Below are 144,179 nucleotides of genomic sequence, written 5' to 3'. Positions count from 1 at the left end.
AGATATTTTCCAACCAGACAGTGGGTGTAAAAACTTGACTGTCCAGTTCAAAACTGGACAGATTTCAACCCTATACCCAGGCAAGTGATGCAATGAGAATGAGTAACCCCTGATTCACTCTGTCCAAAGTGCGGGCAGGGTGAGTACAAAATAAATAATCCCAGATGGTTTTGCCCAGTCAGAGTCAGTGGTGCAGCTATATGCCATTTCCCCTGTTCTGTATATAACTTTGTAATACAATAATGAAATGATCAAATGAGCTACAATCCAATATCTGTCAGAATGTTTTGCTAAAAAAGCTCAATAGCACATAAATAATAATGACCCACCTCATCAATGTTATGTTCTTTTCTTTGAAGGTGTTCTTGAAAAACAATCTCTATTGTTCTGGAAATTCAATAAGACACAGGAGCCTATCGGAATAGGAACGAACTGCAGGGATGGAACAATGGATTCCCGGTGCTAATCTGCTCAATTCTCTTTAATTTTCCTAAAGATTGCTGCAGGGCTCTTTGTGTCTCAAATGAAAGAAGAATACTTTCAAGGACTATTCGCTGCTAATTACAGGCATATCCTTCCAGACAGAGGGTAAAGTGTGATACATACAGAAGATGTTGATGTGCTGTTTATTGTCCATTGTACTGATCTACATGGACATTGGAGGATGTAAACCTAAAAAAATGTGGCCATTGTAGTTGCTTTATATGAGAAAGGTACTCGTTATATAAGGACCGAAACTAGGGGCAGGCAGCCTTGGATGCAACTATCGAGTGGACAGTACACTGCCACCCTCTTTTATGAACTTTTTAACACTATTTATTTTTAATCACTTTTTATACATTTTAAAGCACTTTTTTATGGATCGGTGCAATACCTCAGTGTTTGCAACACATGCAATGAGGAGATGTGTGCCCATTTGGCTCCTTCTCCCCCTGAACCTGACTGAATGAAAAGACTTTGGACCTCTTCAGAGGTCATTGATGTTCTCTCCACTTGAACGCTTGAAATATTGGAAAAGGGATCCCCCCCCTAGCCATACAATGAAGAGGATTTGAAGACTCTTTCCTCCTGTCTGTGAGTTTTGGCTGGTGGGAGTTCCACCCTAGACTCCAGGCAAAGGTGGTTCTGAAGAATTCTATTTATCCTTACACCTTTGGCTGGATACTTGGGGGCAAATTCACTAAAGAGCGAAGCGACTAACGCTAGCGCAAATTCACCTACGTGACGTCATTTTGTTACTTCGCCGATTTACTAACGGGTGCTGGCGTAAATTCGCTAGCGAACTGGACCCACTCTAGCGCTACTAGCCTTTTTGTATACTGATGTCATTGGCGTGGTAAAGAGAGATCAGGGTGGTAAAGAGAGGAGGAAGATAAGTTGGATTGAAAATAGGCAGAAGCAGGATTATATTTTGGTGCAATGAGTATCAGAGGGTGGAATGGAGAAGATCTAGTAAAGAATTTGACAACATGTCAACGTAGTAGTTTAACGTTAGATTGTTGGTGGGACAGAGTTTTTGGCAGTTCCTATGAAGCTCCTTCTATTAGTCAAGGATGGACCAGTGTCCACCAGGAGATCCTCTGGTGCTCTGAGCCCTAAACTAACAGGGGTCATATTTCCTGTCAAGCCAACAACCTAAAGCTTATATTAAAGTAAAGTGCACCTATAAGAAATCACACAGGTCTTCTTTCTCTTGGCGTTGGCAGTGTTTCCCTGAGAGGGGCTCACAGAATGTGGATATGTGATTCACTCAAGGCTTTTTTGCAGCAAGCTTCACTTTGTTTGATAATTATACATTATGAGATGAAAGAAGTAACACAGCACAGCAAAGTGATAATTAAAGCAAGGTGACAGTGTGCAATGTCCTTAGATTCCATCCATTGTTCAGAGTAGTGATAATGAAATACATTTTACGTGCAAGCATGCAGTTTTATTAATGTGACAATTATTACAAGGGAAGAGTTGGTGAGACTATTCTATGACTGGCATGGGCAGGGAACCAGTAGATATTAGCAGAGACATGTTCCTCCTGTAGCTGATTCCCTGGCCATGCCTTCAGCTCCACTCCAGCCTGGTATATATTAATATTATAACATGTATTTTTAGAGCACCAACATATTGCTCAGCACTGTAAAATAAATGGGCTTATACAAGAAATCCCATGAATTACATACATATAACATACAGAGTTAGATACCTAACAACCAGTACCGGTACAAAAGGTGAGGAAGGCCCTGCGCAAGAGAGCTTACAATCTAAAGGAGAAGGGAACGAGATACAAGGTGTGGGAGTGGGCAAGGTCAGAAATAAGCCTGTGAGAGATGTACCAAGTGGTACTGCATTTGGCAGGTAAACAGAGTCAGGGTAGGCTTCTCTAAATAAGTGTGTTTAAGAGATCTTTTGAAAGCAGAAAAGTTGGGAGAAGGTCGGACAGACTGTCGGAGAGAATTCCAGAGGAGGGGTGCAGACCTTGCAAAGTCTTAAATGCGAGTGTGTGAGGAGGTAATGAGAGAAGAGTTGAGGAGCAGGTCAGTAGAGGAGCATAGTAAGCGGTTGGGTGAGTATATAGAGAAGAGTTCAGAGAAGTAGGGAGGAGCAGAGTTATGAAGTGCTTTGAATGTCAGGGTCATTAGCTAAAAGGAGTCAAAAAATTCTTCACTAGCAATTTGCATTCAAAGTGAAGCCTTCAGAAATCAGAAGGTATTTATTTGTCTTATGCCATACACACAGCATTGCCTACATACCAAAATGTGAGTTTTGATTTGCTTATGAGGCATCATGAGCAGAGACATGCAAATCATTCCATTATGTTTTTTTAGCTAACTTTGCATCCAGAATTACTGGGTTATAACACACATCCAGCCAAATGGTTCAGAGCCATATATACAAACTTGCTGACAGTATGTTTTACTCTTGCTAGATCTCATCAGTGCAAGATATCAGAACACAACTTCTGAGGTGCAGGACTTGAAGACTAGTGAAATGGGAAACCGAACCTGGTTAGGGTGAAAAGGGCTAAAAGGCGTCAAAAAGCCCTTCACTAGCAATTTACATGCAAAGTAAATCCTTCTGAAATCAGAAGGTATTTACTTGTCTCATGCCATACACACAGCACTGCCTACATACCAAGAGTAGTAATAAGAGTTTTGATTCTCCCATAAGGCATCATGGGTGGAGATATGCAAATCACTCCCTTATGTCCAGGCTGCAAATTTGGATATATGGCTCTGAACCATTAAGCTGTATCTGTGCTATAAACCAGCAGTTCTGGATGCATAGTTGGCCAAAGGGATATAAATGAGTGATTTGCATGTCTCCGCCCACAATGCCTTTTGGGAGAATCAAAACTCTTATTTTTGTATGTAGGCAGTGCTGTGTGTATGGCATGAGACAAGCAAATACCTTCTGATTTTAGAGGGTTTCACTTTGCATGTAAATTGCTAGTGAAGGGCTTTTTGACTCCTTTTAGCCCTTCTCACCCTAACCAGGTTCGGTTTCCCATTTCACTACTCTCCAAGTCCGACACCTCAGAAGCCATATTGCAATATCTTGTACTGATGAGATTTAACATGGTTGAATCAGACTGTTTGCAAGATTGGATATATGACTCTAAACCTTTAGATTGTATCTGTGCTAAAAAAAAAACAGTAGTTGTGGATGCATATTTAGTCAAAGAGACATAAAGAAGTAATTTGTATGTCTCTGTTCATGATGTTTTATGAGAGAATCAAAACTTGTATTTAGGTAGTGCTGTTTGTATGGCATGAAACAAGTAAATACTTTCTGATTTTAGAAGGTGTTTGCAGGGTCTTTAGTTTGAATTTTATTCTGAAAGGTAGTGGACACCAGTGCAGGAAATGACTGAGCAGCAAGGCAGAGAAGGAGCGGTTGCTGAGGTGTATAATCCGGCGGCAGTGTTCATTATGGACTGGAGAGGTGACAGTCTCTGGCAGGGAAGTCCAATTAATAGAGAGTATATAAATATGGGAGACTGAGAGCCACATTTAAAGCTTTGGCTTTCCTAACAGTGTCAGACTGGGTCTTCAAGGGCTCACTAAAAACCTGACACAAATGGGCCACTCAATAAGATAACGATGATGCTCAATATTATTGGTGTATTTTGTGCTACAGTGAAAATGAGAAAGGGCTGATGGAAATTGTCATTAGGACCCAGTAGAACCTAAGCCCACTGGTGATCTGGTAGGCCTGTATTACTCTGATCCCTAAAAGTGTTTTCCGGCAAAGGAAACATCTGCGTACAGGGCAGGAATGTTCTTCAGCAGGGGCGCCCAACCATTTTTGCCCGTGAGGCACATTCAAATGTAAAAGAAGTTGGGGAGAAACACAAGCATGAAAAAAGTCCCTGGCAATGCCAATTATGGTATGTGATTGGCTATTTGCTATCCCCTATGTGGACTGGCAGCCTACAGGAGGTTCTGTTTGGCAGCACAACTGTTTTTAATTCACCCAAAAGTTGCCTCCAAGCCTGGAATTCAAAAATAGCAAGTATTTAGGAGTGCTCTACCCTCTTATATTCACCTGTGTAGGTCTAGGTGCTAAACTGGAGGACCTTTGCCTGCAAGCTGGGTCAAGTTTCACATCCAATGGAAGAAATCCAGTAGCACACCGGTAGTATTGAAAAAATCTTCAGTGTTTTATTCGCCCATACATATACACAATAGGGCAACGTTTCGGGCCCAACTGGACCCTTTATCAGGCTTGATAAAGGGTCCAGTTGGGCCCGAAACGTTGCCCTATTGTGTATATGTATGGGCGAATAAAACACTGAAGATTTTTTCAATACTACCGGTGTGCTACTGGATTTCTTCCATTGGAATTCAAAAATAAGCACCTGCTTTGAGACCACTGGGAGCAACATCTAAAGGGATGCTGAGCAGCATGTGACTTGTGAGCCATTGGTTGGGGATCACTGTTCTGCAGGTATGGGACCTATTATTATGGGACCTGGGTAAGGGATTTTCCGTATATTGCATGTTCATACCTTAAGTCTTCTAAAAAAAAATCAAGTAGAAGGCACTTTTTTATTATTACAGAGGAAAAAGGGAATAATTTTTAATTAGAATTATTTCATTACAATAGAGCCTATGTGAAATGGCCTTCCCACAATTCTGAGCTATGCGGATAACGGATCCTATACCTCTATGAAGATAATATGCTATTAATGCAATATAATACCAAGTGCCGATGTGGGAAATGGAAAAATACCTTCCTGATAAAGTATATTTTCCCTTCATTAAATCCTCAAATTATTTAAATCCCTCCGCAGACTCTTTCCAGCTCCATCTGCACAATCCAGTGTATGAAGTTCAGGCTATTAATGGGGTATCCGTTTCACTTTAAGCCTCGCAGAGATTTGTTTGGTGCTTAATTCAGCGCATCAGGAGGCAGATTCTGTAACAAATGAGTTGCTGGCCGGGCAGCACGGCCCTGTCATGTTTTATGGCTATCCCAGTCATTTCAGGTTAAACGGAACTGGCCGTCAAGATGTTTTATGTCTTAATCATTGATTCACTGGGGCACAGACAGGTTTGTGCTTGTTCTGTAAGCTGTGAGTTTATTTTATAATGTGCCAGGGCTTATTCTTATTATCACATCAAAGATAGTGCGGATAAATGCAATGCCTTTGTATCCTGGTAGGGATCTCAATGCACTTACTAAGGCTGGCGCATGCTTTAAAAACGAGGTGCCGGGCCAGTCCCCAAAATTTGTAATGAAACAGTCGTTTAACTACAGACGGAAAACATCTTCTCCCCGTCATCTAGCGCATTAGGCGCACACGTGTTCATTAATCATATCTCCCAACTGTTCCGTTTTCTGCAGGACAGTCCTGATTTTGACAGTTTAGCCCACATGCCCTAGTTTCTCTTGATCTCCTGCACTGATGCCAGAAAAAGATACAAAGATTCTGAAACTTGATTAAAATGAGATGCTTTTTGGCCCAGTGCCAAGAACACTCAGCAGGCACACTTAGATACAGTTGTAACAATTTAAAGGAACAGTAGCACCAAAAAAATTAAAGTATTTTAAAGGAACGACAATATAATGTACTGTTGTGCTGCACTGGTAAAACGGGGGTGTTTGCTTCAGAAACACAACTATAGTTTATATTTAGGGATGTAGCGAACGGCGGAAAAAATGTTCGCGAACATATTCGCGAACTTGCGTCCAAAAATGCGAACGGTTCGCGAACGTCGCGAACCCCATAGACTTCAATGGGAAGGCGAATTTTAAAAGCTAGAAAAGACATTTCTGGCCAGAAAAATGATTTTAAAGTTGTTTAAAGGGTGCAACGACCTGGACAGTGGCATGCCAGAGGGGGATCAAGGGCAAAAATGTATCTGAAAAATACATTGTTGACACAGCGCTGCGTTTTGTGCTGTAAAGGGCAGAAATCACACTACGTCACTCAGGTGATGTTTCTGGACACGGAATGTGAAAAAGCTCACACAGCTAGGTGGCACTTGGTTAAAGACTGGGCAAACAATGCCTGCAAGGGCAACGTATACAGTAGTGGATACGGAATATATTATTGCTGCTGTAAAAACATCACTCAGGTGATGTTTACGGACACGGAATTATTATTGTTATTTAGACAGAATGTGAAAAAGCTCACACAGCTAGGTGGCACTTGCATACCTCCCAACTGTCCCTCTTTTGACCACTCAACCCCCTGTCCATCTTTTGTACTGGAAAGTCCCTCTTTTCGCTGAACTGAACAGCCAGAAAAAAAACAGTTTCTAACTTAATTAGCAACAATTTTGACTCTGGTTGGTGCTGGTTGGTGCTGGTAGTGGTGAACTACTAGGAGGAGCAGCACACCAGTCCCACTCCCCAACACAGCTAGACTAATAGCACTGGGCTCTTACAGTAGCAAAGTAAAAAAAACAAAAAAGAAAATAAAAGCAGTCCTTGCAAGGACTATTGGGTTACAGGCAGCAGTCAGCAGATGAGAGATCAGCAGCAGGACAGCTGCCCACAGCAGCTACATACAGAGCACTGCAGTAGAAGGTAGATTACTAGCCAGCAAAGCTACCTAACCTAAAATGTCCCTCAAATCCCTGCAGAGTTCTGTCCCTACAATACAGAGCAGTATCAAGTAGATTACTAGCCAGCAAAGTTACTATCAACTGTCCCTCAAATCACTAACAGCTCTCTCCCTACACTAGCTCTTCCAAGCACACACAGGCAGAATGAAAAAACGCTGCAGGGCTTCAGTTTATATATGGAAGGGGAGTGGTCCAGGGGGTGTGGGGGTGGTCCAGGAGGGAGAGCTTCCTGATTGGCTGCCAAAAATAAGCGCCAGCTAAGGCGAACCCAAATTGGCGAACGTCGCGCGACGTTCGCGAACATTCGGCGGACGCGAACAGCCGATGTTCGCGCGAATTAGTTCGCGGGCGAACAGTCCGCGACATCCCTATTTATATTAACAAGCTGCTGTGTAGCCATGGGGGCAGCCATTCAAGCACAGGATACACAGTAGATAACAGATAAGTACTACTATAGTTTATATAAACAAGCTGCTGTGTAGCCATGGGGGCAGCCATTCAAGCACAGGATACACAGTAGATAACATATAAGTACTGCTATAGTTTATATAAACAAGCTGCTGTGTAGCAATGGGGGCAGCCATTCAAGCACAGGATACACAGTAGATAACAGATAAGTACTACTATAGTTTATATAAACAAGCTGCTGTGTAGCCATGGGGGGCAGCCATTCAAGCACAGGACACATAACAGTAGATAACAGATAAGTACTACTATAGTTTATATTAACAAGCTGCTGTGTAGCCATGGGGGCAGCCATTCAAGCACAGGATACACAGTAGATAACAGATAAGTACTACTATAGTTTATATAAACAAGCTGCTGTGTAGCCATGGGGGCAGCCATTCAAGCACATGATACACAGTAGATAACAGATAAGTACTACTATAGTTTATATAAACAAGCTGCTGTGTAGCCATGGGGGCAGCCATTCAAGCACAGGATACACAGTAGATAACAGATAAGTACTACTATAGTTTATATAAACAAGCTGCTGTGTAGCCATGGGGGCAGCCATTCAAGCACAGGATACACAGTAGATAACAGATAAGTACTACTATAGTTTATATAAACAAGCTGCTGTGTAGCCATGGGGGCAGCCATTCAAGCACAGGATACACAGTAGATAACAGATACATCTGAAGAATCCCATTGTATACTACTATACTACTATTTTTATTTTGGGAGTGCGCAATTCATTGGCCTCTTTTGTTTAATAGATTTGTTATTGTTTGTGGGCTGATTCCAGTAGACTGGCATCTCATTTATTTTCTTAGGATGTGCATCTCCCATGCTTGTTACAAACCTGCTCCCAATGGCCGCCAGAGCTTCTGGTTAACTTCATTGTTTCCTGACCTCCCCCCAACCCAGATGCAGCCGCATGAAGAAATAAGAAGGTACATGCTAAGGGGGCGTTGAATGGAGGGGGTTTACTGTTGGGGCTGTGGGTGGGGGGCAGGTGTCCACTGGGGTGGTGGAGGCCCTAATTTGGCAGCCAGTCCTGCTGAACCCGGACCCCACTAATCTGACACTTTCCAAGCTCAGTCATGTTGAAAGGCATCTTGGGTCTAGGATGGGGGGGGGGTTGATGTTGACAACCAATCTACCCCCTGGATTTTGAGGCTACAAGCCCGGCAATATATATATTAGTCACCAGAGAGGGCAGTTAAGATTTCCCCCCTCCCAGAGTCCCAGGCACCCACGATGCTGAGGGACCAAATGACATTAATGTCGTATCCTGTTACTGGCCTGAGATGTGAACTATAAGTCTGGGCATTGATGTAACCTGTACATTTATTAGAATGATTACAGCAGGGGCAGAGCTAATAATAATGTAATAATGTAATAAATCCACAAACAAGCCTGGAAACCATCTGTCCATATTAATTAGTTGCCAGAGAATGAAGGATGTTATATTTTTGCTGGGGAACCAGTCAATGAACAAACACATTACCCCCTAGACATTATGCAAAGATGGATAATGAGGCACCGCAAGGAAAGAACACTCTCCTCGGTGGTGAAAGAAATTTCTAATGAACTCACTGTTCCAGATGCTGTGAACGACGGGCCCTCAAGAAATTCCCACTTTCTGTTCCCTGTAGAAGCAACAAGAACGTTATTAGTAATATCAATGGAGTTTTCTGTCTTTTGAAGAAAACATCAATAGAGGCCAGAAAAGACTTTGAAGGGCCCCTGGGTGTGTCTCTAGTTTGTGGAATCCAATAATCACCTCAACCTTTAGGACCATTGGTCTTCCTAAAGCTTCACAGACCCAATGACACTCAAGTGGCCTTACTATGGGTAGCAAACAAGGGAAAGTTATGCTCACCACTAATTTTTAAAAACATTAGGCAGGGGTGCAATGAGGCTGTGACCACAAAATACATATAGACAAATATTGAGCGTAGGGCTGGCCAGATATGGGATGACTTTGACATAGTTGGCCAGCTTAAATATATTGCAATATATAGTTACATAGTTACATAGTTACATAGTTAAATTGGGTTGAAAAAAAGACAAAGTCCATCAAGTTCAACCCCTCCAAATGAAAACCCAGCATCCATACACACACCCCTCCCTACTTTTAATTAAAATTCTATATACCCATATCTATACTAACTATAGAGTTTAGTATCACAATAGCCTCTGATATTATGTCTGTCCAAAAAATCATCCAAGTCCCTCTTATAGTCATTAACTGAATCAGCATCACAACATCACCCGGCAGTGCATTCCACAACCTCACTGTCCTGACTGTGAAGAACCCCCTACGTTGCTTCAAATGAAAGTTCTTTTCTTCTAGTCTAAAGGGGAGGCCTCTGGTACGGTGATCCACTTTATGGGTAAAAAGGTCCCCTGCCATTTGTCTATAATGTCCTCTAATGTACTTGTAAAGTGTAATCATGTCCCCTCGCAAGCGCCTTTTTTCCAGAGAAAACAACCCCAACCTTGACAGTCTCCCCTCATAATTTAAGTCTTCCGTCCCTCTAACCAATTTAGTTGCACGTCTCTGCACTCTCTCCAGCTCATTTATATCCCTCTTAAGGACTGTAGTCCAAAACTGCACTGCATACTCCAGATGAGGCCTCACCAGGGACCTATAAAGAGGCATAATTATGTTTTCATCCCTTGAGTTAATGCCCCTTTTTATGCAAGACAGAACTTTATTTGCTTTAGTAGTCACAGAATGACACTGCCCAGAATTAGACAACGTGTTATCTACAAAGACCCCTAGATCCTTTTCATTTAAGGAAACTCCCAACACATTGCCATTTAGTGTATAACTTGCATTTATATTACTTTTTGCCAAAGTGCATAACCTTGCATTTATCAACGTTGAACCTCATTTTCCAGTTTGCTGCCCAGTTTTCCAGTTTAGACAGATCACTTTGCAAAGTGGCAGTCTCCTGCATGGAACCTATAGTTCTGCACAATTTAGTATCATCTGTAAAAATAGAAACAGTACTTTCAATGCCCACCTCCAGGTCATTAATAAACAAGTTGAAAAGCAAGGGACCTAGTACAGAGCCCTGCGGTACTCCACTAACAACACTGGTCCAATTAGAAAATGTTCCATTTACCACCACTCTTTGTAGTCTATCTTTTAGCCAGTTCTCTATCCAGGTACAAATACTATGTTCCAGGCCAACATTCCTTAATTTAACCAGTAACCTTTTGTGTGGCACTGTATCAAATGCTTTAGCAAAGTCTAAGTAAATCACATCCACTGCCATCCCAGAATCAAGGTCTCTACTTACATTCTCGTAAAAAGAAATTAAGTTAGTCTGGCAAGATCTATTACGCATAAAACCATGCTGGCACAAACTCATAGTATTATGATTTGCTATGAAGTCCAGTATCTTATCCTTTATTAACCCTTCGAAAAGCTTTCCTAATACTGACGTCAGACTAACTGGCCTATAGTTTTGAGGCTGAGAACGGGATCCTTTTTTGAATAGAGGCACCACATTAGCAATTCGCCAGTCTCTCGGCACTATGCCAGATCTCAATGAATCCTGAAAAATTAAGTAAAGAGGTTTGGCAATCACAGAGCTAAGCTCGCTAATTACCCTGGGATGAATACCATCTGGCCCTGGACCTTTGTTAATCTTAACATGTTCAAGTCTCTTTTGAATTTCATCATGTGTGAACCATGCATCATTAGTTGTATTACTAGAATTGGGAGTGTTAAGAAGGAAACCTTCACTTACTGGTTCTTCATTTGTGTAGACAGATGAAAAATACGAGTTCAGAATCTGCGCTTTTATTTTGTTTTCATCAACCAGCTGACCCCCCTCTGATAGTAAGGGTCCCACCCCTTCCTGCTTCATTTTTTTACTATTGACATATTTAAAAAATAATTTTGGATTTTTTTTACTGCTTGCTGCAATATCCTTTTCTATAGCAATTTTAGCTTGCCTTATAGCTTCTTTGCATGATTTATTGGCCTCCTTGTACCTTATAAATGTTTCGGCTGTACCAGCTAACTTGAAAGCCTTAAAAGCACGTCTTTTCTTACCCACCTCAACACCAACGCTTCTATTGAACCAAAAAGGTTTTGCTTTGCAACGACGTTCCTTGCTTACAAGTGGAATATACTGACAAGTATATTTATTAAGCAGCATTTTAAAGACTTCCCATTTTTGTTCTGTGTTTAACCCTGTGAAAAGCATTTCCCACTTAATATGTTGCAGACAATCCCTGTTTTGATTAAAGGGTAAGGCATTTTTCAGTAGCAGTATGCACAAAATGTCTCTGTCTTAAATATATTGATAATGGGTTGAGTGCAGAGGACCTCTTGTATTTGTCTTACTATGGGTAGGTCTGCCCTCAGAAGTCATCAAAAAGGAAAGATTATCTTTGTTACTTTGTGCAATTCCCCATGTTATTCTTATGGATCTTCCTTTTTACTTCCCCAACAGGCAATGTCATTGTGCAGAATGTCTGCCCTTTAATTGGCGTCAGTGGGCATAGGGGCATCTACTAGATATAGATTGGCTACACCAATGCCAACCCAAATGGCTCTCGCTCTATCTCTGTCTACTATCTATCCATCCATCCATTCATCCATCCATTCATCCATCCATTCATCAATCCATCTATCTATCTATCTATCTATCTATCTATCTATCTATCTATCTATCTATCTATCTATCTATCATCTATCTATCATCTATCTATTATATATCCAGCTATTTCATTCCATCTACTGTCTATCCATCCAACTCTCTCCCTCTCCACTGCCTATCTATCCAACTTTATCCACTTTAGCCCTATCTACTGTCTGCTTATCTATCTCTATCTATCTTTCTGTTTACTTGAATATCATTCTGCACCTACTACTACTACTATCATATCTAACTATCAGCCGAGTTATCATCCACATACTAATAGCTGAATATTTACTTGTATTGCCTTGAGAGGGAAAGTGCAATGGGCTGATACAATAAGTTGTTTTTCAGATAGAAATGATCATCCATAAGAATAATTCCATATAATCATTACCAAATTCTGTTCCTGGCTTTAGGTCCTTTTTCTCCAAAGATTTGCACAAGCGAAAAACCCTGCCATTAACACATCTTGATAATATACTGTATATATATATTTCTGGGCTGTTAATTGTAAGTAGAATTCACTTTGCCTTTATCAGACATGGAGACTGGAGAGAGAGTGACTTACCCCCAGATCCCAAGAAGCTGAGAGTAGAGTTGAACCTAACATTCCCTCAATTGTAGTGTCTTACTGTACAAGCAATAGCAATATCCATTATGCTCAATGTGTCCAAAATTGGCGTTTTTGTGCAGAAAACCTATACTTTTTATATGATATTTAAAAGGTAGTGCAGCCTAGCAAATCAATACGGAGATATCTAGCGCTTCCTGAGATATCACAGTGGGGTCACTTGGGTGCATTAATACTTTGTAATATGGATTTTCTATACTAAAAGAATTTTGCATTAATGCATTCTGACTGCTCAGAACTTGTGGGAAATATCAATAGGCGCATACATTATCGTGTGTGGTGCACAGGAGAAAATCATGTTCCACGCGTTCTACGCATTATTGTGCCAGATGATGCACACCAGCGGAACAATGCTCTGCATCTGGGGTGGGCGGGGATCAGGGGTGCAGAAAATGTTGCTGTATGGGGCCCCGTGATTTCTGATGGTGGCCCTGCGTGTCAGAGATTAAACAATTTATTATGACAGCTGACATTCAGACGGTGTGTATGTTTTCCTGATACTTCTACACTCCATTTCAATTCATTTTGACAGTTAATGGTTCAGTAGTGATGGCGGTTGGACAGTCAGTCTTACAACTTGTCAAACAAATCCCTGGAATTCTGCCCTTTCTGAAATCAAGGGAATTTCTCCTTTCTTTTAAACTGTGTTACTGTGTGCATCTCCCTTGAATATAATTATTATTACAGGTATGGGATGCGTTATCCAGAATGCTTGGAACCTGGTGCTTTCTGGATTACGGCTCTTTCCTTAAGAAATGAAGATCTAAACTAAGTCTACTAGAAAATCATGTAAACATGAAATAAACCCAATAGGCTGGTTCTGCTTCCAATAAGGATTAATTATATCTTAGTTGGGATCAAGTACAAGCGACTGTTTTATTATTACAGAGAAAAAGGAAATCATGTTTAAAAGTTTGGATTATTTGGACCACATGGAGTCTATGGGAGACAGCCTACCTGTAATTCAGAGCTTTCTGGATAGTGGGTTTCCAGATAATGTTTCCCATACCTGTACACGGTTCTGGGAAACCCAACAGTTCATTAATGGCTACACGGATGTATATTTTAGCTTGATTTGATTTTTTTTTACTAATACATTTTTACTTATTTTAATTGAGCACGTCCAGAGCTGATTACTCCTCATACTGCTTTGTGATATATTCACTTGCAAATACAGGAACTCAAGGAAATTGTGTGATTCTGTTTCCATACAGACAAGCCCCTTCATATCACAATCGCTACCGGCTCTTTTCATCTTATCTCTGTGATCATTTCTCCAGTCAGTAATATAATGCTCTGTGTCTGCCCTCTGGCCCTGCACTGTCTAACATGGCTGTTAATGAGCGTCATTAAAAACAACAAAACAATATCAAGTGTAAATGAAATTAAGATTAAGAACAAACATTTGCATATGGTAATTAGAAAGTATTTGTTAATTTTTAAATTACAATTTATACTGCAGTTGCACCTAGTGTGTATATTTTAAGAAGTGTTTTAAAGGTGACATTTATTTTAATTATAGAGAAATTATACAATCTCCAGTAGGTATTATATACAGATTACAGAATGACTGTTACCCCAATGTTTCTATATATCTGTAACCTTGTTATGAGCTAAGGGGGCCCAGCCTGAAGGCCAGTTAGGGTGAGATTTGGGGTGAGTGCTTGTTTGTGCCCTGGGTACCCCTGGAACTATAGCAGGGTGACTGTTACCCCAATGTTTCTATATATCTGTAACTTGTTATGAGCTAAGGGGGCCTAGCCTGAAGGCCAGTTAGGGGGAGATTTGGGGTGACTGCCCTGGAACTATAAGAGCGTGACTGTTACCCCAGTGTTTCTATACATCTGTTATATTGTTATGAGCTCAGTCTGAAGGACAGTTAGGGTGGGATTTGGGGTGACTGCAGGGTGACTGTAACCCCAATTTTTCAATATATCTGTAACCTTGTTATGAGCTAAGAGGGCCCAGCCTGAAGGCCACTTAGTGTGAGATTTGGGGTGAGAGCTTATTTGCACCCTGGGTACCCCTGGAACTATAGCAGGGTGATTGTTACCCCAATGTTTCTGTATATCTGTAACCTTGTTATGAGCTAACAGGCCCAGTCTGAAGGCTACTTAGGGGGAGATTTGGGGTGAGTGGCTATTTACTGTCCTTGATACCCCTAGAACTATAGCAGTATAGAAACCAGAGTTTCTATATATCTATTATTAGTCATATTTTGAGCTACAGGTGTGGGAAGCACCATCTGCTCCTGATGATTCTTTCCACTTTAAAATCCAGAGCTGGGTTCTGCGCTGTATACCAGGACTCTTGTAGAACACTGTGGGGCTGAATGAGTTAAACAGACATTAGATAAGTTCACTTGTCAGCAATATGTCAGATGAGCTAGTTATGTGTGTGTGAAATAATAGGAAAGGCATTCTGGGGAATAAATGGGTCCATAGGACAGTGGTTGTCAGGTAGTTATGACAGATGTCTAAATGAAAGCTTTCTTTGAAAAGAAGAATTGAAGAGTCTGCAAGAAATGAAATAAGAAGAATGAAAGCAAATGTAATTATGGTATTGCAGGGAACATAGCAATGGCTTTATAATAAACCAGGAGTGATATACAATGAGCTGATACAATGGAAATGGATAGGTTGCTGTGTGCCCTGGGACAGTTATCTGCTATAGACAAATGATGGATCATTAAACTTTGAACCGAGAACAATGACTTGACGTTTGTCCATTGTTTATGTATCTTTTGTCTCTCTCTGTTGGTATGTGAGCCCCATACACTAGGGTGAAGCCTGCACATGCCATCAGTAGCTGGCATTAATAAAAGTTCTAGTAACCAATCAGCAGGCTGCATTCACTGATTGGCAGTTTGATACTAAAGAGCCCAATGGTTTGATTACTAGATTTAGATCAAACTTGTGCCTGGAATTTAAAGAATCATTTCTAGCTGTTTCGGAAACTGTTGAAAGCTAAAGGCTATCTTGAATGCAAGAGTAGAAAGTTAGGGGTCATTTCTGTAACAGAATGGAGTGTGCAAAGGTCATTTGTAACACTGCATTCTACTCTGAATTGTAACAGGTTTCTCAGCAATGTTTTAGTGAGGGATGCCCTGGGAGAAGTAAATGAATCCTAATGGGTCTTGGCAAAATGGCTGTATACCATTCCAGAGCTTGGTCCCCATTGTTCACAGTAAGTGCAGATATTTTTAAGCAGAACTGACTGTAGACCAGAAGCTCTAGGTATAGTGAAACAAGGTGGTCACAGTAGGGCAAGGTCAGGGAAGTAAGGGCAAGATCAGGGCTGGAATAAGGGAGTGTCACTTCTCCACTTCTTTATTTCTGTGACATAGCATTCCATCAGGGGGGGAAATGAAGATAGAGAACAGTAGCAGACGATGATAGAATAATATACAGTACAGGTATGGGACCGGTTACCCAGAAGGCAGCCGGGAAAAGTCATACACTAAATTTTTATTTTGTGGTCCCTACAGGCCACATACTTAGGTAAATATTTGCATATTGGGCATCACACTGTTCATTAGAAGGAAATACCAAAATGGAAAGAACAAAATGCCTTTGCTTTAACCAGAAAGTGTTGGTGGGTGAGGCTTATTATGACAATGGGAGTGGTCTGTAATTGTGGGAAGGGCTTATTTTTAGCTTGCCATGCTAAGCGTGGCACACGTAGCATCTTTCCGCTATTTTCACCCCAGTTTAATCACTGGGCAAGATTTAAAACTGTTGTTCAACCAGTTATGGTTGCCAAGGTACTCTAGAAGTTGTTCTTTAAGCAGTATATATATATATATATATATATATATATATATATATATATATATATATATATATAACCAAACAAATCCTTCCCCTGTTTTTCTGTCTGTGTACAGGCTATAGAGACATCCGATTGGCTAGGTGCCCCAGTGCATCCATGGGAGAGAGGGAGTGCCTGACTTTGGAGCCAAATGTACAGGGTTTCCCACAGAGCTTAGAAAGGAAAGAGTGACACTGCTGCTTAAAAGGGGTTTCTAGGAAGAAGGAGAAGGAAAGGCTGCATCAGGGAGAGCCAGTTTCTATCTCCTGCCTGTGGATATTTTGGCTACTGTGTGTTTCCTCAGTGTGAGGACAGGTCTTGCTCGTGTACCTGCCACGTGGGAGCGGCTACTACTTTCAAACAGAAATCCTGGGACATAATAACTCTTATGGAAGGGACATTGACCTGACCGGAGTGATTTTGCATTTATCCACCTGGTGTGGCATTGAGAGACTGTACCAGGGGATGATTGTTCACACAGGTTCCCCAGAGTAAAAGCCATATTGTGTGATTTGCATTTACAGTTACTAAATACAGTTTTACATAAAGTTTATATTTGTTTTATTGCAAACTGTGTGTGTTTTATTTCTCCTAGTGGAAATCCCCTGAGGTGTTCTTCTGAGTGTTCCCTAGGTGGAGGCACTGCGCTGTAAATCCCAGTTCCCAGTACTTTTCATACTCAAAAGGGACTCGTGGCCCTGGATTGCCAAGGGTTAATTGCTATTTAAAGAGACATTAACCAAATTAGGGTTATATATATATATATATATATATATATATATATATATATATATATATATATATATATATATATATATATATATATATATATATACAAAATGATTGAAGGACTCGCACACCATTCTTCAGTGAATAAAACTGTGTTATTTTATTGTTTTATGCATTAATGCATAAAAGAATAAAATAACACAGTTTTATTCACTGAAGAATGGTGTGCGAGTCCTTCAATCATTTTGTATACCAATATTGACCTACAGTACGCACCCGAAGCAACTACATATATATATATATATATATATATATATATATATATATATATATATATATATATATATATATATATATATAGGGCCAGCACATTCACACAGATATGTACAGAGATTGTTTATCACTCCTGGTATTCTTGGCCCCTGGTGGAGCTCCCAATCTAATTTCCCTGTCACGTCCACACATGCAATATAATAAGGAGGAATTAAGCTTATGAAAACAGATGAAGGACCTAAGGATAGACTGCTTTCATTTGCACAACCATATTTAGCCCTGTTCGGAAGCTCCTCAATTCTGAAACTTGCCATACTTCAAAACCTGATAAATAATTTTTTTGACACTCATATTAAGATGCTTTTTAGAATTCTTTGTATGGTGTTTCCACCTCTCCCCATTATATTGTTTGAGATAATACCAGTGAAGAACAAAATGTTTGCCTCTACAGTCATGATCCCACCTCCTTTTTTAGGACTTTTTGGAATGATTTGTCAGTTCCAGGTCAATTGATTTCTTGTGCATTAAATAGCCCTGGCTGATTCCCCAGTAGCAGGTGGATAGGAAGGACTGAAGATAACCTCCACTGATATGTCCTTCTCCATTGAGGCTCAGGTGGTCATCAATTTCCTTTTGAATTAAATTATTCATGAGTATTCATAAGTATTATAGCATTTTTTTCCAATCAGTAATCCAATTTGGATGCCGTCGAATTGTTTTACAATGATTCTCTATCCAACTGACTGCTATAAACCTGGATTGGATGAATCTCTAATTAAATCAATGTGCAATCTATTAGTAATACTAGATTGTTGTTTAATACAATCTAATTTACTTGTCTGCATTTCCACCATATTCTGAGCTATTCTAATGCATGTAACGGCTGTTAAATATTTTTTTTTAAATTATTGTTAGGATACTTTTTAATGATCACCAATGAGAGACCAGTGCTGGAAACATTTTCTGACTCTATAAACATAAAGGATGTTGGGTGCTTAATTAACTAAACTGCTAATTTTAAACTCCATCAAGCATGATTACTGGCCTGACTCTAGTTGTGCTTCAAAACCCAGGAGGAATTCTACATTTTATAGCAGTAGTTACTGGATTATTTTAGTTCAGCCCTCCTTGGAGATCCATTGTTTAATCAGAGCCCTGCCAACCAGTGGCTCAAGAGCAACATGTTGCTCACCAACCCCTTGGATGTAGCTTCCTGGCTTGGAGGAAAGTTTTGGTTGCATTAGGTCTACTAGTAGTGATGGGCGAATTTGCGCCGCTTTGCCGAAAAATTAACGAATTTCGTGCGAAATTCGCGAAACAGCAAAAAATTCGCGAAACGGCGCCGGCGTCTCGTTTTTGGCGAAAACTGTTTTGGACGCCGGGCGTTTCGCGAATTTACTAGCTGGCGGCGAATCACGCAAATTCGCCCATCACTATCTACTACCAAATAGAGCCTCCTGTAGGCTCCACATAGGGTCTACCAAATAGACAATAACAGCCCTTATTTGGCACCCCAGGAACTTTTTCATGATTGTGTTGCTCTCCAACTCTTTTTACATTGGAGTGTGGCTCACGGGTAAAATAGGTTTGGGACCCATGTCCTAATAATGGATTTCCTTGTGGTGGGCCTCATTAGAGGTTCCTCGCTCTGTACTGAGGATACTTAAAAATTTAGCTGGGATATAACTGGGGGCAGGAGACATATCTGTTCTTTTCATAGTCCTCTGCCTCCTAGTGGCAGAAGCTATACCCCACGGCTCCCTAATCTTACTGTAAAAGTAATACGATATTAATACTTAATGCTGTCATGGGAAAATGTTTTTTTCAAAGTGCACCAGTTAATAGTGCTGCTCCTGCAGAATTATGCACTGAATCTGTTTCTCAAAAGAGCAAACAGATTTTTAAATTTAATTTTTTAAATCTGACATGGGGCTAGACATATTGTCGGTTTCCCAGGAGCCCCCAGTCATGTGATTTGTGCACTGATAAATTGCAGTCACTCTTTACTGCTGTACTGCAAGTTGGAGTTATATCATCCCCTCCCTTTCCCCTCCATCAGCCTAACAATAAAACAATTGGAAGGTAACCAGATAGCAGCTCCCTGGCACAAGATAACAGCTGACTGGTAGATCTAAGAGCAGCACTCAATAGTAAAATCCAGGTCCCACTGCTACACATTCAGTTACATTGAGTAGGAGAAACAACAGCCTACCAGAAAGCAGTTCCATCCTAAAGCTCTGGCTCCTTCTGAAAGCACATGACCAGGCAAAATGACCTCAGATGACTGCCTACACACCAATATTACAACTTGAAAAAAAATACACTTGCTGGTTCAGGAATGAAATCTTATATTGTAGAGTGAATTATTTGCAGTGTAAACAGTGTAATTTGGAAATTAAAAAATACATCATAAAAATCATGACATTATCCCTTTAATATGTCTTGTCCTTAAACATGTGCCATTTAAATCACACCTCAGTACTCAACTGAATAAAGCTGAGAAGTCCTAATGGAACCTGCAGGGGTTTTTACTGCACATCTTGCATCCAAGAACCAAAGGATTGCATTGTCCTTCCAATATATGAATATTCTCTCACACATCTCAGTGGTCCTGTCATATCACTGTATAGATTAAGCAAAGATGGCAGCTCGCTGTACAGTTCTATAGCAGAGTAATTACTTGGGTTATTTATAGTCGATTGAGAGCAAGGATATGGCATCAGTAGGTTAATGCAAATTTCATCTTCGTATCATTGATGCGGTTCAGTGGGGACTGTTATATTTTCCATGGACATGATTATTTTTATTGGACCTGTGTCTATTAAGTGGGTGTTGATGATGCCTGGAAAGCACAATCAAATCCTGGAGAATGTTATTGCTGTGGGAAATGTCTTTACGTTGATTAAGGCAGCAGTTTCTGAAAGCCTAAGCGGATATGAAAGTGCAGTTAACTCATGACTGTAATGTAACTTCATGGGGACATACTGTACACAGAATGCTGGGACAACTAACTGACTTTTGCTTCCCAATGGATAGAGCAGGCTACGGGCTACTCTGAACTCTAACTCCCAGAATCCTCTGTTGTGAACTGAAACACTCCATTGGTAGAGGAGCAGTCATATAGACAGCAAAAAAACAAAACATTGTGTAAAGGGGAATGTTGTTATCCTTTAAGATATGTTGGCAGTATTAGATATAGTATCTAGCCACAGTGTACTCTCATAGTCTAATATACGAATAGAAAACTCATGGGGGAATGTAATAAAAGTCGCAAAGAGCAAAACAATTTGCACAAATAAGAATAAAAATTCGCATTTCACAATGTAATACTCTTCTTTAAACTAAATTTTCATCGCGCAGTGCTTGAAAGTGTCGTAAATTTATCTTTTGGAGCAAACATAACAAATTTTTCAGTAAGACGTTTTATTACGTTTACTGTACATTGGCGCAAACTATAAAATTCGCACACCTCCTTCCACTGGTGGAAGTGGTCGCTAAACAGTTTCCGGGTTCGCAAAAGCTATATTAAATTTGCGCAAAGGAAAATTTGTTCGGAAAGAGGCATAACTTTTCGCATTGCGAATATCTTTCCGTTACCGACTTTTATTGCATTTCCCCAAAAGGGGGTTATTTATTAAAGTTCGATTTTTTTCTGATTGTACTTTTAAAGGGGAAAAACACAAAAACAACTAAAAATTTTCGTGATTTATTAAACTCCGATGGTGTTAAAAGTCCGAATTAAAAAATACTCCAACTCAAATCTACCAAGTTCATGTAGAAATCAACAGCAGATATCCCAAAGATATCCTGATTTGTGCTGGGTTTCTGAAAAAGTTGTGGTATTCAGGCATCAAACCCGAAATATTTGCGGTATTCAGATTTTTTTGGGGGTTTTTTTCCCGCATCAAAAAATTTTTGTGAAAATGTATTGATAAATAAGGGGGAAAAAATCCGTGTGGATTTCTTTGGAGTAGTTTTCAGAAAATTGTGAGAACTTTTCGGATTTTTATAAATAACCCCCTAATAGTATTTAGCTACAGTGCACTCCAATTTGTTAATCAGTTATTTCCCCTGAGCTACTCCTCATTAGTAACTTAACAACATATTGAAAGTCAGCCCTGGGTCTTCCCAGAACACATCAAACCATCAAATCTGTCCTGTTTTGCTTTAACAAAAAAATTGCGAAACTGTGAAAAAAATTCACAAAACAGCAAAAAATGTGCGAAATGCATTGAAGTCAATGGGCGTCAATTTTTTTTTTACCTGTGACAAATTTTTACGTATGTGAACATTTTTAATCACTTTTAAATGCATTAAAGTCAATTGTTTTGGTGATTTTTTTGTCTCAGCAATTATATTGTCCAGATGCATTAAAGTCAATGAGTTGTTTTTTCTTATGGTGACTTTTTGTCTTGGAGAGAATTTTATCTCAGTGACTTTTTCGTCTCAGCAAAATTTTTTGCCGCAGTTTTTTTAAAAAAATGGGCAAATTGCGAAATGCGGATATTCACTGCGAATCCATACCTGGTGAAAAACATTGCTCATCACTATCAATGAATTACAGTTTACAGGAGGTTGGTAAAACTGTTAATTGACAGCTTAAATCTAACACTTTGCTACTCCAGAGTCTTCATCAACATCAAGTGGGGAATGAGGAATCATAAACTGGCTTAAAAGAGCTTGCAGATACTAAATGGGGATTAGACTGGTCATACAGAGGCAGACATTGGCTGTCGACTTGGCTACTCATGACTAGATGGACTTTTTTGTAGGGGCCAAAAGGATAGCCTCCCAGAACTGTCTATGTCTTGAGAGAGGAGCTTCTATGGGTCCATGTAGATCAAAGATAGCACTAAATGGAAATTCAAGTCAGGTCTGCATGGGTCCATGGATGCTTCACTCACTCTATGGTAGCTAGGAGATTATTATTATTATTATTAACATGTATTTATATAGCGCCAACATATTTCGTAGCGCTGTAAAGTAAATGTGTTTATACAACTAAATCACATGAATTACATACATACAACATATGGAGTTACATACATCACAACCAATACCTGTGCAAAAAGAGCTTACAATCTAAAGGGAAGGGAATAAGACACAAGGTATGGGAGTGGGCAAGATCAGAATGAAGTGGGTGAGAGATGTAGTACTGTATCTGGTATTGCATTTGGTAGTTAAGCAGAGTGAGGGTAGGCTTCTCTAAATAACTGCGTTTTAAGAGATCTTTTGAAAGCAGAAAACTTGGGAGAAAGTCGGACAGACAGTGGGAGAGAGTTCCAGAGGAGGGGTGCAGCCCTTGCAAAGTGTTGAATGCGAGCATGTGAGGAGGTAATGAGAGAAGAGTTGAGTAGCAGGTCAGTAGAAGAGCGTAGTAAGTGGTTGGGTGAGTATATCGAGATGAGTTCAGAGATGTAGGGAGGGGCAGAGTTATGAAATGCTTCGAATGTCAGGGTCATTAATTTGAATTTTACTTTGAAAGGTAGTGGAAGCCAGTGTAGGGATTGGCAGAGTGGCGTGGCAGAGAAGGAGCGGTTGCTGAGGTTTATGAGCCTGGACTGAAGAGATGTTATTAGTGATGGGCCAATTTGAATTCACAGTGAAAAATTCAATGGGAGTCAAAATTATTTTGACGCACGACAATTTTTATACGCACAACATTTTTGATGTTGCAGATTTGTCTACATCGAATTGTTCCTGCAGTTTTGCAAGTTAATTCGCTTGCGTAGAATGCGGAAATTCTCTGCAGATTAGTGTCTGGTGAATTTATTCACCCATCACTAATGGCCATCTGTCTTCTCCAGGAAGGGCAGGCAATTTTATGGGACAAGCTAACACTATAGAGTGAGACCTAATAACTGTGTGGAAGTTACTTGTACTGTGAATTGGGTCAAACAAGTTTCTGTTTAAGTAAAGGGAGCACTTTCATTTCAATCATTAAATGGGTCAGGAAGGCTTTGTTACATGGTAGACACTACATCAATAGATCGGACTAACTGGAAATTCAAGTTGGATGGGAACTGCATGGATGCCCCTGTCTTGACATTGGTCAGGAGAGGGCATCTGTCTTCTCAGAGAAGGATAGGCAAATCTATGGCGGTTATTTATCAAAATCTAAATTTTCTCACTATTTTTGGAAAGCCACTCCGAACAAATCCGCATGGACTTCCCCCCCCCCCTATTTATCATTAAGTTGTCCTGAAATATTCATGTGAAGTAAAAGTCTCGATAAGATGGTAAAAAAACCGAATCCACTGCGTTTTCAGATTTGCCGCCCGAATACCGCAACTTTTTTGGAAACCCAGCACTATAAGGATATCTTCAGGACATCTGCCTTTCTACATGAACTTGGCAGGTCTGAGTTGGAGTACTTTTTGTATTCGGACTTTTTCCTCATCAGAGAAAGCATGGCTCCATCCAACGATATTATAAAACCCTGTTCAGGATAACCTATGCCAATATGTTTTTCTCACCATTTATTTTCCAAAAAATAAACCCTACCTAAAAATTGGTACAGTTTTCCTTTAAATAAACGTAGCTAATATTTTGTGTAGCTATCACATACAAGATTTAAAGAGGGTCATTATTTATGTATGCATGTAGTTTAGTGTTATATAAAGGCCACGGGCCTTGTTTATTGAAGTAGAGTGGATGAGTCAACGATGTGTGTGGATCAGTGAGATTAAACAGACCCTACACTGGAACATGACAGCATTCCCAGACATACAAACTCCTACTTATCATGTTTTCCGAATGGTTTCTTTCATGTCTTGGCCTAATATAATTACTAAAAGAAATATAAATGAGGGGAACACAGGCTATGTCAGCAGCCAACATGCAAATGGAGAGACAGTCTCATTAATCAATCATCAATCTGAGTTCACCATTAGCCAAACCTCTGTGACCTGACATGATGTGGGAACCCCACGGTGCCAATTAGGTTACGGTAAGTTGCCCTCTGACTGCAATTGCAATTTTAACACAAAAGTTTTCAGCTTTAATGCCATTTCTCCTTATTTCATTCATTAGAACGCTCTTGCTTTGCTTTATCTAGTGTCTATGAAGTCTCCGCAGTCCGATCTTGCAAATTTAAGGCTTCATTAATTTGGCTGATGATTTTACTTTTTATGAACAAAAATGTTGAGGTGATCAACCTGTGTAATGTTCCCCAATAATCCTTTGTCAATATCTGACCATGCTTCAGATACCGGCCTACAGGTGGTTGATATGGCCTGAATAGGTGGCCAGAATGGCCTAAAGAGGTGGGCAAACTGTGACTCATGGCATAAAAATTTGAAGCAGCTAAAACTGGCCTGAAATGGATTCCAGAGAAACATTTGTATAGAGACCTGCTCAATTCCGTGGATCTTTACAAGCAGTATTGCTGTTTAGCCTCATCTTAGGGTTCAGCAGCCTGGCCGCTCTCCTCGTTAATCAACATCCCCCTCTAGGAATATTGCTCATAACTCTGTAAGGTGTTGTTTATTTATGTAAGTGCAGCCTCGAGGTAAAGATGTACCTGATGCATCCAATGCGTGAAAAAACAATGCAAATCAGATGTTGTGTTGAAATTTTTCAAATCATTTCCAGCATTCGGCATCAAAATGACACTGTGGCATGATTATTTGCAAGTACACTATGCCTATTAACATGGGCCACTGTGGGAACCCTGGTCCTTTAAGGTGGACAGGGTTGGACTGGTCCAGCTGGACACTGGGTAAAAAGCTAGTGGGCCCTCCTACCCAGACCCTCCTATGGCCCATGCTGCTTCTGTTTTCACCCCCTCCAGTTCCCATCGTGGTAGGACAGGTATGCACAGGGGCCTGGAATAGGGTTGAAGCAAAGACTGGGGGCCTGGGGGGCCCTGTGGTGGAAGCCCTGGTGGGGAGTGCGTGGAGTGGCTTTGGTCGCAATATTTATTGAATGACTTAAATTCATGCAACGGTTGCAACAGTCATAATTTGCAGATGTAAATGAGCCTTTTTGCCTTTAAGCTAAGGAACTATACATGGTAAAGTTTTATGTTTTCTGTCTGAAGAGGCTATGAGCAGACTTTTCCTACTTGTTCCTATTTGGACTGATCATGACCCTAATGACATCTTATCGCTATCATATATCTATCGATCCATGTCACACCATTTTTCTTTAACTTCCCCTCCTAACAGACCACCACTGAGATAGTGAAATAGTGCAACAATCTGGGTCATTATAAAGACGTGACTACAAGGCACAATCGTACTATTTCTAAAGAAGGTACAAGTCAGCATCAGCCTGGGCTTCCTGCAGTCCATCAAAGAGAAAGTGACACTAGGACCATTCAGGATACAGTTCAATGTAATAGGAAGAGTAAGCAATAAAAAGTACAGCAGAGCAATATGGCGGCAGTTACACTTTATCTTGCTGCCCAACCTGAAGCCCTATTAATAGGGCAGGTGCATCAGTTATTATATTGTTAAAGTAAATCTCCCAACAACCATTAAATAATTAAATCTATCAAGGTTGGGGTTCTATGGCACTCAAGCTTTTTGCTTTCTTTAACAGATGTTTTAGGGGTTCTTCTAGTTTCTTCCAGTGATTGGCTCTGCAACATGATTGTCTCTGCAACACTCAAGTTGTGTATGTGTTGGAAATGGCTTTTGACTAAGTGGGAATGCTGGGGGCCCTTTAGAATAGAAGGGGTGCAGAGCTGCAACCTACAGAGTCTCCAACATCTGGCATCCAATGACAGTCGTTGGTCCCACAGCAAATATTGTTTCCACCATAGTTATTTCATCATTAGGTCTATTATGCATAGCTGCACAACCCTAACCAGTAGAAGAGACATTGCTGCATGTTAATGTACCAATTTTTCCAGCTTTCCCCAATAACACAATAAAGAATTCCCAAGATTTCAGCCAGCAGGTAAGTGTCAGAGAATTTTAAAACATGTAACCCTTGCACCATGGATTGCACAACCCCCCCAAATGTGATGAATGAAAGGAAACAGATGAACCCCAAAATAAAATCTCGAGAATCTTGAGTTTTTGTAAATAGAAAGCTTGAATTTTTAGAGGAAAAAAAAAAACCTTGGCTTTTTTAAGATTTATTATACCCAGAGGCACCTAAAAGTCAGAATTCAAAAATACTCAATCTCCATGAGGTCTGCACTGGGTTTTGTCTGAAAATGTGAAAAGTGTATGGATTTCAGGCAATATCACGAAAAAATTCAAGAATATAGAGCACCAAACTCAGAAATTAGATTTTTTCACATTTTTCCACTAATTGTTCGAGGTTCTTTCTTATCCAAATTGTTTGAGTTTTTACAATAATAAATAAGGTACTGTAAAATCATGGATGGGAGTATTGTCAAACTTTTGTTTGAGAAAAAAATTGGATTTTAGTAAAAAAAAACCCCTAGAAGTTGGGGTGATATACAGGCCTAAATACAGCACTTTTGAGCCATACAAAACACAGTTCCAATAAAATCTCCTTCATATAGTATACCTGGTTTATTTATCTTTCGAGCTGAATGCCAGACAGCCCCTCTCTCCATTGAATGGCATCCAAGCTAAACAAGCTAAACAAACTATACAAGTGAATGAGGAAGCTTGCTCTTGAAAAGTAGACGGTAATATGTTTTTCTTGCGGGGACTGAGAACTTATTTGGCCAAGTGACACCAGTTCAGAAAGATTAATATCACAATGGGGCCAGCGGCTGCTTTGCTTGTGGGTTTTGGAGCTTGTCTTACTTACACAAGAATGTATGTTGGGCTTCAATGAGATATATCACATACTGATTGTGTGTTTTGTGTTGAGGTCTATGCCTTAATCAAATGTATTTTAATACAAGAAATTCTTGTAACCCTTTCGACACCCCTCTTCGGTATTACACTCCAAGTGTGGCACTTACCTGATGGCACGGGACAAAACTGAGCCACTCCGCAGTGGTATTGGGAGAGACTGGGTACCTGGTACTTACTAGCGCTGTGCCTACACCTAGTGGGATCCGGGAAAGCACCTACGGGTTGCCCCACTAGGAATAGAGTAATAACACACTCTTTGGTGGAGCCTCTCAGCTCTCTGGGCCCACCGGCAGCTCTCTGGTCTCTTTCTGTGATCACCATGTGGTTCTATATGCCAGGCTCTCATCTTTTGCCAGTATCTGTGACTTCCTCTTCCTGCCAGCCACTCACTAGCTTCTGTGTCATTTCCTACTGCACTGAACAGCTGGTTACAGCTTACAGCACACAGACACAGGATCTTACAGGGATAAGTGCAATGATTTTGCATGGATTCCCTACATACTATTTTTAGTATTTATTGTATGTATGCTTATTATCTCAATGACAAGTGGAGGCTATGAACAATTCTAAATAGAAGGCAGGGTGTAAGAGTCACTTCAAACTCCCTTCAGAAGCCGGAAGAGAAGTGTTCTGTGGTTCTCGCTGGTATAACCCTGGGCCAGTGCAGTTTTCTGCTGATAGGAGCAACGGCCTGGGGTTTCAGGTAAGTAAATACATTCACTTGGGGGTGCCTAACATTTGGCACCCCCAAGTGCTAAACGACATTCCTTCTCCTACAATACTCAGGGATTTCTGGAAAAGCCATCAAGGCCCGGGCATAGGGCGGCAGGATCTTAGGGGGCGGCATGCCACCCAACCACATCCACATTGGTTCGGAAGCTCGTGGGATACAATAGTTTTTTAAATTTCACATGCGACAATCCCCAGTACCCCCAAACTGATGATGAAGATTTGTGCATGAATAAGGGGAGGGGACAGAGGTGATGAACCACTATGTAAGGTAAGGTAGGAACCTCTCTAAAGTAGGTTGGCCTGATTAGGCACCAATATGCTATAAACTGGCATAAAATTAGTTCACATGGGCACTGCATTCAGAAGTAAACAGTTCAAAGCCAATGCGTTGACCTTAGCACCTCTCTTGTCTCAGTCTACTTGGGTTTCTGTAGTAACATAGAGACGGTTGTTGTAGAATAGTGGCGGCCTCACTACCTAAAAATGTAAAGGGGTTAATAAATTCTAGAGGAGTTTGGTGAGCAGTAACACTGCCCCATATTTTTTTAAACTGTTTACTACCATATGCATGATCTTGAACATGGCTCCTCTGGTGTCTAGCATGGGTTTGCACCTAAACATCATCACATGGAAACCTGTTGTCTTACTTTTGTTATATCCTGATTGGCTGCTGGTCACATTGTAATGTCACAAAGTCAAGTGACAATGTGGGTGGGATAGTAGCAAGGGGGCTTTAATAAAGAAGGATGGTCAGCTGAGACACTGTCCTTGAAGGTTTACATGCTGATCTCCACCAGGTTGGGTGTAAGGTTGCGGAGGAACCAAAGGAAGGACACAGATTTGCACCCTTGCCTTGGGTGCCAAACTCCTTGACCCAGCTCTGGTAGCATGGATCCTTTAACGCAAACAGTGGGCTCAGTTAGAATATTGGGAACACTACTACACAACTCTGCCTTATGGCTGCACTTTTGTTTATAGAATACCAGAGTATCCCATAAATATATATTATTTAATATTTTCATACCTACATTTCACTGAAACACAAATAAATAAAGCAAACAAGCTATTAATGTAAGCTGCCAGAAGGCATTTGCTGCCTGGACATGGGCAGGGTAAAGATTAAATTCACATCAAGAATTAGAGTTCATTTGAGGCAATAGCATTTCCTAATGGCCTGTAAGAGCTATAATAGAGTGGACATTTGCTCAGTTCATAAACCTGCCATACAAAGTGAGCAGAACAGAACTCGCCAAGCAGGAGGCTAAAAATAGTGACTGCATTGATCCAACTCATAAAACATTCATGAATGAGATGCCGACACCTGTACAGGCTTCCTGCAAGTGTGATTTGGCCTGAGCCCACTAGCCAAAGTACATGTTGCTAAGCACGGCATGAAGCTTGATGCTCAGCACTGCCTTCTCTTCTTCTGGGTGACATGTAGGCATGACATTCATTTATTAAATCTTAGGGATGAATAATCTGGGGGACAAGATTAAGGCAACAAGGATCTGGTCTGAATTTGAAAATTACAAAGTGTCCCATAAAGTTGTAAAGACCCAACCAAACAACAAGACTGCAGTGGCTTTTACTATAGCGGGTGAAAAATGCTATGGCAGAGGGCTTCAGGGGTGTGGATGCCCCGTTAGGACCCAGGGGGTATTATCTGCTTGATATGGGCAAATAGACCTGGATCAAAGATTGCACTTATTCTTTTCATAGAACCCCTCAGTGACTTCTAATATCCTTATCATTTACAGTAGGGGGTACATCATCCCTTATAATACATGAGTGATACTCAAAGTTCCCTGTATAACTCAGCCTGCAGTCTTGTTCCTTTATATGGTCACAGAACAACCCCTCAGTGAATACTAATATCCTTATCATTTACAGTAGGGGATACATTATCCCTTATAATACATGTGTGATACTCAGAGTTCCCTGTATAACTCAGCATGCAGCCTTGTGCCTTTATATGGTCACAGAACAACCCCTCAGTGAATACTAATATCCTTATCATTTACAGTAGGGGGTACATTATCCCTTATAATACACAAGTGATATTCAGAGTTCCCTGTATAACTCAGCCTGCAGCCTTGTGTCTTTATATGGTCTCAGAACCCCTCAGTGACTTCTAATATCCTTATCATTTACAGTAGGGGGTACATAATCCCTTATAATACATGAGTGATACTCAGAGTTCCCTTTATAACTCAGTGTGCAGCCTTGTGCCTTTATATGGTAACAGAACCACTCAGTGACTTCTAATATCCTTATCATTTACAGTAGGGGGTACATTAGCTCTTATAATATATGATATGATACTCAGAGATCCCTGGCCTGTATCACTCGACCACTTTGTGATTTTATATGGTCACAGAACTCCTCAGGGAGATTTTAGATTCAAATAATTGCAATACATTAAACACAAGGCCAGCTAATAAAAACTAGTTCAGCAGGGCTGTATCACACAGAGAAAACCCATTACATTGCCTCTGAACTAACAAATTAGAATATGCCATTGGGGAAATCTGGGTACAACAAATCTAATGGTCTGAAGTCTTAAAAGTAAAAATGATGATAATCTGGAAAGACTATTTATAAAAATGTGCCTGGCCAAAGAAATTGATTAGGTACAAACCCAGGACATGGGGCTCTTTGGAGCTTAGATCACTTTTTCTGCTGAGACAGAGACAGAAAAGCTTCTTCGCTCACCCATTTCAGTACCCTGAACAAAATTACTATAGTATGGCTCCATAATGGAAATCAGTCTATGTGAATTTTCATTGAACTGTAACCTGCTCTTCACAGAAACAGCTTTTTTGTTTGTTTTTGAGGCATTTTCGATGGATTTCAAGCATCTGTGTTTATTATTAAGGCGGATGCTTAGTTTTGGATTTGGTGGTCTTCTTCATGTTTTGAGAGGTGGACGGGGTTAGGGAGGTTGTGGGCTGTGGATATTTTGGTTTGGTGGAGGGTAATGGAAGCCACCTTGGACAGAGACAAGGCTTTGAAACTGGCTATCCATTGGGTGTTGTTGGGATTGGGGAGGGTGTGGGTAGGGGAGGTGGCCAATATGGACAAAGTGGTGGCCCTCCTCATATGGGTGGAATGGGGAGGGAGTCTTCTGGTGGTCCGTATCTTAAGTTGACTTCTCTAAAGCTTAGCTAACCTGCCGTTAATTTTATGTTAGTTTAAGCATTGTGTTATGTTTTGTTTCTTTATTGTAAGCATTTATTTTAAAAAAAATACATATACAGCTTGGCTTCTAGTCCTGATCTTGCCAATCCATGTTTATTTATCAGTCATTTTGTCTTTTATGAGTCTTTCATATGGATTCTCTGGATATCAACCTTTGGTTCTTCTATCTGCCAACTCTTGGCCTTAGCCTGTACTCTTGACCACTCTCTTGTCTGTGGAGTTTTGTTCACTTTTTCTCATTTCTTTCAGTAAATCTATATATTTCATATCTTCTGTGCAATGCTGCCTCTATGATCATCTGATTATTATAAGGATTAAACTCAGTGAGTGCCTCTTACATCATCTTTTTTCTTTTGTCTTATTTTCCCTTATTCTGTACAATCAGCACCTCTCACAAACATGGAAGTCCCCTATAAGCCCCCAATCATACATATGTCGGCAGGTCGACAGCCTCCTTCAATGAAGCCTTTCCTGAGGTGTCATGAAACAAACAGCCCATGTGTGTTCGGCTCCCACGCAGTGGAACGGATAATAAGAGTTCTTCAGGAGGGCTGACAGTGAATATGTTGACCCTGTGTTACAGAGAAAGCGCCGGTTCAGTGAAATGAAAGCAGAAAGCACATTAATTTAGATGATGTTCCTGCATATTTGCCCTCTGTTTGTCATTTCCTTTTTTTAATTTCAGGGGCGGTGGATCTCCCATTCATTGTGTGTGCTTCACAAGCATGAAATCAAACTCAACCGCTGAGATAAGTCTGCAACATTCCATTGGTCTCTGTACTCTGTAATATCTTTCTTTGTGTTCCTTCTATACATGATCATAGATACATCACAGAAACACTGGATTTTTGGGGTGATTGCATCTTGATGTATTGAGGGCAATGTCTTGTTAACAAAGTACCGAAAACAGCTGGGATTGTTTTCCAATGAAAACTTACCTAGGCCAACGATTAATACGGCATGGAAGGGCTACGTTATGACAAGTCAATGTGATGGCACTTTTTTTTCTCCCTGTAATGTATGTATGTATAACTTTATTTGTAAACTGCTGTTATGTACAATGCATAAGTATAATATATATAGTGAATAAAGTACCCCCTCTTGTAAAATATAAGTATATTATAAGTTACCGAGGAGTTTCATGACCATATAAAAACACGAGGCCAAAGGCAGAGTGTTTTTATACAGATCATGGAACTCCGATGAAAATTCTAATATCCTCATATTTTGCAGCAGGGGATATTATTTATTATAATACACAAGTTTCAGTGAGTCATGTGGCAGAAATGACATCAGAACTCACCGTTTATAACTGATGACATCAGAACTCACCGTTTATAAGGATATAATTTACAAGATATTCATGGCTTTTGTGTATTATATAGATATAAAAGTACAATATATTTAAAAGTAAACATGGGGAAGACAAATCATACAATGAATGTACACAGAGCTCCTATCAGAACAAAGAGTGTCTTAGGTGAAATGTGGTAAGAGACACAGTGGGAAGGTGGTCCCTGCCCCGTAGAGCTTACATTCTAAATCAATTGGAGGCTAACATATAGGTACAAATTGGAGATGAAAAGCGCAGAAGGTAAAGCATAGTCAGTTGGTACAGGACTAGGCTAATGTGGTAGTGCTCCAAGAGGTAGACTCTTGAAGAGATTGAGAGAGGATTCTTACGGAGGAATTCAGGGATGGACTTCCATAGGTAAGGAGCAGCAAGATAGAAGGGTTTGAGATGAGAGGTGGCAGTGGATGTGGATGGCGTGAAGAGAAGGTGGCTCTGAGAGGATCGGAGAAGACGACCAGGAACGTACAGTGAGACAAGAGAAGTAATGTAGTGAGGAGCAGAGGAGTGTTGCTATTTAAAAGATGGTATAACCTCTGGTAGCCACAATCATTGCCGTTGTTTCCCAGCTTGGGTAGAGAATGTGTTTCATGGGACTCTATCCCATACTAAATTACACACGCAGAACTGATCTTTCAAGTATCTTGGGTGCCAGTATGTCTTACAACATAATCTTTCATATCTAGAACTGCAGATAATCTCAGTGTTGCTACTAGTCAGTACAATAATATGCATTCACTTGCGTATTATTATCATAGGCTATGCCTATGATTAAGGGATTGAGTCCCGAAACGTGTAGGGCTTGAGATCCCTGTGGGGTCTGTAATAGACCGCCTTATCCTTGAATGGAGTGCCATCTTTCCTTTGGTTGGTGTGATTCCCTGTAATATAAGCTGATGCTACAGGGCTGATTATTAAATTCTGATGCTAATTGCACTGGTTTCTGTGCTGCCATGTAGTAATTATCTGTATTAATTACTAATCAGCCTTATATTGTGACATTTCTATTCTATGTGTACTGTATATTGTGAGTGGGTCCCTAAGCTCAGTAAGTGACAGCAGCACAGAGCATGTGCAGTGAATCAGCAGAAAAGAAGATGGGGAGCTACTGGGGCATCTTTGGAGACACAGATCTTTACTGCTAAAGGGCTGTGGTTGCCTTGGACTAGTACAGAAGCACAAAACATAATGTACAACATTTCTGGCTACTTTTTTAGTTAAGCTTTAGTTCTCCTTAAGGGAAAGACCCACTGTATAGAAGCCATATACACTTACGATGGTGTTCCTGTTAAATGCTCCCAAGTGTCAGGGTATAAAAGGGAAAATAATAACATTTGCACATTCCTTCATTATCAGCTATGAATATTCTCTTTGCCTCACACAATCAGCCGAAACCTCTCCCCATAAACAAATTGCGCTGTTCCTGCTTTAATAATTATTCCATCGCCACTTCACTGAAGTTTGTAAGTGTTCAGAATAAAAAAATCTGCTGTTCAGATGTTTTGAAATGTTATCTTTTCTTTCATTGATGACGAGTTTCTGCACTTGTGCACGTTCTATTATCCCAGTCAATTATCACATTCGAGGTTTAGCTTTTATATGTTAATATTATTTAATTTTTCCACTGAGGCTTCTTAAGGCGCATTTGCTTGTGTGGCACATCGTGCAAAGTGATGTTTTTCAGTTGAAATGTAGAGTTTTTCCCAGAACTCCAGTAGAATTATGGCCAGCATCAGACTAGGGCATGGTGGGCCCACTGGGGCTGCAACAACAAGGGTCCTCCTTGGAATCTCCAGGGCACTCATTCCAACATCCACCTCCTTCCTTAACTCTGAGGGGGCGACCAATTGGGGATACAGTCGGAGCCTGCACATGACACTAGCTGCCTATTTGTTGGTGCAATACTAGTGCTCCTGGGAACTTTGGAACAGTCCTTATTTTGTACACATTTACCCAACACCATGCGACAAGTCCTATAGAAGATCTAGACCACAGCCCTGGAGGGGATTTGACAATGTCCAAGCTAAACTACACGCTGCCTTAAGGTGGCCATAGATGTAGAGATCCGCTCCTTTGGCAAAGTTGCTAACTCAGTGGTACTCTCCCCGATATGCCCACATTGAGGTGGCCAATATTGGGCTGATCCGATCGTGGGCCCTAGGGCCCAACGATCAGATCATAATGCATCTGATACAGGCAGACACATAAATGACCGCATAAACGCACAGATGTGGGCGCGATCCGACTGGATTTTTTAACCTGCCAATCAAGATCTGGCTGATTTAAGGCCAGTTATCGATCAGAGAAGGATGGGCCCACACATGGGCCAATAAGCTGTCGGCTCGGTCTGTCTGCAGCTTTTATTGGCCCGTGTATGTGAGCCTTAACATGTTGTGCAGGTTCTACCCTAGGTTCATGCACTGGGGACTGGTTTACTAATCAGGTATTACATAATATCTGTGCAGATACCCACAACAACCAATACGATTCCATCCATTTATTTACTCAAATTGTACTGGGTGTACTAGAAACAATTGCTGATTGTTTGCTTTAGTTTACTGAAACACAGCAGTCTAGTCTATGACAATAAACCAAGCCCACTGTTTTCTAACACCTCTCCTAAATGAAGGTTCCTACCCCCTTTACTGGGTATAGACACACAGTTAGCCGTATCCATTCAGCTATAGTGATGGTCGAATTTGCGTTTCGCGAATTTATTTGACGGCGGCGAATCACGCAAATATGCCACGAATTCACGCCTGGGGAATAAATTCACCCATCACTATTCAGCTGCTCATACAAATGTGCAGATAAGGAATGCTCTGGTCACACAATAGGACATGGATGAGAAATAAATGCATGAGAAACCCACATATATAAGCTGGGTTTATATTCATTTTGATTGAATTTAAATGTAGTTTGGAAATATACCGAAGATTTGCGTTCAGATGCTGCTTTACTTACTTTTTATGCAGTTATATAAACTTTTTGGTGTTGATGTGTCCACAGCAGCTGAAAAACATGAAATTGATATTAAATTGATACCATGAATCGGATGAACTAAATCTGGGGTTCTTAAATATCTATACTAATATATATTAGGAAACCCAAATATATATACAGTATATGTGTGTGTGTTCCCTATTTGTATTTAAGTTTTGCCCCTGTATCATAATGACATGACAAAGGCCGCAAAGAACACAAGGTCAACAGAATTCTGAATTCCACAACCTCAATGTCCTCACTGTGAACAACCACCTACTCTGCTTCAAATGAAAGTTAATTTCTTCTAGTCTAAAGGGGAGGCCTCTGGTACGGTGATCCTTATGAGTAAAAAGGTCCCCTGCTATTTGTCTATAATGTCCTCTAATGTACTTGTAAAGTGTAATCATGTCCCCTCGCAAGCGCCTTTTTTCCAGAGAAAACAACCCCAACCTTGACAGTCTCCCCTCATCATTTAAGTCTTCCGTCCCTCTAACCAATTTAGTTGCACTTAGTCTCTGCACTCTCTCCAGCTCATTTATATCCCTCTTAAGGACTGGAGTCCTAAACTGCCCCCATACTCCAGATGAGGCCTTACCAGGGACCTAAAAGAGGCATAATTATGTTTTCATCCCTTGAGTTAATGGCCTTTTTTATGCAAGACAGAACTTTATTTGCTTTAGTAGCCACAGAATGACACTGCCCAGAATTAGACAACGTGTTATCTACAAAGACCCCTAGATCCTTTTCATTTAAGGAAACTCCCAACACACTGCCATTTAGTGTATAACTTGCTTTTATATTATTTTTGCCAAAGTGCATAACCTGCATTTATCAACATTGAACCTCATTTTCCAGTTTGCTGCCCAGTTTCCCAACTTAGACAAATCACTCTGCAAAGTGGCAGCATCCTGCATGGAACCTATAGTTCTGCACAATTTAGTATCATCTGCAAAAATAGAAACAGTACTTTCAATGCCCACCTCCAGGTCATTAATAAATAATAATAGTACTGGATGAAGGGGCATGTCCCCGAAACGTTTGCTGGGATCTCACAAATAAAAGAAGCTTTTTTCAAAAAGATTTTTGCAGAAGCAGTATGTGGAGTGTGCCTATGTTCTATTTTGTTTTGGTCATTAATAAACAAGTTGAAAAGCAAGGGACCTAGTACAGAGCCCGGTGGTACTCTACAGACAACATTGGTCCAATTAGAAAATGTTCCATTTACCACCACTCTTTGTAGTCTATCTTTTAGCCAGTTCTCTATCCAGGTACAAATACAAATGTTCCAGGCCAACATTCCTTAATTTAACCAGTAACCTTCTGTGTGGCACTGTATCAAATGCATTAGCAAAGTCTAAGTAAATCACATCCACTGCCATCCCAGAATCAAGGTCCCTACTTACCTTCTCATAAAAAGAAATTAAGTTAGTCTGGCAAGATCTATTACGAATAAAACCATGCTGGTACATACTCATAGTATTATGATTTGCTATGAAATCCAGCATCTTATCCTGTATTAACCCTTCGAATAGCTTTCCTACTACTGATGTCAGACTAACTGGCCTATAGTTTTGAGGCTGAGAACGGGATTCCTTTTTGAATAGCGGAACCACATTAGCAATTCGCCAGTCTCTCTGCACTATGCCAGACCTCAAAGAATCTTGAAAAATTAGGTAAAGAGGTTTGGCAATCACAGAGCTAAGCTCGCTAAGTACCCTGGGATGAATACCATCAGGCCCGGACCTTTGTTTATCTTAAGATGTTCTAGTCTCTTTTGAATTTCCTCATGTGTGAACCATGCATTGGTTGTATTACTAGAATTGGGACTATCAAGAAGGAAACCTTTATTAACTGGTTCCTCATTTGTGTAGACAAACGAAAAATGTGTTCAGAATCTGCACTTTTTTTTTGTTTTCATCAACCAGCTGACCCCCCCTCTGATATTAAAGTTCAGAGGGGGTCTGACCTTAATGGACTGGGTTCACTAAGAAGCGTCTGATGAATATTTTCCTCTGCAAACGTCTAATGGATCTGCTCAAAGCCTCAATAATAATTATCTTTAAAGAATAAAGCAGCAATAAAAATATTATTGTAAGATATAGAGTGATGAGGCCTTTTCTTCCTACGCAAGTACTTGTTGTTCTGACACTATTATTAAATTAACAATATGTGTTCTAGGATAGAGACCAAATGTTTTCATATTTTCTCATTTCCTTCTATCTTTAATGAATGTGTTAATGGTGAAGATTATTGCTTATCCGTGCCTAAAATGCTATTGTCTTAGTCTGATTGAGTGCAAGCATTTGTTTCCACCTCTACTATTGAGCTATAATCATGTTGCAAGAAGCCAAAAGGTGGCATGACCCAATTCATCAGCTGGCATGGCCAAGAATCACAGAGGGTTCACCGAGCCAAGACCAGTATTGGAATTTTCCAGGTGAAGCATTAGATGGGAAAACCTCCTTTACTACAAGTGTTTGTGACTTGTACAGCGTGTTTACATAAAACCAATGCTGCATAGGTATTTTCCTGAGCATATAAGACTCTAGTCCTCTAGACTGGTATTACATCCTCACAGAATATGCTTCCTAATGGAGTTTTCACCGTATCCTTCCCAATGGAGCTTTCTACCATTAGTGAGGTTGTGCAGACCTTGCTTTGTGCATGAAATTATGCATTGAGGTAGTTACGATTCTCCTAGCTCATCCATTAGAATGCCTTTTTATTTCTTATTATTTGTAGAAGTATTTAAAGATATCACTCAGTCCATAATTAAATATACTTGACCTGCTTTGCAATATTTTGTAAACAACACAAAGGGGTTATTTATCAAAGTCTGAATGCCTAAAACTAAAGAATCCAAAGTTTTGTGCATCTCAGACCTATACAGTAAGTCAATGGGAGAAATCCCTCTCCTATTTGGAAGTATTTGTGGTCTGCACTGGAATTATGCCCAAAATCCAACTATTTCAGACTTTTTATGAAAAATACGAAAAAGTCAGGCTTTAAGTGAAAAATCCTGAAAAAATCGAGCGATTCGGATTTTCGCTTGATTTTTTCGTGTTTGTCTCTGATTAAATTTGGCTTTTATAATAAATATGGTCCAATCGTGGATTCTAGCTTGGTCAGACTTTTTTTTTTTCAAAATAAAATTTTTATTGGTTTCACATAATCCACATTACAGAATGAAAGGCATAATGCAAGCAACAGATCACAGCAGTGCATAAGATAACCAGGGCTGCCATCAGAAATCACGGGGCCCCGCACAACAAAATTTCTGGGCCCCCCCCTCGCCACCCCTCCCTCAGTATGAAGGCCACACAGGCATTAAAAGATGAAGTGCCCCCCTACAAGTTAAAAAAATAACTTTGGTGCCCAGACCCCTCCTACAAGTTTTGGTGGTCAGGTGGTGGTTAAAGAAAAAAAACATTGGTGGCCATGGCCCCACACATTAAAAAAAAAAAAAAACAATTAGCCAGGGCCCCCACACATTTTTTACAAAAAAAAACAATTAGCCAGGGCCCCCAGACATTTTTTACAAAAAAAAACCAATTACCCAGGGCCCCCACACATTTTTTACAAAAAAAAAAAACAATTAGCCAGGGCCCCCACACATCTTAAAAAAAAAATAGCAAAGGGCCCCAACACATTTAAAAAAAAAAAATAGCAAAGGGCCCCCACACATTTAAAAAAAAAACAATTAGCCAGGGCCCCCACATATTTTTTTTAAAAAAAACTATTAGCCAGGGCCCCCACACATCTTTAAAAAAAAAAAAAAATAGCAAAGGGCCCCCACACATTTGAAAAAAAAAATAGCAAAGGGCCCCCGCACATTTAAAAAAAAAAAAAAATAGCAAAGGGCCCCCACACATTTAAAAAAAAAAAAAAATAGCAAAGGGCCCCCACACATTTAAAAAAAAAAAAAAAATAGCAAAGGGCCCCCACACATTTAAAAAAAAAAAAAAAAAAATAGCAAAGGGCCCCCACACATTTAAAAAAAAAAAAATAGCAAAGGGCCCCCACACATTTTAAAAAAAAAAAAAAAATAGCAAAGGGCCCCCGCACATTTAAAAAAAAAAAAAAAAATAGCAAAGGGCCCCCACACATTTAAAAAAAAAAAAATAGCAAAGGGCCCCCACACATTTAAAAAAAAAAAAAATAGCAAAGGGCCCCCACACATTTAAAAAAAAAAAAAAATAGCAAAGGGCCCCCGCACATTTAAAAAAAAAAAAAATTGGCCAGGGCCCCCACACATTTTTTTTTTTAAAAAAAACTATTAGCCAGGGTGCCCACACATCTTAAAAAAAAAAAAATAGCAAAGGGCCCCCACACATTTAAAAAAAAAAACAATTATCTAGGGCCCCCACACATTTTTTAAAAAAAAACTATTAGCCAGGGCCCCCACACATCTTAAAAAAAAAACAAAAAAACTAGCAAAGGGCCCCCACACATTTAAAAAAACAATTGGTCAGGGCTCCCACAAGTTAAAAGAAAAAAAAACTGCACGTACCTTAGCCAGGGAGTTCAGATGCCGGTATCTTCGGTTTCTTGTGCTCTGATTCGCCAGTGAAATGTAAGTCCCGGTAAAGGCGCATGGTGATTGGATAAAGTAGAGGGGAGGTTCAAACGTCTCCCAACCAATCAGAATGTGGCTTTACCGGGACTTACATTTCACTGGCGAATCAGAACACAAGAAGAAGTCATCGGAGCTCGGATGCAGGGGACCGGCTGTGCAAGTAAATGCAAGTAAGTGCAGCACGGCCGGGCCCCCCTTAACTCCCCAAAACATCCGGGCCCGGGACAACAGTCCCCCCTGTCCCCCCCTGATGGCGGCCCTGAAGATAACATAGTAGCGTGTCTACAATCAGACCAGTTTCTGAGCTTCCACAAAGACGTGACAGCAGCTAGAGCAAAAAGGAAATGTGCTCGGAGTGATCGACACAATGATGTCTAAGACAGTCCTAAGTTCTACAATCGACCCTTCAAATGAGAAACGTCTGGTCAATATCAAATAAGTACAGATATGACAGTGTAGACAGAAGTCAGTGGGGTGGAAACCAATAAGTATTTTTGCATATCAAAAGCCATTGTAACAAAAAAAAAATAGAACGGAAAGGATAGAAGAAGTCAAGAAAAGAGAAACAGATCAGAAGGGAAAGAATGGGAAATGGGAAAGGAGGAGAAGAACTGTCCAGGATTATGCACAGAAAAATCAGTAAACGTCCCTTAGCAAAAACAAGACCATTACCTGAGTCAGCGCGGCCGAAGTCCGGGGGAGAGAGCTAGTAAGAGATATCACATAGAAATAAAAAGAAACATTTGACGGCCCGGAGAAGTCACCTTAGCCTACTCTGACTTCAGGTTTGGAGAAGCCGCAGGTACTGGTCAGAATGTACGTATTGGGTCCAATAGAACCATTTTTTTGTGAAATTGGTCAGACTTTTTTAATTGAAATAATCAGAAAAATGTGGATTTTGATAAATAAGACCCGAAGAGGCCATCAGGTCTTGGGCCATAACATGATTATAATGATATGGTGCACGACATTTCATAATATCCAGCAAGCCAAGAAGGAAATAATTCCTCATGTTGGAAATGGGATAAGAAAGTTTAATTAGAAGGGGAAATGCTCTCCTCTCCTGACTGTAGTCCTTCACACCAATAAAAACAATGCATTCAAAGTTCTTGCTTTGCTTGTTTCATGGATTATTCATTTCTGATAACCTTCTGCCTTCCTGATGTTCTCAGTTAAGCAAAATTTGTTGGAACTGTTGTACTAAAAACTAAAAGCAATTTGCTGGACTGAGTATGTTATCTAATAGACATCATGGCTTCTAATCAATGAATTAAAGAAGAACGTACCCTATCCTGGAGCAGGTTCATAAAGAACTTCTTTTCATATTGACAATGTTACATGGGATTACTTGCATTGGCTGATACAGTCTGTATTCAATCGTTCGAATCAAAGTAAGATCAAATTCGATTTGAAGTATTTTTAAAAAAAACCTTTGATTTTTCCACCAATTTCCACCAAAAGTCCACCAATTGACTCCAAATAGGTTCTAGGAGGTCCCCCATAGGCTAAAACAGCAATTCGGCAGGTTTTAGATGGCGAATGGTCAAAGTTGAAGTTTTAAAGATATAGAACATAAATTTAGATATTGGAATTTTCAAATTTTTTTCAAATTCAAATCGAATTTGGACTATTCCCTAGTAGAAGTACACAAAAATAGCTAAAAATTTAATTTTTTTTTACTTGTTCATGTTCAAGAGGGTTGTCTATAGAAAAGGCTCCTTTGATATTATTTGCCTGATCCTTGCCATAATTGAGGAAGCACAGAGCAGCTCATCCTATCTCTTCTTGACCTGATACTAACACCACGGCAATCCAGAAACTGAGTTTTTTTTCATAACTATGGTCAAATAAGCATGTTTATTATTTAAAAATGTATAAGGATAACATACCACCTGTTGTAAAATAAGAAGGTAAAGAAGTCATCTCAGAGTTCCTTCACCCTGTATAAAAGCACTCTGCAGCCTTGTTCTTCTTCTTGTCATGAAACGCCATGGAGACTTCTAATATCCTTTCCATATACAACAGGGGTCGAATATATTCTGTCTAAGCATCTGGCACATTTATATTCTGTATATGTAGAGGATTTTTGACCTGCATCTACTCTAAGTTCCTTAGCCTAGAGCAGGGGTCCTCAACCTATTTTTTTATCCACATAGAACAATATGTAGGGCAGCAGTAAATCCCTTATAAGTTGGAATTTGTCATTTGAAAGCAAGAGGGATGAATTGTTCTCCATTTCTTGCCTGTTTCTATATTATATGCAATTAAACGAGGCAGGGTCACCTTGTCAGTAAAGTGGGAGTAATAGAACATGGGAGTAACTGAAAATTCTCACTCTAAACCGGTGAAGGATTGGGCCAAAGTTAACAATGTTGTTTTTCTAGACAAAAACCCAAAAGGAAGTGTTGAAAAGAATCAACATGTTTTTCCAGTGTAAGAAAAGAAGCGTGCTTGAGCCTGAACTAATAAAGCAAAGGTGTGCCAAACAGAACAAATGTTAAGAGCTACCTGGAGAATCCATAGGAACGGTGGGGGAACTTCCTCACCCGGAAAAGATCCAGATGATGAATCAGGAAGACAAGCGCAGGCACCAGTTATCATTGTATGTCCATGTGTCTGGAATTATCTGCCAAGTAAAAAAAAATACTGGAAAAGCGTTAAAAGTGTCTACATAATATTTTATCTTCATTTGACGCTTAGTGTAGCTGTGTGACAAGGTGCCAGGTTTGAGAATCCCAAATCTGTACTAATACTGGTGATAACAAATCTCTGGTGAAAAGGACAATTTCATCCATGTTGACCGGACATTATGGCAAATGATTTGATCGATATAGCTGAACCCTTGTATCTTGAGAGTAGGGTTGCCATCTAAAATGATGTAGTTCATTCTTAGAACAATGGATATTAGTTTTCAGTCCCAATGAGTTATGGGTTATCTATCTCATCATGGCTGTTAATATTTGAGAAATAAACGTTTTCATTGGGACGAGTTGACTTGTTACTAAACACATTAACTTCTCTAAGAGTTTGCAATTGTGAAATGTATAGGATTCATAGATGGATATCTCAAAAACAATTGTATGGACGCTTAATGCTTGGCCATCTATGCACATGAAGGCACATAGGCGGCAGTTTGGACAGACTGCCAGCAATATTATTTGATGACGGGTGAAACTGTTGACGTTTCATGTTAGCCTGAAGATAACCAGCCCAATAATCAGCCCAGGTGAGACCATTGCTTCTGCATCTGCTTGGATGGTCAAATTAGACAGTATACAACGGGATCATGGTGTGTCCTATTCAATAATGGATAATAGGCAAGTCTGTCAATGTATGGTGGTTTTAGGATATGGTACAAAGATAATATTAAACCTCTGCTGTCATCCATTTATAAATGAAGGTAAGTTTCGCTACTTGGGTGGAAGATCATCAAAGTCAATGATGTGTGCGCGTGATAATATTTACTGTCCTCATTGTAAGACATAATTCTTCTTGGTATACACAGGAACAAGCCTGGTCTCTGAAACATTCTGATGGTGTAGATGTCTCTTTGCCACCTCTACAATATTCAACATCAACCAAAAATGAGGGCTAAGATGGGACAGTCTCATTGGGGTTGAAAGAGAGAAATACTGTTTCTATGCTGCCAATGAGAAGACCACTTGCTCTTAATATACAGGGACCTGTTATCCAGAACGCTCAGGACCTTGTGCTTTCGGGATAATGGATCTTTCTGTACTTTGGATCTTCATACCTTAAGTCTACTATAAAATCATGTAAACATTAAATAAACCCAATAGACTGGTTTTGTTTCCAATAAGGATTAATTATATCTTAGTTTGGATCTTGTACAGGGTACTGTTTTATTATTACAGAGTATATGGGAATAATTTTTTAAAATTTGGATTATTTGGATAAAATAAATACAATAGTTGTAGAAAATATAAACAGATCCCATACCAGTAAAAGATAACAAAGATAAAAAAATATATATATACATAGAGTAATGGTTAAGATTATATATATATATATATATATATATATATATATATATATATATATATATATATATAATTTATTATTATTACTACATAAGAGGGCAGATTTATTAAGCATCAAAGTGAAAATTCGAAGTGTGAATTATCCAAACTCCACTTTATCTGTTGTACAACTAGAATCTCGGCCATAAAGCAGGACAGGACTGCTGCTTACAATGGGGATCAGATAGGATCTGTGCAGCCACTGGGACAGAATGCTCTGTTATACAGATAGAATCTCAGCCATAGCACAAAGCAAAACTGATGTTTTCTGAGAGACGCAAACAGAAACACCAGATTTTAAATTACTTTTTTGCATAGCTTCTTGATTGAAGTAGATCATTAGTGCCTAGCACTGTGCCTAGTTATCTTAATGAGCCCTGTGCCCTGCAGACACCAGAAAACTGAACTGGACCTGTTGGGTTCGGCAAATGATTTCCACATGTGATTATTTTACTCTAAAACAGCCTACAGTGCATTTATGCCGCTGATGCATTGCCCTTATATGCATTCCCCGTATGACACATTACCATAATGCACTTCCATGTAATATTAATGCAGGCATACATTTACCAAGTCATAATAGAAAATCTGACAAAAGCAATTCAAAACAGTTCAATATGGGTCAGCGCAATTGTGGGCTGGGGATACTGGGACTGGAGAATAACTATGACAACAAAGCGTAAAAACTTAATCTAGAATTAGAAATACACACACATATATGTATAATTCCATTACTAAATTAGCAGTGAAAGGCAAGTGGTTCGGATTATGGGGGGAGTGTGTACCTGGGTAATTATAGCTTCTTCTGTGTTTTTCCCAGTCATGTATTATTCAAGCAACTATGAAGAGGGAATGGACTCCACAGGATCAACAAACCAAGCAGCAAAGCAGGAATGTGACCTATAGTTATTTATACATATATAATCTGTAGCAAGCGGAAACCGGACTCTTTTCAATCTTTGTGGGTGCAAAAAATTCATATATATATTTGTTGTAAAGACCCGCACTCCAATGTGTAATTTCATCAAACAGTGATTTTATTCAGTACATCAATCCGACGTTTCGACCCATCCTTGAAAAAGGCTCAAATGTGGACCGAAATGTCGGATTGATGTACTGAATAAAATCACTGTTTGATGAAATTACACAATGGAGTGCGGGTCTTTACAACAAATATATATATATACTTACAGGTATGGGTAGGGTTGGACTGGGCCGGCAGGACACCATGAAAAAACCCGGTGGGCTCCGGCCCTCAAGGGCCCCCGCTGGCCCAGACCTGCTCCTCCACAAAGACGCCATCCTGCGCCGCCTCTGTATTCGGGCATTCGTTCGCTGGGGACTGGAATTGGAGGACGACTCAGGACGGAAGGGGGCCCCTTCCCTCCGACCCTGGGATGTGTTATCCGGAACCTGTTATCCAGAAAGCTGAGTTACAGAAAGCCCGTCTCCCATAGAAATATTTAAAAATGATTTCCTTTTTTGTAATAATAAAACAGTAGCTTAGTTGATCCCAACTAAGATGTAATTAATCACCAATAGTCAGCAAAATCAGCCTATTGGGTTTATTTAATGCTTACATGATCTTCTAGTAGACTTAAAGGATGAAGATCCAAATTAAGGAAAGATCCGTTATCCAGCAGGCACCCCAGTTGGCTACCCCCACCCCCCATGTGTACAAGCTCAAAAATGCGTGCATGAGGTCGAGTGCACATGCGCCATAAGAAGAGAAGGGAGGGGAGCGTAACGAAGGGGAAGGGGAGGGAAGTAGGGGGGAGTGACAGAAGGAGGAAGGAGTGATGGAGGAAAGAGGCGAGAGCAGCAGAGGAGCGAACGATCCGGACTAGGGGTAGGCAGAAGACTTTTGAACAGGTACCTGTCCAGCGCCCCCACATTATTGCTCCCTGTGCAGGAGCTTCTTCTGCCTTGTTCTGGCCCTGTTATCCAGGAAACCCCAGGGCCGAATATTCTGGATAACAGGTCTCATACCTGAATCTATATATTAAGGCAAAACTTGTTGGTATGGAACAGCCCCCATGAGTTGCTCTATTTGCCTTTCTTGGCTTCCTAGTTGAACAGGGACCTATTCGGGCACAGGGGGAGCACATATGTGTTGAGTGGCGTCTCTGAAACTGCACCCCCAGCAGAAACAGTGCCTGAGACTGGATACTGGGATGGGTGATGTGGTAGACTGATATGAGTGGCAAGGTGAGGGCAGGCAGAGGGAATCAGGGTATCGAGGGCATGCAGTGTTGTGAAGTCATAATCCGGGAAGTCTCTACCCCAGGGATGAAATATCATGAATATTGGCATCCAAATCATCTTTTCATCAATAATGGGCGCTAACACACCTCACAGTGATGCCTAAGCAAATTAGCTTTCATAAGGGTTCATTGAGCATGTTGTGCAAAGAGCAATTTCCAATGCATGTCACCATTTTTTACCCACAATGCAGTGTTTTCTCCATATTTCCAGCATCACTGCAATTTCCAGGGGGCAACTGTGCCAAAAAACCTTTGTTGTTCAGATGTCATCAGTCAGTTTCAGGGCTCTGTGCCAAAATGGCGTCCATGCCCATTGTTTAGGTGCCAGTTTGCTGCATCCATTGATACAGGCCGCTGTGGGACCTTTGGAAGGTGGTGGCTCCAGGGCTCTATTGCATCAATAGGAGCACTTAGCGCGGCTCGTTTATAAACACTTAAAAATTTGAAATGCGGCTCTATCCCAAAAAACTGAATCACTTGCTGACCATATTAAATTATTACCCGGGTGTGTAAAACCCCGAGTTCTGCATTTGAGACAGAAATCAATTTGGACTGTGGCTCTCCCGGTGCAGAACTTGACCTGGGTGTATGACCCCCAGGTCCATCACTTTCGGGCACAACCTACACGGCAAAATGAAAAAAATTTGAATACGTATCTCTAGATATGAAACGCGCTAGGACACATAATGGAATAAAATTGAGTTTTAGCCACATCGGTCGGCTTCCATTTTTCTAATTTATAAACATGCAAATTTGTCATAGCAACCCATAGCAACCAAACATTGGCTTTTTTTTAAGCAGCTGTAGGTAGAACAATAAATGCAACAATTTTATTGGTTTACTGCTCACAGGCAAATTTTCGAGGCTTACTGAGAGCAACTCTTCAGAAATAGCTACAGACCAAAGGATCATAAAAGATTGAAACCTAGTGGAACGAAACTAAGTTGTGCTTAGGGGGCATAAACTACGCCTATAGAATTAGTAGAAACTGTTAGGGGTTATAAATACAGAGGGAATATTATTACCTAACTGCATATTTAAGAATAAATAAATGGAAGACCAGCCTTACTGGAAAGCAGGGGGCATATAATAATGCAACAGCAAAAACATCATCAACGTATTTAGACCTGGAAATATTACTGACCAGGAGCCACATAGAATAAGTGTAAAACAAAGTCCCCTTTGGGGCTCAGTGTTATGTCTCATTCAGCAGCCAGGGTGTAAGAACACAACTGTCACTGGAATTCAATAGGTAATATATTGATATGAATATGATACTGAGTGGAATCCCCCCATCCCTCATAAAGACAAAGTTATGAAAGTTATGATATGATATAATCCTGTAATGACAGACTGGCATGTAACTGGCAGTTACCAGAGGTCACCTTCTGACCACCAAACAATTGTTTGTGACACACAAGTTGCCATGGACACTTCTGCTGAGTCCCACCAGCATATTCCAAGCTGGAAGGGAGGTTTAGGGTGGGATAGAATCCCACTGAATTGTGTTTTCTTGCATCCGTTCAATGTAACTTTATTGCTTGTGTCAATTCTATTACCTGAATTGTTGATCCAGTTCCCTCTACCCTGTATATTAGCTGTGCAGTGGTGCAACGTAGGCAACTTAACTTAATTTAAATGAACAGTAACACCAACAATTAAGTGTATTAAAATAATTAAAATGTTGCCCTGTACTGGTAACTGAAGTGTTTGCTTCAGAAACTCTACTATAGTTTATATAAACAAGCTGCTGTGTAGCCATGGGGGCAGCCATTCAAGCACAGGATACATAGTAGATAACAGATAATTACTACTATAGTTTATATAAACAAGCTGCTGTGTAGCCATGGGGGCAGCCATTCAAGCACACAATACACAGTAGATATCAGATAAGTACTACTATAGTTTATATAAACAAGCTGCTGTGTAGCCATGGGGGCAGCCATTCAAGCACAGGATACACAGTAGATAACAGATAAGTACTACTATAGTTTATATAAACAAGCTGCTGTGTAGCCATGGGGGCAGCCATTCAAGCACAGGGTACACAGTAGATAACAGATAAGTACTATTATAGTTTATATAAACAAGCTGCTGTGTAGCTATGGGGGCAGCCATTCAAGCACAGGATACATAGTAGATAACAGATAAGTACTACTATAGTTTATATAAACAAGCTGCTGTGTAGCCATGGGGGAAGCAATTCAAGCACAGGATACACAGTAGATAACAGATAAGTACTACTATAGGTTATATAAACAAGCTGCTGTGTATCCATGGGGGCAGCCATTCAAGCACAGGATACACAGTAGATAACAGATAAGTACTACTATAGGTTATATAAACAAGCTGCTGTGTAGCCATGGGGGCAGCCATTTAAGCACAGGATACACAGTAGTGATGTGTGGGTCCGGTTTAACTGCCCTCCCTCCACCGGCGCTCGCCCGCAACTTCCAAGTTCCTTTTACCGACCTGCCCTGCCAATTACATCACAAAAGGGACAGGGTGCGCAGGCGCGCGTCTATAAAAAAGGAAGCCGGAATCGGAAGCCGGCAGTTTAAGGTGGTGGGCAGGGTGAGCAGGAAGAAGAGCTCTATCTGGAGGTGCAAGGTCAGCCCGAACATCACAATTACACAGCCGCTTGTTTATATAAACTGTTGTAGAGTGTTTAAACCAAAAACATCCCTTTTACTATGCAGGGCAGCAGTACATTATGTTGTCATTTCTTTTAAACACTTTCATTTTTTTTTTTGGTGTTACTGTTCCTTTAACTCATCCAAAAAATTATTGAGGCAAAGCTTCAAACCTTACTGAGGTGTAGAGTGTAGTCTACATAGTGGGGACCCTACATATATATAGATATTGGGGATACCTGCCGATAAAAGTCTGACAAAAAACATGATGACGTGCATCTCATTAATTGGGTGCAAACACTGTGTGTCCACAATTACACTAGAATTATGGGGGGAAACAATGCATGATGGGTAAAAGAGCAAGGCACTTTGCATTCATAATTGCAGCTTGCAAGTTACAAGGGGCAGCAAAAAAAGCCACTCATAACTTAATTTCTGATTTTCTACTGATGCAGCCCCCCAGGCCAGCTCCGGTGCTTGAGCCGGTGTAAGAGAAGGCGGCATAAAAAAAAAAGCTGCCTGAAATGCACATTGGGTTCCTGAAAAACAGGCCTGTCCAACTCAAGGCCTTCAAGTTCTGGTCCTCAAAAAGATTTGTATTGGCTCCAGCATGCCCAAGATATCCATAGACCTCTCTTATAACATAATTGGTTTGTAAATATACGGACCCCAAACATGTAAAATAGTTGATAATTAGGGTTGGCACATTTCTGTGGCCCATGATCTGCGAAGGGGACGTGACGATTTCATGACAGGGTCGGGTCAATGACACAACAGGGCGGGCCGGGTGACGGGTGTCATGGGGGCAGCGATTGGCTGATCAGCAGAATGTCTTGACACGGGCGGCCCTTCTAAAAACCGAGCTGTCTGGATCAAAACTGGACGGGTGACAACCCTATTGATAATTGACTCACAGCACGGCTTGCCATTATTTATTATATTCACATGTGCCGTAGAAGAAGAAATCTGCATGATTCCAGAATCTTACCAGTATTTACGTATACTGTATATAAGTAAAAAGTGTGAAGTGTTCTAAGTAAAAAATCCTATTCCTTCCTGATATACCAACAAGTCCGCAGAATCTCCTACAGTAAGTCATGGGACTCAATATCTTGTAGTTCAAATCCATAAGTAACGGGACTTTCAAGGTGGTGAACCCCATCATAGGCTTTCGTTTCTTGCAGATGCCGGATTTCACTGTCTCCAGCCAATGACTCTTTGTCTGATATTCAAGTCCCCCCATTTACCTGATAACATCACATTAACTATAACATACATTAAAGGGCATGTAAAGGCAAGGTTTTTATAAGAAACCTGACTGTATGCAGTAAAATTCTCCCTTCATTAACTGCTGTGGATAGGAATTGTCAGATGGTCCCTTGTTTCCAGATGAGGCCTCACCAGGGACCTATAAAGAGACATAATTATGTTTCATCCCTTGAGTTAATGCCCTTTTTTTATAAGACAGAACTATATTTGCTTTAGTAGCCACAGAATGACACTGCCCAGAATTAGACAACGTGTTATCTACAAAGACCCCTAGATCCTTCTCATTTAAGGAAACTCCCAACACATTGCCATTTAGTGTATAACTTGCATTTATATTATTTTTGCCAAAGTGCATAACCTTGCATTTATCAACATTGAACCTCATTTTCCAGTTTGCTGCCCAGTTTTCCAGTTTAGACAAATCACTGTGCAAAGTGTCAGCATCCTGCATGGAACCTATAGTTCTGCACAATTTAGTATCATCTGCATAAATAGAAACAGTACTTTCAATGCCCACCTCCAGGTCATTAATAAAAAATAAAATGAAAAGCAAGGGACCTAGTACAGAGCCCTGCGGTACTCCACTAACAACACTGGTGTTTGTTTTTCCTTGAAATACTGCTTAATATTCAGTAACAATGGAGAACATGAAATGAAAAAAGAAATCCCATACTTTATAGAGATATAAGTAAATATTCCAGCTGGAAAACTGTATTTATGGGCAACGTTGCCTCTCTATAGGAAGACTGTGCTGCATGTTGGATTTAATTAGCAACATATAAAATCATTTAATAAAATAGCCATTTCATCAAGCCTTTGGGCACAATAGGTTTCCCATTAGAAATGTATTTTGTGCTGCTGACAGCAAACCGCGCAGCTACCAGGGCAAATGAATTGTGTAGTGAAATTGAAGTCTAATTCATTGATGTGAATGTACATGACAAATGCTGTAGAAGTGGCCTGGCCCTAATGGACTTATTCCAGTACATTCCCTGGTCATTAGCCTTTCATTTGTTTCTGTCAGGCAACAAGCCGCTGGGTCTAATTTGTTTTTCCTTGGGCTTCTGATGTCTGGTTTTGATTGAGCCGGGAAATGCATACGGCCTACTTATAACATTAGTCTCAATGACAAACATGTCTTTATGCTGATAAACATGCTGATCAATTTAAGCTGGCCAACCATGTTTGGGAGTTTTATCTGAAAGCAGCAAGTCAGTTGCAGGTAAGACTTAGACCCTGTGTAAAATGTATAATCAAGCAATAGAATTCTTAAAGGGATACTGTCATGGGAAATATATATTTTTTTCAAAATGAATCAGTTAATAGTGCTGTTCCAGCAGAATTCCGCACTGAAATCCATTTCTCAAAAGAGCAAACAGTTTTTTTTATATTCAATTTTGAAATCTGACATGGGGCTAGACATATTGTCAATTTCCCAGCTGCCCCAAGTCATGTGACTTGTGCTCTGCTAAACTTCAATCACTCTTTACTGCTGTACTGCAAGTTGGAGTGATATCACCCCCTCCCTTTCCACCAACAGTAGCCAAACAAAAGAACAATGGGAAGGTAACCAGATAGCAGCTCCCTAACACAAGATAACAGCTGCCTGGTAGATCTGAGAACTCAATAGTAAAAACCCATGTCTCACTGAGACACATTCAGTTACATTGAGAAGGAAAAACAGCAGCCTGCCAGAAAGAATTTCTCTCCTAAAGTGCAGGCACAAGTCACATGACCAGGGGCAGCTGGGAAATTGACAAAATGTCTAGCCCCATGTCAGAGTTCAAAATTGAATATAAAAAAATCTGTTTGCTCTTTTGAGAAATGGATTTCAGTTCAGAATTCTGCTGGAGCAGCACTATTAACTGATTCATTTTGGAATTATTTTTTTTTCCCATGACAGTATCCCTTTAATGAATCAGATGAAAGTTGAGTGTAGGACTGGTCATACCAGGGATGACTGATGTAGTTGTCCAATCCTTGTTTTTTTTAAAGGATAAGCATTTTTGGTAGCTCAAGGCACAAAACGTCTCAATGTCCTTAATATATCGATAATGGATTGAGTGCAGAGTACCTATGTATTTTGTGGTCACAGCCTTATTGCACCCCCCCTTAATGTTTTTAAAAATTAGCGTTGAGCTCAACTTTCCCTTGTTTGTTAAAGAAGAACTAAAGCTTAACTAATGAAGTAGCTAGAATTACCCCAAGGCAACCCCAGCCCTTTAGTAGTAAATGTCAGGGCCCGAGGGCTCCGGTAAGGTTTTGCGGACCAAGGAGGAAGCAGCTAGTCCAACACAATTCTTGATATCAAAAGGGTTAGGCAAAAGAGTAATCAAAGTCCAGGCAAAGGGGTCAATCCAGGCAGCAAGGTTCAATATCTGAGTAACAGGCCGAAGTCAACAGGAATCCAACAAGAATATCTATAAGTCACACCCAGGAACTCAATAAGAAGAACCTATATTTGGGCAAGGTCTGCAATGTTCTGGCATCTTAAATAGGCCCACTATGGAGCCAAACAGGCGTGATGATGTCATGACACTGCATCTGGAAGTTGCGTAGTTTGATGCACTGGCGTCAAGACGTTGTAAGCATTTGACGCATTGGCGTCAGAACGTGCCGCGAGGGAACCCAGGGAGCCGCCATCATGCCGGAACTGGAGCGGAGGCCCAAGCGGCGGTGAGTATTCCCTACAGTAAAGATCTGTGTCTCCAAAGATGCCCCAGTAGCTCTCCATCTTCTTTTCTGCTGATTCACTGCACATGCTCTGTGCTGCTGTCACTTACTGAGCTTAGGGACCCACTCACAATATACAGTACACATAGAATAGAAATGTCACAATATAAGGCTGATTAGTAACTAATTAATACAGATAATTACTACATGGCAGCACAGAAACCAGTGCAATTAGCATCAGAATTTAATAATCAGCCCTGTAGCATCAGCTTATATTATAAACCAACCTCATTTTCTGCTGGATAATTAGTGACGAGCCCTAAGCTTAGCTTCTCAACAGCCAATCAGAGCCCACTGAGCATGTGAGTGTCACAGACACTTTCCAAGATGGTGACCCCCTGTGACAAGTTTGAAGTCCTGGATCATTACTGCTATTGACAAGCTGAAACTTTAGCCTCGTGCAATAAGTTCAGTATATAAAATAAGGCATTTTTGCCATATTCATTTTTAGGGTTAAGTTCTCCTTTAAAGAATATTTACTGACATCCTCGTTGACTTGAAAGCATGAACATTTTTTAATAAGGTCCAAATAATAAATTGTCCTGTAGACACGGACAATTCTAGTTACCAAAGTGACTCAAGACTGCCGATTAAACTGAAACTAGAAATGTGGGTGAACAGAAATAGAAATTAGGGTTGCTCTAAATCCAGATTTTTAAAATTTGGTCAAATATCGGAGCTCAAATGGAATTTAGACCCCAATTTTGCATATTTATGTCTAAGCAGACCCCCTACCCAAAATCTTTACCACCTTCAGTTGTCCAGTCCTCTGAAGTCAAGTGACTTTAGTTCATATGGTTTGGCAAAGCTTTTGACAAGGCCTTCAAAAAGTAGTGAGCATGGGAACTGAGCTTGGTCTACTGGAAGAGTAGAAGGGACGTGGAAGAGTAAAGGTATTGCCCATCTTTACTGTAAGTAATCCCCATAACAGTAGTATTACCACTTTTCTGTTTCCCAGGCAGGAGGAGTGTGGATGACGTTGAGAAGAGGGTGGTTGAAGTATTATGGGCAAGCTTATGAAATCAAGGGCCGGTGTTAGGATTCGGTTATCGGTTCATAAATGCATCATCCAAGAGGAATACTGTCCGGATCTCCTTATATGGAAAAACCGAGCAGGCAGTTATGACCAGCCATTGGCCAGGATTCCTCATACGACTGCAGCAGCCGGGAATGCAGATTCGTGCTGAAAATGATACATTTAGTCAATTTTATTTGAATCTTCGCACAAAATTGGCAGACCCCTTGTCTTTCGTCATATCATTTTGCTTGAAAAATTGATACAACCCATTTCTCCTGAAGAAAAAAAAGGAAACATTTTGCTTTTCGAATGGACTTTGTTTACCAACTAACGCCAGGCAAAGAGTGGAAATTTCCTGTATAACCAGGCAGCTAGAGACCATTAAAAAAGAGAGAATGCCTGTAAATAATTTAATTTGTTTCAAAGCCACATTAAAAATGAGCAAGAAGAGACCAGTTCTGCCAAATAAAGAGAAACAAGACTGACGTGGTGCACTGTAGGCTGCCTGCCCTTTATTCTCCCTGCATCCTTTGGAATGGGTTATTTATCAGCCCACGGGGGATACAATATTCCTCTTTAAGTTTCTGTGCTCATTGCATCAATGGACGGGTCGTAACAAGAGCAAACACTTTGTTCTTGATTCTACAACCAGTTACTCTTGGTTCTGTATCCTTTATAATTCATGTCTTCAATTCTTCTTATGTTTGGCTTTATACATATATATATATCATGGACTAACTTTAAGCTAGCTATAAACTGATTTTTAACTTTGCCTGAAGGAATGTAAAGGGCAGCATTATTAAGTGTTTAAAGAGCAAAAACAACATTTAATACAGAGACAATAGCCTCTAGGAAGGGAGTGTGACTGTGGGATAACAGGTATAGTAGGGAGAGATGGTGCCTATAGTAACAGTGGGATAATAGTCTCTGGGAAGGGAGTGTGACTGTGGGATAGCAGGTATAGTAGGGAGAGATGGTGTCTATAGTATCAGTGGGATAATAGTCTCTGGGAAGGGAGTGTGACTGTGGGATAACAGGTATAGTAGGGAGAGATGATGTCTATAGTAACAGTGGGATAATAGTCTCTGGGAAGGGAGTGTGACTGTGGGATAGCAGGTATAGTAGGGAGAGATGGTGTCTATAGTAACAGTGGATAATAGTCTCTGGGAAGGGAGTGTGACTGTGGGATAGCAGGTATAGTAGGGAGAGATGGTGCCTATAGTAACAGTGGGATAATTGTCTCTGGGAAGGGAGTGTGACTGTGGGATAGCAGGTATAGTAGGGAGAGATGGTGCCTATAGTAACAGTGGGATAATAGTCTCTGGGAAGGGAGTGTGACTGTGGGATAGCAGGTATAGTAGGGAGAGATGGTGCCTATAGTAACAGTGGATAATAGTCTCTGGGAAGGGAGTGTGACTGTGGGATAGCAGGTATAGTAGGGAGAGATGGTGTCTATAGTAACAGTGGATAATAGTCTCTGGGAAGGGAGTGTGACTGTGGGATAGCAGGTATAGTAGGGAGAGATGGTACCTATAGTAACAGTGGGATAATAGTCTCTGGGAAGGGAGTGTGACTGTGGGATAGCAGGTATAGTAGGGAGAGATGGTGTCTATAGTAACAGTGGGATAATAGTCTCTGGGAAGGGAGTGTGACTGTGGGATAGCAGGTATAGTAGGGAGAGATGGTGTCTATAGTAACAGTGGATAATAGTCTCTGGGAAGGGAGTGTGACTGTGGGATAGCAGGTATAGTAGGGAGAGATGGTGCCTATAGTAACAGTGGGATAATAGTCTCTGGGAAGGGAGTGTGACTGTGGGATAGCAGGTATAGTAGGGAGAGATGGTGCCAATAGTAACAGTGGGATAATAGTCTCTGGGAAGGGAGTGTGACTGTGGGATAGCAGGTATAGTAGGGAGAGATGGTGCCTATAGTAACAGTGGATAATAGTCTCTGGACAGGGACTGTCAACTTCGTTTAAACTACACCAAAATATTGGCTTTACAAAGGTGGTTTGAAAAATTCCATTCCTAAACTAACTAGAGGTACTTCGCCTCAACACACTTCTGTACAGTTTCACTTGGTGCAGAGTATTTGCCCCTATTGATTCAGGGAAACCCTGGCATTCTTGTCACGTAGAATGCCAGAAATTACATTATTTGGACCTTCAAAACTATTTTGTTCGATTTTAGTTGATCCAACAGCAACTTTATCAATTTAGATGCATCGGTTATAACGGCGCCCCCTGGCAACCATAATGCTAAATTGCGTCCAACATTGCACTTTGCTCACTGTGATACGGAAGGTAAATGGTATTTAACAAACCAAATAATATTTGTATCGCCAGAGACAAAGACACAGGAGTTGGCCCCATTTTCTTCAGATTTCTTTATCACAGGGAACAGGATAAAAGGTTTAAAAACAAAGCCAATTGGTGACATTAGGGTCTGTTTGTTGGCCTTTATTTGTATTTTTATTCGTAATCCAAACCAGGTCTGCTGCCTGAAAATAAATGTGGTTTTAGGGCAGAGACACACACTCAGATTCAGGTAGATTTTGTCGCCCGGCAATAAATCGCCTCTTCTTCGGGCGACTAATCTCCCCGAATTGCCTCCCGCCAGCTAGAATCGAAATCGCCGGCGGGATGCCAGCACTTTGTTTTCCGAAGTTGTCCGACGTTTCCTCGTGAGGCAACTTTGGGCGACTTTGGAAAACGAAGCGCACCGATTGCCATCCCGTTGGCGATTTACATTTTAGCCGGCAGGAGGCAGTTCGGGAACATCAGTCTCCCCAAAGAAGAGGCGATTTGTCACTGGGCGACTAATCTCCCTGAATCTGAGCGTGTCTCTGCCCAAACAGTAAGACTCTCACAGCTCTCTAAATATTTAAGTATCACGTGTGTGTATAAGTGTATCTAATTGTGTGTGTATAATTGTGTGTGATTGCATAGAGCAAAGGAAACATTATAATGCGGCAGAATCAGTGGTTGTAGGGACCTCAGCATTTCAAGGAAAGACAAACAGACGCGCTATATTAATACAGAGCGGGGCAGATATCTTGCTGGGATTAGGGCTGTTATATTGGTAGGATTACTCTCAATGAATGATATTATAATGCTTATAAATAAAGGGAAACACGAAATGCTGTAAAATGAACAACATCTGCTGATTCATGACATTGCAATAGAAACAATGGAAATATTAGACTTTTGTCACCCCATATGTTTGCTCTTCTCCAGGTCTCATTAAAGGAAAACTAAAGCTCGACTAAGAATTAAAGGGATACTTTCACGGAAAAACATGTTTTCTCCAAAACACATCAGTTAATAGTGCTGCTCCAGCAGACTTCTGCACTGAAATCCATTTTTCAAAAGAGCAAACTGCTTTTGTTGTATCTACTTTTAAAATTTGACATGGGGCTAGACATATTGTCAGTTTCCCAGCTGCCCCTAGTCATGTGACTTGTGCTTCAGTCATTCTTTACTTTTACATTCTTTTACTATTTATTTGGATGGGTTTAACTTGATGGACTTTGTCTTTTCTCAACCTAAATTTAACTATGTAACTATGTAATATTGATGTGTAGGTGCCATCTCAGGTCATTTTAATTCAATGTAACTGAAGGAGTCGCAGTGGGACAAGGATTTTTACTATTGAGTGCTGTTCTTATATTTACCGGGGAGCTGTTATCTGGTTACCTTCCCATTGTTCTGCAGATGGGCTGCTGGGGGGTGGGGAGGGAGGGGTGATATCACTCCAACTTAAAGTGCAACATTAATGAGTGACTGAAGTTTATCAGAACACAAGTCACATGACTGGGGACAGTTGGGAAACTGACAATATGTCTAGCCCCATGTCAGATTTCAAAATTAAATATTAAAAAATCTGTTTGCTCTTTTGAGAAATGGATTTCAGTTCAGAAGTCTGTTGGAGCAGCACTATTAACTGATGTGTTTTGAAAAATTTTTTTTTCTATGACAGTATCCCTTTAATCCTAAATGAGGCTTACATGAGGCTCTGTTTTACATGATAATGTGTATTTATAAATAAGTACATTCCTCATTCTGCCACTAGGTGGAGCATGCATTGTGCCATGGGAGCTAAATCCCTGACCATAGACATTGCTGCAAAGGCTTCAGATAAGACTAAAACCAGCTTTATCAGTGCGATTCCTCTCCCTAATTCCTTGGGGTGCCGCCATAGACTTGAGAAGAGGAGAATGCAGATAAAAGATGTCTACTTGCCACATATCTCTTAACTCCCCTAAAATCTGGACACTTTAGGCCACACCCCTGCATTCCGCAACCACACCCACTCACATCCAGTAAATTTGTTTTAAAATTAAGAGAAATATCTTGGCAACTTTCATTGAAAGATCCACTGCAGTGCGACCTGTGAACATGTTGCAAAGCGCTGCTTCGTTATTGATCCCGAATGGTTAACTTTAAATGAGTGAAATGCTTTAAGCAAATTCCCCGTCCCCATAGCAACCACAGAATGTGGAAGAGATCTTGCTTCTGTAAGTGACTTCTCCGATGCCCCCTCGCTGACACAGACGATCAGGCTTTTGGTCATATAGCCCTTTTCGGGGCTGGAGATGCCAGGGGCAAGGAACACATGGCAAACACTGACAACATCCGTTACGCTAATTGTATTATTTATTTTGTGTGTTTGTTTTTGTATAAGAAAAGCTTCCTTCCAATTACTGTACTTTTCTTTTTTTTCCCCTTTAAAAAGATGGTCTTTGGATTAAAAAATAAAAATAAAATTTGGAACTGCCTCTTGATCAACATTTGTAAAAATGAGTTTTATTTTTGGTGACATAATTCCCTTGATTAAAAGGAGAAAGAAAAATGATTTCTGTGCAATTTATTGAAAGACTTTCCCATGAAAGGCCATGTTTCATTGTAAAGTAATGAATTCTGGGACTTGGAGTCCCTCTGTTTTCCAGAGAATCACCCAGTACTGAATGCAGAGAGACTTCAAGTCCCAGGATTTATCAAAGAGAAGGAGGACATTGCATTACACTGTGAGCCTAAGGGATGAGGGAAATGGTTGTAAAGGGTATCACTTAGATTTATAATTATTGGATAGTGTTTATGCATCTCTTTATATAAATCAAAACATACAGTAACCCTAGTGTGAGAATACCTGGTGGTCCATTGGGGTCACCCACAGTGCTAATCTTCTTCTGTGTGCCGATGTGTGCTGATTCCTGGTTTGATGCCTTGTCTAGGTGCGAACGTCCTTTTAACTCTGGCGCGCCTCGTGGTGTCATCGTAGTTGGCGAGAAATTCGAATGTTTAAAAGGACTACGGGCAATAACTCAAAGTAGGTCTATTTTCCATAGCTCCTGGGTGTGTTTATCAAGTCTGAACTTTGTTCCTGACCCTTGCCTGTCCTTGACTTTGTTCCTGACCCTTGCCTGTCCTTGACTTTGTTATCCTGCTGCCTGTACTGACCACTGCCTGTTTTTGACTATTCTTTAGATCCTGATTCTGGACCGTGATACTGTTTGGTATTGACCTTGGCCTGTGACCTTGACTACCCTTCTGTTCCTGATTTTGTACTACATTGCCTGTTTGGTGCCAACCCAACCTGGCCATCGATTCCACATCCAGTTCCCTGTTCTTCTTCTATATGTTAGTTTCCCTTGCCTGCCCAGAACTCTCTCCTTGGTCCACTCACATTAAGACTTGGTGGCATCTGAGTAGCAGAGGGCTCCTCCCGAAGCCAAAGGCGGCTGCTATAGGCAGAAGACTGAGCCATGACCGGGTCCTTAGTGTTGGTTCTGGGTTTGGAATACCTTAAGTAACACCTAGAATTAACATAAGATTCCAAAGGTGGCAATTCCAGCACTCCCTTTGTGTGCTGTACTTAGACTATTTTGCACTAAACATGTATGATATAATCCCCTGCTGATGCATTAGTGGGTGGGGAGATTTAGTGCGCTGACTTCAACCTTGGAGTAAAGCAGACAGAGGAGGTACATGACCATTGCCCCCCCCCCCCCCCCATAGAGTTTTGCCCTGGGCATGTGCCTCTTCTGCCTATTATTACCTACACATGAGACTAGTTGCCTGTTCAGTTGAACCTGCACCTCTACCATAACGTTAGTTGAGAAAGAATTTCCCAATTCCCACATGATGTCCTGTTGGATGGGAAGGAGCTAGGTGACATTGACTCTCACTATGTGGCTGGTCGGAGCAATAAGAATTGCAAAAGATCATCCCACCTATTTATTTTGTTAGATGAGGACCCAGGGAACATGGCAAATAATGCTTCAAACACTATTGGATGAGACAGAGAGAACCAATGGGGCCAACAGACTTTTTGTGGCAACCTGCATCAGGTAACCAAGGGATGGATTATCAGATGTAGAAAAGGCAGAAACTATAAACATAGTGAAAGTCAGGCAAAGGATCAAGGCAGATGTTAATACCCAAATCTGATGACAGGCAATGGTTTGGGCAGGCAACAAGCGTTATGGTTGAGGACCAGGCAAGGGTCAGCTACCAGACAAAGCAGGAGTAGAAGAAGGTGTGAATGAGGTCCTGTAGTACAGAAGGCAGCCTGCACAATAAAAGCCATTTGCTTTAAAAATCAGTAGAACACAAGGCAAAGGCTTTGGCTACACCAGATCTGTCAGGTGAAGTCCTTCACAGTTGACTTGTGGGTTTATGACAACATGTTCCTCAAACACTTTATTACAAGTAAAAGTGATTTATTTCCATGGAGATGACCTTATTATCATTCTCATGATTGGTCCTTAAGATGGAGAATGTCCTTGCAAGGAAAGGCATAGATTAAACAGCTGGCTCTCACACACCCTAAATATCATAAGCGATGTCTAGTGCTCTATGGTAGAGGCTCAGCCACCTCATATCAATAGTCAGGCAAAAATTATCCAAAGGCACACAGGCTGCTGCAAGCAAGGAACACCTTGCACATTATTGCTGAAGTGAGCAACGTTTTGGGGTCACGCCATAGTTATCACTTGAGTTGGCAATGAGTAAAATGTCCAATAAACCAATGGTTAATTGAAATAATTATGGTATGAAATAATTAAAGTATAGAAAAGTAGGGGAACATGCAACTAAGGGGATTCATTTCTCAGGTTTAATAGACAGGTATAGGATCCATTATACGGAAACACATTGTCAAGAAAGCTTTTGAATTACGGAAAGGCCTTCTCCCAAAGACACAATTTTATCCAAAAAATCAAAATTTGTAAAAATAATTTCCTTTTTCTCTGTAATAATAAAACAGTAGCTTGTACTTGATCCCAACTAAGATATAATTAATCCTAAAAACCCCATGTCCCGGGCATTCTGGATCACAGGTCCCATATGTGTACGGAGAAGATGAAGATAAAAAAAAACTCTAAGAAAAAAATGCTTCTTGTGTTCAGTCGGCTTAAAGATAATTACAATGATTTCTATTCGAATATCAATTTTCGATTTCCGGCCTCGTTTCAGCTGCTGTGGCTATGAGGAACTCATTAAAGGAGAAATATTTCAAAACAGATCTACATTTCAAGGTTACATTTAGATTAATTAGATGCTCCTAAATCTTCTTAGATTCAGTATTTATTTCTAGGACTGCTCCCTCAACACTTGAAACCAAACGTGTTAAATCAACATCCCCCCCATACCTAATTAGCAATTCATTTCAATGCATGCTGCAGAACGAACACGTTTCAGGGTAGAACTACACAGGCGTTTTGACATCCGATAGCTTCCGTTCCGACGCAACACGAGGAAGCGTTGGCATCACGTCGGATGCGCCGAATCTAAGATAAGTAATAGGTATATCCGACACAATGCGACTGTTGGATGAAGATGCAACATGCGGCGTTCGCATCCTGCAGTCGTGCCGGATGCATGATGCGACAACGTCTGACATTCCTATTTCGAAATTCCTATTACTTATCTTAGATTTGGCGCATCATACGTGACGCCTGTGCTTCCTCGTGTTGCGTCGGAACGGAAGTTATCGGATGTCAAAACGCCTGTGTAGTCCCTTAGGGGGTTATTTATCAAAGTCCGAATTTATCTCAATATTTTCTGATACAAACTCCGATCCAATCCGCTCAGGTTTTTTACGCTTTTTTATTATTACGTTTTCCCGAAAATTTGCGGTAAAAAATTTGATTTTCAAGATTTTTTCAGGATTTTCATCTGAAAACTCGCACGAAACCCAGCAAACATCAAAAAAACATTGGGCCTTCTCCCATTGACTTATATGCAACCTCGAAATGTCTGAGATGCCGGATTTTAATTTTTTGACTTTTCCATCCTCTGGATTTAATAAATTCTGATTTTATAAGAAAAAAAAAAAAATCACGACTTTTTAGTGATTTTTGCATTCGGAGTTTAGTAAATAAGCCCCTTAGTGTCATATGAAGTATATGGATTTTATACTTCTCAGCATTTAAAGGAAATGGAAATGCGAATAAATTCACAAAAAAATTGCTCAAAGTGCTCTCTTGGGCACTTTTGCCAATCACGCAAATTTTTTAAATAGTTTTCAAGATATTAGTAGTTTTTTACACTGTTAATTGGAATTTGAATAAACACCGTATGTATCAGTCGGTCGAAGATTGAGTTATAGAAAAGCGGCATCTTCTGATGCTTCATGGTCTGCATACAAAGTAAAGTTAATGAGCTTGGAAGAGTTACCTGACATTCCTCTGGTCTGTTCTAAGCAAAGAAACATCACACGACGTTCCTTGGCTCACTAACTTAATTTTCCACTCGCTGTGGCCAAAATGGCTACTGTGACTGGGGCTAAAATGAACAGCAGGTGGAAGGGGACTCCAGGGATTTAACTACAGAGGAAGCAGACCTTTTGACTGCAGGGGGGGGGCCCAGAGGTATAGGGGGCCTCATGAGATCCTAGTTAATAAGCAATTTCAACATATTTTTGTAAAGAAGGACAACCTCTGGATATGTTGGGGGCCCAAAAATTAATTAACAGTTACACCACTGGGGGACTCTGAAGAATTTGACATAAATTTTTGTCAGAGAGTCTACCTTTGCTTTAAAGGTTTAATGTGGCTTTTCATAAACAAGACACCAGCATAGCGGAGAGGAAACTTGGGGCGACTTCGGAAAACCGAAGCGATTTGTATGCCATGCCGCTGGCGATTCGTATTCTTGCCAGAGGGAAGGCATTTCAGGGAGATCGGTCATTCATCAAACAAAAATCTTTGTTTCTATGGGGGGCTTTACTCTAGAGTACAAACCCAATTTAACCAATTAAAAAATGTGTTTTTTGTTTTGTTTGCAGACCAAGGCTGTACAACTGGTGGCTGTGGACTGGATGTGACTCTCTAAGGGATTTTTGTAGCCCCTCCCGAATCTCCTTTTTCTCTTGGAAAACTGCTCCAGGTGAAGCTTCACTGGACCAGCCATGATAATACCAGATCACAAATGGGCTGTGGAAGCCTTTAGATCCAACGTGGCAAGACTTTAGAGGAGTAATCCCCAACCAGTGGCTTGCGAGCAACATGTTACTCACCAACCCCTTGGATGTTGCTCCCAGGGGTCCTTAAAGGAGAAGTGTTTTTATTTGGGGGGTGCCAAAAGTTAGGCACCCCCAAGCGATTGCATTTCCTTACCTGAAACCCCAGGCTGGTGCACCTATTAGGAAAAAAACTGCACTGCCCCCGGGTTCTTCCAGTGAGCACCACAGAGCGATTGTCCTCCTGTTTCTTCTTTCTTCAAATTTCCAGGGGCAGACGCATACACAGTACAATGAAAAGTTTGGCATTTTGCTCTACTGCGAGAAAAAAAGAGAAAGCCAGAAGCTGATCACTCCATGGTGCGCACTGGAAGAATCCCGGGCTGGTGCAGTTTTCTCCTAATAGATGCACCGGCCTGGGGTTTCAGGTAAGTACATGCAATCACTTGGGGGTGCCTAACTTTTGGCACCCCCAAGTAAAAAGACCTTTCTTTCTCCTTTAAGGGCAGAGACACACGTGGAGATTCAGGGAGCTTAGTCGCCCGGCGACAAATCGCCTCTTCTTTAGGCGACTAATCTAAATCGCCAGCGGGATGGCACTCGGAGCGGAAACTTCAGACAACTTCGGAAAACAAATCGTTCCGAGTGCTATAGATTAGTCGCCCAAAGAAGAGGCGATTTGTCACCGGCCGACTAATCTCCCCGAATCTTCTCGTCTGTCTCTGTTCTAAAGCAGGTTCTTATTTTTCAGTTCCAGTTTTGGTTGCATGAAAACCAGTGTACTGTCACATAGAGTAGGCTGACAGTCCACCAAATAGCCAATCACAGCTCTTATCTGGCACCACAAGAACTTTTTGCATGTTTTTATTCCTCCCCAACTTTTTTTTTTACGTTTAAATGTGACTCATGGGTAAAAAAGTCTGGGGATCTCTGTTTTACGGGTTGGTAGGAACCATTTAAAATTGCTGGACTTTGCTTCCCTGCATAGATAAATAGTATGAGTTATTTGATAAAACATAAGAATATCTTGACAGAACAATGATAACACATACAAAATAGTAGTAACAGGGTCTTACTAAACAGAAGTTCTGCAAAATTACAGTAAAGAGAGACTGGAAAGCCCCAACCCCACTGACTTCCAACTGTCTTAATTTACTTGCCAATGACTTTACTAGACCCAGTATAAGGCCAGCATCTGTCGTGGGCATGACTTAATTGGCCACCCATTTGTGTATCTGTGCAGATTTCCAAAGAACAGGTGAGGTTTTCCCATTCCACAATATTGGACAGACAGAACCCAGTTAGTCATGCAGCACAAGCACCAAGTAGAGCAGCTGGAAGGTTGGGGATTTCTTTAATGAGCTTGTGCCTAGATTAGCCCCTCAGCTGGAACCAGTGTGTATTTATAAGGGTTCTATAAACAACAAGGGGTGGCACTGGGCCAGGGGATTTCTTGTAAGAGATGTTGTTGCTAAATATTTGTCCTGAATCAGATGGAGTTATTTTATTTTTGAATCAAAAGACAGATGCTACCTGAAACTATCGACCAAGGGAAGTGAAAAAAAAAATGTATACAATAGACAACAGCCACGGAGAACCTGTAAAATATATCCCTATAAACTATCCCTATATTAATGATGTCATCTGACCTAGTGAAGTCATTTGTACACATTCACACATACACACATACAGCTTATATATGGAATAATGTATCCAGTACTGTCAATTATGGGGATATGTGATTTGTATTCCATGACTTCTATAAAAGCACTCAACCTTTGGTGTCATCTCTCCCTACTATACCTGCTATCCCACAGTTACACTCCCTTCCCAGAGACTATTATCCACTGTTACTATAGGCACAATCTCTCCCTACTATACCTGCTATCTCACAGCCACACTCCCTCCCCAGAGATTATTATCCCCCTGTTACTATAGGCACCATCTCTCCCTACTATACCTGCTATCCCACAATCACACTCCCTTCCCAGAGACTATTATCCCACTGCTACTACATCCACCATCTCTCCCTACTATACCTGCTATTCCTCAGCCACAGTCCCTTCCAAGAGACTATTATCCCACTGTTACTATAGGCACCATCTCTCCCTACTATACCTGCTATCCCACAGTCACACTCCCTTCCCAGAGACTATTATCCCACTGTTACTATAGGCACAATCTCTCCCTACTATACCTGCTATCCCACAGTCACACTCCCTTCCCAGAGACTATTATCCACTGTTACTATAGACACCATCTCTCCCTACTATACCTGCTATCCCACAGCCACACTCCCTTCCCAGAGATTATTATCCCCCTGTTACTATAGGCACCATCTCTCCCTACTATACCTGCTATCCCACAGTCACACTCCCTTCCCAGAGACTATTATCCCACTGTTACTATAGGCACCATCTCTCCCTACTATACCTGCTATCCCACAGTCACACTCCCTTCCCAGAGACTATTATCCCACTGTTACTATAGGCACCATCTCTCCCTACTATACCTGCTATCCCACAATCACACTCCCTTCCCAGAGATTATTATCCCACTGCTACTACATCCACCATCTCTCCCTACTATACCTGCTATTCCTCAGCCACAGTCCCTTCCAAGAGACTATTATCCCACTGTTACTATAGGCACCATCTCTCCCTACTATACCTGCTATCCCACAGTCACACTCCCTTCCCAGAGACTATTATCCACTGTTAGGGATGTAGCGAACGTCGGAAAAAAAGTTCGCGAACATATTCGCGAACTTGCGCAAAAATGCGAGCGGTTCGCGAACGGTTCGCGAACCCCATAGACTTCAATGGGAAGGCGAACTTTAACATCTAGAAAAGACATTTCTGGCCAGAAAAATGATTTTAAAGTTGTTTAAAGGGTGCAACGACCTGGACAGTGGCATGCCAGAGGGGGATCAAGGGCAAAAATGTATCTGAAAAATCTGCCTGTGTGTGCTTGGAAGAGATAGTGTAGGGGGAGAGCTGTTAGTGATTTCAGGGACAGATGATAGTAAGCTTGCTGGCTAGTAATCTGCTTGATACTGCTCTGTATTGGAGGGACAGAAGTCTGCAGGGATTTGAGGGACATTTTAGCTTAGGTAGCTTTGCTGGCTAGTAATCTACTGTTCTCTTTAAACAACTGCCATACGTTGACCTTGTAGGCATTGTTTGCCCAGTTTTTTTGGACGCAGCCACTGAAGCACAGTTGCCAGAAAAAATATGCCATATAAATGCTGAAAATAGTAATTTTTCGCCATACGTTGACCTTGTAGACATTGTTTGCCCAGTTTTTTTGGACGCAGCCACTGAGGCACAGTTGCCAGAAAAATTATGCCATATAAATGCTGAAAATATAAATTTTTTTGGTTGCAGCCACTGAAGCACAGAGGCCAGAAAAATTATGCCATATAAATGCAGAAAATATGCATTTTTTTGGTCGCAGCCACTGAAGCACAGTTGCCAGAAAAATTATGCCATATAAATGCTGAAAATATAAATTTTTTTGGTTGCAGCCACTGAAGCACAGAGGCCAGAAAAATTATGCCATATAAATGCAGAAAATATGCATTTTTTTGGTCGCAGCCACTGAAGCACAGTTGCCAGAAAAAATATGCCATATAAATGCTGAAAATAGTCATTTTTTGCCATATACGTTGAGTCAACGTATGGCAAAAAATTACTATTTTCAGCATTTATATGGCATATTTTTTCTGGCCTCTGTGCTTCAGTGGCTGCGGCCAAAAAAACTGGGCAAACAATGCCTACAAGGTCAACGTCGTTGACCTTGTAGGCATTGTTTGCCCAGTTTTTTTGGCCGCAGCCACTGAAGCACAGAGGCCAGAAAAAATATGCCATATAAATGCTGAAAATAGTAATTTTTTTGGTCGCAGCCACTGAAGCACAGTTGCCAGAAAAATTATGCCATATAAATGCTGAAAATATAAATTTTTTTGGTTGCAGCCACTGAAGCACAGAGGCCAGAAAAATTATGCCATATAAATGCTGAAAATATAAATTTTTTTGGTTGCAGCCACTGAAGCACAGAGGCCAGAAAAATTATGCCATATAAATGCAGAAAATATGCATTTTTTTGGTCGCAGCCACTGAAGCACAGTTGCCAGAAAAATTATGCCATATAAATGCAGAAAATATGCATTTTTTTGGACGCAGCCACTGAAGCACAGTTGCCAGAAAAAATATGCCATATAAATGCTGAAAATAGTCATTTTTTGCCATACGTTGACCTTGTAGACATTGTTTGCCCAGTTTTTTTGGTTGCAGCCACTGAAGCACAGAGGCCAGAAAAAATTAAACCAGTAGGGTTTGCACCCTAGTTTGTAACGGTGGCGGAGGGAGGAGGAGGACGCTAAAGGACAGCTGTGTGTGGAGTCATGAGGCTTGAAGAGAAGGACAGCTGCATAGAAGTCAGAACAAGTCTTCCGGCGTGCAGTAACCCTCCGAGATCCACCCCTCATTCATTTTAATAAAGGTCAGGTAATCGACACTTTTGTGACCTAGGCGAGTTCTCTTCTCAGTTACAATCCCTCCTGCTGCACTGAAGGTCCTTTCTGAGAGCACACTTGAGGCTGGGCAAGACAAGAGGTTCATGGCAAATTGTGACAGCTCTGGCCACAGATCAAGCCTGCGCACCCAGTAGTCCAGGGGTTCATCGCTCCTCAGAGTGTCGATATCTGCAGTTAATGCCAGGTAGTCCGCTACCTGCCGGTCGAGGCGTTCTTTGAGGGTGGATCCAGAAGGGTTGTGGCGCTGCCTTGGACAGAAAAACATTTGCATGTCTGACGTTACAGACTGGCCAAAGGGCTTTGTCCTTGCAGGTGTGCTCGTGGCAGGATTACTGGCACCTCTGCCCCTGGAATGTTGATGAGTTCCTGAAGTGACATCACCCTTAAAAGCATTGTACAACATGTTTTGCAGGCTGGTTTGTAAATGCCGCATCTTTTCGGACTTGTGGTATGTTGGTAACATTTCTGACACTTTATGCTTGTACCGAGGGTCTAGTAGCGTTGCGACCCAGTACAGGTCCTTCTCCTTAAGCCTCTTGATACGGGGGTCCTTCAACAGGCATGACAGCATGAAAGACCCCATTCTCACAAGGTTGGATGCAGAGCTATCCATCTCCGCTTCCTCATTATCAAGGACTGCATCATCCACGGTCTCCTCCCCCCAGCCACGTACAAGACCAGGGGTCCCCAAAAGGTCACCACTAGCCCCCTGGGAAGCCTGCTCCTGTTGGTCCTCCTCCTCCTCCTCCACAAAGCCACCTTCCTCCTCTGACTCCACTTCTGGCACCTCTCCCTGCGTTGCAGCAGGTGCCTGGGTTCGTTCTGGTGATTCCGACCAGAAATCGTGCGCTTCCAGCTCCTCGTCACGCTGGTCTACAGCCTCATCTGTCACTCGTCGCACGGCACGCTCCAGGAAGAAAGCGAAGGGTATTAGGTCGCTGATGGTGCCTTCGGTGCGACTGACCATATTTGTCACCTCTTCAAAAGGTCGCATGAGCCTGCAGGCATCGCGCATAAGCACCCAGTAACGGGGGAAAAAAATCCCCAGCTGTGCAGATCCAGTCCTACCACCCAGTTCAAAAAGGTACTCGTTGACGGCCCTTTGTTGTTGCAGCAGACGTTCCAACATAAGGAGCGTTGAATTCCAGCGAGTCTGGCTGTCAGAAATCAAACGCCTGACTGGCATGTTGTAGCGCTGCTGAATGTCAGCAAGGCGTGCCATGGCTGTGTAGGAACGTCTGAAATGGGCCGACACCTTTCTGGACTGGGTGAGAACGTCCTGGAATCCTGGGTACTTGGAGACAAAACGTTGGACTATTAAATTTAACACATGTGCCATGCAGGGCACATGTGTTAAATTGCCTAGTCTCAACGCTGCCAACAGATTGCTTCCATTGTCACACACCACTTTTCCGATCTGCAGTTGGTGTGGGGTCAGCCACCGATCGGCCTGTGACTGCAGAGATGACAGGAGTACAGATCCGGTATGGTTTTTGCTTTCCAGGCACGTCATCCCCAAGACAGCGTGACAACGGCGTACCTGGCACGTCGAATAGCCTAGGGGGAGCTGGGGGTGCACAGGTGTGGAGGAGGAGAAGGAGGACCCAGCAGCAGAGTAAGAAGAAGAAGAAGACGAGGTAGAGAGCGATGGAGGAGTAGAGGTGGTGGCAGAACCGCGTGCAATCCGTGGCGGTGACACCAACTCCACTGTTGTTGTTGAGCTACCCATTCCCTGCTTCCCAGCCATTACCAAGTTCACCCAGTGGGCAGTGTAGGTGACATACCTGCCCTGACCATGCTTGGAGGACCATGCGTCAGTAGTCATATGGACCTTTGGCCCAACACTAAGTGACAGAGATGCGGTAACTTGGCTCTGCACATGTTGGTACAGGTGTGGTATTCCCTTTTTAGAAAAAAAATTGCGGCTGGGTACCTTCCACTGCGGTGTCCCAATTGCTACAAATTTGCGGAAGGCCTCAGAGTCCACCAGCTGGTATGGTAAAAGCTGGCGGGCTAAGAGTGCAGACAAGCCAGCTGTCAGACGCCGGGCAAGGGGGTGACAGTCAGACATTGGCTTCTTACGCTCAAACATGGCCTTCACAGAAACTTGGCTGGTGGCAGATGACTGGGAATGGGAACAGGTGGTCAAGGTGGAAGGCGGAGTGGAGGGTGGTTCAGACGGGTCAAGGAGAGCAGAGGTAGAGCAGTAAGATGCTGGACCAGAAGGAGTGTGGCTTTTAGTTTGCCTGTTGCCTTTGAGGTGTTGCTCCCAAAGTGCTTTGTGCTTGCCGCTCATGTGCCTTCGCATAGAAGTTGTACCTATGTGGCTGTTGGGCTTACCAAGGCTCAGTTTCTGACTGCACTCATTGCAAATTACAATGCTTTTGTCAGAGGCACACACATTAAAAAAATCCCACACTGCTGACTTTTTGGAAGTGTGCGATCTGGCGGTAACAGTAGAAGTTGGCGGAGTTGGCGGTATTGGCGGCAATGGCGGGTGCGTTGGCCGGCTGAACACAGGTGCCGATACATGTTGTTGCCCTGCTGATCCCTGCGGGCTGTCCTCCCTGCTTCTTCTAAGTCTTATTCTCCTACTGCCTCTCTGACTCTCCGTCTCTCCATCTGAACTACCCTCCTCTTGCTCTCTTCTACTAGGCACCCACAAAACATCAATCTCCTCATCATCATTCTCCTCAGATGCATCAATTTCTTCTGACACATCACAGAAGGAAGCAGCAGCGGGGACCTCCTCCTCATCACTCATTATGTCCATCTCTATCGTGTTCTCTGCCAGAATTAAATCTGGTGTAAGGTCCTCATCTCCTTCATCTTCTTCTGGCAATAATGGTTGCGCATTACTCAGTTCAAGAAACTCATTGGAAAATAACTCCTCTGACCCAGTGAAGAAGGGGCACCGGTGGTGGAGGAAGTGTTACGTGGGGTGGCCATAGCAGTGGAGGATGAGGAGGATGTTGTGGTAAAGTTAGAAACGGTAGAGGATGGGGTGTGCTGTGTAAGCCAGTCAACTACCTCTTCAGCATTTTGGGAGTTCAGGGTCATTGGCTTTTTAAAACTGGGAAATTTGCTAGGGCCACAGGATTGCATAGCAGCACGGCCCCTAGCACGGCCTCTGCGTGGCGGCCTGCCTTTGCCTGGCATTATTTTTAAAAAAACAACAACAACAACAAAAACTCAGTTGGTTTTTCTGGAAACGATAATACACACAGCTAGATGGCGGGTTGAAGAAAACACTGTGCAAATAATGCCTACAAAGTCAACGTATACACTACTACAGCGGTGGATACGGATTACGTAAAATATATGAATGCTGCTTGAAAAAAAGTAACTCAAGTGGTTTTTCTAGAGACGATAATATTATCAATATTTAGACAAAATGTGAACAAGCTCACACAGCTCGATGGCGGGTTGAAGAAAACAGTGTGCAAATAATGCCTACAAGGTCAACGTATACACTACTACAGCGGTGGATACGGATTACGTAAAATATATGAATGCTGCTTGAAAAAAGTGACTCCGGTGTTTTTTCTGGAGACGGTAATATTATGGATATTTAGACAGAATGGGAACAAGGTCACACAGCTCGATGGCGGGTTGAAGAAAACAGTGTGCAAATAATGCCTACAAGGCCAACGTATACACTACTACAGCGGTGGATACGGATTACGTAAAATATATGAATGCTGCTTGAAAAAAGTGACTCCGGTGTTTTTTCTGGAGACGGTAATATTATGGATATTTAGACAGAATGGGAACAAGGTCACACAGCTCGATGGCGGGTTGAAGAAAACAGTGTGCAAATAATGCCTACAAGGCCAACGTATACACTACTACAGCGGTGGATACGGATTACGTAAAATATATGAATGCTGCTTGAAAAAAGTGACTCCGGTGTTTTTTTCTGGAGACGGTAATATTATGGATATTTAGACAGAATGGGAACAAGGTCACACAGCTCGATGGCGGGTTGAAGAAAACAGTGTGCAAATAATGCCTACAAGGCCAACGTATACACTACTACAGCGGTGGATACGGATTACGTAAAATATATTATGGCTGCTTGAAAAAAGTGACTCCGGTGTTTTTTCTGGAGACGGTAATATTATGGATATTTAGACAGAATGTGAACAAGGTCACACAGCTCGATGGCGGGTTGAAGAAAACAGTGTGCAAATAATGCCTACAGGGCAAATAATGCCTAAAAGGTCAACTTATACACTACTACAGCGGTAGTAAAATGAAAAAAGTAAAATAAAAAAAAAATGAATATTAAAAAAAAAAATTAAAGTTGGTGCTGCTGAACTACTAGGAGCAGCAGATTAGCACACCAGTCCCACTCCCCAACACTGCTAGACTAATAGCACTGGGCTCTTATAGTAGTAGTAGTAGTAGTAGTAGTAAAACAACAAAAAAATAAATAAAAGCAGTCCTTACAAGGACTACTGTTATTGCAGCAGTCAGCAGATGAGATCAGAAGCAGGACAGCTGCCCACTGCAGCTACATACAGAGCACTGCAGTAGAAGGTAGATTACTAGCCAGCAAAGCTACCTAAGCTTAAATGTCCCTCAAACCCCTGCAGACTTCTGTCCCTCCAATAACAGAGCAGTATCAAAACGATTACTAGCCAGCAAACTTTCAACTGTCCCTGAAATCACTAACAGGCAGCAGCTCTCTCCCTACACTATCTCTTCAGCACACACAGGCAGAGTGAAAAAACGCTGCAGGGCTTCGGTTTTTATAGGGAAGGGGAGTGGTCCAGGGGAGAGCTTCCTGATTGGCTGCCATGTACCTGCTGGTCTGGGGTGAGAGGGCAAAAAAAAGCGCCAACAATGGCGAACCCAAAATGGCGAACGTCGCGCGACGTTCGCGAACTTCCGGCGAGCGCGAACACCCGATGTTCGCGCGAACAAGTTCGCCGGCGAACAGTTCGCGACATCTCTATCCACTGTTACTATAGGCACCATCTCTTCCTACTATACCTGCTATCCCACAGTCACACTCCCTTCCCAGAGACTATTATCCCACTGTTACTATAGACACCATCTCTCCCTACTATACCTGCTATCCCACAGTCACACTCCCTTCCCAGAGACTATTATCCACTGTTACTATAGGCACCATCTCTCCCTACTATACCTGCTATCCCACAGTCACACTCCCTTCCCAGAGACTATTATCCACTGTTACTATAGGCACCATCTCTCCCTACTATAAGTGCTGGACAGTTGAGAGGTACAAAGATTAGCAGTACTGTGCTTTCCCACTCCTGTTTGCATGAACAGGTCCCAAGGGACTTTGCAGCTTATGGTCCTTCAGCTTTTGTTAAATACAGCTGCAAGAATCTCATGACATCCTTTGGACCTGTGACATAAAAAAAAGTCTGTGATAAATGACCCTAAATTCATCAGCTTCTATTTATTATTAGGTTACCCTCTAAAAAAGTAAGTGTAGAAAAAAGAGCATCACCTGGCACCTGTTTAATATTCACATGTCCTAATTAAAATGACCATATGTCGTTCAGTCCATCATGTTGAACCTGTAAAGCTCCGGCTTTTGAAAGAAAGCCCCTGTCATTGCCTTTCAGCTGTAAATGTGAGTTGCAGTTCTACAGGCACATTTGATAATTGGTGTTCTGCGGTGAGATGAGCTTGTATCCCCTGGGTGAGGTGTCCTTGCAGCCTCCGTGTGAGTTGTAAGTACCCTCCTCCCTCATTAGGGCAGGGTGGTATCAATCAGAATGGCTCAGACAGGGAGGAGATGGGCTGAAATTCTGTGCTGGATTCTACAAAGGCTGGAACGTTGAGTCTGTAGAGACCAGGGCTGAGGCTGAAACACACACAGAGACTGCCGAGCTCATCTGCTTCTTTCTCTCTGTTACATAACTGACCCCCCAATCCTGGCACCTGCCTCTCCCCCTGTCCCTCCCCCATTCTTCTCCTTATTCCCATCTCATGTGGCCAAAGTAGACTTCTCCCCCTTTCACTCTTCCTTTCTCTCTCTATTCATTTCCTTTCTCTCTCTCTATTCATTTCCCTTCACCTTCTTTCACTTCCCTTTTCTGCTACTCCTCCCTTTTTTATTCCTCCTAAGTGGAGCAGAAGACTAACCCTGTGGATTATTCCCATTATCTATTTTCAACATTAGTCCTTTTTTTTTCCTCCTTTAAACAACATTTTATTCCTGAACTTGACAGCAGCCCCACCATCAAACAATGTCTTGCTGTCCAGGAAAGCAGCTGCACAGAACGTGGAAATGAGTAAGTAATGCATGTTTGCTGCCTGCTCCTGCTGAACACTGTCAGGTTAATGCTGCTGCTGCAACTGTCATCTGAGAGTCGTGACGAGATAGCAAGGGCTTCAGCACCCAGGGAACTGGCTTATATGTACTCTTAGTCTTGTCCTATGGATTTCTGCTATGCATTATATAGGCAGCCTAGGATTGGAGACAGTGGAATCCCCCTTGGCTTGAATGCACCGGAGAGTTTTGCAAATTATTACTTCCCCCCATCTGTCATTTTATTATTTTGAAAGGAAATTGTGGGGTGGGGGTGACAATAGACAGGAATATAGTGCAAACCGGTAAATATTTCAGCCCCTGACAATTAAGCATGAACATAGGAATCTACAGGTCTGCGGACACAGTTATTCGAGGATGAGATCTGGTCAAGTCGGGAGTTGGGGAATAGGGGGGGCCCTGACAATACTGGAAAGCTCAGGATCATGTCTGAGGATCTGTGGGATCCAGGGAGTTGCAGTTTAACACTAGTTATATATATATGTAATCTGTATACAGTAATTGCTATGATACATAATTACAGCCAATTAAAGCCATTGTAGGATTGTTACACAATATGACATGGCTGCAGGTTGGACATCTCTAATGCATATACTAAATACATCTAAAGAGAATTAATATTGTCCTTTGTACTTATGTCAGAACAAATACTGCTCTGAATCGAGGTAGAAAATGTCTTTAGTCTTTGTTCATGCAAATATTAATTAATACCTAATTAACACCCTGTTGCATTTTAAACAAAGGGGTTCCCCCAAGACAATGAAGCAGCATATCCACCCCCCTATTTATGTGCGAGTCCGGTAACCATCTGCAGGGCAATAAAAATAATAAATATGCATTTGCTTGTTAAGAAAGTGACGGAGCAGAATAGAGTGTAGATGGGAATGATCATATATTGATCTGTTCAGCTCTTTACTGATGAGTGTAGAGAGTCTATAGCAGAGGTGCAGTATTTATTAGAGATCCCCAAGCGCCACTTTAAATAGAGGAGCAGGTTTAAAAGCAGCTTTAATCGAGGAAATGTTCACACTTTTATGGAGAAAACACCACCATTTATACAGTCCACCCAATGTGACTTTAAAACTCCCGTCGTCAACGTGTGAAATACTACTCCCGGCATGGTGATTGGGGAAAGCTGGGAGTTTTATTGGACAGGATGGGTGCTGGGTGGGTATTGCTGCCTTAAATGTAATTAATATTATGGGCAATATACCCGCATGACATCACTTATCCAGAATGCTTGGAGACAGGGGGAACAGGCAAAAAGCAAATCAGTAACAAAAATTAAAAAAATTTCTGGATACCTTGTACCTATAATATATTATTAGTTACAATTATAACCTCTTGGTTATAGTCTCCTTTACATTCAGTTATTCTGAATATCAAGGATTTAGCTTGGATAGTTATTGGGACGCTTGCCCTTTAATTGTCTATGGAAACCTGAACACCAATGTTCCACTGTAACAGTTCAAAAAAAGGAGGTGGATCAGTAACCATGCTTAGCTCTGAGTGCAATATCTGCCGTTTTACTTTATGTCCTTTTTATTTTAAAAGAAAAGGTAATTTCTATTGGATCAGGCACATTAAGGTAACTTTAACAGTAACACCAATTTAATGAATTAATATAATAAACTATAGAAGTACTTATCTGTTATCTACTGTGTATCCTGTGCTTGAATGGCTGCCTGCCCTCATGGCTACACAGCAGCTTGTTTATATAAACTATAGTAGTACTTATCTGTTATCTACTGTGTATCCTGTGCTTGAATGGCTGCCCCCATGGCTACACAGCAGCTTGTCTATATAAACTATAGTAGTACTTATCTGTTATCTACTGTGTATCCTGTGCTTGAATGGCTGCCCCCATGGCTACACAGCAGCTTGTTTATAGAAACTATAGTAGTACTTATCTGTTATCTACTGTGTATCCTGTGCTTGAATGGCTATCCCCCATGGCTACACAGCAGCTTGCTTATATAAACTACAGTAGTACTTCTGTTATCTACTGTGTATCATGTGCTTGAATGGCTGCCCTATGGCAAACACACGAGTTTTACCAGTGCAGGGCAAAAGTACATCATATTGTCTTTCCTTTACAACTCTGTAAAGTTTTTGGTGTTACTGCCCCTTTAAGATTTCAGCAAAGATCCCTGTGATGCTATGACCAGTCTGTAGTCTCCCACTCTTGTCTACAAACCAGTCTGCATCTAATATGGTTACAGAGGGTGATTTAAATCCAAGGGTGTCCCTATCCTTAACCCAAAAAGTCCAAAACTAGGATAAAGAAGGGTCTAAAAAAAATTTGGTTCTGAAGAAAGAATGTTTCACACAAACTATGCATTAAATATTAATTCAAGGATTCCTATATCCAAGCAAACGTGTTGTAGTAGTTAAACCATATTTGTGAATGTTCAAAATGTGTGGGAGATGTGATGTTGTGCATGTTTCGTAGCAATGTGTGTTCCAAATTTTAGCCCATGAAGGATCACCTATGAGAAGACTTTGCAGTTTATTTAAATATTAATTTCTACAAGGAACATTCTTGAATAATGACTTGTCTTCTGCAAGTGTCCGTTGGGTCCCAGGGGATACATCTTGATGTGATCTTCAGATTACCCTAAGCACTAGTTAAGGGGTGAATCAGTGGAAAAAATTAGCGAAACGTATTGAAGTCAATGGACGTCAAAATTATTTTGACAGACAACATTTTTTGACACGAGCTTCAATTTTTATATGCGCGGCTATTTTGTCTAAATGCATTAAAGTCAATGGGCGTCCGAATATTTTTGATGCGTGACAATTTTAATGCGCAACAAATTTTTTTTTCGACTGAAATCCATGCTTGCCGAATTTGTTCGCCCATCACTACCAAGCACCAATTATCAATCTCGCTGCCCAAGCAGCATCTAAAAGAGGCCATGTACATCAGCATAACAGCTCTTGGACAAAAAGCTTCTCCAAAACCTTAAGTCTCATTTAAACTCCAAGATTTTGATTCTCTGAAAACTCAAAGACAGAAGAAAAATTGGTCTACTATACACAGACAGCACCAATGACTGGTATTCTTTAGCAGGTGCCAATTCTGCATCAGTTAAGTATTAATAGATGGACAGGTTATTACCAAAGTAATCATGTTGTATTCTTAAAGGGATTCTGGCATGATTTGAATGGTGTAGATTTTATTTCTAAATTACACTGTTTACACTGGAAATAATTCACTCTACAATATAATATTTCATTCCTAACCCAACAATGTATTTATTTAGTTGTAATATTGGTGTGCAGGAGCATCTCAGGTCATTTTGCCGGGTCATGTGCTTTCAGAAAGAGCCAGTGCTGCACTATGGAACTGCTTTCTGACAGGCTGATGTTTCTCCTACTCAATGTAACCGAAGGAGTCACAGTGGGACCTGGATTTTTACTATTGAGCGTTGTTCTTAGATCTACCAGGGAGCTGTTATTTGGTTACCTTCCCATTGTTCTGCTGATGGATTGCTGGGCAAGGGGGGGGGGTGATATCACTCCAACTTGCAGTACAGCAGTAAAGAGTGATTGAAGTTTATCAGAGCACAAGTCACATGACTGGGGGCAGCCTAGGAAACTGACAATATGTCTAGCCCCATGTCGTATTTCACAATTAAAAAAACCTGTTTGCTCTTTTGATAACAGATTTCAGTGCAGAATTGTACTGGAGCAGCACTATTAACTGATGCATTTAAAAAAAAAAAACATGTTTTCCCATGACAGTATCCCTTTAAGTAATTGGTGCTGACCTCCAAAAGCACAGCCATTACTGGTTTAATGGTTTTGCCCACCCTATGCTTTGTAACCATCATTCCGAGTAGTTTAAGAGTATTGAAAAGAAACAGAAGATGCCATAAATGAATGAAAATGGCTGTAGTATTCCCTAAAATGTTTTACTGACAAGCATAAAAGTTTGGTATGGTGACAGACCCAAACTTTGGTGGTACAGAGTATTTTTGCTTTGTAGCTACTTAGATTGATCTGCAAGGAGTTTGTATGTCCATCCTGTACCTAAGTGGATATTTTGTGGATGCTCTGGGGCAAATTCACTAAGCGCCGAAGCGCCTAACGCTAGCGTCAATTCGCTAGCGTTGGGCATTTTCGTTACTTCGCAAATTCACTAACGAACGCTGGCGTAACTTCGCTAGTGTTACTTCGCACCCTTACGCCTGGCGAATTTGCGCAACGGACGTAACTACGCAAATTCACTAACACGCGCATTGTACTGAACGCTACCTTTTACGCTAGACTTCCTTCGCCACCTCAGACCAGGCGAAGCGCAATAGAGTAGATAGGGATTGCTTCAAAATAAGTTCAAATTTTTTCTAAGTACCAAAAAACGCTGGCGTTTTTTCTATATTATGGGTAATAGGCTGAAAAAGATCAAAAATTTTTTTGGGGCTCCCCTCCTTCCCCCCTACATTTCCTAACTCATGGCAACTTAACTATACAGTGGGCACATGTGTAGGGCAAAATAAAAATTTTATTTGATGTTTTGAAGGTTTCCCAGGCATTTGTAGTGCTGCTACATATTCCTCCATTGAAATTTGAATTTGGCGCGTATGCAAATTAACCATCGCTAATATAACTTCGTTTAGCTTAGCGAATCAACGCTAGCGCAACTTCACAACCTTACGCTATCCCTGAGCGCAACTTCGGATTTTAGTGAATTTGCAGAGCGCTGGGGAAACTACGCCTGGCGAAGTGCGGCGAAGTTACGCCTGGCGCAACTACGAATCTTAGTGAATTTGCCCCTCTGTGTTCCTGCCTAATCCAAAGACATATTGGTAAATCGGTTAGTTGTTAAAATTCAAGTAAGCCTAGTGTCTATGTTAGGGAAACAAAAATTCTCTAGGTGCCTCTAGGTGCAGGGGAGTACAATAAACATGGTGAGTTCAGTTTGCACCTTACCCTGAATGTAGTCATTGGCCCATGCATTAAACCATATTTTCTTATCTCTAAAAGCCAAATCTCACCTCTATGCTTCATCTTCACTCAATAATGAAGAGTCTTCCAGAATCAAGAGGCAGGAATGCTACCGTTTTGCAAGCCTATACAATCATCATTCAGATTATACTGGGGGGGAAAAAACTCTGTCTCCATCTTTATCTGTAGCTTTGATTTCATATCAACAGTATGTAGCTCCTTTTGAGTTTAGGCAAATCGTTCCTTCATTCTTCATCTGCAAGCTATACAGAATAGAGACCTTGAAAATCTCTCTTTATGATTCCATACATGTAAATTCTAGACTTCATTTGCAATACATTTATATTGTGATGCTCAGAGAGACCTACATAAGGATGCAATATTTAATAAGATGAATCCTGCAGAGTCCATAAATTGAGAATGCTGTGGGCTTTCGGCATGCAGTTCCTACAAAGCATTTAAGATTTGTCTTGCAGTTGAGTCGTGATGTTACCGGCCATCTAGCAGCAGGTGTCCTGAAGAGGCAATTCAGCATATTATAGTAGGAACCATTAGGAACGTTCCTTCCCATCTGGGCATCTGGTAGGCAGATATGCTGTCCCTTAATAAGTTGTTCGGAGAAGAGAAGAGTTCAAGCAGAGTCACAGCTGGATGATGGTATGGGTCAAGCAGAGACATTATAAAGTCCCATTGATGCTTATTAAGTTAGCACTGAATTTCTCCCTCTGTAATAGAATTTCACTACCGTGACAATACTGCTTTCCTCCGCTATTGTTGTGTGTGGGAAATAGATGGCAGAAGAAGCTAAAGCAGTGTAATTACACTTGTGCCAGGATTCGGATCACTTGGTCAGAATATACCTGATTAATGAATCCAGAAGATGTTAAATAATTAGGCTCATGAGTATCATTAGAGATGCATTAGGGTTCTTATCAGGACATTTTAAACATCTTGGCAGCTGTGTATGAAGTCACTGTGATTTGGCTACAAACTGAAGGTAAATCAGGGCAGGATTGTTGCACAAAGTTGGTATGGTTGTCTATACTGCATCTGAGTTGCTTTCCTGTGGGTGCTCTTCCAAAGACATAATGGTAAATCAGTTGGTTGATTATGAAAATAACCCTAGTGTCTATGTTGATGTCTATGATCTGCCAGGGCAGGGACTGATGGCCTTTGCTCACTGGTGCTTCCTAACTTGAACATCTAAATTAAGCCTACATACCTTCCTCTCGTGTGTGCTGCTGAATGCAGGTAGCGTTGTATTCATGTGGACACTGAGGATCTCTGAGCTTCACCTTGGAGTGTAGATACTGATGTTAATGCCAAGAAACATTTATTAAACCTTATTTGCTTTTCTCTAAATACCAAATCTCACCTACGTAATCTTCACACAGTATTGAAGAGGTCTTCCAGCTTCTTAAAGGAGAACTAAAGCTTAACTAAAGAAGTAGCTAGAAATGTTGTACATTATGTTTTGTGCTTCTGTACCAGCCCAAGTCAACCACAGCCCTTTAGCAGTAAAGATCTGTATCTCCAAAGATGCCCCAGTAGCTCCCCATCTTCTTTTCTGCTGATTCACTGCACATGCTCTGTGCTGCTGTCACTTACTGAGCTTAGGGACCCACTCACAATATACAGTACACATAGAATAGAAATGTCACAATATAAGGCTGATTAGTAATTAATACAGATAATTACTACATGGCAGCACAGAAACCAGTGCAATTAGCATCAGAATTTAATAATCAGCCCTGTAGCATCAGCTTATATTACAGGGGAAGCTCATTTTCTGCTGGATAATTAGTGACGACCCCTAAGCTTAGCTTCTCAACAGCTGCTGAGAGCCCACTGAGCATGTGAGTGTCACAGACACTTTCCAAGATGGTGACCCCCTGTGACAAGTTTGAAGTCCTGGATCATTGCTGCTATTGACAAGTTGAAACTTTAGGCTGGTGCAATAAGTTCCCTTTATAAAATGACATTTTTAGCCATATTCATTTTTAGGGTTTAGTTCTCCTTTAAGGCAGAAAGGCCTTAAGAGGCACTGACATATCTATTTAGGAGGAGGTACAGGTATGTGACCCGTTATCCGGAAACCTTTTATCCAGAATGGCGGCCTCCCATAGACTCTATTTTATCCAATTTAAAATTTCTCTTTTTTCTTTTTCTGTAATAATAATTCTGTATCTTGTACTTGATCCAAACTGAGATATAGTGAATCCTTATTGGAAGCAAACCCAGTCTATTGGGTGTATTTAATGTTTACATAATTTTCTAGTAGACTTAAGGTATAAAGATACAAATTACAGAAAGATCCATCATCCAGAAAACCTGAGGTCCCAAACATTTTGGATAGCAGGTCCCATACCTGTATTACTCCACACTGAAAAATCCATCTTCATACTCAGCCTGCAGAATAACATTCTGCCTCCCTTGCTTTATTAACAAGAAATACGTGAGAGAGACAGATGTCTTGGTTTTAGAGCCAGAAGATTCCCTTGTCTGCTTTGTGCATTGGTCTTTAAAATGCTAATACCCTAGACCACATGGACCTATGAAGCTGATATAAAACAATGGTTCAAAAAAAGAAACCAAGAACCAGTTAAAATTGGCCTTAATAAGGAAATAGAAGTAGCCCCACCACTCACGTGTAGACTTAAAAATAGCTTGAAAGCCACTACCATATTCTCAAATCTTCTATCTCAGCTAGGTCTAAATACAATGCTGTGTTTATATGAATGGAAATTATTGGAATGGGCTGAAGGAAAAGAAGCAGATGAATTAAATATAGTTTATGCCTATGGGATCAGATCTTACTGAACAAAATTCATACTCGTGCCGGCCAAATGTTTTCCCTGAAAACGGAATAAAAAAAGAGAACACAGGGAAACGCCAGGTTAGTGAGCAGGAAAATACCATTTGTCGAGAGAAAAACAAGTTGTTGTGGAGGAAAGAATAATTGGAGAAGGTTGTATCCTTGATCGCTTCCATCCATCACTCTAAACACATCGCCTCTTTGGGAATATTGCAATAGAAAGCAGAAATATAATTAGAGCTACATACTCATTGGGTCTGAAAAAGATGGATGTCCATTAGGTTCTAAGCAAGTTAAATATCCTTTTGTTGGAGGAGGTGGTAAGGAAAAAACGTATCTCCCTATAGTAGGGGGTATAAATCGGTAGAAAATAATTTTCCTATTCACAGTTAATTTCTAAATATATCAGTCTAGGATTGTTAGGGTGACGTTTAGACACACCGAGCTATTAGCAGCAGCTACTTGTCACGGCTACAAAATAGACAATAGTGATCATTGGCTTAACTAAGACACCACTTGCGTTTTAGCAGATTCTCAATATGGTCTATGGTAGGGTATTTTTTGGCATTTTGTAGTCACAGCAAGTACTTGCTACTAATAGCTCCATGTGTTTTCACCCTAAGAGAATGAATTCCACATCAGTCTATGACTATTTAATGAGCCTGTAGGTGAAGCCCTAGATCAGTGATCCCCAACCAGTAGCTCGTGAGCAACATGTTGCTCTCCAATCCCTTGGATGTTGCTCCCAGTGGCCTCAAAGCAGGAGCTTATTTTTGAATTCCAGGCTTGGAGACAAGTTTTGGTTGTATAAAACCAGTTGTACTGCTAAACAGATCCTCAATGTAGGTTGACAATCCACATAGGGGCTACCAAATGGCCAATCACAGCACTTATTTCGCACCCCAATAAAATTTTTCATGCTAATGTTGCTCCCCATCTCCTTTTACTTCTGAATGTTGCTCACGGGTTGAAAAGGTTGGGGATCCCTGCCCTAGATGAACATCATATATATCTGTAACCTTACATAGTTACATCGTTACATAGTTAGATCAGGTTAAAAAAAGACCAAAGTCCATTAAGTTCATCCCCTCCAAATAAAAGTCACATTTAGAAGAAACACACAAATGCCAAGCGATATTGAGTGGTCTTGATTCACGCGGGTGCTCCGATGCTGGCAACCACAGGATTAACTTCAATATGTAGAGTGAGTGAATCAAGAAAAAGCAAAAAGCAGAATACCTGCTATTTAGTATTTATTGTGCATCCACACGACATGTTTTGGGCAACAAGGGCCCTTTTTCAAGTGTGTACAAATCAAAGTGAAAAAATGCTTCAAAGGGTCATACAGGAAGTCCCACCTCTTAGTCAGTGATGTGAACCACAGTTAACCCTTACCACTGTGGCATATTACAATCAGGTTTGAATACAATTAAAACATTAACACAAAAGGTGTATAAATATATTAAATTAACTGTATACAAAGTCCATAATTTATGGTAAAAGTTCGTGTCGCTGTGCTGAATTCTCGGCTCAATCCGTAATGCCTAAACTTGTTAACCAATAAAATACGATCATCTCAAACGATTTCCTCATGAAATAGTGAAGACAAACTACACATAAATATGGATAAAAACAATAAATAGTTACTTGTAGGAACTGCTCATCAAAAGAGCCTACCCTAAGGTTACCTTGTTTCAACTGCCTATACACTAATTGCTATTTATAAATTGCTCACATTTTACGAAAGGTCTTACCCTTAGCCGATACTCGCAAACAATGTATTCTAATCAAAGCTGTGGTCAATATCTGTGAAGAAAGAGATGTATATGGATAAAAAACATGTTGTGTGGATGCACAATAAATACTAAATAGCAGGTATTCTGCTTTTTGCTTTTTCTTGATTCACTCACTCATATTGAAGTCCCTCCCAATAAAACCCAGCATCCATACATACACTCACATAAATTATATATACTCATACACTATAGATTTTAGTATCACAATAGGCTTGGATATTATGCTTGTCCAAAAAACCATCCAAGCCAATCATCCGGCAGTGCGTTCCCCAACCTCACTGTCCTCACTGTGAAGAACCACCTACTCAGTGCTGCAAATGAAAGTTCTTTTCCTCTTTATGGGTAAAAAGGTCCCCTGCTATTTGTCTATAATGTCCTCTAATGTACTTGTAAAGTCTAATCATGTCCCCTCGCAAGCGCCTTTTTTCCAGAGAAAACAACCCCAACCTTAACTACTCTCATAATTTAACTCTTCCGTCCCTCTAACCAGTTTAGTTGCACTTAGTCTCTGCACTCTCTCCAGCTCATTTATATCCCTCTTAAGGACTGGAGTCCAAAACTGCACTGCATACTCCAGATGAAGGCTTACTAGGGACCTGTTTTCATCCCTTGAGTTAATGCCCTTTTTTTTATGTAAGACCAAACTTTATTTGCTTTAGTGGCCACAGAATGACACTGCCACTAGACAACATCTTATCTACAAAAACCCCTAGATCCTTCTCCTAGAAACTCTCAACACACTGCCATTTAGTGTATAACTTGCATTTATATTATTCTTATCTAATGTACTACAACATGAGACTAAAGCCAAAAGCCTTTGAAATATAAGGGTATTCCTGACTCTAATAAGCTGTTCACTGCCCACAACCTTCCATATTACCTTCCTTGGTCCTCCCAGTATCATAATCACATTACAAGAAGCCTTCGAGTGCATGGTTTAGTGACTGTATAGCCCTATTGGGGTTAAAAAAGACAAAAGTCCAACAAAACTCTTCCAAGCAACACCCAGTGCATAAACACACACATATACAACCCTATAAAGCCAAAATGTTGAGTTTACATTAATGTTTGACCAAGATAAGACCAGTGAGTGCGGATTTCCTTCAACACATGAATATCTGGAACGTCAGGTGTTTCCTTTTTAAGTCAGATTAGTGTAACCTCCTCAGTTATCCCTTGTGTAATATTCTTTCTTCAGTATATTTTTAAAATGTATATATAGGCCTTCAATTAAAATGACCATTCTCTTTTGATTCTCCATTGTCTCATCCTTATTTGCTTTATTGATCCATGTATCCCCTTTCTAGTCTAAAGGTGAAAATGTTTACTGATGATGACTATTGATGTAGGTCTTGAGCAATACAGTTAGCTCTTCTACTTACTATCTGGATTGGACTATTGTCCTTTTGTTTTTATCCCTTTTTAATGATTCTATTGTGCTATTTTTATACAATGTTCAGATCCTACTTATGTCTGTGCAGTTAGGGTAACCCAGTGAAGGAATCGTTAAAAAATAAGCAATTTTTTAACATTAAAATCTAATTTTTAGTGGAAAAAAAAAGCCTCAGATTTTTCAAGATTTATTATACCCCGAGGATGTAAAACGTCAGAATCCGAAAATCCTGCATCTCAGACCTATCAAGATTGTATATAAATCAATGGGAGAGGTCCCTATCCTATATAGACGTTTTCTTTAGTGTGTGCTGGAATTAGCCTGAAAATAAAAATATTTCTGACTTTTTGGGCAAAAATCCTAAAGATCAAGTGAATCGGGAAAAAAATCTGAAAAAAAAGATTTTGATTTTTTTCATGTTTGTCCGCGATATAATTAAATCGTGATTTTTTTTAATAATAAATAAGGAACAATCATGGATTCTATTTTGGTCAGACTTTTTCATTAAATTATCATACTTTTGATAAATAAGTCCCACTGTATTTCTAATTATATAAATTCACCTTATCTAGAAACATCCTGTCCTAATTTTATTTGGATCATAGATCTGCTTTTTGCACTTTGCAGCCTGCCTTCCCAGTTGTAAAGGACTCCTACCGCCACCATTGTTTATCCTGATGACAGCATCACTTTAATATGAAATTCTGTTCTGATCATCATGTTTTAGTGACCCAGTAATATTTAATATTAGCAACATAAAATGTATTTACTATTCTTGGTGTTTTATTCTTTAGTGGCCGCACCAGATTTACTGGATCCCAAATCAGCAGCACAGAACTCAAAGCCAAGATTATCCTTCTCTGCAAAGCCGGCCGTGGTGTCCACCAGGGACAACAGGGAGATCACAGTTAATGTAATGAAATGGAAAACAGTATCCACGGTTTTTCTAGTAGTGGTTCTCTATCTCATAATAGGCGCCACAGTGTTCAAAGCTCTGGAGCAGCCAAATGAAAGTGCAATGAGAACCACCATCATGATTCAAAAGAATAATTTCATCATGAACCACTCGTGTGTCAACATCACAGAACTGGATGAACTCATTCAGGTAACGTCAGGGAGAAGCACCTCCTTCTAATTTCTAATTTTGAATTCTGCTCATTTTATTTTGCCAAAATGTGTCCATTATGGCCCTATTCTCTGAGAGAACATCCTTTTTCACTGACTTACAGTGATTTGGAGTCATATTTCTTAGCCCAATCCATATATTATTAGCAAGAGCAAGCCGTCAATCCTATGAGTTGAGAAGACTCTCTGCTACATTCTTTGGAAAATAGTATTAGATGCAACTGTTCCCGGTTCCCGGTTCCTGTTCCCGGTTTTATTGAAACCAACTCTCTCAGCCAAGGTTGGACTGGGACTAAAAAGCAGCCCTGCCAAAAAAAAAATCAAAGCAACATTGGTGGCCAGCCCCCCCCCCCACAAGTTTAAAAACAAACAAAACCTTGGTGGTTTGGGCCCCCAATAAAACAAACAAAAATACATTGGTAGCCAGAGCTCTCCCCCATAAAAGTGAAAAAACATTGGTGGCCAGTCCACCCCAACAAAAAAACCGTTGGGCAGGTCAGAGCTCTCCCCCTATAAAAATTATAAAAAATACTGGCCAGGGATTTGTGGCCTGCACTCAGGACTTGTATCACTTCAGTCTACATAATGTGGCATGGTACTGTACTATGGAGCTCTTTTAAATGGATTCAATGTGCTATATTGTATTGGTTCCCACCAATGACTCTCAGTTAAGATCTCCCAAACTGCTTCCTGTAAACCAGACATGTTATAGGGCATCTGCACTGGAGGTCCACAGGGTTGTCCCACAGTTCTATTGATACTCACCCTAGCTTGCTATGGTTCCCAATCCTTACCCAGTAATGCAATTATATGGTTCAATAGCAGGTATTTTTTGCAACTTTTCCCTTGCAGGCTGGCAAACATCCTTATCTTCTTCCACACGATGGTCTGTCAGACGTTATATATTCCTATTGTGTTTAGCTTATGACAGCACATTTCTTGCAATATGTAGAATTTAGTAGGAACTAGTACTTACCAGGTTTTTTTCATCATAGATAACAATTTAGTAGACAAGAGGCTAAAGGGTTTATTAACCTAGGGCCTGGAGCCAGAGCACCTGGGGGTACAAAAATACATCTTTGTCCAGGGTCTGGCTGTGCTCTGCATTTTGAGCCACATAAAAACATCCAGCAGATGTGCAGAGCAGAGTGCCAGGTGGAGCAAGGTAGCTTTCTCTTTATTACCTGCCATATGCACTCCCTAGCTTGTGCACCTGAATAACATGTAAGTTATGGTGCAGGATGGTTTAGGTCTATGTACATGTCTCCATCACTCAAGAATACAGTACTGATGAATGCAGTCAGGGTAGTATTCATTGGGGGAACATAGACTTCTGGGCTCTGTTTTGGGTGCAAAGTTTGTGTAAAATGTTGGATTTTGCCTATTTTGTGCATTTTATGTCTTGCTCTGCATGTTGTGAATTACCCCCCGAAGGGTGGTGGTACACTGATGGGAAAATGCCAAAATGTTAGGCATCCCCAAGTGATTAAAATCACTTACCTGATACCCCAGGCTGGTTGCTCCTGCTTGCTAAAAACTGCACAGATGATATTTCTACAGAAGATCCTTCATCTTCATCTACTTTGGATTCTTCTGTCACGATGGGCAAATCTGTCCTGTTTTGCTTTGCCTAAATATTCCCAAAACAGCAAATAAATTCAGGAAACGGCAAAAAAATTAGCAAAATGGCAAAAAAATGTACGAAACGCATTGAAGTCAATGGGTGTCAAAATAATTTTGACTTACGCAAATTTTTATACGTGCGACTTTTTTGGCCAAATGCTTAAGTCACTGATGCATGTCAATTTATATGCACACGCCAATTTTGAGGCACAACTATTTTTTTGTCGCAGCAAATTTTTCGTGAAAACATTTGCGAGTGGCAAAATGCAAATATTCGCCACAAATCCATGCCTTGTAAATGATTTTATATCCAGTGTGCCTTGATTCGTTTCTCTTCCCCAAGAAAAAAATCCCTTTGTTACAGAGATACAGTATATGTAAGGGGGCTACCAGGGACTGACTCTCATATTTTTAAGGGATAATAACTCATTTATCATGTGGGAATCTAATGATAATTAATCCCCAGTCATAGTTAAAGTGCTGACAGATATTTGACTCATTTCATTCAATGAAAATGGAATGAACAGTTGCAGGAATCAGAGGTCTTGCACTTGATATAAGTGTTAATAACACCCTAGGGTTCTAACCTAACAACCCCAGCAAGGGGCACAATGAAATAACATCACGCCAAGGCTAAGCATCTCCATACTATCACATTCATGAGTTTGCTTTCAAAACAGCGATGGCCATTCTGTCATTATTATTGATTATGATTATTATGGTTCTCCCTAGAAGTTTGTGCACCTAGACATTCAGGCTCCACTGTGTTCCACCAGGGATTGTAGTTTGAGAAATTATATTCTGATTCCAGCTGCGGTTCTGTGTTTAATTGCCTGCAAATGAGAGTTCAAGATAGAAAAGTATATACCAAATGCCAGAGGCCCAAAGATAAGCAATAGTTACTAATTTGCTTAGCAAATTGGCGTAGCAAGCAGGATAGGGACATGTACTCATTAGTGGAGTGTGATTCAACTGGCACCACATTGAGAGCCTATAGGTGCATTGCCAAAGCTGGTTTTATGGACTTTGGTCCCTTGTGTCCTCACTTCTTTCACCAAACATACAGGGGTAGGATAGATATGTGCACGTTGAAATGAATGCTTTGTGTATGGCTTTTCAATGGGTGCAGTTCTGCAACCAGCACAGCACTTAATGTTACCAAATAAGCTCCTTGCTTTTATTATTTATTTCCTTATAGTATTAGAGAATTCCTGGCTTTAAGTGAGCTTACGACACCCATTTATTTAAATTAACTTATGCTCCTGAAACCCAGATGGTAGGCTCATGTCCTTGCATCAGGCAAAAAGCATATGTAGCGTATTACAGTCTGAAGTTTGAAATACCCAACTGGCGGAGAGCAAAGCTGAGCTGTCTGTAACAAGAAAATATAATGGGTTGAGGAAAAACAATGATGTCTCTAATATCTAAAAAAAAAAGAAAAAAGAAAAGCCTGCATTATATACCATATATACAGATATGGCATCCATTATCTGGAAACCCATTATCCAGAAAGTTCTGAATTATGGAAAGGCCATGTCCCATAGACTCCATTTTATCCAAATAATTCAGATTTTTTAAAATGATTGTCTTTTTCCGTGTATTAATAAAACAGTAGCTTGTAATTGATCCCAACTAAGATATAATTAATCCTTATTGGAAGCAAAACCAGAATATTGGGTTTATTTAATGTTTATATGATTTTCTAGTAAATTTAAGGTATGAAGATCCAAATTACGGAAAGATCCATTATACCGAAAGCCCCAGGTCCTGAGCATTCTGGATAACAGGTCCCATACCTGCATATATAATTTCATGCCTTTTTGGGCAATAAAACCTGACAAACCTTTTCTGAGAAGCAGAATGCTTATGTGTAGGCACAATTGCCAAGTCTATAGCAGCCGAGCCTTAGTAAATTGTTTTTGCAGTGAATCTCAGAATGAGGTGTTTGAACTCAGTTTTGATTGATGGGCTGATTTAAAAAGTAAACATATATGTAGATATATTATTATAGATATATAGAGATAAGGGGAGGATAAGTAGAAGATAAAATAGGAAATGAAAGATAATTGTTTATTGAGAAAAAGGTTTAGATTTGAATGTTTGTGAGGTTTAGGCTGGTGACACGCTAAGATTCTGGGGAGATTAGTCGCCCAGTGACATATGCCTCTTCTTCAGGTGACTAATCTCCCTCGTCATGCAATTTCGGCGACTTCAGAAAACGAAGTGTTCCGAGTGCCATCCCGCCAGCGATTTACATTCTAGCCGGCGGGGAGGATTTTCGGTGGGAGATTAGTCGCCTGAAGAAGAGGCGATTTGTCACCACCCTTAGGGACACTGGTGGGTAAATAAACACTGTGAAAGTGAGAAATAAAAGAAATTCACTGATTACTTATATTGCATCAGATATTCACACGGCCGAATTCCTTGGGCTGTCTCCCCAAGGTCTCGTGGTCAGATCACCCGCCCGCAACCCCCCACCGCTGCCACCGTGAGCACATGCGTGCTGGGGATACACCTAGGCAGGCGTGTGGTCCTGTCTGCCGCGCGCATGTGCGTTTAAGCACCGGCGAACTTGAATGGGGACGCACATGGGGCTGCAGTTGAATGGGGACGCACATGCCCCCATAATGCAGCTGGGCGGCATGCCGCCCTTAATTTTTTGCAAGAAATGCCAGTGATATTAGCAAGAGCAGGCCAGGTTAGGGATTATACTGGAATAATTATAATTTAAATATTATTATTATTATTATGTGCTGTCATTTCACGAGACTGTAACTGTATGCACCTAGCTTCTATTTTATGTGCGTCCATTTAAGTTAAAATAGTGAAATAGAAGTGAAATATGTCATGATATATTTATATTTATTTTTGTATAATGCATGCTATAATGTATATTTAAAAAATAAATATATATATATATATATACACACACACACACACACACACGGGATCCGTTATCCGGAAACCCATTATCCAGAAAGCTCCGAATTACGGAAAGGCCATTTCCCATTGACTCCATTTTATCCAAATAATCCACATTTTTAAAAATGATTTCCTTTTTCTCTTTAATAATAAAACAATTTATATTTGATCCCAACTAAGATATAATTAATCCTTATTGGAAGCAAAACAATCCTACTGGGCTTAATTAAAGTTTAAATTTTATTTTAGTAGACTAAAGGTATGAAGATCCAATATAGGGAAAGATCCATTATCTGGAAAGCCCCAGTTCCCAAGCATTCTGGATAACTGTTCCCCTGCCTAGGGATGGGGAAGCAGATAACTTTATCTTATTTCTGACTACCCTAGAGATAATAGATCCCATAGCTGTTTGTTACACAGCCCATAAGCGACTTCTCCTATCTGCCTAACACACTCCATTGTAAAGTTCTTTATTATAATGAAAAAAAATCACAAGCTGAATCCAATCCTGCTACGTGATGTTCTCAGCGCATATCTTACAATCTCAGCCTTTCTATACTGTAATCTATTGAACTGCTGCAAATGGCTTTATTTCTTTCTATGTTACACCTATTGTGCGTTCTGCCCTCACTAGCCGTTAAGCTATATCAAAAAATCCCAGCTGCTGATTTTTTGTTTTTTTTTGTCTACCCACAGTATGTTCTGCATATAAAATACAGAATTTCTAGCCATATACCTTTAGTTCTTTAATTACATCTTGTTTTGACTTTGAATTTATGACACTTTTTATAAGGCAATAAGTAACTTGTGTAGGAATGTTCTTGGCCCTATGAGGGATGCTTGTTAAGTGCAAAAGTGATGGCTCCAGGTGATTCCTGACATGGCATGATGTGTTAAGCCACAAATGATTGTGAAGAATTTTTTCAAGATCTGTAGATCCCAGAGATGGTAGAATATATCATCTGGTGTTCACGATTCATTCTAGCTTCCTTCCGCGTCATGCTTTTTTTGTGTTTTGGATAAGAATCCTGGGAAAATTATCCTCACTGGTGTTTTTATGAGATATGGGTGATGTAGGCAGGTAAGAACACAGCCCTAAACGTTGCTTGTGGATCTGAGATATACAGAAGATTGTTTATTTACAGTTTGTAGTTATTTATGGTTCTAATTCCATGTTCCTACCTCGTCTCTTCTTGACATCTTCTCTGCTGATTTGATTCTTCACTGGTTTTGACCTGGACCTCTTTTTAATAGTTAAGTCTAAAGCCCCTTTATTCTCCAGGGAATCATTTAAAGACTTGTAGATTAATGGACACATCTGAATAGAATTATTAGATAACGATTAAACAACTGTGAGCTTTCAATGTCATTCGGAGAAATATATTAGACTTAATCTGGATATAAATACATTCACTTTACACTGGGTTCAAAGAATGAACTTGTGTCCCCTCTGCAGTAGTTGCATGGCGATGTTCCCCTGAGAATTTTTCAGCATTGACCTTGAGCCTGTCTGTTTGCAATTATGGTGTCCCCTCAAATATATATGTCTTCTCTCAGTCAATAACAAGTGCCTTTTAAAAAAAATATACAGTACATAGGAATAGCAACTGCACGTTCCAGGCATGAGGACTTGTTTTATGTGTTCAAGGTCAACATTCTTCCATTTGTCTCTCTCCTCCTGGTTAATGAAGGTTGCTAAAAGGCCATTGGAGACACAGGTTGATTATTGTTGATTTTTAGACTAAAAATATCCTTTATTTTTTTTTTTCTCCCTGGGTGCCATTAGTTGTAAGTATGTGAGCATTAAGTTCCTGGATCTGATGTATTGCAGGGATAACTAGAAGAAAACACTGTATCCAAAAAGAAGAATGTGAGGACCTCCAATAATAAAGAAACTAAATTTTTAAAAAAGTAGAAAAATGTATTAGGACATAAGACCTCACGTGTTTCGTGCCTATTGGGGCACTTACTCATAGAAAAATGTATTAGGACATAAGACCTAACGCGTTTCGTGCCTATTGGGGCACTTACTCATATATGCCCCAATAGGCATGAAACACGTTAGGTCTTATGTTTATTTATTATTGGAGGTCCTCACATTCTTCTTTTTGGATACAGTGTTTTGGACTTTGCGCCTTGGGACTGAGGTGAACTGTGAGTAAATACTCCTGTTATTTACTTAAGAACGTAATTTTTTTGGTTTATTAATTATTTTTTGAGTGGTACTATTTACATTTTTTCTTTAATGTGGCAGTAGCACAAACGTTATCTTTATTATTGGGATAACTAGAAGCCAGTGATGCCCTGTCGATGGCATTTGAATGCTGTGATGTTTTCCAGGTGCCCTGTGGGCTGTTATATAATGAATAAATCACTCAGTTGTTCTAATGTATTATGTGGGGAATTAGGGACAGTTTGATGAAATGCAGAGTGCACTGGAACCTTGCAGAATCACCAACTGCCTATGGACTGGCCTATCCAATAGTTATCAACTCTAATTATTTCCCAACAGTGTTGTGTTTTTTAAATAATTTAATTCAGCTCCAGTTCAGTGTTTAGGGAGGTAAGTAGTAAGGGAGATACTTTAAGGAGAACTAAAGCTCTAAAGAATTAATATAGATGTGTTACACAGTATGGATCATTTATAAATGCCCCTGCCACAAGTCCAACAGAGCTATGGAGGGTAAACGCACATCCCTTATTGCTCTTTCATGCTTGATTTACAGAAGGGGCAGTGTTCTGCTCTGCAACTGTGAGGTGCAGAGTACAGTGGCCCCAATGTGGCCCCCTGCCAGAGCTTCCTTCCCCCTACTGAGTCCGGTCTGGTCAGGAAGACCCTTGCCCAACTTGGGCCCATTAACCTCCAAAATGCACACGGGACCCCACTATGTCTGCTACCAGACCTACTACTTGACCCTACTCGCAATGGTTTAACTTACCTTCTAAACCCAGGGAAACTGCAAAATCATAAGTGACATCACTCCGGAGGTGGATCAATCATTCAAGGGGAAAAAAACACTTTTTGGGGGGATATGGGAGGGGACTACACCCACAATTTACACGGGTAAAGGTACCTGCTTACCCCCTGTATGGTCATGAGAATCAGGGACTTTATGGAACATCCAGAGATCTGCGGCAATATCTCTATTGTGGCAGTCAGGGTGCAAAGTGCCAAAACATGGCAGCAACTTTTTCGGGCCCTCACTTTCTTACCTTTCACGTCATAAATCACCATCATAAAATTATTTAAAAAAAAAGACTAAGCACAGTGCTGCTTTCATCAACATACTAAATCACTTTTAAGTTTTCTTATATCATACCTCCTCGTACCATTATTGTACAGTAGGGCTCGTTGACAAACACAAAATGCTAAATTTGTACGAACAGGCCAAAGGGGTGCATTGGCGTTTACCACAAGTTGCAAAGGAGCATGTATGGACAAAGGTACTTGGGTTTTCAAAAGGAGAAGTAAACCTTAAAAATGAATGTGGCTAAAAATGCCATATTTTAAATACGTAACTTATTGCACCAGCCAAGTTTCAGCTTGTCAATAGCAGCAATGATCCAGGACTTCAAACTTGTCACAGGGGGTCACCATCTTGGAAAGTGTCTGTGACACTCACATGCTCAGTGGGCTCTGAGCAGCTGTTGAGAAGCTAAGCTTAGGGGTCGTCACTAATTATCCAGCAGAAAATGAGCTTCCCCTGTAATATAAGCTGATGCTACAGGGCTGATTATTAAATTCTGATGCTAATTGCACTGGTTTCTGTGCTGCCATGCAGTAATTATCTGTATTAATTACTAACCAGCCTTATAGTGTGACATTTCTATTCTATGTGTACTGTATATTGTGAGTGGGTCCCTAAGCTCAGTAAGTGACAGCAGCACAGAGCATGTGCAGTGAATCAGCAGAAAAGAAGATGGGGAGCTACTGGGGTATCTTTGGAGACAGAGATCTTTACTGCTAAAGGCTGTGGTTGCCTTGGGCTGGTACAGAAGCCCAAAACAAAATGTACAACATTTCTACCTACTTCTTTAGTTAGGTTTTAGTTCTCCTTTATATCAATTGGACAAGAATACTATACAATTACCTGCTGCCATTTAGCACAAGGCAAGTTTCTTCACTATTCTACCGAACACAGTGTTCTTTATTGCTGTTCCATTAGTTCTGGTGGAATCCATAAATGACCTGTGTATACAGGAAATATTAAGCTATACAAGACTGGCTATGGCTACAGTATAACAATAACTTATCTCCCATCTGGGCAGCTAAAGCATTTCAGATGAGCTGTTACATAAAGGTGTCATTACATGATGTAGGGTCTCTCCTTCTCAGGCTTTTTAGTGCCGTATAGTTATGCAAAGGAAATTCAAGTTCTGCTTATTGTTCCCTCTGGAACCGAGGATAATACATAGATGCCTGTGAAGGAAAATTGCTTTAAATAATGCATTTTTTCCTCCAAATCAGAAGCTATCAACAGATGACATTATTTTTTGGATGAGTGTATATTATATTGCAAATGAAAATATCACTTCCCAGCCCATGGTGATTGCAGAGCTAGTTTACTGAGGGTGCAGTCAAACAAAGGGAGAGAAATTAAATATGGAACCAATGGGCTTTCCTAGATCAGCACCCCTGGTGCTGCTGGAATCATGGGGATAAACAAAGTGGGAAAGGAGTTAACAATACCGTCAGAGTTGTGTTATGGTATGGGATCTGTTTTCTGGAAACCAGTTATCCAGAAAGCTCTGAATTATGGAATGCCTGTCTCCCATAGACTCCATTTTATCCAAATAATCCAAATTCTTAAAAATTAATAACATTTTCTTTGAAATAATAAAACAGTAGCTTGTACTTGATCCAAACTGAGATATAAGTAATCCTTATTGGAAGCAAAACCAGTCTATTGTTTTTTTTTTTTAATGTTTAAAAACCTAAAAAAGGCAGCTGGCACCATTCCGTCACCCCAAACAAAATAGATAAATTATGTAGAATCCAGGAGTCTCAAAATCGTAGTAAAGTAATATAAAAATCTTTATTTACATCTTGTATAAAAAATAATAGCCTGACGCGTTTCGTGCCCCCACAGGGTGCTTAATCATAGGCTAACTTATTATTAATACACAAAAAGTATTTAAAGGAGAAAGAGCCAATAGCAAATACCATAGGCAGAGTCATAAGGTTTAGGTTTTTGTATGTATTCCCCCCTTGCTGAGGGTTTGGAGCATGAGTACCCAGACCCCTTATGGAAAGCAGTAAGCTTGTCCTTATATTTCTACAAAGTCCATGCTTTCTATGATTCTTCTTTTGTTTTTTTAATGTTTACATGATTTTCTAGTAGACTTAAGGTATAAAGATCCAAATTATGGAAAGATCTGTTATCTGAAATACCCCAAGTCTCAATCATTCTGGATAACAGGTCTCATACCGATACATGCTAGTTGGCTGGGTTAAGCAGTTGTAGAGGTGCCCAGATGAAATTGCACTGTACATTCTGTTCACCTGTATAACTTGTCTACTAAACCATATCAACCAATCAGCAAATAGCATTTACTGGTCAGCTGTTTGGGAAGAAAAATGTCATTGGTTGCTATAGGTTATCCTTTTTATTACATTACCCACTAAATCCTATGTATTTGTATTTTGCCATGAGTAGAGCTTTGGGAATGCTAACAGTCCTCAAGACTTAACATAATTTCTTTCTAATCCTACAGCAACTTATGGCAGCTATTAATTCGGGGATCATACCTATAGGAAATACCTCCCATCAGAACAGCCACTGGGATTTGGGAAGCTCTTTTTTCTTCGCTGGCACCGTTATCACTACTATAGGTAGGACATTGTTTTGTTTTTTCATGGAATCAAAATGGTTTGGCTTTTGATGGCTGACAAAGTGAAGAATGGGCAGATAATATCTTGTACCTGGTATGTAAGTAGCATTATCTTGTGTTTAGTTCTGGTGTAGCCACAGCTATCTCTGATTGATGTTTAATGCTTCCAAGAAAGTTATATTGGGTCATGTACTATGTCCATGGGCAAGTGCAGAGTACTAATGGGTGTCAGAGTGAGATACCAAGATGTATCTTACGGTTTATCAAGTAAAGGCTCCATCTAATGTCTATGGGGAAATGCCAAATAGTACAGAGGTCCCCGACCATTTTTTTTTACTTGTGAGTCACATTCAAATATAAAAAAGAGGTTTAGAGCAACACAAGCATGAAAAAAAGTCCCAGTGGATGCCAAAGAAGGCCTGTGATTGTCTACTTGGAAGCCCCTATAAGAACTGTGGCTTGATAAAGAACCATGATTAGCTGGAAACGTTGCTGTTACTGTTGCCTTGCTGATGAGACTTAAGGCTTTTTAATGACAGTTTGGAGTGCTGCCCATTTCAGATCTCTACAAGCCCCTGTGTGGACTGGCAGCTTACAGAAAGCTCTGTTTGGCAGTACATCTGGTTGTTTGCAACCAAAACTTGCCTCCAGGCCAAGAAATTAAAAAATAAGCACCTGCTTTGAGGTTCCTGGGAGCAACATCCAAGGGATTGGTGAGCAACATGTGAGGTGAGCGCTGGTTGGGGATCACTGACTTAGAAGATATGTTTTTCCCCAACTAAACAAATCTAGTCCAATGTTTATATGAAAAAATAATTCTCTCCAAATGGTGAAATTATTTTGAAAGTTAAGTGGTTCTTCTCCCCTGTAAAACATTGGGTGAAGCATCTACAGATACATTTGGAAACTGCCCAAAAACAGCTAAATCACCAGATGATATCCACTTGGACTCCCCTCTATACTATTTGACCTCACCTGATCTAGAATTGGGTAGCAGAAATAAACAAGTGAAAATAGGATCAAGGGCAAAGCAATAAATGGAGAAGGCTGACTCTGCTTTTATTTCTACTATAGAATTAGTTATTGTTAGACATATTTTGGTGGAATTTTTCTGATTTTAATGAAAAAAGTCCAACAAAACTAGAATCCCCGATTGGACCTTATTTATTATTAAAGGAGAATTCAACCCTTAACTTAAAAAAACCCTACCCTACACAGACCCCCCTCCCTCGTCACTCCAGCCTAAGTGTAACCCCGGGCAAATGCCCCTAACGCTTTACTTACCCCTTGGGACAGATTCATGCATCGGAGTTCACAGGCGCCATCTTCAGCCGCTTCAGTAATCTTCCTAATGAGACTGGCGTTTTTTTAAGTTTGGGGTTGAATTCTCCTTTAAGAAATCACGATTTAATCTATAGGGGACAAACAAAAAAAATAGAGCGAAAATCCAAATCGTATGATTTTTCCACATTGATTTGCAGAATTGCTAGATTTTTCGGATTTTTGCTTTGAAAAGTCAGAAATAGTCGGATTTTCGGGCTAATTCCAGTTTCAGACCACAGAAACAAATAGGATAGGGGCCCCTCTCATTGACTTATATACAACCTCTGCAAGTCTGAGATGGTGGATTTTCAGATTTGCCCTTTTTCCATCCTAATAATAAATCGAAAAATGTGAGTTTTTTTCCCACTTAAAATTCTGATTTTATAGTTAAAAAAAACTAAAATTTTTGATTATTTTGGATTCAGACTGTAATAAATAACCCTCTGAGTGTTGGTTGTTATGAGTGTGCAGCTTTCTGTGATATCAGCCTTAGGCCCAACGGCTACTGTTTTATGGATCCCTAATAGGGTTCTCTCCAGCTCAAGAGATTGAAAATTCCCAGGCCAATGCTAGGAGTTCAATATTCCCTTTCTGCCAATGTCACTTGCCTTTTATATACTATACTAAACAATGCTAGTCAAAGTCAAGAATAATAAGCAACACCTGGAACCTCTGAGGATAGAGGGAGTTATAATTAACAATAACCAGCTTTAGGGCTCTTACACACGGCCGTTCCGACCTGCGCTCCCCTGCGTTCCGTTTGTTGGCGTTCAGCCGCAGGGGAGCGCAGGAATAGACGCAAGTAATGATTTGAAATGGGGCTGTACTCACTCAGGCGCGTGTAGGCGCCGAACGCAGGAAAAATGCAGCATGTTGCGTCTGAACCTGCGTTCGGCGCCTAAACGCGCCTGAGTGAGTACAGCCCCATTTCAAATCATTACTTGCGTCTATTCCTGCGCTCCCCTACGGCTGAACGCCAACAAACGGAACGCAGGGGAGCGCAGGTCGGAACGGCCGTGTGTAAGAGCCCTTAGAATCTATTCATCGGTTGATGATGCTCACAGACTATAGCATCGTTAAGACCAACAAAGCTAATGGACAACGGATCTGTCACGCTTGATATAGTCATTCCAAGAGTGTGTGCACTTAATCTGCTAATTTGATACAATCCTTATTGTACATGAGAAGCAGTAAAGACTGAACGTGAGCGACAGTGGAAATGATTTCCAAAGTGTAATGAGCCGCAATGAACATTATAAATGTCAGCAGAGAAGCCAAACAGGTTTCTACTTACTTTCCTTCTCCGCAGACTAAATAAAGTCTAATGATTTGCTTTGTGAAATAATGTGGAGAAATCTATCCAGTCTGTAGGGAAGACTTGTTTATACTGTACCTGGATTCGTCTGCCCGAGAGAGACATTGTATTGCACTTGCTTTCATGTACAACAATGTCAACATTCTCTTTGTGTTTAATAAGATGCGTGGTGGGTAGGTCCGAGCAAGTCGGGAATTGTGTGTACATTTAAAAAAAAAAAAAAGAAAACAAGTTCTGTTTCCTCCCCAGCTTTATGATGTCATAATCTATTTGTGCACAAATGTATGAAAGCATGAGCATTCTTCTAGCAGAAAACAGTAGGGGCTTGGGGCAAAAATATAGAAAGCAGTACAAAGCACATATTGTATTGGGTCACCATTGTTCGATATTTTCAGGAATTCTAGAGTTGGGGCAACTGTGATTTTTAGTAAAATTGAGAAACCTGCAGGCTGGACATTCCTGATTTATGTAATTTTGTTTCCTTCAGCAACAAGCCCTGATCTGATGTATGTGATGATTCATAGGTAGCTCTAGTAACAAGTGTTTCAAAGGACCTTCTTCTAGGTTTGTAGGAAGGAGTTCTCGCGTCCTTCCTTTTCCTCAGTCTTGGTGGAAAGGTTAGTTAGTATCTACTTTGCTGCGAACAATGGTTGTTAACTAGTATTCCTAGGGGTGAGAAGTGAGTTATTGCACACACTGTCATTCAGTGTTAGACTGGGCACCAGGCCTGCTGTCTTAGGGGCCCCCAGCCACAAGCACTCTCTGCCCCCCCAAACCACAACCCCCCTCTGGCCCCCACGTGCTTACCTATTCCTTTGCATGTCTGCGACCAGGGCCAAGGAGAAAGGTTGGACAACTACAGAGCCAGGGAAGTAAGGAGAGCCATGGCGTAGGGTGCGGGTCTGGGCCCACGAGGGCCGGGGCTCACTGGGTTTTTTCCCAGTGCCCCGCCAGCCCAGTTTGACCCTGCTGTCATTGAGCAAGCCTAGTGACAAGGTAGGCATCACAGATTGAATCTGTTATCCCCAGCCCCCAAGTTGTTGCAATTCACTCTGAAATCATAGACACCAAACGTTTGGGATAACTGAGAAGTGGGTGGGGTTGCCGGCAGATCTAGGAACTAGTTATGGCAAGTGTAGACGAAGGTCGACTAAACACTAAAATAGAGAACTAAGAACTATTCAGTAGTAATGCATGATCTGATCTAATTATTTACATTTTGGACATATCGGGCTAGATTCAATTCAGTGAGATGTATCATGTGAAAACTCATGGACGAGATTCAATTTGAGATTTAATTCAAGTCAGAAAAATGTGAAAATTTAATTGAAGTCTATGCGAAAAAAATGCAACTGAATTTGGAGAAAAGTTTTTTCTCCTCGAATTGAATCTCGCCCCATGAGTTTTGATGAGTGATACATCTTGCGATAACATTTTCTAACTAAGTTGAATCTAGCTTATTATAATATCAGTGTTACCTATGATTGTAATCATAGATGGACTATAGAGAGAATATCTGTCAGTGTCAAACAGATAAGTAACATCCCAATCTGTTTGTTTGTGAGAATGATATTCACAATGATATGTTGAGAGGACAGTCTGTTTTGTGATACAAATATAGACTCTTTCTGAGGGCTTGAGAAGTTGTTTATACTCTGTTTGATTTACTATATATATGTCAACAAAATAAATTCTAAATTATTAGCGTCATGGTTATACCTGCCAATACATGTTCAATTTGTACATATTGGGGCCAATTCATTAACTTCGAGTGAAGGATGAATTTGCCCCATTATGTACAGAATAAAATATAATGTGCCCACTTGGGAAGTGATTCCTCCTAAAATCAAGGTTTCCATTAAGTCTGAGTTTCTATAGTCTTTCTGTCCTCCTTAGTAGGACATTGCAGACCCATGGTGTTAGAGTTAGGGTGATCTATAAATAAGTAAATAGTCTCTGTATCATTGCCATAAACATCATGTCTAAATCTTTTGTACAGCTCTAGGTTCTTAGGTTTTATATGTATGGTAATAGGAATTGTATTGAAAAGAAGACTGGAAATAAAAAATTCTTCATCTATAAAGAGAAACATATTTTCTGATCCTTCAGTAGATGAGGTTTGAGGTAGAAGGCCTCAGTAAAAAATACCTAAAGTAACCAAATTGGGTATAAGGGATGCTATGAATGAGGCAAACATAGTGGTAGTAAAAGCTAGTTAGAGCTGTTTTTGCTCCACTAAGGACACTGTAGTTTGGGGTAGTTCTCCAGGCAACACCTACCAGACTGTAATGACTCCAGATGGTAGAGCTCATTCATAGTGAGTGAAATCCCTCAGAGCACCCGTTGGGAATCCTGGACAGGTATGGGACTTGTTATCCAGAATGCTTGGGACCTGTGGTTTTCTGTATAATGGATCTTTCTGTAATTTGAAGTCTACTAGAAAATCATTTAATTAATAAATAAACCAAATAATCTGGTTTTGCTTACAATAAGGATTAATTATATCTTAGTTGGGATCAAGTGCAATGTGCTGTTTTATTTTTACAGAGAAAATCTAGAAATTTGGATTATTTGATTATAATGGAGTCTATGGGAAACGGCCTTTCTGGATAATGGGTTACTGGATCCCATACTTGTACTCTGGGGGCTGGTACTTGAGGTGTAAGTATCAGCATTGTCAACTAGTGATGGGCGAATAAATTTGGCAGACACAACATTGTGCATTTCGCCGCAAGCTAATCAAAATTGGGGCGCACATAAAAATTGTTGTGTGTCAAAATTATTCAGATGACTTTAATGCATTTTGACCAAATAGTTGAGCATATAAATATTTATACTAATATATAAATAATTTTTGTATTTTTTTATTATATCTATTGCTCCTGGTTAAGAATCACTGTCTTCCAAGCTTCTATGTGAAAAGTTTTGCAATTCACAGTGGAACATTGTTCTACCCTTGAGCTAGAGTTTGGTTTTAAAAGAGTTGCTGAAGTGGTTTGAATTTTTGCAAACAGATCTGCCTCTATACTATATAGGGATAGGGAACCATGGTACAAAATAATTGTAAAATATCCTGGTGATTACGGGATTTTTCTATTGTATTATATTGATTTTTGGAAAAACCATTATTAGATAGCCTACATTGGATTTGTCGTAGGTTTCGTTGGCCATGTGGGAATTAGAATTATGGGTTGGTTCTGCACTTGGCTTTGCAACGTGAGTTAACAACTGCAATTGGTGTTGTCCTGCTGGGACCTTTAAAGTCAATGTCAGCTTCTGCAAACATACAGTATTAATATTGGAGTGGGAATAAGACTGCACAGGCAGATTTATTGATTACATGGTCCTAGAGAGCTGACCTAAAGAGAAATAAAAATGTAAGAAATTGCCGCTGTATCAGCTTAAGAATCAATTGCTGACTCTACCACTGTCAAATGATCTCCACAATAACATCATTGTGCCTTAAAGGCTTAGAGGCCTTCAAGGCAAGGGTTGGAATAAGCTGAAAAGTCCAACTATCAAATGCCAAGCCGGATATATGAAATGTGTTCCATACAAGGGGACACATGTAGTGACATTTTCCCCCACATTTCCAACCTGGTAAATCCCTTCCAAAGATTATAGTAGAACAAGACCCCCTAGAAATAGAGAAGGAAGAGCCCTGAAACATATACTGTACATATCCTACAAGATTTCAGGCTTTGTTTGTGCAACCACCTGCACAAAAATAGCAACCTAAAGCTGCTAGAAGAAAGGTATGCAATTTGAGCTTCAGGAATAATACCCTTTCTTTTTTTTACTTAAATTCTTTGATAGAAGTGGCAAAAGGCTGTTGCCTATATATATATATATATATATATATATATATATATATATATATATATATATATATATATATATATATATATATATATATATATATATATATATATATATATGTATGGACTATTTTATTCATTCATTTTTGAAACATTATGAAACATTTAACCAATCAATGATTTATCCATGATTAATGTTGATCCGTATGACTAATGAAGTCCCTTCAGGGATCCTGAGTAAGAATTAAATACTTGTATGAAATGAAAAAACAAAAGGTAATTAAAAATAGATTTAAGGAGCCCAAGGGGGAACACTAGTGATTGGTGACACAAATGGCCATGGACCAAGAAACAAGAAAATACAGATTAGTTTAACTCTGGAAAGTAGAAGAAAAAAGGGTTGATCCAATCAGTTAGCTTTTATTTATCTACTGCAGTGTTGAAAACAAACATTTGATTGGCAGCTACTAAATATTACTTTGATCATTCACTACCTAGCATGATTTGAGTCATTAGTCAACAAACACCATGTAATGCACTAAACACATTTACATAAATTTCAAAATACAATGTTTTTGTTAAAACCACTTGTAGTGGTTGTTTCATCAAACTTGATGATAGATCATAAAACATAAGCAACAAGGAAGAATATAAGGCTTGGAATGGTTAAATTGTACTTCTAACTCTTATAGAACATGTTCCCTAGTGCTGAAGTCCATCTTGAGAATGTAGACTTGTATCAGAAACCTTTGGTTGTACGAAAAATAACTAAGGGGGTTAATTATTAAGGTCCGAATGTTAAAAACTCAAAACATTCAAGTTTTTTTAAACTTTTAGGGGGAAAAAAACTTGCATTTTTTGAGGATTTATAAAAGCCCGATGCTACAAAAAGTCTGAATTCGAAAATCCGCCATGTTTGACCTATTGAGGTTGTATATAAGTCAGTGAGAGCGGTCCCTACCTTATTTTGAAGTTTCTGTGGTCTGCACTGAAATAAGCCTGAAAATCCGACTATTTTAGACTTTTTGGGTGAAAATCCAAAAAATGTGGGCTTTACAGGGAAAAAGCCAGAAAAAATCAAGCTATTCCGATTTTGTTCCGATTAAATCATGCTTTTTTCTAGTTTGGTCTGACTTTTTTTATTTAAATACTAAGGAAAATTCAGATTTTGATAAATATGCCCCAAAATGTATATTTTTGTCATCTGAAACTCCAGTGATTTCAAATATTATTACCCAACCACCGCACCACTGATTCTGTTTACTGATTGAGCTCAGTTTTGTTTTATTATAGTTAGGGATGCTCTCATTGCAGGATTCAGTTTGAGATTTGTCTGAACTGTACCTTATTTTCAAATTTAAGTTTTTCAATCTGAAATTTTTATTTATCAATTAAAAAATCTCTAAACCTTGAATTTAAAAATGTGTCAGCAATCACCTGGCAAGCTTCTGTAGGTGTCAATGGCAGGTGTATTTTTAAAATTTAAGCTATTTTCAAATTCAAGTTCTGGTCTAATCTCCCCGAACTGCCTCCCCGCCGGGAAGAAGAGGCAGTTTGAGGAGATTAGTCGCCCGAAGAAGAGGCGATTTGTTGTCGGGCGACTAAATCTCCCCGAATCTTCTCGTCTGTCTCTGCCCTAAGAGGGGCTTGGATGATATTAAAATCTACAATTAGTACAGATGTTGGTATGTGCAGTTTATGTGATTGTAGGGGGGTCGGTGTGAGGGTATGTACTGTATGTATGGTCTATGAAAAACTATTTTTCTCCCCTCTGACACATTTGAGAAGCATTCAGATTTTTTTTCACCTTCCTTTGGATCAGCTAAAAGAAATAGAAAGATTATGCTGTATTTGTAAGAAATGTATTCTTTCGCGGAGAATTATGCACACATCAAACATTCATACAAATGTATGAGGCAGCAAAGAGTTTGTTTAAAGGGTGATGGTGGAACATGGAAGGGAGGTGGTGCAGCTCTAGTAATTCTAGTAACGTCCAATATACAGTATATTACTGTTTATTAAATACTTTCATATTTTTTTACCAATTTATAACAGTAAGATTGGTCAGTTTATGCTTTGTGGGAAATAAACCTTGGTTGCTGAAAAAGATGCAAAATGCTCAAATAATAAATGGCTGTGAGTGAGTGAGTTTTCATAAATATTCTCGAGTATATACATGTTTGCGTTTTTCCTCCACATTATTTTTTCTCAAACAAGTTCCAATTTTGGAATGTGCCCTAACTGTTCATCAGTTGAACTGCATGCTACTTCAGAAAATTGTAAAGTTACGTGAAACTGGACCTGGACTTTTAAGGCTTTTGTTGCGCATGGAATGATACAAAGTAGACCTGTTATATCTTAGATCATTGTGAAAAGTTTGGTTAAAGGGGAACTCCGGCTTCCAAACAAAATTTGATAAAGAGGCCCATATAACACAGAAACCCCTAATATACCCATCACAGTTACATGTTTCTTCAAAAAGTATGAATAAATGCCATTTGCTATGCTGAAATCCAGCTGTTTAACAGTTTTTCTCTTTCTGCATCATTTGAAGGAGGGACTAAACACTGATGTTACAAATTGTAACTATAAATATAAAGGTAATGGATAGCACACCCAATAAAAAATAATAGTAAATTTATTGCAAAAAAATAAAAAATTACAAAAATGATGCAAAAAATAAATAATAAATTGGTGAGCCATTTTAAAAGCGTTTCGACCTAAAGGGTCTTCCTCAGGGGCACAAATAAAGAAAGAAATCCAAAAGGCAGATTTGTAACAACTTCTCCACAGCTTACAGACAGCATGCAGGAACTACATAACCCACAATGCATTGCACTGTGATATTCTGTTCCTTATTGAAATCACATCTGCAGGGAATTGTGGGGTTTGGAGAATGCAGGATGAGGACAACTGGCTGTTGATACAAAGTAACAGTAGTCTGCCAGCTCAGCAAAGTAGTCAGACAGATCAGCAGGAGAGCAGGGGGCTAGGCTTAGGGAACTGTCAGAAACCATTAAAAATTATGGAAAGTCTGCATATTTTTTAATTGATGTATATTGCAAAGCTGCTTGAAATTATGTTTGCTTTTCAAAAAGCTCAAGTTGTGTTTTTGTGGAGTTCCCCTTTGTGTAGACTGGATTTTGCTTTAAGACAATTTTTCAAAAATGCTGTAGTCTATCCCTTATGCATTTAAGTTTAATGGTTCACATACAGAGACATGGCCACCATGAGGCCCATTAATACATTGCAAGTGAGGATACACATTTGTGTAGGCCCCTTAACTGATAACAAGGATGCATTTACATATATTATCATAACAATCATTTGCCTCAAATCGTATCATCGTTGGCATTCAGTTTGGGCCTCTGTTGCCTGCGTTGGGCTCCTATGGAAGGCCAGTTCAGCAGTTTATGAAAATTAGCTTTTTGCTGTGAGCTACCAAATGATGCAGCTTTTAAAACTGTTTCATCTTCCAGCAGAACAAGTCCCGATGCTGATTCATTTAACAACCATATGTTACATGGCAGGTTGCACATTCATTGTAATTCTGTTGCTAAATTGATAGCTAAATCATCAGTAAATGTAAACGGTATCAGCGGTAGCTCTTCAAAAGACTAATCCTTCCTTGAACAATATTGTCTTATCAATACATTTCTAAAGGCACTAATGAAGTCATTAAGTAAATAGCTGTGCTGTTCTGAGAGGTTTGTGTTGATGGCAGTTATAACTCTCAGCTTTATTGGCATTACGTTTGGCATGTTATGTTTGGAAGCAGTGGAATCAGGGGGAGTTCACTCAAGCAAAAGTCGATCTCGGGAGAGGCATTTTGGAGATAGCTTTAGATTTTAAAGGGAAACTATTGCGAAAATGAAAATGTAACATTAGCTTCAGCATACTGAAATAAGAACATTTCAAAATAAAATCAATTAAAAAATTCTGTACCATTTCTGAAATAATCAAGTTTATCTTCACTATTCCTCTTTCAGCATCTGTTTCTCTTCATTCTCTCTTCATACAGGATTTGGGTGTCAGATGAATGATCCAATAAATCTTATAGGGGGGCTCCTTTTACCTAGAAGATGTAATAGAGCTCACTCTATTAAAAGCGCCAGACATCATGTCTCTCTACATGCAGGATTGGTGCAAAAGGCAGTTATTTTGTGAGTTTTTGTTTGTACTGAGATCAGTTATTTGAGTGAGCTCTAATACATCTTCTAGGAATGGGAGCCCCCCTATAAGATATATTGGATCTAACTGTCAATGAATATCTGACACCCAACTGCTGCATGAAGACAGAATGAAGAGAAACAGATGCTGAGAGAGAATAGTGAAGATAAATGTGATTATTTCAGAAACAATGCAGACTTTTTAATTGATTGTATTTAGAAAGTTTCTTATTTCAGTGTGCTGAAGCTTATATTAAATTTTCATTGTCGCGATAGTTCCCCTTTAATGGATAAGTGAGCAAAAAGGTTGACCTTTATGGAGATGCCTTGTCCAGCCTCAGTAACTGTGCTATATTGGTTGTGCATCACACAATGTACACAATGCATGAACAAATCTCATCAGAATATTTCAGAAAACCGGGTCAAGATCTGAATCACTTTCATCCAGTGACTTCATTTGATCAAGACTGGAGGCACAAAGATTTGCACAAGTTAATAATCTGTGCACAAGTGGGGCCATGCAAACTCAGACATCCACTACAATACCCTTCAGTTGCATGAATATTTATTTATGGTCTAATACATAAAGCAGAATTATTTGGTTATCTGATTATTAAACTTTGATATAAATGTCTCACTCTCATATGACATTAATGCAATTGGACCTTAGATCATTCTTTCTCATTTCCCACAATTTGTTAGAACTTCAACATCTTCTAAATCTCACCAAAAAAATTATTTTCTGGTCTCCTATGGGAGGATGGAGAAATAACATTAAAATTTGCTTTTCAAAATATTAATCTACATTAAGGGACAGATTTATTAAGGGTCAAAGTAAAAATTTGAAGTAAAAAAAATCTAATTTCAAGCTATTTTTGTGTATATTATTATCGAAGTAGATCTAATACAGCCTATTCACCCGCAGAAAAAAGCGTACATTTTTTTAATAAATGTCTTAACTAAATAAAATAATAAATTACTTTGAAATTCGACCCTTAATAAATCTGCCAGGGTCGAAATAAAAAAGTAAAAAGATTCTAATTTTGAGCTATTTTTGTGTACTTCGACTATCGAAAAGGAGAAAATTAGATTTGAATTTGAAAAAATGTGACTATTCGTATATCGAAATTCATCATGTACTGTGTCTTTAAAACTTCGACTTCGACCATTCGGTGGACTTGAAAAACTTTGAATCGAAGCAGATTGAACACGATCTTACTTCAATTAGAACGATTCGAATACAGCCTATTCACCTGTAATACATGTCTTTTTTTCTTCGAATTTCGAATTTATGGAAGTTAGACCCTTGATAAATCTGCCCCTAAAAGTAACCTATAGGTCATGTTGATCGTTTTTCGCTGGCAGTTCTGATTTTGTAAGTAATTGTTATTCCTAAAACTGACTGTTTTGCCAACTTGACTTTTTTCTCTGTAATAATAAAACAGTAGCTTGTACTTGATACAAACTATGACATAATTAATACTTTTTGGAAGCAAACCAGCTAATTGGGTTTATTTAATATTTTCATGATTTTCTAGTAGACTACAGAAAGATCCGTTATCCAGAAAACCCCAGGTCCTAAGCATTCTGGATAACAGGTCCCATACCATGGTATTCCTCATGGGCTTTTTTCCCACTGGTACAAGTACAGAAGCCGTTCCGTAACACTATCAGGTGCAAAACTGCCCCCCTTATGGCTCAATACACTGGGCCGCACTTCGCTGCTTTCTTCTGATGATGATGATGATGCATGTTGGTCAGTGGGATGTCCATGTGCTACCCACCCTTCCTGTATGCAACACCACTGAACACAGGCTGTACTCAGAGTGTAGAGAACAGCGACTCCTTGTCCTTTATTCTCATCATCATCATAATTTTTTTAATCTATATAGCACCGGCAGGTTAAGCAGAAACAACTGCACCTCATGCTGCAATAAGCTCATTCATAGCCCCATATTTGTAAACGTGCTTTGTATGACTAAAGCTTTTTAAAGGCTTAAAAAAAAAGTGAAGAAAAAGAAAAAAAAGAAAAATTCCAATATTGACGCTTTATAAAAAAAGGTTCTAATTTATACACGTTTCCTACTGGCTAACATATACACTGTATGTTTTGTGTATTCCATATTTATACATTACTTTTATTCTTCAGGTAGCACCAAATTATGTTGGAAAAAAAAATTCGGCAGAAATCTACAGGGGCCTCACATTTCCTAACAGATAGTTCCCTTTGCATGAAACCTCTTTGTAGCTTGAGTTGACTTGTTTTTCCCATTTCCTAGATAATGAACCTGTTTCTATAATCATTTTCCAACGAGCAATCTTCTGAGGATTATAGTTATTATTTTTGTCCAAGCCGAAGACATATAACATCACGGCATAAATTGGAGACATTTGTCTTTCTCCCTCAGGTCTTGGGCACCAGCGTAATTCTACGAAGGGCCTGAGTGTGCGCGTGGTCTTTGTGTAATAAGACATTTGTCTTTGAACATTATTTACCTGCATGTTAAGAAGCTACAAATCTCATATTCACTGATATCCCTTGTACCATCTAAGATGTTAAGGAGATTTATAGTTTTGTATGCATACACATATGTTAGGTTTAAAAAGTGAGAGTAGATACATTTATAATAAGATGCATATTTGAATCTAAGGGGCAGATCTATCAAGGGTTGAACTGAAATTTTAATTTGTTTTATGGTCAAATTCGACTATAGAGTTACCAAATTTGATTTGAGGGTTTTTTTTTCAAAATTCTAATTAGATTTTCAAGATTTATCATACTTTGGTAAAATTTGAAAGAGTTCAAATTTGAATATTCGCCTCCTAAAACCTGCCAAATTGCTGTTTAAGTGAATGGGAGAGGTTCAGGGATCAATTTGGAGATGTTTGCAGCCTTCCTGACATCGAGTTTGATCGAATTTGATCCGAATTTGATTAGAGTTTTCGGGGTCGTTTCAATTCATCTGAGTTGAAATAAGTTTCAATTGGTCGAATTTCGAATTGATGGGAGTTTTAAAAGCTCACATGATTTCAGAATTCAACCATTGAAAAATGTGCCTCTAAGTGTCATCTAGATTGAGTATCAAAGCTAAGGGACAATGGAGAACTATGTTTAAAGTACAATAAAGGACTGTTATTCAACAATAGAGCACATACAGTACAAGAACCTTATTTGAGCTGTCTTACAGTTGAAAGGATTATGTTTTTATTATTGAGTTGATACTGTGAAATACCTCATTTAACATAGTCTGGGCTAAAATATAATGATGTAGTAAGTTAGGTTGACCTGCTTAACTGCTGAACCTTCTGAAGCCTCTCCAATAGGCCTCCAAGATGGCAATCGATCAGTCATATATATTAACATTTTATATTTTATAAATTTCAGGTGGACCATATAAAACTATAGATGGCCCAAAACACTTGATTGCATCATCACAATCATTCAGTACAATGCAGAATTATTTTGCCTAGTCACAAGCATAAGACAGAGTAGTATGTGATGTCAGGTTGACATCAGCATGACTTACTCATCTGATAGCTCTTTTTAATACTAATATACTTTGCCTAATACATTTGTACGAGGAGATACAAGTGTGACAGCTTTCCTTTGTTTTTTTTTGTTCTTGTAGGTGATATTGGCTTCACACAGGACACTTGACTGATGAGTCCTTTCCACGCAAACATCCTAAGGCGAAGTTTATTGAAGCACATTGTACCAAGGGTGGCATCAGTGAGCAGAGACTTAGGGTTATGAAGTCATATGTGTAATTCTGATGTTGGAGATCTTCCATTCTGTATCTTAGGAAGGTATAAAAAAACAATTAGGGAAACATAGCTTGTTCTTTATCTGGCATCTATCCTAATTCCTCAGTCCAACAGCTTTAAAAATGGTCCACCATAGCAATGAGTTCTTTGTACTTATCACTTGGAAAGATGAAACAATTTCAGTATTGTTCTCACCATGGTCGCTGAGGGATGTATGGATGTTTATGTTTCTTGCTCTGTGTTTGTTTTTTGTAGAGTTGTTACCGGCTTGAAGTGTAGCTTGTTCCCATTCCTCTTTGTCATTTTATGCTGAAGATTTGTGATTTGTTGAGGTCGTTTATATGAGGTTCATGCTTTCCATCTCCTTAAGGTGGCCATAGTCGCACAGATAATATCGTACAAAATTAATTTTCGTACAATATTCGGTGCGTGTATGGTGGGAAAAGAGCCGACCGAGATCGGCAGAAGACTTGGATATCGGTCGGCTCGTCGATCGGGCTGGACGTAAAATTTTTATCGGGTGCCTTTGAAGGCACCCAAACATCGACCATTGTTAGTGCTGAATCATCAGATACAGGTAGAATTCTATTGTTTCTACCTTTATATCTGACGATTCAGCTCTACACGTGTGTATTGAAACGAACGATCTTTCTATGGCCACCTTTAGTGTGTCTTTCCTTTCAAATAATTGTGTTTTGTGTTTGTGTAATTGTGTTTTTGTCACAATGTTGTATCTTGTTGGTGCATTGTTGCTAGATACAGTGGCTGCAAATTCAATATTTAATGCATGTAAATGCTAAGTTAATTTGGTCAACTGATCTACTTATATACCACCAATAAATACTAGATGAGAGATAAGCTAATGAATATTTAATTCTTGATTTCTACAGATTGGATTCATTTTCTTGGTTAAGAGCAGCAGTATGATCCATACGGGCCTTTTGTGGCTTGACTTGAGGTATTGATTGGCAATGCTGTTAAAGCAAATTACATTAGTGTTGTAATTGGATGTTGTATTGTAATGTAAGTGTTTTATTAACGTATTTGCAGTTTAGGCCCTACCCCCACAATGTTAAAAAGCAACTGAGACCGCTCAACTTTGCATTCTATAATCCTATTTGAACAAGTTAATTGGTGGAGAAACTCACCCAATCTGCCACTGCCCATACCTGTGTCCCTAAATAGTGAAAGGACAGCGAGGAAGATTTACTAGTTTTCTTTTTTTTTTCTTGAATATTTTTTTCACAGTCATGTATTTTTCTTGAAAACTAGCACATTCACAAATAAATTAGAATCAGAAAAAACTTGTGTTAATTCATAAAAAAAAATCATCACAAAATTCAAAATTTTCAATTAATTTTTTTTTAACTACTGGAATTGTAAAATAACTTAAAGGTTGAAAATATATTCCATAAAAGCTGTACAGGTATGAACAGTTATCCAGAATGCTCGGGCAGGGGTTTTACCAGATTACAGATCTTTTCGTAATTTCTATTGTCGTACCTTCAGTTTACTAGAAAATAATGTAAACATTAAGGGGCAGATTTATCAAGGGTCGAAGTGAATTTGAGGATAGTTAAAAAGTTTGAAGTTCAAAGTAATTTTTTGGATACTTCGACCATCGAATAGGATACTACGACTTCGAATTTACTTCGACTCAAAGTAAAAATCGTTTGAATATTCGACCATTCAATAATCGAAGTACTGTCTCTTTAAAAAAAACTTTGACTTCAATACTTTGCCAAATTAAACCTGCCGAATTGCTATGTTAGCCAATGGGGACCTTCTATAAACTTTTTCCAAGTCTTAACACATCTAATAAAAATTGTTCAAACGATCGCTGAAATCTTTCGAATCTCTAAATGCGAAGGATTTAATTGTTTGATCGAACAATTTTAATTTGATCGATCGATTGCCAAATTCCGTGAAAAAACTTTGAATTCAATATTCGAATTTTTGAATTTTGAACTTCGAAATTCGACCCTTGATAAATCTACCCCTAAATAAACCCAATAGGCTGCTTTTGCTTCCAATAAAAAATAATTAAATCTTAGGTTGGATCAAGTACAAGGTACTGTTTTATTTTTTCAGTGAAAAAAGAAATCATTTTTAAAAATCTGTATTATTTGGATAAAATTGTGTCTATAGGAAATGGCCTTACCATAATTCAGGACTTCAGAAATAAGATGCTTACATGCATGATTCCTTTTTCGAGTCTATGTGAAGTATTTCACTCTTAAATAGGAAGATAAGTATTTATTGATGTCGTTGGCATAGATTAGGTTAGGTTCCTCTTCACTGCTGCTCCTTTACCCTTGAGACCAATCTTTCTTCTGGCTAAACACCAATATGAACTTGCTATGAGTTCAGTGCTTATTGCAGATACCAATATTATGTACTGAGATTTGGAGTAAATGCTGTGTATTCAGTGAAGTGGCACAAATGAGACTTCAGATAAGATTAGTTTAGCATATATTACCATTTCGTAATGGGTTTGATCACTAATTAGAGTACTATGAAACATAATGTTACAATTTTGTATAACAAATAGAAGCACAGCTCGTTGCTTGTAATTTTATGAGAATACTAAAATTTGTTCATGCAAGTATGGAAAATAAAAAACGCCATGTCCGCACAAGAATTACGATAGGGATACGAGTAATTCAATCCAAATACCTGTTTCTTGTCCTTATGTTATAAATTCAAGAACCAGGCTGAATGTGTCTCCGAATTATAGGACATAAGCTGAAGAATTTTAAGAAACGCCTTATATAATTACAGGGTAATTATGCTCATAATAATAGATCTCCATTGTTCCTCTGTCCCCTCTGGTGTCTTTATACAATTTTCGGTTGATATTTTATGAATCAGTGATGGTATTAGGCAGGAGAAATTCTTTGGAGTTGAGATGTTCTATTGCTGGGGCACTAAACACGTCCACCATTGGGCGGTTGTTGTTTTTCATGCTTAAAACCTCATCTTCAGGATGTCATGGATATGAGGCAGGCTATTCACGGAACAACTTTTAAAATTGTACTTGAAGGCTGAAGTAGAAAGAACACAAAGGAGGAATTTTACACAGTACCGACAAGGCAGGAAAAAGAAGAAATTAGACTTCAAGTACATGAAAAGTAATAGCAACAATACATTATTCTCTATATCTTTCAGAAGGGAATATTCCTGTACAAACAGTAATGCTGTGTTTCCTTTGCTGGCCCTACACTACATTACAATGATGCTGTTAAGTGAATTAAACAGTGGCTTTAATATGAACATTACAGTTAAAAAATGTAAGAACCTCTGGCACCCAACAATTAATTATCTACTTTGCTGATGATACTGGGACATTGTGCTGAGGGTTTTCTGTTATTATTACTAAGTCCTTGTCATATAACTGCACTGCAATACATGGTATCTTTAGCATGGAGGTACCAACCTTTTAAACCTGTGAGCCACATTCAGATGTAAAAAAAGTAGGGGAGCAACACTAGCATTGTGCAACTTTTTTTTCTCGAACACTATTCTGCATTTATTTGCAGAAAAAAAGTTGCAGATCTGCAAGAATTACTTTATTCCTTGCATTTTCAATGAGGTTAAAAACGTAAAGATGAACTAAAGTTTAACTAAAGAAGTAGCTAGAAATGTTGTACATTATGTTTTGTGCTTCTGTACCAGCCCAAGGCAACCACATCCCTTTAACAGTAAAGATCTGTGTCTCCAAAGATGCCCCAGTAGCTCCCCATCTTCTTTTAAGCTGATTCACTGCACATGCTCTGTGCTGCTGTCACTTACTGAGCTTAGGGACCCACTCACAATATACAGTACACATAGAATAGAAATGTCACAATATAAGGCTGATTAGTACAGATAATTACTACATGGCAGCACATAATCCAGTGCAACAGAATTTAATTAATCAGCCCTGTAGCATCAGCTTTTTAAAGACAAACCTAATTTTCTGCTTGATAATTTGACCCCTAAGCTTAGCTTCTCAACAGCTGCTCAGAGCCCACTGAGCATGTGAGTGTCACAGACACTTTCCAAGATGGTGACCCCCTGTGACAAGTTTGAAGTCCTGGATCATTGCAGCTATTGACAAGCTGAAACTTTAGGCTGGTGCAATAAGTTCAGTATATAAAATGTCATTTATAGCCATATTCGCTTTTAGGGTTTAGTTCTCCTTTAAATGCTTTAACATGGGAAATAAATTAAATGGTTAGAGACATTTCCCTTTGACTTCTATTGAACCTTTCCAGCTTTTACATGCAGAGTTATTTCTGGTGACTTTTCAGGGCACATTTACTTAGGGTCGAATATCGAGGGTTAATTAACCCTCGATATTCGACTGCCGAATGTAAATCCTTCGACTTCGAATATCGAAGTCGAAGGATTTAGCGATATTCCTACGATCCAAGGAATAATTGATCGATTAAATCCTTCGAATCGAACGATTTTAATCCATCGATCGAAGGATTTTCCTTTGATCAGAAAATTGTTAGGAAGCCTATGGGGACCTTCCCCATAGACTAACATTGGCCTCGGTAGGTTTTAGGTGGCGAACTAGGGGGTCGAAGTATTTTTTAAAGAGACAGTACTTCGACTATCGAATGGTCGAATAGTCGAACGATTTTTACTTCGATTCGAAGTCAAAGTCGTAGTCAAAGGTCGAAGTAGCCTATTCGATGGTCGAAGTAGCCATATTCGACCATTCGAAATTCGAAGTATTTTTTCCTCTATTCCTTCACTCGAGCTAAGTAAATTGGCCCCTTCATGTTTTTTTTTTTCTTTAACAAATACCGACTATTTGAAGTTCTGAAATATTTTCTCATGTATTCATGTTTGTGCTTTTGCTGCATGTTCCCTCAAATCGTGACAAAACACAGACTTGAATTTTGATCAATCGGCCCCTAAAAGTATAATCTTGTATAAAGAATATGTAAGAATATGTAAGAATATTTGGGGGCTGTATTGCAAGAATATCTAGAGAGACTCAAGCAGAAGTGGTCATTAATCAGTGCACAAAACCGATGGAGACCACGACAAACCACAGCATGCAAAACAGTGGCATTATCTGGTCAAAAGGAGTCTACAAATATAATTTGTAGACTTAGATCTCTATTTGAGAAGCAAATCTGCTTTAGGTCTAGGTAGGACATCCCTAGGAATTCCAAGCAAGACAGTGAGATGCAGTTTGGACTCTCTTTCCTTTCTGATCTATTAGCCCTTCAAGAAGAGACACTGGTAGATTCAGTTTTATCTGATGGGGTCATATGACTATCTGTTAAAATGCCTGTTGACATATCTGTACATGGTAAGGTAATATTGATGAACCTGGCCAAGCAGCTCAAGCCAATATATCAGCAAGTTCTGCTCTACCTGTATCAGATCCATTGCTTATGTCTTTGTAATGTGCATATAATTGCATATAAGGTCTACTCCATCTGTATCCATAAAACCAAATATAAAGATAAGGGACTTTTAGTTCACACACTAATGGAATATAGAAGGACAATAAATGGCCTACTTCCGTGTTACTATTATTTGATGCATTTACTCCATTGTACAATACTACATCTTCAAAAAACATGTATTTCTCAAATTCTTAGTTATTTACCTAGGATGTTTTTCTCTATTTATTTATAGGTTTTGGAAATATTTCCCCACGCACGAAAGGTGGAAAAATATTCTGCATTATTTATGCCTTATTGGGAATTCCATTGTTTGGATTTCTTTTGGCCGGCGTTGGAGATCAACTAGGGACCATCTTTGGCAAAGGAATCGCCCGGGTAGAAGATATGTTTGAAGTAAGAGCACATACAGTACTCTTTATAAATAGTATAGCTTTAGCTGGTGGTAAAAATAGAAGTTCAGAATCTTATATAATGTTTAGACCCTTTAGCTGTTTGACTGCTGGGCTTTTGATACTGAGAAATAAAGTTATAGTAATTTTAGAATTTTCCATTAAGACTCTGGTCTGTGCCCAGTTTGAATAACCAGCAGAGGACACTCTTGGGCAATGTTGTTGACCTTGATGGACATGTATCTAATTTGTCAACTTTATGTGCCCCAGTTAAATGTACTGATCCCTGCTACACTGAGTACTGGACTTATTTCTCTGGCTAGGCCAGGGTGTGCTTGAACACTCTGGATCCAGTAATACATAAATATCCTTTGCTTTAAAAATACAAGCAGTCACCAAGGGTTGAGCAAAACATGTCACAAAAAATTAATCTCTGATTAACAACCCTATGGCTATGTATCTAAATATTAAACAACATGGTGGCACAGTTACAATTTTTGAGAAAATAGAACAGAAACCTATTTACAAGGAGCCAGTGAGGGATTTGAATGTGTTAAGTCTAATATATACACTGGCCATGAACACACCTTAAATAATGGAGAAGACTACTGTGTCATAAAATAGAAAGTGTGCCATCTGTGTCATTTCCCATGATCTAAGGAACTGGGAAATAACTCTTAAATCACAACCTTCAACAGTAACCCTCTCCAGAACTTTCCCACTGAAATCAATGTACACTACTTTTTGTCTTATCTAGTTTCACTTGGGTCACAGACACATTAAGAGATAGACGTGTTCCTCCTGTATGGCCTCCTGTCAATGCAAGCCTAGGGTGAAAATCTAATCTTCTCCAACTAGGACAGATTGATGACATTGCCTAGGGTCAGAGCATGCTATGGTTTCAGTATTGGCACCATCAATCCTAAACAAATAACATTTGTTTTGCCTTTTTCTGACAGAAGTGGAATGTAAGTCAGACGAAAATTCGCATCATATCGACTGTAATATTCATCCTGTTTGGGTGCATCCTGTTTGTGGCTATTCCAGCTGTCATCTTCCAGCACATAGAAGACTGGCATACGTTGGATGCTTTCTACTTTGTCGTTATCACGCTTACCACTATTGGATTTGGGGACTATGTCGCCGGTAAGACTATTCTCCATATGTTTTCCATTTAACAGATTTGTCTCCACTCTCCTCATGTTGAACAGGATGGGTCATATTTGTTTATATTTATTTTAAAGACCTACAAACTATACGGGCAAAGACATGTGGCGATTCATCACCATGACTTTTGAAATCATTCGCAGGGACTAATCGACTAATCGACTAATCGACATACCACAACCGTCGCGGTGACTTGTGCATACACCTATGGCCACTATGTCTCGGCATTTAGTCGCTTTTTAAAAGTCGACATGACAAATCGCCACGTGTGTTTCCACCATAAATGGTTATAAAGCACTGGCTTTCATTAATAGTGGATAGTAATGAATAACCTTGCCAAGACATTACAAGTAATCCTAAGAAATGTTGGGTTTAAACTTTAAAAAGGAGTGTCATTGTTCAATCGCCATTTCAAGTTTGATATTGAAATGTAAAACTTTAGAATTTTACCCAAGCAGCTGCCCTAAAAGACACCCTTCCTTTTAATTGGGCAGGGAGAACTACTTTGTGTGCTGTTGTATTCTCTGTTGGTTATGATATTTTAGGTCATTGACATTTGCAAGCCCTGCAAGCTTTTTAAAGCTGAAGCTTTGCTGAACTTTAGAAACAGTTTAAGACCCTCTGGTTTTTACCACATTATTGTAAAATTGCCAACATATTGTGCCTTTGTGTTTTATATTCGTAGGTGGATCAGATATAGAATATTTGGACTTTTACAAACCTGTTGTATGGTTTTGGATCTTAATAGGACTTGCTTACTTTGCTGCAGTGCTCAGCATGATTGGCGACTGGCTTAGAGTCCTCTCCAGGAAGACAAAGGAAGAGGTGAGTTCTAAGTTCATTTGTGGATTAGATGGCTGAGAAACGACAAACATTATATTTCCAAACAGCTTTCATAAAGTTATTGGTCATCAAACCACTGGTCAGCAAACCATTTGCAGGATTCATTGATGTCTGGCAAGGTGCCGAGATATTTGCAAATTGTTAATGTGGTGCCACCATTCAAAAAGGGATTCTGTTCTCAGCATCAAAACTATAGGTTGGTTAGTCTGATGTCAGTGGTAGGAAATCTTCAAAAGGGTATTAAGGGATAAGATACTTGACTTCATTAAACTAAACTATCAGTTTGTGCCAGCATGGTTTTATGCGTAATAGATCTTGCCAGACTAATTTAATTTCTTTTTATGAGAAGGTGAGCAGGGACCTTGACTCTGAGTTGGCAGTAGATATGATTTACTTAGACTTTGCTAAAGCATCTGAAACAGTGCCACACAGAAGGCTACTGGTTAAATTAAGGAATGTTGGCCTGGAACATAGTATTTGTACCTGATAGAGGATTGGCTTAAAGATAAATTACAAAGAGTGGTGGTAAGTGGAATATTTTTAAATTGGACTAGTGTTGCTGTTGGAGAACTACGGGGCTCAATACTCGGTCTTTTGCTTGAACTGGCATTAACTCAAGACATAAAAACATAATGTTGCCTCTTTATAGGTCCCTGGTAAGGCATCAACTGGAGTATGCAGTGCAGTTTTGGGCTCCAGTCCTTAAGAGGGCTATAACTGAGTCGGAGAGAGTGCAGAGAGATCCAACTAAACTGGTTATAGGGATGGAATATTTAAATTATGAGGGTCGACTGTCAAGTTTGGGGCTGTTTCCACTTTTAGATTAGGAAATAATTGTAACTATTTAAGATAAGCAGGTCTCTTGCAGCATAAAGGGCAATTCACCTTCATTAACAAAACTGTAATAACACAAAAAAATCACAGAAATGTGTTCAAACTTTTATAATCTGCCAAATTTTGTAAAATGAACACGGTAATTAGGGGGTCACAATATGGGTGTGGTCAAAAAATTTGCTGCACTCCACTCTGCAAATTTTTTTGTCCCTCTTTCTATTTCTAAAATGTTGGGAAGTATGTTTGGGCCCCAGTCCTTAAGAAGGATATAAATGAGCTGGAGATGGATGCATGGAAATGTGAGTGAGTAAACTGGTAAAAGGAATGTAAGATTTAAACTATGGGGAAAGAATGTGTTGTTTTCTCTGAGAAATGACTCGTTCAATAGAACATCTTACTCTTTACATGTTCATTAGAGGAAATTATAGACAGATAGAGGAGGATAGTTTCCTCATATGAAAAAGAACAAAGAACCAGACGCCACCCCTTTAGACTTGAGATACTGAACTTTCAACTGCTGGTGATGTTGTGATGTGATGTATAGATAGGCCTGTATTGGTAAGTGTATATCTATCAGCAGCGTCTAATAAAGCACTCCAGAGAAACATGGCAATTAAACTGATGCCAGCTCATAATAAAGTCACTATGCAGTCCCAAATATGCAGCACTCCAAAGAATTTATATATAAAGAAAATATTTTTGGGGTTTTGGTCACTTTCTTAATGTCTTGAGAAGCAGCAGTGCTCAGTTTGGAACAGAAGGCAAGAAGGACTGAGTAGCACCAATTGCAACTATACAGAAGTGCAGGGAGTGCATTTTTATGCAAGTACCTGCAACTGACCATGAGGAAAGTGCAGGAACCGCAATTGCACTTGCAGATGTACATGAACCCTTAATTATTTAATTCGTAACATCCTGCACATTTCTGCTCAAATTAATGTTTTTCTATTGGCTATTGCAAATGGACATTGCAATCAATGGCATAACTTGAAGTTACTAGGCCTTTAGGGTCTTCAAAACGTCATGAGATGATGCTTTATAAACATACAGTGCCTTTCAGACGATTCACCATTTGTACAATGTCACTGAATAATAAATCATACTGAAATCCCTGCCATTTGGAAAACTGTGAAAAAGATGTGCAGGTGCAGGAATTATGTGATTTATATAATCTGAACCAGAATGGAGCCAAGCTGCCTGGAAGTGTAGGCCAAAATCATTCCAAACTTAGTGCAAAGCTGGTATCTAAAGCTGCAATAGCATTTCAGTGGACTTGCTATTCTGATAAATTAGAGAATTGGTCAAGGTTCTAAATATCTTTGCAAGCCACTATTTTGAGAATGTAATAAAAGTAACAAAGAGAAAAAAATTTACACAAATAAGAATAAAAATGTGCATTTCGCAATGTAATATTCTTCCTTAAACTGTTATTGCATTGCGAATTTTAATTGCACATTAAGAATTAAAATTGAGCATTGCCCACTTTTAAGAAGTGTTTGAAGGTGTCGTATGGGGAATGTTACAAAAGTAGGTAACGGAAAAACTATTCGCAATGTGAAATGTTAAGCCTTTGTGCAACCAAATTTTGCTTTGCACAAATTTAATATAGCTTTTGTGAACTGTTTAGGGACCACTTTCGACAGTGGAAGAAAGTTTACGACTTTTATAGTTTGTGCCAAAGCACAGTAAATGTAATAAAACTTTTTATCTGAAAAAGTTAAGACACATTCAAGCACTTCTTAAAAGTGGGCAAATAAAATTTGCAATGCAATAACAGAATCCTTTATATTGAAATCCCCTACCCTACACTGCTCCCCCCCCCAGCCTAGGTGTTACCCTCGGTAAATGCCCCTAACTTTTTACTTACCCCTCATTGTAGATTCAGTGCAATGGAGTTCACGGGCGCCATTTTCTTCTCTTCGGTAATCTTCGTGAAGTAAGCATGTGCAGTTGGAGCAGTCTGCCGTTTTTTTAACAACTGCTCGTGCTCCGAAAGTCACGGACATTGCAGAAGTGCCGGAAGAAGACCCGAAGATTACAGAAGAGAAGAAGATGGCGCCCGTGAACTCCTAAGGAAGAATATAGAGATGTGAATTTTTATTCTTATTGGTGCAAGTTGTTTTTCTCTTAGCGCCTTTTACTACATTCCTCCAGTAATCTTTTGGAGCAGACATAACTTTTTCAGTAAGAAATTTTATTACATTCACTGCAAACTGGCGCAAACTTTACAATTTGTAAAAACTTCTTCCACTGTCAGAAGTGGTCGCTAAATAGTTTCCAGGTTTACAAAAGGGTTACAAAAGCTATCTTAAAATCAAAGCCCTTCACTCCTCTGCTCCTCACTACATTTCTTCGCTCCTCTCAGAGCCACCTTCTCCTCACACCATCCACATCCGCTGCCACCTCTCGTCTCAAACCCTTCTTTCTTGCTGCTCCTTACCTCTGGAACTCCATCCCTGAATTCCTCCGTAAGGAATCCTCTCTCAATCTCTTCAAGAAAAAACTAAGAGCCTACCTCTTGGAGCACTACCACATTAGCCTAGTCCTGTGCCTACTGACTATGCTTTATCTTGTGCACTTTTTCATCTCCAATTTGTGCCTCTATGTTAGCCTCCCATCCACTTAGACTGTAAGCTCTATGGGGCAGGGACCTGCTTCCCACTATGGGGCAAATTCATTAACCTCCGGAAATTTGCCAGAGACGGCTTCGCTCACATGGCAACACTCTGCCAGGCGTAGATTCGCCAGGACAACGCTAATTCACTAAAATCCGAAGTTGCATCCAGGGCGCTGATCTCTGGCTAAGTTGGTTCAGCGTTACTGGGCCAAGCAAAGTGAAGTTGTGTTAGCGTTGGCTAATTTGCATATGGCGGGATGTTAAAGTTGAATGGACGTATATGTAGCAGCAAATACATTACACTACACAAGCCCAGGGAACCTTAATAAAATAAGTTGTTATAACTTACGGACTTTTGCAGCCTATCACCCCGAAAAAACTAAAAGACGCCAACTAAAAATTGAAAAAGCCCTATACATTTCATTGCCCTTCGCGTAGTCTGAGCTGGCGAAGGCAAGTCTGGCGGAACAAGTAACGTTAAGGAAACTGCGAATCTTAGTGAATTTACGAAGTAACACTCTTTCTCCAGAGCGAAATTTTGTCTGGCATAAGAGTGCGAAGTAGTGCTAGAGTCTATCTCCTTCGCTAGCGAAGTTACGCTTAAGTTCGTCACTTCGCCCTTTAGTAAATTTGCCCCGATGTCTCTTACCACATAGCACTTAAGCAATGGCAAACATCTACTGCCCCTACCCTAACACTATTACCGTAAATAAGAAAATAAAATAAGAATATCTAATTATAAAGATTACACAGAAGATATTACAATACATAATCACTCCATTTTCATTTCCTCGGCTAATGCATCATCTTCCGCAGTTGTCACACTGCCTGGGACCAATATGCAGATTCATCTTATTAGGCTTTTACAATTTGTCTTGCTCACAAACACAATTACAATTAAAGCCCAAGAAGCACTTAAAGCAGAGTGGGGCTTAGAAGTACATTTATCTGTTAAAAGGGAATATTGAGATGGCACCAAAGGCAGCATGGACAACAAATTCATTCAGGTTAATGGAGGAAAAAGAATGATGACCAGAACACATATTTTCCTACCAACCATTATAACAAATAATGACCTGTTATTAGTCGAAAGTAATTGAATGCAAAGAGCATGGTTAATATTCCAGGTAATGCCACACTCTGCAATGTGAGCTGCAGAATAAAAGAAATGTGATTCTCCTTCAACTTTGGGACACAGAGAGGCCTGTTGATCAAAATTCTAATTTGTACAATCGTAGAGGTTTGTTTTCTACTTGTAAGATTACAAGACAAAAAAATTAGAAAAACCTGAATAACTTGAATTAAATAGGGGTGAACCACCTTTAAGATAATGTTTAGTATGTTATAAAATGGTCAGTTCTAAGCAACCTTTCAATTGGTCTTCATTATTTATTTTTTATCGTTTTTTTATCATTTTCCTTCTTCTTCTGACACTTTCAAAATGTGGGTCACTGACCCCATCTAAAAAACAAATGCTCTGTAAGGCTACATATTGTTGTTGCTACTTTGTATTACTCATCTTTCTATCCAAGCCTCTCTTATTCATATTCCAGTCTCTCATTCAAATCAGTGCATGGTTGCTAGGGGAATGCGAACCCTAGCAACAAGATTGCTGAAATTGCAAACTGGAGAGCTGCTGAAAAAGAGCTTGATAACCACAAATAATACAAAATGAAAACCAATTGCAAATTGTCTCAGAATATCACTCTCTACATCATGCTTAAAGTTACTCAAAGGTGATCAACCTTTTTATAAAAAAAAACTCCCAACCACAAATGCTGCCGCAAGTCATGTGACTTGTGCTCTGATAAACTTCAATCACTCTTTACTGCTGTACTGCAAGTTGGAGTGATATCACCCCCTCCCTTTTTCCCCCAGCAGCCAAACAAAAGATCAATGGGAAGGTAACCAGAAAGCAGCTCCCTAACACAAGATAACAGCTGCCTGGTAGATCTAAGAACAGCACTCAATAGTAAAAACCCATGTCCCACTGAGACACATTCAGTTACATTGAGAAGGAAAAACAGCAGCCTGCCAGAAAGCATTTCTCTCCTAAAGTGCAGGCACAAGTCACATGACCAGGGGCAGCTGGGAAATTGACAAAATGTCTAGCCCCATGTCAGATTTCAAAATTGAATATAAAAAAATCTGTTTGCTCTTTTGAGAAATGTATTTCAGTGCAGAATTCTGCTGGAGCAGCACTATTAACTGATGCGTTTTGACAAAAAACATGTTTTCTGATGACAGGATCCCTTTGAGTTCAGGCTTTACAGCATGAGAACTTGGTAACTTGGTAACAGCAATGTTGCTAGACATGTTTCATGAACCCATATTACAACCATATTAGAGTTGACACTTATTTCATAATGTCTTGTGTTGACCCTTCATTTGACTGCCCAACAGGTGGAATGTTTAGCGGCTGCTTAGGCTGTACATTATGTTTTGTGCTTCTGTACCAGCCCAAGGCAACCACAGCCCTTTAGCAGTAAAGATCTGTGTCTCCAAAGATGCCCCAGTAGCTCCCCATCTTCTTTTCTGCTGATTCACTGCACATGCTCTGTGCTGCTGTCACTTACTGAGCTTAGGGACCCACTCACAATATACAGTACACATAGAATAGAAATGTCACAATATAAGGCTGATTAGTCATTAATACAGATAATTACTACATGGCAGCACAGAAACCAGTGCAATTAGCATCAGAATTTAATAATCAGCAAACCTGTAGCATCAGTTTATATTACAGGGGAAGCTCATTTTCTGCTGGATAATTAGTGACGAGCCCTAAGCTTAGCTTCTCAACAGCCAATCAGAGCCCACTGAGCATGTGAGTGTCACAGACACTTTCCAAGATGGTGACCCCCTGTGACAAGTTTGAAGTCCTGGATCATTGCTGCTATTGACAAGCTGAAACTTTAGGCTGGTGCAATAAGTTCAGGATGTAAAATATGGCATTTTTAGTCACATTCATTTTTAGGGTTTAGTTCTCCTTTAAGAGCCCAAAAGGTTGCTCAATCATGTGTTCCTACATAACCACGCTCCAATAGTCTTTTGAAGCAGAAATACTTCTGAGGGTTTGTGTCTGTTGCAGCATTATTGATAATAAGGTTATACTTTGTGTACTTTTACACAGATGACTGGACAGATGTAGAGAAAGGTATTGCTTTTGCATCTTACGAGATGTAGGGGGCTGATTTTCTGACTTTCTATTGCGCTACTGATTGGTATTGACCTCAACTTGTGACCTCAGCTATGTCTTTGGCTCCTGATTTTGTACTGCACTGTTCGTCTGGTTTGACCTCGGCCTGTTTATACTGACTATGCTCCAGATTTCTAAACCTTTACTACAGTGGTTTGATACTGATTGGTACTTACCCAGCCTGTTCCACGACTACTCTTCCTGTTCTTCAATGTATTAAATTGGCAAATCAAGAAAACAGCAAAAAGCAAAATACCTGCTATTCAGTCTTTATTGTGCATTCCACACGACATGTTTCGGGCAGCAAGGGCCCTTTCACACTTGAGAAAGGGCCCTTGCTGCCCGAAACATGTCGTGTGGAATGCACAATAAAGACTGAATAGCAGGTATTCTGCTTTTTGCTGTTTTCTTGATTTGCCAATTTAATACATTGAAGTTAACCCTGTGGTTGCCTGTGACGGAGCACCAGTGCAAATCGAGAATATCCAACTAATGCTGGGTGCATGTGTGTTACCTTTAAATGTGATACTCTTCCTGTTCTCTGTCCTTCCTGTACATGTTTTGTTTCTCTTGCCTGCCTCGAAAAATTAAAGTTTTTTACTATAAAATCCGATTTTTTTGTGGGAGAAATATGCAAAATTGAGACTTATTATACCCTGAGGCTGCAAAAAAGTCTGAATTCGAAAATACTCCACCTTCAAACTGTCGAGGTCCTGTAGAAGTCAATGGCAGTCCTATTTGCAATTTGAAGATGCCATTGTCTTTGCTGGGTTTCGTACAATAATCTGAACATTTCGGGCTTTGAGGTCTTTTCAGGTGTCAAATCCAAGAAATTTGGACTTTTGACGGGACAATCCAAAAAGTCGCGTTTTTTGTACAACAATTAAAAAAAAGAACCTGTTTTTTGACGATCCAATATTTTCATGGAAACTGTGAATTTTAATTTGGTTGGACTTTTTTTATTTAAAAAATCTGAAAAATTCGGATTTTGATAAATAACCCCCTAAATGTTGCTGTGCATGAAAATCACAGAATAGCAGCAAGTTTGGATCTTGACCAATGGAATGATGCAAGCTATAGTACTTATAATTAATCAAGGATTAGGACTGCGGCTGTGTGCATGGGCTGAAAGCTAATGAATGCTAGGAGGAGATTTACTGAAGTCTTTGAACATATCTGCAAAGGCTTTCATGTAAAGCTCAGACAAAGAAGCCCTGATTATGTTGTAATAACTAATAATAATATTCCTGAACTTTGCTTAATGAGTCTTTTATTTTCACATAGGAAACAGGCTGAAGATCAACAAATAGGCTCTAATGGGTCTTGAAATGAGTTGACTAATGGTTAGGTGCACCAATACTAAGGGGGTTATTTACTAAACACCGAATGCAAAAATCCTGAAAAATTTGTGATTTTTTTAAATAAAATCTGACTTTTAAAAAATCCAGAATGTGCCGGAATTTATTAAACCCCCGAGGATGGAAAAGTCTGAATCTGAAAATTCTGCATCTCAGACCTGTCGAGGTTGCGTATAAGTCAATGGGAGACGTCCCAATAATTTTTTGATGTGTGCTGGGTTTCAGAGTTTTCGGGCAAAAAGCATTAGAAATTGGAGTTTTCGGGTGAAAAATCAGAAAAAATAGTGAAAATTGGATGAAAAATCTGAAAAAAACTTAAAATCAGATTTTTTTCCCGCAATGCAAATTTTCGGGATAATGTAATAATAAATAAGTGTAAAAAACCCGATTTGATCGGAGTTTGTAGCAGAAAATATTGAGATAAATTTGGACTTCAATAAATAACCCCGTAAGACTCGACAAGGGCCTTACAAATATAAATGATCATCACTTTCTTGGTTTTCTATTACTGAGGAGTTTAGGTATTGAAATTCCCTGCAAAGAATTGAGGGATACAATTCAAAAAAGGAGATACTGTAATTGGTTACTTCATAAAGATACTATTAAAGTACATCTGCCCAATATTTTGGCTACTGCGGGTAGGACAAAAAACAGAGTTTAGTTTTTTTCTCCTACCTATAGTAGCCAAAATATTGGGCAGATGGACTGTCCTAGTTTTTTCCTGAAGGAACCAAGTGAGGCACATTTGGCTGGAACTTTAGTGAAAAAGACCTGCTGATGTAACAGCAGTTAAAGTGATGCTTTCATTGAAATCCAAGGCAAGAGTGGTCATCGCTAAGTACAAGAGTTCCCTCAACTGATTTCCATCTTCAGCTGAGGCAACAGCACATTCCAGGACACTGCATGATCAGGTTTTGCTTCAACATGTATGGCAAAACAGACACAAGGAAACGAAAAGTTGCACACCCTTGGTCAGATTAGCCTGGTGCTCAATATTAGAGGATCCGGCAACCTCCCAGTCAATGAATAGAAAAAGATAACGGCACACAAGGCACAAGTTGCAGGGAGCACCCTGTTTGTTTTAATGTGCGGAAATGCAACGTTTTGGCTTGACAAAGGGGTGTGTCCCTGAAACTTTGCATTTCCGCACATTAAAACAAGCAGGGTGCTCCCTGCAACTTGAATGCCTTGTGTGCCGATATCTTCTTTTATTTATTGGCAAAACAGACAGCCATCCCTTAATAAGATAAAGAAAATCAGAGTGAGAGCAAAAACTGGAGATGGCTTTATGGCCAAAGGTGCATTAAAATGGATTGTTACCCAAAAACTTGATACAAATCGATACTTTTACTCACCAAGGTAGCATTTGTTACTGATCAGATTATAGGCAAACCTTTTCCCCAGACAGTTGTGCATTTTTTACAATGCAAAAAACAATTATTAGATAGAATTCCACTTTACAAATAAAAATAAATCAGCGTTAGTTTTAAAAAGGTTCTGGGGCTAAAATAGGAAAATCAGAACCAGTTGGCAGCCATCGGTTCTACATTACTAGTGCTAGTACTAGATAACAAGCTCCACCAGGAGTAGACTCAGATATTATTATTCATGCAGTTCTTTTAGATGTTTGCTGTTCTTTTCATAATGCTTGCTTTCTCAGAAATATTGTCCTACACTTTCTACCTCTTATCAAGGAAAAATGAATATTCTTGCATGTATTAGAAGAGCTCCAGGTTCTGTGCTTTGAAGAATCATTGATTGAAATTTCATTGAGTAAGAAAGAAGCGTCCTAATTATTTCTTCTGAAATTAATGCGCAATATGTTTGAGACTCATAATTAAATTAATAATAAAGGTGATTACATGGTTTGAACCCCAATTTTACATACCCCCTTTTCTAGAATTGACGCCGTTTTTTTGTTGTTGTCCCATACAAGTGGCAATTAGTGTTGGGCGAATAAATTTGGCAGGCAAATTTGCGGTGAATTTCTGTGTTTCGCAACGGCAGATAAATTTGCGCAACTGGCGTGAAAATTCGGCGGCACAACAAATGTTGGACACGCATCGGAAAAGCCACTCACGTCAAAACCGTTGCACGTTACATTATTCGGACGCCCATTGACTTTAACAACAGCGTCAAAATTGACGGGAGCATCAGTATTGACACGGTCGTAAAAATTAGCACTTTACTTATTTTTTGGCAAAACAAGACAAATTTGCCCATCACTAAGCCACTTTTTTCCCATGGATTTAACATTTTAACAGAATTCGTGCTGTTTTAACTCCACCCCCTGGTAAAATTGGGCTTCTACTTCAACCAGATTTATGAAACATCATGGGGCAAATTTACCTAGGGTCGAATATCGAGGGTTAATTAACCCTCGATATTCGACTGCCGAATTAAAATCCTTCGACTTCGAACATCGAAGTCGAAGGATTTAGCGCAATTCGTTCGATCGAACGAATAATCTTCGATCGAACGAATAATCTTCGATCGAACGATTAAATCCTTTTAATCCATCGATCGAATGATTATCCTTCGACTAAAAAATTGATAGGAAGCCTATGGGTGTAATGGAATCCGAGATCAGTTCCCAAAATGGTGGCCAAGATGGCGTCCAAGATGGTGGCTCCCTGGTTCCTCACGGACGCAGCCGGATGATGCCTGCCTCTTCCCGCACTCTGATTGGTCGCCGGCGACGAAACGGACGTCGGCGTCAATAATGTGCGCCGGCGTCGGTCGCTGACGCCAGCGAGTCGGTCGCTGACGCCAGTGCGTCCGCACACATCATGACGCCGATGCGTCCAAAATTGGCGCCAAATCTAGGCCTATATTAAGGAGCTCTGGAAATTCATCAGTGCCCAATTATAGGTTTTAGCTTGCTACTCCTGGGTGTGATCTTGTGAAACTTTGCTATTGTGTACCGACCTTTTGCCTGAATTCCTCGACCTTAAACCTCTTCTGCCTGGACTGATCTTGTTGCCTGTTTGACCATTCTCTCGTCTCATCCTTATCTGTACTGCGAACTTGGACATTGCTACCTCCTCCTCTGGTCCTCACTACTCCTGAAGCCTTTGGGCCTTACATTATAATTGGGCCATGGACCCTTCGGAGGAAACCCCAGCGCCGCCTGATGTCGGTGGAGCGCTTTGTGGGTTGGCTTCTCGGATGCAGTCCTATGAGGTACAGCAGTCTCATTTTTGTCAGGCCCTGGAAACAGTACTGGCAAAGTTGTCGGCCCTAACACCCGCTGACCCTGTTCACGTACCTGTGTCTCCACTCCAGGTCTCCGAGCCTCGCATTCCGGCTCCCCCACTCTACAGTGGTGACCCCGAAGCTTGCCGCGGGTTTATCAACCAGTGCGAGGTCCAGTTTGCACTATTACCCGGCCAATTTGTCTCCGAACGTGCCAAGGTGGGCTTCATATTCTCCCGCCTGCAAGGGAAGGCATTGGAGTGGGCTTCACCTCTATGGGAGAAGGAAGATCCTATCATTGACAATGCCAGGTCCTTCGTTCGCGAACTCCGTACTGTGTTTGATGCTCCGGGTCGTGCCTCTGCATCTTCTGCATGCCTGTTCCAACTTCAACAGGGAACTCGCTCTGTTCCGGAGTACGCCATCGAGTTCCGCACTCTAGTTGCTGAGACTTCGTGGAATAATGACGGGTATCACGCTGCCTTTTACAACGGCCTGGCGATGCGCATCAAGAATGATCTGGTGTCCAGGGAAATTCCATCCTGCTGGGAAGATCTAGTCGCCTTGGCCATAAAGGTTGATACTCGGCAGAGGGAGTTTCAAGCTGAGCTCGACAGAGAGCGCTCCCCAACCAAGAGATTCCACAAGTTCCAACCTACCCTGGCTCCTCGTTTTCAAAGACCCTTCCTTCCCAATCCTGCTTCCACCTTGCCTTCTCCAACTCCTACGGCTTCTGCTTCTTCTTTCCTGCCTACGGAAGAACCTATGCAGATCGGACGGGCCCGTCTGACCGAACAGGAAAAGCTTCGGAGGAGGGCTGCTGGACTTTGCCTCTACTGTGGTGGAAAATCCCATTTCGCCTATGAGTGCCCAGTGAAGCCGGGAAACGCCAGCACCTAGGTAAGACTGGGGAGACTTACCTGGGTGGAATTGGTCCTTCTCCCCATTCTTCTGCTCAACGCTTCCTCCTTCCTGTGCAGATTCGTTTTGGAACCCAGACGATTTCTTCTGAAGCTTTCCTTGACTCTGGCGCAGCTGGGAATTTCATGGATAAAGTCTTCGCTGAAAGTCACTCCATTCCCCTGCGGTCCCTGGCTGTTCCCCTTCGTGCATTGGCGATTGATGATCGTCCATTGTCTTCTGCTATTATTTCCCACTCCACCGATGAACTTTCTGTTATTGTGGGAACCATGCATCTTGAAAGGTTGTCTTTCCTTTTAATTGACTGTCCCTCTACTCCCATTGTGCTTGGTTTGCCCTGGCTGAATATCCACAACCCAGTAATAGACTGGGCTTCGTCTCAGATTTCCCGATGGAGTTCTTTTTGCCAACAAAATTGTTTACCTACCAAATCCATCATTAAAGTTTCATCTGTGTCTCCAAATTCTTCTCTGCCCTCTGTTTATCAAGCCTTTTCTGATGTCTTCAATAAAAAGTCTGCCGAAGTCCTGCCTCCCCATCGCCCCTATGATTGCCCCATCGAACTTCTTCCTGGGTCCATGCCTCCCAGGGGTCGCACCTATCCGCTTTCTCCTTCTGAAACCTGTGCCATGAAGGAATACATCCAAGAGAATTTACAAAGAGGCTTTATTCGTCCTTCTTCTTCCCCGGCCGGGGCTGGCTTCTTCTTTGTAGAAAAGAAAGATGGTGGTTTGCGGCCCTGCATTGACTATAGGGGTTTAAATAAAATTACAATTAAAAACCGTTATCCCCTTCCCCTCATCTCTGAACTGTTCGACCAACTCAAGGGGGCTTGTCTTTTTACCAAGTTAGATCTTCGTGGGGGCCTACAATTTAATTCGGGTCAGAGAGGGAGATGAATGGAAAACCGCATTCAGCACTCGTGACGGGCATTATGAGTATCTAGTGATGCCATTCGGCCTCTGTAACGCCCCCGCGGTTTTCCAAGAATTTGTAAATGACATTTTCAGAGATTTGTTGGGTCAATACGTGGTGGTGTACTTGGACGATATTCTTGTCTTTTCCAAGAACCTTGCTGAGCACCGTCTTCAAGTCCAAGAAGTCCTTTCCCGTCTGCGGAGAAATAACTTATTCGCCAAGTTGGAGAAGTGCTCCTTTGAAGTTTCGTCCATCTCCTTCCTTGGTTACATCATTTCTCAACAGGGCTTCAGAATGAATCCTGCCAAAATCTCCGCTATCCAGGACTGGCCTCTCCCCACCAGTGTTAAAGCTATCCAAAGATTCATTGGCTTCGCTAACTATTATAGACAATTCATCAAGGGGTTTTCATCCAAGATTGCTCCCATTCTTTCTCTTATCCGTAAAGGGGGTAAGCCTCAGCATTGGCCACCTTTAGCTTTGGAAGCATTCAAGAATCTTAAAACTTCTTTTTCTTCCGCTCCCATCCTCAGACACCCTGAACCTTCCCAACCATTCTTCATTGAAGTCGATGCCTCTGATGTCGGTGCTGGAGCAATTTTGTCCCAAAGAGCGTCTACTGATGGAAAACTACATCCCTGTGCCTTCTTTTCGAAAAAATTCACCTCTCCTGAACAAAATTATGATGTGGGAAATCGTGAGTTACTGGCCGTCAAACTGGCTCTAGAGGAATGGAGACATTTGCTGGAAGGTTCTTCCGTCCCTGTGACCATCTATACCGACCATAAAAATCTAGAATATATCCAGACACTCAAACGCCTCAATCCTCGTCAGGCTAGGTGGGCACTATTCTTCTCTCGTTTTAATTTCATTCTAACCTTTCGGCCTGGTGCTAGGAACAAGAAGGCGGACGCTCTTTCTAGAAGCTTTCTTCTCGAAGATCTCACTTCTGCAGAACCGGAATCCATTGTGCCTCCTACAAAGATCATCGCTGCTCTGTTTCCCTCCCTGGCCTCTCAATTATTGTCTGTTCAATCTTCTGCTCCTGTAGGAACTCCTGTTGGTGTTGCCTTTGTCCCTCCTGAATTTCGTCATTCCATTCTGGTTCAGTCCCACAGCTCCAAGCAGGCCGGTCATCCTGGAGTCAAAAAGACTACTGAACTTCTGTCTCGTCTTGTATGGTGGCCTTCCCTAAGTAAAGATGTCAAAGACTTTGTTTCCTCTTGCTCGGTATGTGCTGTATCCAAGTCTGGACGCTCCCCTCCTAAGGGGTTACTCCTACCACTACCTATTCCTTCTCGCCCATGGACTCATCTATCTATGGACTTCATTGTGGATCTCCCTAATTCCTCTGGTTATACAGTTATTTGGGTGGTAATTGATAGATTCAGCAAGGTGGCACATTTTACTCCTCTTCGGAAACTTCCCTCTGCTCCTGAACTTTCCTCATTGTTTATTAAACACATTTTTCGCCTCCACGGTTTCCCTGCCGAAATTGTCTCTGACCGTAGATCTCAATTTGTTTCCAAGTTTTGGAGATCCCTGTGTAAAGCCCTTGGTGTCTCTCTTCAGTTTGCTTCTTCTTACCATCCACAGTCTAATGGAGCAGCAGAGAGGGTTAACCAGGCCCTTGAACAATTTCTCCGATGCCATGTATCTTTGTGCCAAGACGATTGGGCTGATTTGCTTCCGTGGGCTGAATTCGCACATAATAATGCCTTACATGTTTCTTCTGAGAAATCTCCTTTTTTCTGTATGTATGGTCTTAACCCTTTGGCTTTTCCTCAGGACTTATTACTCACTAATGTTCCTGCCGCCAATGACCAAGCTGCCCACATGTCGGCTATATGGCACGCCACTGTTGTCAATCTGGAGAAAAGTTCCTTGGTCCAGAAAAAATTCGCTGATCAAAGAAGAATTCCTTCCCCTCCGTATGCACCCGGCGACAAGGTTTGGCTATCTACACGGAACATTCGTCTCAAAGTCCCCTCTCCTAAACTTGGTCCCAAGTTTATTGGTCCCTTCTCCATCTCTGAGATCATCAATCCGGTGGCTGTCCGTTTGCAACTTCCCTCGGAGATGCGGATTCCAAACGCCTTCCATGTCTCCTTGCTCAAACCTGCAGGTACTTCTTCTTCTTCTTCCTCAGCTCCTGTCGTGGTGGACGGTCATCAGGAGTTTGAGGTGAAAAGAATCCTGGATTCCCGGATTTCGAGGGGCACTCTACAATACCTCATTGAGTGGAAGGGGTTCGGTCCGGAGGAGTGCTCCTGGGTAAGAAGTTCAGATGTCCATGCTCCTCTCCTGGTCCGAAAATTTCATCGGCAGTTTCCTTCTAACCCAGGTGGTCCTGAGGCCCCCCCTAGGGAGGGGGGTACTGTAATGGAATCCGAGATCAGTTCCCAAAATGGTGGCTAAGATGGCGTCCAAGATGGTGGCTCCCTGGTTCCTCACGGACGCAGCCGGATGATGCCTGCCTCTTCCCGCACTCTGATTGGTCGCCGGCGACAGAACGGACGTCGGCGTTAATAATGTGCGCCGGCGTCGGTCGCTGACGCCAGCGCGTCGGTCGCTGACGCCAGTGCGTCCGCGCACACGTCATGACGCCGATGCGTCCAAAATTGGCGCCAAATCTAGGCCTATATTAAGGAGCTCTGGAAATTCATCAGTGCCCAATTATAGGTTTTAGCTTGCTACTCCTGGGTGTGATCTTGTGAAACTTTGCTATTGTGTACCGACCTTTTGCCTGAATTCCTCGACCTTGAACCTCTTCTGCCTGGACTGATCTTGTTGCCTGTTTGACCATTCTCTCGTCTCATCCTTATCTGTACTGCGAACTTGGACATTGCTACCTCCTCCTCTGGTCCTCACTACTCCTGAAGCCTTTGGGCCTTACAATGGGGACCTTCCCCATAGGCTAACATTGGACTCGGTAGGTTTTAGGTGGCGAACTAGGGGTCAAAGTTTTTTTTAAAGAGACAGTACTTCGACTATCGAATGGTAGAATGATTTTAAGTTCGAATCGTTCTATTCGAAGGTCGAAGTAGCCCATTCGATGGTCGAAGTAGCCAAAAAAACACTTCGAAATTCAAAGTATTTTTCCTCTATTCCTTCACTCGAGCTAAGTGAATCGGCCCCTACATCTTTGCTTCAATCCTTCCTTTATATTTCTCCCTGACAATTAATTGTAATATGGTTTTTGAATATTCCATGTTTTACCACAGAACCTAAATACTCTTTAGGGTGCAGCCACGTCACTTATACTGTAAGTCTCAGGGTGCTAATTAACCGTCCATATGGTCCTTGGCGGTGCTCTGCCCCCTCCCTTGGCATGCCCCAGCCCTGTCCTGACTGCCCACCAAAGCCCCTTCTTTCAATTCTTTTATAGATGGGCCCCAAGTGGCAGCCAGAATAGGACTTATGGAAATCAGCCAGTGGGACAGCAGCAGCAATTAGTGATTTCCTTAGTCTAACAGAAGTCAACCACATTGTAGACTGAACTGCCAAACATCAAGGCTGAGTTGTTTGCAGGAAGGAAAAATTAGATTGAGAAACACCATTAAAAAAACAACCAATAACTCACAAATAATGAAAAAAAAATGTTTTATGAAATATTCACTGTAGTCAGGGGTGCGCTTTTTTAACTACTGTATAATGATTGCACTTTAAACTATTCAGATTGGAGAAAGCTGCTGAGAATTTTATATTTAAAGGGCATGTAAAGTCTAAAATAGAATAAGGCTAGAAATGCTGTATTTTGTGTACTAAATATAAACATGAACTTACTGCACCACAAGCCTAATCAAACAAATAATTTATGCTTTCAAAGTTGGCCACAGGGGGTCACCATCTTGTAACTTTGTTATACGTCTTTGCAAGACTAAGACTATGCACATGCTCAGTGTGGTCTGGGCTGCTTAGGGATCGTCATAAACAAAGCTGCTTGAGTGCATGACTGGGAAGTAAGGTGGGGGCTCCCCCTGCTGTTCATAAGTATGATTGTTTCCCTGCTCAGCAGTTAGGGACCATCTGACAATTCCTATCCAGAGCAGTAAATGAAGGGAGAATTTCACTGCACACAGTCAGGTTTCTTATTAAAACGGTACACATTTTTTAATTAAAGTATATTGGAGATAGGTTTCTTTTTCATTAAAGAAAGTAAAAATGTTTTTTTATTGTTTTGCCTTTATATGCCCTTTAACAACCTATTTTAATCACTATCCTTTAAGTTATACCCAATCCGAGTTCCAAACTACAAAAACAACAGGTGAAATCTTTATTATTTAAAGGAGAACTAAACCTTAAAAATGTGTCTAGAAATGCCATATTTTATATATTGAACTTATTGCACCAGCCTAAAGTTTTAGCTTGTCAATAGCAGCAATGATCCAGGACTTCAAACTTGTCACAGGGAGTCACCATCTTGGAAAGTGTTTGTGACACTCACATGCTCAGTGGGCTCTGAGCAGCTGTTGAGAAGCTAAGCTTAGGGGTCGTCATAAAATATAAAGCAGAAAATGAGGTTGGACTGTAATATATAGTAATTATTTGTATTAATTACTAATCAGCCTTATATTGTGACATTTCTATTCTATGTGTACTATTGCGAGTGGGTCCCTAAGCTCAGTAAGTGACAGGAGCACAGAGCATGTGCAGTGAATCAGCAGAAAAGAAGATGGGGAGCTACTGGGGCATCTTTGGAGACACAGATCTTTACTGCTAAAAGGCTGTGGTTGCCGTGGGCTGGTACAGAAGCACAAAACATAATGTACAACATTTCTAGCTACTTCTTTAGTTAAGCTTTAGTTCTATGTTAGTTTCGAAATAAAGTCTAAACATGAATATGGCTTGAACTGCTGAATAAGAGGTTTAGCAGCCCAATGAAAGATATGATCCAAGTTGCTCACAGCAGCCCCATCTCTGGAGTGTCAATGACACTGCACATGCTCAGTATACTAACAGATTGACATGTAAGAAGATGGGGTTATGCACAGAGACCCAGATCTGCCAAAGGGCCATGGTGGCTTTGGCTTGGTACAAAAGCCCAAAAGTGTGGGTTGAGGTTTTTTTTGTGCAATGTCCTCCTTAGTGTTCCTATACAAACATAAACACGCACACGTTTATATATATATATAGAGAGAGAGAGAGAGAGAGAGAGAGAGAGAGAGAGACATCTAAAATGTGTGAATTTTTGGCTATTATTTCAAGCCTACTCATGGCACTTGGGCTGGGTACGGGCAATAGACTGAATAATATGGAATGATATATAAAAGAAGGCAAATGAATGGCACTAGGAAAATACACTGAGTATCCTATCTGCAGGAAAAGGCAATGGGTATTCAAATATAACATTATTTGTGTGTGTTAATGTTTGGAATAATTTAAATTTACTCCGCTTTTCTTCTTGTTCAGTGTGAAGCTAATGAAACAAATGTACCATGTCTGACGGGAATTAATTTCTCTTTAAACAATCTGCCATCTAAATCTGTGCCTAAAAGGCAATGTTTAAGATATAAACAATAGCAGCTAATCTGAATTCTTGTGTGCGTGTGGGTGGGGGGGGGGATCCACGAATAGAATTGGAAAAATGGTTTTATGTAAAACGCTGTAATTATCCAGATTTGCATTTATCATTTGATAAATGCATTTTTCTGACAAAAGACGTTTAAGGCAATTTGTATGTTGGCAATGGGTAGTGTGTGGGGGGTGAGTGACTTCACTTCAGAACCACAGATGCTTGTAACACTACAACATTGTTACATTGCACCCTTGCTGGCTGTGGCAGGAGGAAGGTGTTGTTGCTGAACTGTCACTCATTTTGGGACACCAGTGCCTTATGGAAAGCTACGTTTATATTAACATCCTCTCATTGTCATGGGCTGCAGCCACATACAGGCAAATGACGCCTAGTCTGCAACTAAAACTATTTAACTAGAATTCCTCCACACCAAGGCCAAGCACATATAGAACATAAAAATGACATTTAAATACAGAGTTTTCAGTAACACCCATTTATATCCTATTCCTGCAGGTTGGGGAGTTCAGAGCGCATGCTGCTGAATGGACCGCCAACGTAACGGCAGAATTCAAAGAAACACGGCGTCGCTTAAGTGTGGAGATTTACGACAAGTTCCAACGGGCAACATCCGTTAAACGGAAGTTTTCGGCAGAACTGCCCATGAGCTCCAATCCAGAAATGACTCCCTGCAGGAGAACCTTGTCAGTCAATCACCTGACCAATGACAAAGAGTTCTTTTCGCCTGTGACCAAATGTGAGAGTATTTACCTTAACGGCTTGACGCCACACTCGGCCAACGAGGAAATTGCCATCATTGAGCACTTTAAGTGACAGTTGATCCTGCTTTCTATCTGAGATGCTTCAATCGCCATCATTACAGACTACCAGCATTTTAAACTCTGCATGAGCTCAGAACATATAGGGACAAGGAGACACTGTTATATAAATACATAATGTAATATAATGTATAGCGGTTTCGTTAAAACAATCAGAAATTACTACTGAATTCAACGTCTGATGCCTTTAAGTGCCCAGACTGTTTTTTTTCTTTTTTATAATGTGCCATAACATATACAAAATATATTGTTATTACTTTGGTATGACAACAGGGGAATAATAGCAAATGCTCCGGATTTGAACTGTCAGAACAATGGGAAGTTTAAGGACTACATTTTTTTTTATAAAAACTGAATTTATTGTGATGCAGCCTTTACCTAAGAAACTGTTATCAGTGCCTTATAAATTAAAAGACACAAAACCTCCATCCCTGTTACATGTTTGTCTCTTTCCATTTTCCCTTTTCACCCAAGGAACGTATTGCATTACAATTTTTTTTTTATTGTAGGAAATTAATGAAATTAATGAATGAAAATAATAACTTTAAATACATTTAATTAAATCAATGAAATAAATTAAATTTGCAATGCACTAGACAAAGAAAAAATAAAAACTCAAAGGGAATTGGGTGGGTTCCCATCCTTGTTTCTCATGGGCTAGAATGTTTCTTCACAGGATAGAATGACTTGCCATTAAGACAAGAACAAGTTGCGCATATTTTTTTAGGAACATTTGTAAATATGCAAACTAAGGGGCACATTTAATTTATCCAATTATGGAGTTGCCAAGATGCGGTCAACGTACGATAAAATCTCGTTTTTTAATTTTTTGTCCTTTTTTTTCCTGATCAAATTGTTTTTTTTTAAAAATTCTAATTCCGCCAGGTTTTAGGTGGAGATTTTGAATGTGGAGGAGACAAAAGTGACCACAAATAAAAAAACAAAACAGACTTTCATTTATCTGCAAACCAATGTGTTTTTAGGAGGGTTAAATATGGCTATTAGATTTTACTGTGATTTGCACAAATCTTGAAAAAAAAATTTTGCTCCTAAATAGTTTAATTGGACAGCCCCAAAGTTGCGCAACAACATAACTAAAATGCTTGTACATTTACTGCACCCCCCCTACTAAAAGGATATAAGGATATTACATAACTACTGAACTGAGAGGTGACTCCTAATATCCTCATATTTTATAAGAGGGGGTAAATTCATTTTACTAAATACAAACTTTTGAACGAGTTATGTGACACAAGTCTCTACGAACCAATTCTTCCATTTCATACCCTACCGTTAAATGAAGAAACCCTGTAACAATTGCTTTCAACTATCATAATTTTCATTCTCGAAATGCATGCAACCCATTTTTAATACCTATCACCAAGACTCTCTTGGTAGAGAACTCGATAACACACCTCCCCATATTCTAAAGAGTCCCCTCCTATAATAAAAGTGAAATCCTCTTTCCGCCAGTTTCAGTAAATATTCACTTGTCACCTGGAACTTCTTATGGAAGGAATTTTTACACTCACCTTGTTTATATATATATAAATATATATATCTACAGTATATATACATATATATATATATATATATATATATATATATATATATATATATATATATATATATATATATACACGGTCATCATATCCCCTTGTATGCACCTCCTTTCTAAGGAGAATAACCCCAGTTTTTAAGCCATACCCTTTTATTGGTTTGTTGTACATATGACCAGTTACTGTCCTAGTCTGGAAATTCTTGATAGACTTCAGTTGCTCCCCTAATGGGGGACAAAGACGGGGTTATTTACTAAAGTCCGGTTGGACTTTTTTGGTGCAAAACTTGAATTTTCTGGACTTCTTTTAAAAACTAGGAATCCAAAAATCCACCATTGGAGACCTGCCAAGGTTGTATATAAATGAATGGGAGAGGAACCTATTATATTTGGACGTTTCCATGGTCTGTGCTGGAATTAGCCTGAAAATCTGACTATTTCAGGCTTTTGAGGCAAAAATCTAAAAAAATACAGGCTTTTCGGGAAAAGCCCAAAAAATTTGAAGGATTCGGGGAAAACCTCACAAAAGAATTGTACAATTCGCGTTTTCGCTAAATTTTTGCAGAGTTTTCCCCTGATTCAATTAAATCATGCTTTTTTAATAATAAATAAGGTCAAATCGTGGATTCTAGTTTGGTCTGACTTTTTTATTACAAAAATCAGAAAAATTCGGATTTTGATGAATAACCCCCTAAATGTTCTGCACACACAATAAGCTGTGCCTTCCTATTAACATGTGCCATGTGAATTATGCATATATTCCTCTTTCTGAATTTTTTATTACAAAAATCAAAAAAATTCGGATTTTGATGAATAACCCCCTAAATGTTCTGCACACACAATAAGCTGTGCCTTCCTATTAACATGTGCCATGTGAATTATGCATATATTTCTCTCTCTAACGATGGCAACAATATACTGTATATTAAAAGCATTTATATTAGGACTTTACGACCATTTAGGGGTCCAGACCATTTGAGGGAAAACAAAGATACAATAATGCAAAAAAATGAAGTCAGTAAAGCAAGTGTATTAGCTGAAATGGGATGCAATTAATATCCTGTGATATTTTAGCAATATCTTTAGGACATAACACTGTAAGTTGATGGAGAGTTACCTGCTTGTGTCAATTATTCTTCCCAATGTACTGTTACAAAAAGGTTTCCATGCTTTGGATTTACAGTTGAGTCCAGCATTATCCAACAGATGGACCCATGGTTATCCAAAAATGGTTACAGGTTTTGTTGCTGTATTAAGTCTAATCTATAGATGGCTCCACTGTGACATTTAGTGGTTCCAGCTGAAGGTCTGTGGTCAGAAAAATGCCTACTACAGAAATCAAAGTAGCCTGATATAAACCTTTTGAAATAACTCTGTATGAGCAGATGGCTTTGTGGTGTGCAAGGCTGGAATGAGGCACAACAATGCTGAAATCAGGATAAACTAGTGTTACAAAAATATTGTGTAAAGGAGCAAAATGTCTTTCGCTTAATAAAATCTAGAAAAAATATACTTTTCCTTGTAACTTGTTCACCTGCCATGATATATAGCATTTTTAAAACGTTATTTATATTTATTTGCTGAAAATTACCATTACTTGCTTCTTGTCTGAATTCTGGTCACATCATGTAATGCGTAGAAAACAACATGGTTCCATACCATGCTGAAATAAACATTGCCAAAATGGCATTTAATATTTTCTAGCAAAATAACTTTAGTTCAAGGGTAAATGTTTCTGTAAATAATCCCCCTAAACGGTAATACATGTTTACAAAGGGGCAGATTTACTAAGGTTCGAATGGTAAATTGAAATTCAAAACTCACAAATTCAGATTTAAAACCACCAACTTGAATTTGAATGTTAGATTTAGCACACCTTGACCCACAATAATGATTCAACCATTCTCCACCTAAAGCTTGGCAAGTTCATGTAGAAGTCGATGGCAGAGGTCCTTTGAATTACTTCATGTGGAGATCTTAATAGTAGTGATAAACCAAATTTTGCCAAGTTTCGCTTCAAAAATGACACCCCGTAGACTTCAATGGGAGAAAAAAAAATTTGTGCATCAAAGAACATGTTGGCCATCCTTTATAGGGGGAAAACTCGATTCAAACTGTTTCATAAATAACTTACCATTCAAATTGTGAATAAAATTTAATTTATTAGAATTTTTAAAAATTCACATTACTCTAAAGGGGTTATTTATTAAAATCAAAATTTTTCTGATTTTTTTAATAAAAAAAAAAGTCCAACAAAACTAGAGTCCATGATTTCCCTTATTTATCATTAAAAAAAGTGAAAAAAAAAATGAGAATAGGAAAAACCGTGACTTTTTACGACTGTTGCACAAAATATCCAATTTTTTTGGATTTGATGCCGAAAAGTTCTCATTTTTAGTGAAATTGGCAGAAAAGCCAGAAATGTTCGAATTATCGGACGAAACCCAGCGCAGACAATAATATCTTCAAAATACAAATAGGACCTCTGCCGTTGACTTCTACGGGAATTCAACAGGTTGATGATGGAGTATTCGGATTTTATAGTTTTAAGCATTTGGACTTTAATAAATAGCCCCCTAAAATTCGAACTTTGATAAATAACCCCCTAAATCTGTTCAACAAACATTTTTATAGAAATGTTTAATCAATTATTTGTGTGTTCCTCAACCTAACATTTTTTTTTCCAAGCTGCAACCAACATTCTCAAGCTGTGAGTCACTGACAGATTTCACCTGCTGTAATTGGTTAATTCCAGAATGAGACAGCCGTTTGCAATGCATGCAATGGGGTTTGGGCAGTAGACCATAGTTGCAGCACATTAATGGAAAAATGCATCCTCGTTTGAAACTTTAAAAAAATCAAAGTTTGCAAATATTTCTATAAATCCAAGTTTGAAAATATCTCTATAAATAAGTGTAGCATCTATTTGGGCAATCTAATTGGTTAAAGTGTCCAGCTAACGGTATAAGCATGGGCCACACTGCGACTTACACACAGGGTCAGGGCCTTCGTTAAGTGGAAGCTCTCCCTTTACGGTGTAGTGGAACTAAAACCCACCAGGCTACTGTACACAAAAAGAGAAATTTGGGCGCCAGGAGGTTCTTTGGTGCAAACAAACAAACCGTTTATTAGTCAGAGACAATGACCACAGGTTTACTCCCACAGGAGATGAGGTTTTAGCACATGACACATACTATACAGCTCACACAGAAACTGATAGACTCACAAAGAGCTTATAGATAGAAACAGCATATGGAGAGGCACATCTAACTCACTCAGAGCTTCAGGTAATATGTATTCAGTTGAAGCAGAACTCCATTAGGCAATTGCAGTACATCAGTGCAACCTTTCCCTCCAGGGAGTTGTCAGGAAGCAGCCTCTACCCTACAGTCCCTCTTCACTGAGGTCCCTGCACTTGAGGCATTACACAGAGCCTCTGGGAGCTACTCCCTGCTGCAAATCTTGTTGGAGCTTCAGCTGCTCTTTCTCTAATACCTATCTACCTCTCTCTCTCCTAGAGAGACTATTACAAGTCTGCCCTACTATAGCTAAACCTCATTCACAGGGTTGCCTGGTCCCCGACTTCTCTCAAGATCACTTGCTTCTCTGGGCCTTGCTTGTACCCAGGCTCCCCAGCATCCAGCAGCCAAAGAGGAAGAGGCCACTCCTTACAAACACTATAGTGCAGTGTGGCAGGAAGTTGTCATTACACCTCTTAGCCAATAACACTGAGCTACACAGGATTTTGCCTGGTAACTGAGAAAAGAGAGGGGCATTAAAGCCATAGGGGCAGATTAACCCCCTATGGGCCCCTACATAAGCTTTTTTATCATCAGCCCTTGTGGACCCCACTGGCCCATTCCCACTATTGGCGCCAGGACCGCCATCAGAAATCGCAGGGCCCCATACAACAAAATTTCCTAGGCCCCCTGGGCTGCGCCCACCGCAAGCCCCACCTGCAGGTCTGCCTTCCTCAACCCACAGGTCCACCCTCCACCACACAGTAAAAAAACAAAAAAAATATTGGTGGCTAGGGTTCCCACATGTTAATAAA

The 144,179-nt window shown here is 40.1% G+C and overlaps 1 protein-coding gene across 1 annotated transcript; it reads left to right on the top strand.

Annotated features, from left to right (window-relative positions):
* Positions 1–73,701: 73,701 nt before the first annotated feature.
* kcnk2.S (potassium channel, two pore domain subfamily K, member 2 S homeolog) lies at positions 73,702–139,115 on the top strand. The gene is made up of 7 exons (XM_018264991.2): positions 73,702–74,477; positions 86,264–86,574; positions 96,855–96,972; positions 117,005–117,165; positions 118,121–118,307; positions 119,014–119,153; positions 138,245–139,115. Exons 1-7 carry the CDS (start codon positions 74,474–74,476, stop codon positions 138,560–138,562), a joined length of 1,239 nt encoding a protein of 412 aa, XP_018120480.1. The 5' UTR covers positions 73,702–74,473; the 3' UTR covers positions 138,563–139,115.
* The last annotated feature ends 5,064 nt before the right edge of the window (positions 139,116–144,179 follow it).

This window comes from Xenopus laevis, chromosome 5S (assembly GCF_017654675.1).
Source record: "Xenopus laevis strain J_2021 chromosome 5S, Xenopus_laevis_v10.1, whole genome shotgun sequence".
Classification (NCBI taxonomy): Eukaryota; Metazoa; Chordata; class Amphibia; order Anura; family Pipidae; genus Xenopus; species Xenopus laevis.
The sequence above is the reverse complement of the archived record's forward strand: the minus strand, read 5'-3'. Positions and strand labels throughout refer to the sequence as shown.

Bases quoted from the DNA above. Each gene is read 5' to 3' on its own strand.
- kcnk2.S (XM_018264991.2), top strand. The intron at 118,308-119,013 runs GTAAGACTATTC...TTATATTCGTAG, and splicing joins ATTTGGGGACTATGTCGCCG to GTGGATCAGATATAGAATAT. The intron at 119,154-138,244 runs GTGAGTTCTAAG...CTATTCCTGCAG, and splicing joins CCAGGAAGACAAAGGAAGAG to GTTGGGGAGTTCAGAGCGCA.